The sequence below is a fragment of the Oryza glaberrima genome, chromosome 2 (genome assembly GCF_000147395.1).
Source record: "Oryza glaberrima chromosome 2, OglaRS2, whole genome shotgun sequence".
NCBI lineage: Eukaryota > Viridiplantae > Streptophyta > Magnoliopsida > Poales > Poaceae > Oryza > Oryza glaberrima.
The window spans coordinates 32,219,794-32,358,797 of NC_068327.1; the positions used below are offsets into that span (position 1 = coordinate 32,219,794).

Here is a 139,004-nt window from a genome sequence, read left to right on the forward strand (position 1 = left end):
TGGAATTGAAACTGTTTGGCCGAGCTCCGAGCTGGAGCTGGAGCTGGAGCTGTGCCAAACAGACCCTCAGTAATGTAATACAGCTCCAACATTTTGCATTTGGTGTATCAGTCGCGATTTAAATTTTAATTCTGAGTTTTTATCACCGTTTTTTTTCAGCTCGCTTAAAGTACTGAAAAAATCCACCCATACAACAAACAATGAGCTGAAAGTCTCGTCCAGTAGTACTCTCTCGTCTCATAATAAATTTATTTTTTGGTTCCTTTAATTTGTCCAAAATAAGTTCACATTTGAGTATTCACTACATCAAAGCTTATGAAAGCATGAGAGCACCAAGAGTAGATAAAAAAGTAATAATTGTATTCAGATTTGATAAAGTGAGTGTACTCTAGTTTTTTTATTGGTATATGTGGAATGGATAAAAAATAAATTTATTTTGAGACAAATGGAGTGGAGTAGTTAATAAGAACATATCTATATTTATGGTGTGTTTAATTTGAGTTATCACTAGTTCACTACTAGTCATCTCAATGTGTAAGGGTGGAATGGTCTATCAGTAGATGAGATCATCCCTTGATTTTGGCAGCACGGCGTCATTGTTTATTTTCCATTAACAAATAAGTAACAATACACCAATGTACGTTTAGAGCAGGAGATGTTGATGGACCAACCATTCAATCAAAACCAAACAAGATCTCATATCTGGAGTTCAGATCGATTAGATGGTCCATTAACCATCTCCTCCACAAAACGAAACACATCCTGTGGTCAACAAGTTCGTTGACTAGTACTAGTATAATACCGGCAAAATCCAAAAATACAGAGATTTTCTATTTCTTTTTTGGCTGGTGGTGGAATGAGATGAGATGTGGACATGAGCATGAACTGATCACCGGCTTCATGATCACGGCCGAAAGAGAGCTCGAGGCCACGACTGATTGGGATTCCCGAGTATATATGTGGGCTCCAAATGATGCAGCGATGGATCGTGACTTACTACTGCTGGAGTCATCAACAATGGCGCCGGTCTGTCCCACAAGATATGGAGAATTTGTTGTTCCAAAAAAGAAAGAATTTGCATATTTCCTTCAGAAAGATATGGAGTATTTTTTTTTATGTAAGGCCAACACACTGATGCTTCTGTAGATCATTTGCATAGATGCAGCGGCAAAGGTGCTTTAGAAATAAACAGGGCTAGCGATTCTCTCGCTTTTCTCTAATTAATTGCCTCCAACTTGTATATGGGTTTTCATGGTTATTGCCCCTAATCAAGTGGCCATGAGGTGATGTAATCTGGCCATACCATCACTGCTTGGTTTGATGTTAGCTCAAGTACGTATAAAAAGCCGTGTGCCTAGCCTAGTAAGCTTGGGATTTTTTTGGCCCGATCTTATCAACTTCAACTCATATCAGCCAATCCGTGCCAGGCAAACTGAGAATTGGATCCTGGAGGGGAATGAACATATGTAGTTATTTATATCATCTTTTGTTTCTTCTGATTTATTGCCCTGAAAACGTTCTATTTACCCTCTGGGAAAAACAAAAATGCAGTTGAAAAAAAATTGTAGTTAAAAAGGGCAGATGGGCGCAGATGTCATGAAGTCATGAAGATGAGATCGACCTACTAGGGCTGTGTTTAGATCCAAACTTCCAAATTTTTTATCATATCAACCTGTCATACACATACAACTTGTCACATCGTATCAATTTTATTCAACTTTGGAAGGAACTAAACACAGCCTAATTCAATTGAATCAGCTTCAGCTTCTGTAAAAATACAACAGTGTGGGAATCTCCTATGGAAGTCAGTCAGTATGTACTAGCACGCGGCCGGCTTGGAGCAAAACCAACGGCAGCAATTAAATCCAAATTCCAAACCAGTGACTTCTGGGCAATATATGGTCATCTTTTCACATGAAACCTACACCACAGAGCAGCCAAAAATATGATTTGCAATTTCCAACGGTGCTTCTGTGCGAGTGGCATTTCATCTGGCATACAAGAATGTTGTTAGCTCATGGTGCTACTCGAGCTAATGGATAAAATGGGCTATAAACAAAGATCTGGTACTTGCTTTTGGAGCTGATAAGATCTTCAATTCTATTGGTTAGTGGCAGGGAAATGGATCGCTTTCGGCATATGTAAATTATGCATATCTTTCGATGTCAATGAACTCCCCTACCTGATTCATCACTTGTTTTTTTTGGGACATTAGATTCACAATTTTCGAAGGACCCACCATAGTTGAAAAAACGCTAAAAATCTCCAGATTGAAGAGCTCGCTTTCCATGCTGCCCTGAAAGAAAAAGGGAATATTGCTTTCTTTTATCCTTTCCTCAGCGCGTGCCATTTTTCTCTGCAGCTTCACATTTGACATTGTGGAAGAAAACAACAAGAAAGCAACGTAGATGTAACTGTCATGGTCATAATTCCAGTGGGATCGAAAAAAGGTTTTCGTGCCGACGTGGATGAGTGATGAAGGCCCCGAGGCTGTCATCACGGGTGCGTCATCTATACCACATACTACACCACACTACCAGCAGTAACAGTAATCTTCTTCTCCTCCTCTCGACGTACAGGAGCAGTTACGGATTGATCAATCCTATCCATTGCTTTTGTATATGTACTACATCGATCCAGCGTGTAGCAGCACGGCACCTTCTTCCATCTCCAAGAAAGTCGGAGGAAGCACGGCGGAAGGAGCACCGCATCTGTATAGGTCTACATTTAGAATGGTCCTGTAGTAAAGCACTCATTGCTGTAGGAGCAGATAAAGGAGCCGTTTAGGAAGCTTAAGATTTTAGGAAGAAGCTGACTGGCTTTGAAAGCCAGCTTTTGAGAATCTAAAAAGACTGGGTTTCCCAGCTTATTGCTTCTAATTTATTTTCTAGATTCTATAATTATAATTTTTTAGAATCTTGATCAAAAGCTGAACTATTTTTAGAGAGCTTTTGATTCTCAGGCCCAAAGATTCTCGAAGCATTTAACGCTAGCTAGCTAAGGCAGGTGCGCATCACGGTCACCGGTTGCCGCTCGGCGAATCCGCAATCGCGCGACGCTTGACAGCACGCACCGTGTCATGGCGAACGAGCGGTGCATCGCGAGCGTACGCGCGCGCTGCCGCTAGCAATATTAGGTGTGTTTTCACTTTAAAATTGAAAGTTTAATTGAAATTAAAATGATATAATGAAAAAGTTGAAAGTTTGTATGTGTAGGAAAGCTTTAATGTGATAAAAAGAATTAAAAGTTTAAAGAAAAAGTTAGAAACTAAATCAGACCGTTTTTTTTCTTTTGTTGGGCTCGTGGCGAAACACGAGAGACGGCGACGGCATCACGCAGCGCACGGTGGCGGGATAGCGGAACCAGCGACGACGACGTACACGCGCGCTTCTATCTGTTTATCGGCCGGGAGGCAGGCACCTTTTCGGATTCAATGCTCGCAATAAAACGGACACCGGTGTCGTCTGGCTGGATGGATGGCTTACTCACTGTTTGTTGCCTGCGATCCACGGCTGTTTCGGCTGTCACGTTGCCAACACTCCTTGACGCTAGTACGCAACCTTTTGGCGCCGTCTTTCTCCGGGATCAGTCGACGTGCCGATAACCTGTCCGAACGTACCGTCCGTCCGTCGCCAGCGTGCATGTATGTATCCAGGTACGGAAAATGGCAGCTCGTTTTGTTGCCTTGTCACACTTGCTGCCGGACGGGGATTGATGGGGAACTGGGCAGGATGGGGTGCCAGATAGTGAGGAATCGTTGTCGGCAAGGTTCAGCGAATGGAACTGCATGCTGATATATACGTATACGTATACGTATAGGGAGCATGGTTGGGAAACTGTTTTAACAGCTCGAGTGGATGTCCACCCATTTATTGCATGTCATCTAAATGGTTATGAAAAAAATTAAAAAAATATGAATAGGATAGATCAATATGTAATGTATCAATCCACAAATATTGCAAGTTAAAATTCAACTTCTACAGACTGTAACAAAAAATAACAAACAAAACTCAAATTACTATATGTATATTTACACTTAAATTTGTTATTTTTGTTACGACTTGTACAAGTAAAATTTTAACTTGCATGTTTGTAGAGTGATATATTACATATTGATCTATCTTGTCAATTTTTTTGAAAATTTTTCGCAATCATCTAGTTGACATGCAATAAACGGGTGGACAATCCACTCGAGCTATTAGAATACATCTCCAGCATGGTTCAATTATTTGGGTTCATTCAAATGGACGTGTTTATCCCGATTCAAGTCTTAAACTTAATATGGATGTTTGCGTATAGGTTTAGTTATCCTTTAAGTGATAAATGACTTGTTCGTCGATATATGGGTGGGTATGCGTACGTTGTAATTATGGTGTATGTAATATATTTCTTAAAAAAAAAAGCAAAAAGAATCAGAGCTGCACTACCAGACGGTACTACTACTCCCAGCTGAGTAAACCGAACAACATCACGTGGGAATAATCGTTATGCATGCTCTCTTGTCTGCACGGCTCGATCGTGGAATCAACAAATTCTGATGAATGCATTGAATTCCAGGCACGAGGAAAGTAGCATCAGGGGAGTCCAGTGAACTCCAAATTGCAATGAGCACGAGCGGAATTCTACGGGTCATCAGGCGAGTTCAGTAAACTCCAATAACGCAAAGAGCACGAGCGGAATTTTACGGGTCAGGCGAGTTCAGTGAACTAAAAAACGCAATGAGCACGAGCTGAATTCTACTGGTCTGGGAGATAGTACTCCAGTAGATAATGACGCTAAAGATGCAGGGTAATTCCATTTTCATGCCAGCCCTGGCTGATGCGACAGGCTCTATGTGCTGGGCCAGGGGGCCCTCTTCTACTACTAGGCCAACGCGTCAAAAGCTTCGTTGAGCATATGGCCCTTGCGTCTGCATAAGTGGAGTAGAGTATATGTCCTAGTGTCCCAACATGAGCGAACAAATCCAGCCGGACTTCGTCTCCGATGCAGCATCTGTCTCAAACATGTCGCCTGCATCTAACCTGTTGGTGTCCTGCCTTTTAGGTACAAGCTGTTGGCGAAAACAGCAAATGAATGGACAAAAGCCAAGCTAAACAAAGGTGTTCAATGAACAAAGTTAAACAGCTTAGCCATGAAAACCGCAGGAAGCTCGGTGGTTTTCGCTATGGGCATCATCCGACAGGTCTCTTCTTCTGCTCTGCTGCTGTTGCCTGCAAGGCCAAACGACACTGATACAGTGATGCTGTAATACTACAGCTGACAAGAGTTCCTGCAATCCTGCAGATGATACACTGAATTTAACAGGTATTCCACTTGTTTCTGCAGAATGCTGTAAGTGCAGGTCATGCCAGCTCGAAAAGTGTTACGGAGAAGTATTACTATCCTGTAATCTAGAGCACGTGAAAACCGTGATCAAACTGTCCCCGAAATTGAATGGAACAGGGCACTCGAGCAGGGTAAAATTCGTGATCACATCCAAGACGAGCATTACTGAAGAGCTCGTGCAACACGTTGTGAAGCAAGTGTAGTATAAAGATGGGCCGTGTAATTTGTTGGGCCGAGGAGATAGACAAGACGAGCATTCCTGAAAGGAATAAGTTCACTTTAGGTCCCTCAATTTGTCGCTGAATTTGAAATTCGTCCCGTAATACTAGCTGCCACGTCAGCCAAAACTGAGAGGAATATTGCGTTGGGACCAAATGTGACCCGATTTTTAAGTTGAGAGACAAGTTATATCTAGTAGTATTGTGGTTTAGGGATGAATTTCAAATTGAGCGATAAAACGAGAACTTAGGGCCTGTTCACTTTGATGCCATTTTCAACCTTATCAAATTTTGGTAAAGTTGCCAAAAAAGTGGCTATATTTAGTTTGCTACCAAATTTTGGTAACTATATAAGAAATCCTGCTAAAATTTTGGCAAGTTGCCAAAATTTCGGCAACTATGCCTTGCCAAAATTTGGTTAGGTTTATTTTGGCATCAAAGTGAACAGGCCCTTGTTCCTTACGGAAGAACTCGTGCAACACGTCGTGAAGCAAGTGTAGATGGGCCGTGTAATTGGTTGGGCCGAGGAGAAAGATGGGCCTGCGAAGAGGCAATGTGGACCATACGGTGGTTGGTGGGTGAACCTCGTGTGGTGGGTGGTTCAGGGGGCTCGTTTTCAGTCACGGTCGCGGATCCGGCCCGACCCGGCCCATATTCCGTCTCCCCATATCCCCCACTGCTTTGCGGGAGGACGAAGCGATCCCCAATCGGCCAATCGCGAGAGGGTGAAGACCCCTTCGTTGCTCACCTCGTCACCAACCAACCCCACCCCCTAACCCTCTCTCTCCCTCTCGGCCTCTCCGCTTCTCCGCCCACCTCACCTCGCCACCGCCGCCGCCGTCGCCGCCGCGGCGCAGGCAGCGGAGCTCGGCGCGCCTCGGCCGCGCCGTCGTCTACCGTGCGGGCGCCGCTCCCGCGTCGCGCCTCGCGCGCGCGCGCGAGCGCGAGCTACCCTCCTCTCTGTGCATCTGGCGACGACTCGGTAAGGTTAGGGTTGTGCGCCGCCCATGCGCGCGGCTCCCTCGTCGCCACTGCCTCCCGCTCGCCGTGTCCTCTGCCACGGGCGCGGGTACCCTCCCATCCGGCGGAGTTGGGAGTCGTGCCTAGGGGGAATCTCAGCTGTCGGGCCACCGATCTACCCTCCACGGTGTTGCTCTAAGTCCGTGGTAAATATCTGCGCCCCAAATCCTCTCGACTGTGATATTTGCTTACGCGGATCGGCTGACCTGAGTGGGTTCGTGTGTTTATATATGGTTTGGATTCGCCAGATCTGCGATTGCTCTGAATTTTTACCTTAAATGTAGCACAACTCACGTTTACGGTAATATTCCCAAATGTGCTTCTGCGCAATGCCTCAATATCATGTGAAAGTGGGACCTAGATAGTAGGGGGGAATGACTTTTTGTGGCTGTGCTTGTTAGGGGATCGATCTGTGGTTTGTTCATGTTAGGGGAACTTCATCCGGTTTTTGGTTTTATGCATACTGTTATGTCTTAGTTTTCAGGGTTTAAGTGGTAATGACAAACACTATTCTGTAAAATCAATATATATTTTCTATGCATTCATCAATTAGGAGTTGTCCGTTTTGACTATTGTTGGCCTTCATTACAACACCAATGGTGAGAAAGTAAGGGTTCTTTGGAATGTGAATTGCTGAAAATTCCTTGGAAAAGAGAGAAATAATGTGCGTGTGTACGGATATGGATTGCCTAAACTTGGTGTCAAATTTTGTTGGTAGTGGTGTTTTGTGATATAATCCCAGTTTGGTTGTTTCAGTACTGGTAAAAATAGATCAGGACTTGGATTTTGGTCTTTCAGGAACTGGATGCAAACCTCAGCCTGGTATCTGAATGTGTTAGGTCAGGTTGTGTCATACTGCAATGTGTTTTCAGTAGGGTGGATTAGTTTACTCTCCCTTCTCTGAATGCTATTATACTTTTACAAACTTTGGTGCTTCTTCTCTCTTCACTGATATATCTTACCCTTGGTGCTATCATGCTTGTTTTGCATATCCATACTACGAGTGATGTCCTGTTCTTTGCCTGCCAAACGCCTTTGGTATTAATTTAAGGCATGTTTTTCCAAACATTGGCTATGAATGACCTTGGTCATTATGGATCATTGGATCCTATGAGAGGTGAATGATATTGTTTCTATATGATGTACCGTGCTGTGGTTATTGTAGTGTTGATTTTGACATCAGGCCTTCAGATCTGTTGAATATTCCACCTATTGCATCTCTAGAGTCTAAACTGTGGGATATGTTCTTACGTGCTATGATAAGATACAATACAACACATGTATTGTATTGAACCTTGCATCCTGATTTTACACTCTATGTTCTGGTTCCTAATTTAGCCTAGCCTGTTTTTTATACTTTGGTATAACTTTCACCTGGTAAAGTTGTGTGTCAGCTGTGGTTTGCTGTTAATCAGGTATAACCCAGAAAGTGGAAACATGTGTGAATAGACAGCTGCTAGCTTTGCCTGCATGGTGGTCTCTACACTTTATAATTTAGACAAACTTAAATATTACTAAATTAGGCAAACCTGCATACTGCGCATACATGTTCTGTCAAAGTTTATTATTTTTCTTCTATGCGTTGTGACCTGTCCATCTATGTACTGTATGGATATTATTATGCTTGAGAGGAGGTAGGTATGCTTTAATATCCACTGCTGTTTCTTTTACGCGTGTTAGTATTCTGAAAAGGGCAAAAACAATGTCCAAAGCCCCATGATTACATAAACGGGGACAGGTTTGTGATGTTTGATCACCTTTAAAATGCATCATAATTTCAACTTGTTGAACATACAGATTACCTGCTTTCTTCATTTCCGTGTTCAGCAGCTTTGCAATAATTTCTATGTTCATTTCTAGTCGTCTTAATGTTTATTTGAAAATTTATTTTCCTTCTATGTGCGAAATTGATGTTTTTTTTTACTGTGTTCTCTTGCAGAACAGCTCTCTTTGTGATATAAATCTAAGTGTTCACTTGAAGCTGGAAGTCTCTGCTGAAGCGTAGAATCGTAGATAATTCCTGCACTCAGTTTTGAGAAAACTGGAGGTCTCAGAAATTTAGCAGCTTGCTTCTTTCTTTGTTGCATCTAAGAATTGATGACCTCAGCCTTCAACGTTACTTGAAATTCAAGGTCATACCGATATGCACGCTTCGAGGATGGAACAAACTACAGGTGTTAGTGGCCATGAGCACATAATTGATATTCCAAGGGACAGTGGTCCATCTACTTCGACTTCCCATAGTGTTGCTAGAGAAAACCATGGAGAACCAAATCCTGTTGATAGATCTGCAACCAGAGCGCTAGTACCTGCTTTGCAGGCACCATCAGCAGTTGGTGCACCTAGTGCAGGACATACTTCAGGTGCTAGAAGAAGTGATAACTATGTTCGCCGGCACAGAAGCCCTTTGAATTCTGGACTCTGGATTTCAATAGAAGTTCTTGTCAATGTGAGCCAAATTGTAGCTGCTATTGTTGTGCTTTCTCTTTCAAGAAAGGAACATCCGCAAGCTCCATTATTTGAGTGGGTCATAGGTTATACAGTTGGTTGTTTTGCTACACTACCCCATCTTTATTGGCGCTATATACACCGCAATATTGTCAATGGTGAAAATGAGCCAGCACATACACTTCAAGGCTCCTCTCAGAACAATTCAACTGAGCCTTCTGCTAGTGCATCAGAGCGTCGAAGGAATGCTGCACGAAATGCAGTGCTCGCTAATCCAAGGTACTTTGTTGTGCATCTTTTGCATTAAAATTGCTATTGTGAGATCTTGCCTGTATATAAGTGATTCTTCTTTAGTTCTATGGCTAGGCTTGCCGAGTCGTGTTGTTGGCCTAGGAAAATGTTACAAGATATCAACTAGTCTAGATATGTTTTAGTGCATGTCTGAAGCATCTGTGTATGAGCATTGCAAGGAACACTATTGTTTAGATTGTTATTTACACATGTTCACAATGTTGCTATTTAAAGACAAATGCCTTTTCAGGATTAATGCTCTTTTTGACCACTTCAAGATGGCCTTGGATTGTTTCTTTGCTGTGTGGTTCGTCGTAGGAAATGTGTGGATATTTGGCGGGCGTTCTTCTGCTGCCGATGCTCCAAACTTGTACAGGTAAATACAAATATTTTTTGTGTGGATAAGATGCTCCCTTGATCTTGTTGCTGACTTTTTTCCCTGCCAGGTTATGTATTGTGTTCCTTACCTTTAGTTGTATTGGGTATGCCATGCCTTTCATCCTCTGTGCAATGATATGCTGCTGCCTACCCTGCATCATATCTGTTATGGGATTTAGAGAAGATACAAACAATACAAGAGGGGCTACCTCAGAATCCATCAATTCTCTTCCAACATACAAATTCAAAACCAAGAAACGCCGTCATAGTTCAGGAAATGAAGCTGAAGGCCAAGATGGTGGGATAGTAGCTGCAGGGACTGACAAGGAGCGGTCACTATCTGCTGAGGATGCTGTATGCCCCCCTCCTCTCACTTTTTTTTTTCATCTGTTGGCAGCAAACCAACTATTTCATATCGTAGTTATTTATTGTGCCTGTACCCTTTGATTTTGCAGGTTTGTTGCATCTGTCTTGCAAAGTATGCACACAATGATGAGCTTCGTGAACTTCCCTGCACACATTGTTTCCACAAGGAATGTGTTGATAAATGGCTGAAGATTAATGCACTTTGCCCATTGTGCAAATCTGAGATAGCGAGCTCATCTGGAACATCTGATACTCGTCGCTCTGACCACACAGATATTCCTGTGCAGGAGATTGAAATGCATTAGGGTGATCTGCTTTCTGAGGTAATACGACAGAATACAGTTACTTGTGGTGACCGTGTGCTTGTATAAAGTTCAAGCTTTGATATGTGGATTGTAATGATGCATGGGGTTATTTTTGTTGCTGTTATTTTGGAGAAGACAGTTCTCACTGTCAACATACACGAGGAAATATACAATATCTACTCGTTCCATCAGAGTAGTACCCTGTGTTCTGTGGAGTTTGCACTAGAGTACTGCTACTTTCTAGTGGAAAAGAAGTCGACCAGGCCAATATATCTGGATGACTTCAGCAAGCTTTCCTATTGTACTACGCTTGCAGAAATGGCAATAACTGAAATTAGAGGTGGATATTGCTATCAAAAGTGGTACGTGCCTTTGATAACTGATTCGCTCATTCGTAACTCATTTGACGATGTTGCATGTATTCTGCACTAGATAACTTGATAACCTGAAGAAAGTATATCGTTTGTAAACTTTCCGATACCTTCCGATATGTGCGTTCTGACGTCAGATTATGAGAGTTTTGGGCTTTTATCGTACTATGTTGTGTGGTTTCTCGTCGTTCAATTCTGAAACGTGCCCTATAATACTTAAAATCCATGTACCTGTTCATCTTGCGCACGTATTTCTGAGACAATGGGCTAGTTGTTTCTTTCCTTTTCATCCGCATCCGCTGGAGAAGCCACGTCTATCTCCGATTCTCTGGAGCCACTCGTTGGACTCGCGGCTGCAGCGGTGAAGCTGCGCATGGCCTCTTGTTTCTTCCGTCCACTGTGCATCTGACTCGTGCTGCCGTTTCTCATTGTTTCGTCGCCATGTCTCTTGAAGGTTGGAGTACCTCTTGCCCTTCCTGTTACTGCCGTAGTGCTGCAGCCACCCGCGCTTCCGCCACAGAGACATGCTCCCGCCGCCGGACTCCGCCGACCTAAGCTCGTCGCGCTCCCGGTACACGAACGACGATGAGCATGACGCCCGACAGCACGCCGGTGACGAGGAACAGCCCGCCGAAGCTCCAGAAACTGAGGCTAGACGAGCCGACGCCGCTGCTGCTGCTCTGCTTGACTGCTTGTCACATTACCCTGCTTATAGCTCCGGCGTGTACTGCTCCGGTCCGCGCGTGCTTATAGCTCCTCTGCTTTACTCTCTTCGTGGAATTTCTGATGAGCAGAGGAAAGCATTGCCACCGCGCATCCGCATCGCATACTTCCGCTACGTATGCCTCCTCAATCCTCATTCTCGGCCGTGCGTGTTGTCTCTACGACACTACCGGTCTACCGCGTACGTTACACTATGCGATGCGGATGCGCGGTGGCCTCAAGGGCGGCCCTGCTGCTTCCAGTTGGGCCGGATGTTGCGGTCTCAGCTGAGAAGAGGAATAAGTGTCTATTTGCCCTTCCTAAACTCATGCCTTTGGTTGAATCGCATCCCTTAACCATAAAACCGGGTATAACCCGTTTTCTAACTCCCAAAACCGTTGCAAAACGACTCACTAGATGGTTGTTAATCTTAGCCTTATAGTCACCTTCGGCCCGCTCATGATTTGTTTACAACTGCTGATCTTTTTTTTTTTCATGAAATTGAGTTTTATATTAAAATGGTGAAGAAATATTTACATGCTTCCAAGAGGATGCAAAAGGAAAATACTACTCCATCCGTCCGAAAATATAAGCACTTTTAGCATATGGCAAGTCAAACATTTTCAACTTTAACTATTAATAGAAAAAAATAAAAAAGATCAATCATATAAAATTGATGTTACTAGATTTATATTAAACAAATTATTATAATATATAACTCTTTTTATTTAAAACATCTTAATTTTATAGACATTGTTGATCAAAATAGTATTTCGGAGACCGTGTCAGAGTCCAAAAATATTTATATTTTGCGACGGAGGGAGTACAAACAAGTACTCCCTCCGTCTAAAAAAGGCAATCTAGTAAGTACAACGAATCTAAATATATTTTATGTCTAGATTTGTTATATTAGGATGTGTCACGTCGTACTACGAGGTTGAGTTTTTTTTTTTTTTTTTTTTTGACGGAAGGACTGTTTGACCGTTAGTTTGCCGGGTGGAGGCGTGCAGCCGGATCGTTCAGTATGCTCCTGTAGTCCTGTCATCCTGTGAGTACAACTATTACAAGTACTAGTGATTTTTACATGGAAATTCATCCAGGACTCCAGACTGTCGTCCCATTTTGAAGTGTCACGGTGTTACCTGTACTCTTGGTCCATTTATGCTCCCATCAACAAGAAGCAACTTGGTCTTGTCAGCTCAACACTCCACCTCCAGGTATTACTGGTGCAGATTTCAACTCTGCTCGTAGGGTAGCCTCGCCTTGTTTCTCTGTCATACTATTGTTGGGTTTGAGTTGCAGTAGTAGGCCAGCATAAAACCAGCGAAATTATGCTTGCTCCTTAAACATTTGTTAATGTAATTTAGGACACTAGTGGGATGATTCCATTCATTTACACCCTCTTATACGGCGTGGAACGGAACAGTATTCTCGTACTCTGATTCTATAGGAGGACTGCAACGACTCGCGTGCTAACGACCCATCCGCTGCAATAATAAATAACGTGCTTTGCTGCCGATGACTACTCTCAGCTGGTCGGCTCAAGACCCGGTTCAGTTTAGTGCCCTCCCAGCAAGTTGGTCTCGACATCGATCATAAGAGACTTCATGCAGCAGCTAAGTAAAGAGAGAGAGAGAGAGCTGAAACTCTATTGTCTACGCCTGTTCTTTTCTAAATAAGATATATATTTTACCTCGATTTTCGTTAGCATATTTTTTCAAACAGCTAAACGGTATATTTCATGTGAAAATTTTATATATAGAAGTTATTTTTAAAATATCAAATAAATATTTTTTTAAGTTTATAATAATTAAAACTTAATTAATTACGCGCTAATAACTTTTATGTTTTTAATGTCCTAACTTCATCTTCAACTTCCGTAGAAATGATGCAAAAAAACATGGACGTGACTACACAGCTAGTGATAGCTGGTTTGTCTAAACCAACTATCACTTCATCTATAAGAGACACCATCTACCTATACTTCAAATACAATTTTCTCTTAAACTACTCATTCAATCTACGATCCGATTACACCGTTATGTCCATAACAATTAAATCTTTACATCAAGCTCTCACATGATTATATTTTGATGAAAAATCACAAACTACTTTTATGATATGTCTAAATTAACTTTAGATTTTACTAAGTTACTTCTTAGACATACAAAAGTAAATTCAGTAAAGCTTAAAAGTAATTTACATATATTATAGAAGTAACTTATAAAAAAAAAGAGAAAGAAAGTAACTTTGATTAATACCTTTTTTCATTGAACAAATTATCATATATTTAATTATCATATATATAAGTTACTTTTAGATTTGATTAAAATATTTCCTATACATTCATAATGCTCTGAGGTGATTACTTTTATTATTGTTTTTAGTTAATTCCATAATTTGTGCTGATTAATTTAATTTCTAGATAGAGTCATGTTTTTATCTCTACAACGGATTTACTTCAAATGACATGTCAAAGTTACATTCGTTTTGTTCTAAGTTACTTCTATAATATATGTAAATTACTTTTAGGCTTTACTGAATTAACTTTTGTATGTCTAAGAAGTAACTTAGTGAAATCTAAAATTAATTTAAACATAACATAAAAGTAATTTGTGATTTTTCATCAAAATATAATCATATGAGATCTTGTTGTAAAGATTTAATTGTTACGAACACAACGATGTAATCGGATTATAGATCGGATAAGTAATTTAATAGAAAATTTCATAAGAAGAAAAAAAATATGCACAACCTAATAGCAAAAACTACTTGCATGCATGTACGCTAATAGTACTTCTCACGTAATTGTCCGCGTCGCTCGTTAAGTCTAAATCGAGATGCCTCTCGAAATAGATTTTGCGAAAAAACATCTAATGTTCTCCTCGTAGAAAATAGCATTAATGGAAATTACCATGCAAAGCTCGGTGCCCTTGATGGATCACTGGATCCTGAGTTCCTGACTCAATTCGTACTATATACTCTTAACACCAAATTCTCTGCAGGGAACGATAAATTGCGAAACAGTGAAAAATACAGAAGGTGCGTGTTAGTTCTTTGGGTGTAAAGTTTTTAAAGTATACGGACACACATTTGAAGCATTAAACGTAGTCTGATAACAAAACAAATTACAGATTACACATGTAAACTGCGAGACGAATTTATTAAGTCTAATTAATCCGTCATTAGCAAATGTTTACTGTAGCATCACATTGTCAAATCATGGCGTAATTAGGCTCAAAAGATTTATTTCGCAATTTACATACAAACTGTATAATTGGTTTTTTTTCTACATTTAATGCCCCATACATGTGTTCAAACATTTGATGTGACGTTTTTGGCCAAAATTTTTTGGGATCTAAACAAGGCCAGAGTTTGGTGCCAACCTGCCAGGGTAGCTTTCAGGTATTGTACTAGGTTCAGAGTTTGGTGTGTTTAGTTCGCGAAAAGAAAATTTTTAGGTGTCACATCGGACGTTTGACCGGATGTCGGAAGGGGTTTTTGGACACGAATGAAAAAACTAATTTCATAACTCACCTGGAAACCGCGAGATGAATTTATTAAGCCTAATTAATCCGTCACTAGCACATGTGGGTTACTGTAGCACTTATGGTTAATCATGGACTAATTAGGCTCAAAAAGATTCGTCTCGCGATTTCCATGTAAACTGTGCAATTAATTTTTTAATGTATCTATATTTAATGCTTCATGTATATGTTCAAAGATTCGTTGTGACGTTTTTGGGAACTAAACAAGGCCAAAGTAGCTAGGGGTGGACAAAAAGCTCAAAACTCGTGGCTCGGATCGATTCAAACTTGTACTCTTAATGAGTCAAGTTGAGCTAGCATTTTAGCTCGCGAGCTTCTTATTTGGCTTGTTAGTATAAAATATCATCATATCTTCATGAACTCAGTGTTTCTTGACTAGTGCTTAGTCTTTTAATTACATCAAAACTATTCATATTTAGTGAGTATTATATTAGTTAGTGTTTATTATTATGTTAATACATAATAAAATGCTAAATTTGAAATTATTAATATGATATTAATGAGATATAGCTCGTTAACGAGCCTAATGAGCCAGCTCGCGAGCCAAGCCGAGCTAGCCTTTTAGCTCGTTAACATTAACGAAGACAACGAGCTCAAACGAGCCGAGCTGGCTCGTTATCCACCCCTAAGAGTAGCTGTGTTTAGTTCCCTTCAAACTTTCAAAAATTACATCACATCAAATGTTTAGACACATGCATGGAGCATTAAATGTGGACGAAAAAAACAATTGCACAGTTTGCATGTAAATTATGAGACGAATCTTTTGAGCATAATTACGCCATGATTTGACAACGTGATGCTACAGTAAACATTTGCTAATGACGGATTAATTAGGCTTAATAGATTCGTCTCGTAGTTTATAGGCGGAATATGTAATTTGTTTTGTTATTAGTTTACGTTTAATACTTCAAATATGTGTCCGTATACTTTAAAAAAATTGAAATTGAACTAAACACGGCCTAGATCATTTCAAGATGACGATATCAGAATTCACAGGAAGGGAATACGGTGGAAACTACTGCAGGCACAACAACTGCGACAGTTTGTTCGCCTGTCTTACTTGGAGACTGATGTGACTGACCACATGGAGAATACTTAAACCAGACTAGAATGACGGATCTGTTTTTGCCAGATGAATTCAAAGATCAGTAGTCTCTTTCTCCGAAGGAAATGCTGGGAAATTGCAGCAGGCAGACTGAAGTATCCCTCAACTTTGTCTTATTTTGGTATGCTCTCCAGAAAATTCTTTCAATATTCACCGCATTTCTATCGCGTACACACAAGTGATGACTGACCAACATTGTTTGATCATTCACGGTTTTGTAAGATTATGCCATAGTCAGAAATGATGAAGATTGCTTTGAATGTGACTCACAAGGTCAAGATCTTACACGAATGGGCAACTAACAACCGTGAAAATATACTATCCTACCAAAGCTGACTTTGCGCATAAAAGTCTGTTTCTTTTTATTACAGGTAGATCTATGAATAGTATATTTCCCAGCATAAGTGGCAATGGCATTGACATTGCAACTCAACTATATATATTAATTTCCCAGTAGCATTAACGTCTAAGACGTTGAGATTACAATTGCTAGTAGAGTATCTGTTTATGTGAGTGGTAAGCGTCCCTAATAGGCAAACTAATTACTTTCTTTAGAAGCAAGGGAGTTAGATCTAATTGAAAAATCATTGGAACAAAGTTTGACATTACTGTGTTTAACTTGTGGTTGACAACTGAAGGAAATATCAGCTGTTCCTTTCCACGGTTCCACTTTTCATTTCGGTACCACGTTGCTTGGTGTTCTTTCATCATTTTTTATCACTATCATAATTTCCAAAAATAAATATGTTCACTGCTCGGTTCACGGTACTATTTACATAAATTTTACCATCCTTAAAAGTTATTAAGAGATATCAAACTTTACACTAGAAAATATATTTTCTTTTGATACCTTCTCAAAACTGTAAAATCACTTTAAAATTAAATTTTAGAGGGAGATGCCTCATGAATTGATACAGAGGCCGGATATTAAAATGTAATATTTCATATCTAAAAAGATGGCATTCTGAGTTGTGACCTGCATTAGCCGCTTACATTAAGAGGAAGCTTACAGATCTAATGCTCCATTATTATGTCCTAGATTTCTTTTTTTTAGAACTATGTCCTAGATTTCCAAGCGACCGGGTAGGTATACACATTAAAATGTTCTGTTAGATCGAAATTTCCAACTACCATAAAAAAAGTTTTCTTCTCAGCAGACTGTGTAGAATATTCAGATGCTCGTTCCATTCTAGAGCGGAAGATTCTGTCTGCTTTTCTTGACTTTTTGCAATAAGACATCCTCTTCAGAGCAAGGTAATCAAGGACTCAAGGTCTTCATAGCAAGGTACAGGCAGCATTGTTCCAATACTTCTGTAATCGGAACTCACAAGCCAAGGGCACGTTTGATCTAGATTATGGAACGGATTATTACTACGGATTATTTATTTATTATATTAGGGTAAGTTAAATATTTTGAGAAAAAAAACATTGACAAATAACCAATGCACGCATGAAGCGAATAATTCAATGAGACTAAGCTAAGAATAACAGAGCCAAGGAAGAGAGAACTGGAATTCTGCACGTTTGAGAGCTCAAAATCCATGCCCACATTGTCAAACATACACCTGTTCCAAAGCGCGTACCCACTGATGGCAACTGTTAAACTAGCTCCAATTGTCTTGTAGCCCATCAGCTCGTCATTGTAAAAGCGCAGCATATTACTTACAGTTTACAGCACATATCATCTGGTGTAGGCATTAACTGCAACTCGAGTCATTTTCTTCTTCTCAATCAGATTCAACTGACCAACACATAAGCCCAGACCAAATAAAGATTAAGAAGTATAGACAAAGAGGAATAAGAAATGATTAACATCACCATTGGCTTCGGTAATCGGTAGCTCGGTCGCTGAGTTTTCCCCGTACAGACCATATGTCCCGCGACCTCGAGTCCTCCTTTCCACCGACCCTTCCGACCGGTTCTTCCGGTGCCACGCACTCACCGAGCAGCGCAGCAAGGTCAAGTCAACAATGCAAGCGACGGAAAAGTCCCGTATTATTTTTAGAAACACAAACACAGGCACTTATTACACACACTGACCTATATGAACACAGCCCCCCCCCCCCCTATCAGCATATCTTGAAATTGACGAAGTTACCACAAGCATTTCGTCGAGGCTAGGGTGACATATCTTAAGATTGATGAAGTCACCACCAACGTCTCGCTGTCGACGAGTACGTTTTTATCCCACTGAAAGAATAATTATATGCGCATATATTTAGATTAACGAATTCATCGTAGGTATCTCGCTGAGACTAGACCGACATATTTTGAGATTGACAAAGTTATCATAGACGTCTTGCTGTCGACAGGTATATCGTTTATCACTGAAAAAATAATTAGCATTCGTGTCAAATTTAGAACTTAATCGGATGGACTGGTTGAAAAAAAAAACTATCCCGTAAAATTTTTATCCGTATATAAAGCTACTGCCGCGTTGGACTGCGGCGGCAGCGCACGGCGAGAGCCAGAAAAATCTGCAACTGCTAGTGCGAGTGCAAGTGGTGGTTGCTGAGAGCCTGAGATTGTGATGCGGGTGTAGATGGCGAGGCGGTCCTGCTTCTTCTTCCTCCTCCCGCTCCTGGTTGCGGCGCTCGCGGGGAGCCCGGTGGTCACGGCCCAGCGGAATGCGCTGCCGGCGGCGGCGAGCGTCCGGGTCGGGGTGATCCTGAACTTGACGTCGGCGGTCGGGGTGAGGCGGCGGGTCGGCATCCAGATGGCGGTGGAGGACTACTACGCCGCGAACCCCGGGTCGGCGACGAGGGTGGAGCTCCATTTCAGGGACTCGGCCGGGGACGTCCTCCCCGCCGCTTCCGCCGGTAAGCTCGCCGCCTCTCCCATTCCTTGCTCGAACTAATCAACTAACTAATGATGCTTAGACTACTACTAGTACTAATTTATTACGACGCCTAGTTTGACGGCTTGAATGGATAGTTCGCAGCGATTTCCTAGAATCAATTGCTGATGGCCTGATTAGCTATGCTCTGCTCTGCTCATATGTGGGTGAATTTGCACAAAACGTCGAAAATATCTGCAAATTTAAGGAGTTTTTTTGTTCGTTTTATATAGTCGCGTGTGGGTTTGAGTCCTTTGTAATCCGAGCCAGTAGATGTTGTTCGTACGTATATGTCTGCATCGCATGATGCATAAGCATCTTGATGCAGATGATGCAAAAAAAAAAAAAAAAAAGCTTCATAGCTGCCATTGTCATGTTGTATTGTCAACTGTGCTCCTGAAATTATGTAGATATGTACGTTCTTTTGTTTGGCTGTCGCTGATACTCCCTTCTATCAGAATAGTTTCTCTTGAAAACGTTGAATTAAAACCCTTATTAAGCTTTTGCAATGATATGCTCGCATGCAAAGGGTCTTGTTGTCTTCCTTGATGCTGACCCAACTGATGTTGTCAAGAGAATATGCCACCTTGTCTTCAAATCAACGCCGGAACAGGAGGACAGATTAGACATTAATTAATTGTTTTTGGTAATCCCATTTCTGTATTAGGATCTCAGCTAATCAGTCTTATATTGTTCTGACATTTCTAACCTCGAATCCACTAGTCATAGACCCCCAACTCTCACGTACAATTGTATATACTATCAGTTTTGTCAGAGTAGATACGTGTCTATATGAGATATGCTTGTTTAGAGACCTCCGTTGCTACTTGTCTACAATATGCTACAGCTCCATGCATGATGCATGTCGCCTTCTAATTTGTTTAATCACTTCGAGTTGGACTAGTAGTCATCTCTACCCATTAAAATCACGATGGCACGTACCAACGATTTGGTCCGGTTTATGGTGTTCAAACCAGGCTTGATTTGAGTCAAGTGTCAAGTACACGAAATCTTGATGCTTGAATTGTTTAGCTGGTCACAAGTTCTATATAAAGTCTTCCTCGAAATAAATTGTCTCGTCACAAAATGTCAGTGGCCATGAAGGACATGACGATTATATTAATAAAATTTAAGGATGCGAAGAGGACGTTTTAAAATGTCAATCCCTTTCGTTGCTGACCTAAAACTCTCGCATACGTCCTTAAGTTGTAAAACTGAATCTAATTTCCGAATGTAAGCAGATAATTCTAACCAAGTAACTTCGATCAGCTGACAACGATATTGAGAAGATTTTAGCTGAAGATGCAGACGTCTGTGTGAGTATGTGTAGTGTAGGGATAAGAGAAACCTGTGCCATTTGCGCGTTTTGCGCGATCGGATTTGGACGACGTGGAGTTCTGAATTTTCCAAAGCGTGTGGAGTGAGGCCATTGGCTCCAGCATAGACCATAGACTTACTGTAGAGATGGTCAAGTGCAGTTTTTAATGGCCCTGAAAAAATGCCATAATTTGTATAGATATACAAGGTCCTTTTCAGTTTGTGACAAGTCGTTCTTTTGTCTATTAGTATCACATGTCAGCACCCAGCAGTAGCATTCATGAAAACTGTGTAGTGTACACTGTACCATTGCTTCTACTGTACTCCTAAGTTCTAACTGGAGTAGAATTATCTGGTAGGGTAATATTATGAGTCATCGTATGATCAAGACTGCCAATCGTGTTAGTGTATAATTATCTGGTAGGGTAATATTAGTGTAGACTGTGTATTATCAGGAGGACTGAAGGAACAAAATGGAATCGTAGTTGCAGTCCAGTCACCCCAGACTCTGCTTTGCACCTAAGCTACTCCCTCCGTCCTATAATATAAGAGATTTTGAGTTTTTGCTTGCACTATTTGACCACTCGTCTTATTCAAAAAAAATTTAGAATTATTATTTATTTTTTTTGACTTACTTTATTATCTAAAGTACTATAAACACAACTTTTCGTTTTTTATATTTGCACAAATTTTTTGAATAAGACGAGTGGTCAAACAATGCAAACAAAAACTCAAAATCCCTCGTATTATAGAACGGAGGGAGTACCATTTTTGCCTGATCTGGTCTAAATCTGGGTCAAGGAACGTCTCACCGAAAGAAGAACCTGGTGTTCTTTCTTTAGGTTTTGATGCCCAATATCTGTTCATACCAATTTGTTCAAATCAAGCATCGAACCCCACTGAATAGTTGCTTTTGTTTTGATTCTTCTGTTATGTAGAGTTGTTCATCTTTTAAGATTTTTTTTTTTAAAAAAGAAAGCCATATCAATGAAATGATCTAATTTCGAAAAAATAACTGATTAGAATGCTAGAAATGACTTGACTTCGCACCAGTAATCAATAATAAGTGATATGCATCAAGTTGATTAATGATGCAATAAACGGTATCAAAACTCTTTTCACAATTGATAGTCTCAAGAACTGTCAGATTAGAAGCTGAAATAACTGTCAGATCAACAACTTTCATAATTGATAGTCTCAACTGCGAAATTCTTGGCTCCAATTTCTGAGCGGCTGCTCGTTGTTGTTGCTGTCGTTGCAGCGGTGGACCTGATCAAGAATGTGCAGGTGCAGGCCATGATCGGGCCACCGAGCTCGGCAGCGACCGAGTTCGTCGCCCACATCGGCAGCCACTCCCGCGTCCCCGTGCTGTCCTACTCCGCCACCTCGCCGTCGCTGTCCCCCGCGCAGACGCCGTTCTTCGTGCGCGCCGCCGTCAACGACTCCTTCCAGGCCGCGCCCGTCGCCGCCGTCCTCGACGCCTTCCGCTGGCGCGCCGCGGCCGTCGTGTACGAGGACTCGCCGTACGGGAGCGGCATCCTCCCGGCGCTCGCCGACGCGCTGCAGGGCGCCGGCGCCAAGATCATGGACCGCACGGCGGTGCCCGTCGACGCCACCGACGACCGCCTCGACGCGCTGCTGTACCGCCTCAGGGCGATGCCGACGCGCGTGTTCGTCGTGCACATGCTCCACAACGTCGCCGGGAGGCTGTTCCGCCGCGCGAAGATGCTCGGCATGATGTCCGGCGGCTACATCTGGGTGGCCACCGACGGCGTCGCCACGTTCATGGACAGGTTCTCCCCGGAGGAGGTCGACGCGATGCAGGGCGTGGTCAGCCTCCGGCCGTACGTGCAGGAGACCGACGCCGTCAAGAACTTCTCGGCGCGGTTCAAGGCGAGGCTACGCCGGGATCACCCCACCGTCGACGATGTCCGTGAGCCGACCGTCCTGAGGTTCTGGGCGTACGACACGGCGTGGGCGATCGCCGCGGCGGCGGAGTCGGCCGGTGTCGCCGGCCCGGCGTTCCAGACACCGCAGACGAGCGCGCCACTGACGGACCTGGACCGGCTCGGCGTGTCGGCCACCGGCACGGCGCTCCTCAACGTCGTCCTGAGCACGACGTTCGACGGGCTCGCCGGCAAGTTCAGGCTCGTCGACGGGCAGCTCCAGCCGCCGGCGTACGAGGTCGTGAACATCATCGGCAAGGGCGCCAGGACGGTCGGGTTCTGGACGCCGGAGTCCGGGATCACGCAAGACCTGAACGCCGGCAGCGCCAAGACGCTGAGGCAAATCCTCTGGCCCGGCGAGCCGCGCGACACGCCGAGAGGCTGGACCGTGTCGCCGAGCGGGCTGCCGCTCCGTGTCAGCGTGCCGACGAAGCGGGGCTTCACGCAGTTCGTCGACGTCGGCAACGTCACAGCGACCGGGCGGCGAAACATCACCGGCTACTGCATCGACGTGTTCGACGAGGTCATGAAGATTATGCCCTATCCGGTGAGCTACGTGTACGACCCTTACCCCGATAGCCCGGAATCTTACGAGAAGCTCGTCGACCAGGTGTCGTCACAGGTCAGTACATGCCAAAGTTCAAGAGTTCTTGAGACAATCTGTTCGTTTGATTTGTTCGATCAGAGGGACGTGGATTTTCACCCACTCGTTGTTTACATATTATCTAAATAGTTAGCAATTTTTTTTTTAAAAAAATGATAACATGGATGAATATAAAATATAACACTCCACAAACATGCAATATCAAATTCGATTTTTGTTAGTTGAAAAAAAACAAATTAAATTGAAAATAGTTATAGCTCATTCACATATGTATTTGTTATTTTTGTTGCAACTTGTAGAAGCTGAATTTTAACTATATGTTTGTGGAGTGATATATTTAATACTAATCTATGTTGCCAATTTTTTTTCAAAAAATTATAACTATTTAGATGACATATACGAAGCATGAAATCACTTTACCCGATCAGAGTGGTTGAATTGCAATGTTTGGTTTGCAGAAGGCAGATGCGGTGGTGGGGGATGTGACGATCACGGCGAGCAGGATGGAGGAGGTGGACTTCACGATGCCGTTCACGGAGTCGGGGTGGTCGATGGTGGTGGCGGTGCAGAAGGAGACGAGCACGAGCATGTGGATCTTCCTGCAGCCGCTCACCACCAGCCTCTGGCTCGCCAGCCTCGCCTTCTTCTGCTTCACCGGCTTCGTCGTCTGGGTGATCGAGCACCGCATCAACGAGGAGTTCCGCGGCACGCCATGGCAGCAGTTCGGCCTCATCTTCTACTTCTCCTTCTCCACCCTCGTCTTCTCCCACAGTACGTGCTTGCATCCTCCTTTTCTTCTCTAGCTCATTTCTACTCCCTCCATCTCTAAATATTTAACGCCGTTAACCTTTTTAAGCATGTTTAATCGTTTGTCTTATTCAAAAACTTGAGTAGTAGTACTATATTTAACAATAAATCAAATGATATGAAAATAATTAATAATTACTTAATTTTTTAAATAAGACGAATGGTCAAACATGTTTAAAAAAGTGAACGGTGTTAAATATTTAGAGACGGAGGGAGTACTTTCTACTACCAATTCAGCAACATGATTTTTGAGTGGCGATTTCAATTGTGTTTTTTTTTAGAGGAGAAGCTGGAGAGCAACCTGTCGAGGTTCGTGGTGATCATATGGGTGTTCGTGGTGCTGATACTGACGTCGAGCTACACGGCGAGCCTGACGTCGATGCTGACCGTCCAGAAGCTGCAGCCGACGGTGACCGACGTGAGGGAGCTCCTGAGGCGAGGCGACTACATCGGGTTCCAGGAGGGGACCTTCATCGTGCCGGTGCTCGAGAAGATGGGCTTCGAGGGGAGGATGAGGAGCTACAGCACGGTGGACCAGTACGCCGACGCGCTGTCCAAAGGCTCGGCGAACGGCGGCGTCGCCGCCATCTTCGACGAGATCCCCTACCTCAAGCTCTTCCTCTCGCAGTACTGCGACGGCTACACCATGGTCGGACCAATCTACAAGACCGACGGCTTCGGGTTCGTGTTCCCGAGAGGGTCGCCGATGGTGGCGGACGTGTCGCGGGCGATCCTGACGCTGGCGGAGGGGGAGAAGATGGCGCAGATCGAGAAGAAGTGGCTCGGCGAGCCCGGCGCGTGCCAGAGCCAGGGCAGCGCCGTCGGCTCGTCGAACCTCAGCTTCCGGAGCTTCGGTGGGCTGTTCCTCATCACCGGCGTGGTCACCAGCGCCATGCTCCTCATCTACCTCGCCGTCTTCTTCTACCGCGAGCGCGACGAGCTCCGTGCGGCGGAGGCGGCCGCCGCCGCCTCCGGCTCCGGCTCCGGCTCCGGGAGACGGTCGCTGCGGCGGCTGCGCGCGTGGGCGCGGCACTACGACCAGAAGGACCTCAAGTCCCCGACGTTCAAGAGGAGGTGGAGCGACGAGTCCGTGAGGAATGGCAGCGAGTACGCCGCGAGCCGGACGCCGAGGTGGGGCGACGAGAGCCCGTGCAACGTCGCCGGCGCCGCCGACGCCGACGCCGGACGGATCCCGGAGGAAGTCGTCGGCGGCATGAGCCCGTTCAGCATCTCCACGAGCTCGGACGAGAGGAACGGCGCTGTGTCTCCGGCGGCGGCGGAGTTCGATAACTCGTCCGATCGGGCAGCGGTGGTGGCGGGAACATCTCAACCGCGGTAGATGTACATGTGACATGGCAAGTTCTCCCAGTAGACGTGTCCGGTAGGATATGAACATTGACAGGTCAAGTACAAGTAGTGTGCAACCGTCTCCTCGCCTGTAGATAGATCCTAGTACTACTGTACTACTACCAGTAGATGAGAAAATCAGCAACTTGACCGATGAAGCATTGGCAGTGGCTTTGTAAAGTGTAATATGGCAACAATAATATGTGATTAATGTAGATGTATTTTGGGAATCAAATACATACATGAAAGCATGTTCGTCGGTATACTACCTCTTAACTACTTAAAAAATTGATAAATTTCCGTTCGTCATACTTATTTTCCCTAAACACATCTTAGAGACTAAGCTTATATATCTTAATATTGACTTATTGTCGATAAGAAGCAGGGCATACATGCACTCATGTTAAGTTTAGTACTTAAACCAGCTAAAAAAATTGATAAATTTCCGTTAGTCATACTTATTTTCCCTAAACACATCTTAGAGACTAAGCTTATATATCTTAATATTGAGTTATTGTCGATATGAAGTAGTACATACATGCACTCATGTTAAGTCTAGTACTTAAACCAGCTAAATAGGTTCTACTACATTCCACTCACTGGGCGACACTCAATTCACAACCCTACCAGAATTTTGGCATTGAAAATAGCGACAAACTGAACATATCCTCAGTTCAAGCCCAGCAGCAAAAGATTTCCAAATTGGCATAACAGGAGGGGAAATCTGAGTAATTTACAGTACATTGTGTTTTTCCACTTGATTTTTTTGTTTGTTTTGACGGTAAAAATACATTACAAATCAAGTTATATTTGATTTCCACTGAAATAACCTACGACACAACATAATTTATATGATACAACAGTACATTTTGCCCGATTGTGCTCCGGCCATGGCTAATCCCTGCAGCTGCTCCCGAACTATACATAATCTAACGATCTAGAATACAACCCTGGTATGAAATGCAAAACTGACGACCGGTGAGTAGGGAGCTATCAGCAAACGAGATGCTGTACAGAGCAGAAAAATGAACTTTCAGGAATATTACCTGATTGAAATCGGGGAAGATCTCATTGCTCCCCATTTATCATCAGAGAAGGGTAAGGAACTTTGTTTATCTCGATAATGGTTGACTGCTCCTGTAGGAGTGGTTGTTTCCATGGCTCTCCATCCATCTGAACATACGCACGATTCCATTGGCCACCCCTCATTTCAAACTTGATGGCTGCAGCCTGATACATGGCAGCGGTTTCAGAGGCCAAGGTATTATAAGTTCATGAAGACCAGAAAAAAAAATTGAAGAACATCTCCCAGTCTACCTAATATTCAGAACATTTTCTACTCCAAGCAAATCTTGTGGTGTTTGAGCTTGTTATAGACAATGTGGATTGCATGAAACACTTGAGGTTTCATAGTTTTTTTTTTCCCCCAACAGACCATAAGATCCCATATGGGCATCCCAAATTCCCATAGAGCAATTCCTTGCCAATACTCAATAGAAATATAGTGTGCCAAACAAATGTAAGTACCTGAGCAATGTGCTTTGCTTTAATTAGCTCAGCCATAACGAATGAAGCATGCCAACCTTCTTTCAGACCGAATATTTCAAGCAATCCATCATCGGAATGAGCTTCGACAAAACCTTTCTGGGATTTGGAATAGAATAAAGCATCATTTTGTTTTCAAGAAAAGAAAAAGATGAACACATAATTTGCATATAAATGCAAATACCGCATGCGCATTCCCATTAAATGCAGCTGATTCTAGCTACTGCATCAACTAAACTGACAGAACGATTTCTTAAATAATACATAATTATTTGAAAGAATACTGAGCAATCATCCATGATGCAACTTTATAGTCATAGAAAGCCCTACATAAACAAACTAAAATTGAGAGAACATATGCAATGAACATGATAAATGTATATTAACTACTAACCTTTTCAAGGTAATCAGGTTTAAGATCACCCCATGGATGCCTTCCACTGCCGTAGTTGTATAAATTTAAGACCACCAGGGATCTAACACTGCAGTTGGGAAAAGAATGCAAGCTGTGAAATACAGAACCGGATTCATACAGCACATTCAAAAGAAAGATGAGAACAATAGCTACTTAAGTTCCAAACTTCTCCCAAATGGGAAGATAATCAATTCAACTTGTATGTCCAGAATTTATTATATGCTGACATTTCTTCCGAGCTTCATAACAGTATCATAGCACACATTACATTCTGAATGCCTGACACACCAGGTCACCAGCCAGTATGTACAGGAATACAGGATCAGAATTTCATGCTTCTGGTATTTTTAGAGAGAGTTTTTCACTACTAGAATGTTTGGGGCAGAAGGATGAAGGGCCACTAAGACATTCATATATAGGAACGTAGTAGTATCTTTAAACTTTTGGCATCACACAATTTAGGAAAATATGTAAAATCCTACAATCATATTTGAACCTATTGTATTAATCTTAATTACTTTTTTTTTCATATTTTCAGCTGAAGATTTGTGAACACGGGTCAGCATGGCATCAGGTCATGTATATGCATACATTGTCCGTTACCAAGTGTCATCCATTATCCCTAGCTTATTACTTACACTAGTACTATACCCGTTTATTGCAACAGGATCTGGAGTAATACGGGGTGGGCCGGTTTGGTTTTTTACAGGGTGGGCTGGTTCGGGTTTTTACGGAATATTCTCGCGTTGCACGGGAGGGAGGAAGACGACTGCGTATTTAAAGTAGTAGAGATTTAACAAAATGTCAGCATCTCACAGAATTGTTGAGTGATTCTTTTAAGGATCATAATTGTTTAAAAGCCTTTTTTTTCATATAAAAGAAACCAACAACTTGCCTTGAAGGCATTGTAACTTGCTCCCATTCAGAACAATTGACTTTTTTAATGTAAAGTCGCAAAATGTTCTTAAGCCCCCTGCAACAACAAACCATTCTATCAGCTTCAAACAAAGATAAAAAGAAGTGTGCAAACAAAGGAAGAATATCATAGCATAGCTGTAATTTTATTAAACCATCAAAACATGGAGAGAAGCTAAAGACATAGTTGATTGCTATTGCATCATGATTAGTGCCATGGGCACATGAAATTTTTTTGGATAATGATGGACACATGAAACTTGAATTCATGTCGTCAGATGTTAACTAAGAACAAATTCATCACGATGTTTAGATCCATGATATATCTTAGAAGTTTGGTACTCCCTCCGTTTCAAGTTATAAGACGTTTTGACTTTGGTCAAAGTCAAACTACTCTAAATTTGACTAACTTTGTAGAAAAAAGTAGTAATATTTACAACATGAAACATGAAACTTGAATTCATGTCGTCAGATGTTAACTAAGAACAAATTCATCACGATGTTTAGATCCATGATATATCTTAGAAGTTTGGTACTCCCTCCGTTTCAGGTTATAAGACGTTTTGACTTTGGTCAAAGTCAAACTACTCTAAATTTGACTAACTTTGTAGAAAAAAGTAGTAATATTTACAACACCAACATAGTTTCATTGAATCTATAATTGGATAAATTTTCATAATATATTTGTCTTGGGTTAAAAATATTACTACTTTTTTCTAAAAAAATAGTCAAACTTAGAGTAGTTTGACTTTGACCAAAGTCAAAACGTCTTATAACCTGAAACGGAGGGAATATATCAAATGATCAAAAAATCCTATAATTAACCTAAAATCATGGCAGCTTCCGGATTCTTGAGTGGATCAAAACAAAACTGCCTGACACCATAAAGTTCGGACTTTGGAGCCATTTTAGAATCCATGGAAAGGCAGGCTGTCTTTATATACCTTAACTGAGGGCTTGCTGTACAAGGTGTGCAGAACCACCCCTGTGTGCAGCTATAACCAGCATATATCAACTGCACGAGAATAAAAACAAAGATCATTACAAGAATCATTTATAAGATAAACATGACTGTGATACCAACAACTATGTTACAGAAACTGAGATTATTCACAAAAGCATACAAATAAGACATTGAAGCTGGGTTATTTCTTTTTTCCAATTTCAAATATGTTATATAAGCGGTGTCTCATCTAACCCATGTATCAGGTATGCACAGTAGGTTTCGTAGGATAATAGAACATCCGGAACTTACTGTAAAATGAGGGTACATAAACACAAGTTTTGTGCATGTGTGGGAATATGTGATCTATCAGCTGTCATACTTATCTGCTACTTACAAAATATGCAAGTGACATAATGACATTTAACTAGAACACTCTGAATGCAAGGACTTTTAAGCTAATTAACAATACAGAAATAAAGAAAATCTGTCAGCAACTCAGCACCTTATTTGCAACAGGCCCTTGAGCAAGATATGGCTTTTCATCACGAAGATGGTGGAAGCCATAAGCAACTTGGGCATCCATCCCTGTTCAATATAAAATAAGGAGCACTCAGCGATGACCAAGATTCCAAATAATTGCAAGAAGCCATAAGATTCACAAGAGAAAAATCATTAAACAAGTATTAATTTCTTGATGAAACTTAAACAATCATTACATCTACATGTCCTACAACTTTATGTCATTACAGCAATTAGGAACACCATCTTAAGTTTTAGTTTATTTATGTCACTCAGATTTTCAAACGACCAGCTGAAATACTAATTTGTCATTTTATTGAAAGTCTAATCACATGGGAACTAAAGCAAAAACTTAGAACCTAGTCACCTAACCACCAATTTATTAACCAGATGGTCTGAATATTAAAGATCTCTAGCATAGGCAGGATAGAGATAGGATTTATTTCATGAGAATTAATGCTTCTACCAAATGTAATCACCATGTAAAGTTCATGGGAAAAAAACAGAAGGAACAAATAAAAAAGGTTGATTAAGGATTACCAATGCTAAGGTAGTTGTAGAATACTCCTTTATAGCAAGAAGCTTTCTCAGGTAACTCAGTGCCATTCTCCTGCACAATATTAGATTTGGTCCTTTAACAAAACCATATGTATTAACATGTTCATCCGAGAACATTCACAAAAAAGGAGGCGGTGTGATGTTTTTTAAGCATTTATTGATAACTGACAGAGGAAAACAAAATGCTAGAGCAATCTATCGAATAATTATATGGACAGGACTACATTGTTGGTGAGTATCTCGTTCTTCACAACAAATGTTAATAAAGTCCACGAAACAGCAATAATCGCATTGGATATGAATAGCATATATGCAACTTGAAGTACTATTGAAAATAGTGAAACATGAACTATTTGAATTATTTCTGGCCTAGATAGCATATAGTGTCATTGTATAACTCAACATACAAATAACTTTCTTCAGGTTTATAGCTCCATTGCTTTCAAATAACTTAATTAACTAGAGTACGGAGTGAATAGTGAAATATTAATAGCATATTAACTATTGCCCTTATTTTTATAACTTCAAAGTATATTACTCTCTCCGTTTTACAATGTAAGACTTTCTAGCATTGCCCACATACATATATATGTTAATGAAACTAAACACATACATATGCTTAGATTCATTAACATATAAATGAATGTGGGCAATGCTAGAAAGTCTTACATTGTGAAACGGAGGAAGTATATATTTATTTCAGAGCAATAAGGTGAATTTATAGTCAAAACCTGGCAAAGTTCCAAGCAGTCTGCAGGTTCCGTTTTCTTAAGTGCATATGGCAACTCTTTTATCTCTCCATCTGGCATCATAACTACAGCTTGCCAACTGCATGAACATTACTGTTTCTCAGTGCAGAAGTTGATGAAGCACCTTTTCACAGTTACTATGAACTTGATAAAAATCAGCAGTACAAAAACTGATAATTAACATATCAACACCTTACTCTGCCTATTTACTGTGAGTGATCATCTTGTGTGTTCACACACTGAATTACTTAGCACAAGTATAGCAGATAGGTGATCACAATTCATATGTTTTATTCAGGAGGGGAACCATATTCTGCAAAGCTAATCATTATTCTGTCCAAGTGAGCTAGCAATAAAAAGGGGAGCTGATAAACGACCAATCATCCCTATCTCACCTGTCAAGACGGCAGGTGGGAGCTGTAGCTGCCTTGCTGAGATAACGCTTCACAGCTGAACGCCAACCAAAGGGAAAAGAGCCACCCTGTTCATATGCTTATTAGTTGTAGTATGAGTGAATCGCTCACCTTCCCTCAAAAGCTTAGTTAACACTGTAAATTACAAAGAAAGGATATAAATAGAACAATTGCATCATATATGGATCCTTACCCATCCAAATGATCTCGCAAGATCATTTCCTGTACCAAGTGGGATGATACCTGTGGGTGGAACTGGTTCTCTTTTCAACCTATAAAGATCTGTGAGACAGCCAAGTACCCAACCAACTGTGCCATCACCACCAGCAACCTGTCAGAAAGAACTAGTGCAAGGATGTTATGCAAAGTAGTTGGAAGACAATGAGTAGCCAACATAGGAGAAATTCAGTAAATAAGGAAAGAACAAGGACACCCTGTCATAAATTATTTTATAAGTAGATAGGATAGTAAAGGAAGCAACAACCTTTCATAAGTTTTAACAGATGCTAATGCTTGACTACTCAAACGTGCAGAGAACTCTAAACTTATAACAAATGCAGTACCCCTAATAAAGTCCATTACGCACGTACCATAATCCTCAATTTTTTTCGAATGGTCTCCGCACAATTGTCACCTTGTTCGGCCAATTTCTCCAAACAACCCAACCCGTAGTTAATGAAATCAGAAGGCTTCACGACAGAGAGATCAAAGACCTGGAAATAGTTTCATCAGTATGTAATATTGTGTCCCAGAACATACAAAAGGATAAGGAAAAAATTCTGAAAACATGTGTGAATACATAAAGTGATCAGTTGATCATATTAAAAAAACAGTTACGAATAATCTTCAAAGTGTAAGTGCAAAATGCTTACATAGGACATCCTCAGGTTCCAAACATTGATGCATAATGAACCCAGATAAAATCCAGTAATTCCATGTTGAGCAAAAAAAAAAAAAAAAAAAAAACTCCGTAAAAGATAACAGTACAATCAAATGACTGTATTCTATTGGAATAGCATGTCAAGCCAAAAATTAGAGGCCGCCGAACTAGTCTCCAGCCACTTACACCTCAGAAGCAAGCATGGAGCTAAAATTCTGATGTTTAAACTTTTGATCTTCCCTCCCTGCCAATCTGCCGCTTACCATCTTCAATATTTTTCTTCATCCCTCCATATCAACAAAGTTCCAGGGCCATGCGAGAAAGTGAGGCACAAATGCACAATCTGCTGGAGGCTGAAGCTTTCACAACACCTATCATGAGCATTTACTACGCATCATCCAACCGCAATGTTAGGAATCTCCATCTCCTCATCCTATCCCCAAGACCCCAACCACACGTCTACACCCCCTCTTCAGAACACACGCTTTTTCGTTGGCACGTCCAAACTCCAATAAGCAACATAAATGCTAATAGTACCAATTGCACGATGAACTTCATGATTCTACTTACGGAGTACTACGTGATAACAACAGGAAATTTAGAAATTCATTTTGGAGATGGAAAATCAAAATCTAGTGCGATACTACTAGCAATCCATTTTCTAGAAAGTAGCAATTGAATTGACCTTATATGGCATTGGTCGAGCCAGAAAATCTTCATCAGATCACACGCGGAGCTGAGGCTGTTGCCCCTCTTTCCGGTAGTAGTACCACTCTAGAACGAAAGTTCATACGTCACCGACAGTGTAATTCCACAGAAATACGTCTAAATCGCTGCGAATTTTCAAAGGAATCTCAAAAGTAATCAATGACTCGCAACTCGCGAAAACCATACCAAGAGCAAGCAACAAGCCAACAACCCACACAGGAACAACCGGGGAGAAGCGTGAAAATTTGGAAACAGGGTTGCACGAGTGGCCGAGCCAATCGGCGATGTCATCACCTGCTCCTCGCTGATGAGCTCGTGGAGCCGCACCTTGAGCTCGGGCCCGTGCCTACCGCCGCTCCGCGAGTTGACGAACACCACCACCGGCGTCACGGCCGCCTCCACCTCCACCTCCCCCTCCTCGCCCCTCTCCGCCGCCGCCGCCACGCCGACGGCCTCGTCCTTGGCCTTCACGGCGGCCGCGACCGCACGCCGAACGTACAGCGGCATGACGACCTGCCTCCGCAGCTCGGCCTTGTCCACCTCCTTCCCCCACACCCCGCACGCGCGCACCGACTCCCAGATCGACACCCTCGCCGACGGCGCCGTCGACGGCGCCCTCGGCGTCTCCTCCGCTCGCTCCATCACCGGAACTACTCCGTATCACTCGCAGCCGCAGCTAAGCAAGAGCAGCTTCGAAATCCCCTCTCCTATGGCGAGCTATGGCGAGCTGGAGTTTTTTTTTTGGCCCGAGATGAAATTGGGGGAAAAAACGTGCCGACTTTTTTTTTCAGTGGGTTTATATAGAGGAGATGAGTTTTGACTACACCGATTTGCGCGTTGCTTTATTGCTGTGTGTGCTGCTGCTTTGCATCTTCTTGGGGTGCCTATAGCGCGTGACCGTTACGTCTGGCCGGGGATGGATTTCAGGAGAGAATGGAAAGGATACGAATGATGATGGTGTTTTTTTGCTCTGTCACGACTCACGTCCAGGTTTGCTGATTTTGACGCTGTCTCGCCCGTTTTTACAACCTACGGAAAATCTTATATTTGGTCCGGAATACAGTGCTAAGAGTTTACAATATTTACAGAATTTTGTTATACTTTTTTAGAAAAAAAATCCAATATTTCGAAATAGTATGAACTCGAAAGAGCCATCTTCAAAGTATAGTATCTCCTCGGTCCTAAAATAAACCAAGTTGTTTTATGTATAGATTCATACATAAAAAATTAAAAATTGATTTCTTTTTTTTAGCCGGCAAATATGACATCTCTGAATGTTGTGAAATCCCCTTTAGAGTGTTGTGGAGCTACCAACCCTCTCTTCATGGTAGGACTCTCTGGGTGAAAACCCGATTCATCTAGACATGCGACAGAGATGCCATTTGGTGTCATGACCTCCTTGAAGACGTTGCCTATGAAGTATTCATCGCTCATTGCTGCCCTTCCTCCAGCTTGGTCCTTGGCCTTATTTTGGTTGTTGTCGTCAGGTTGGCTCGAGGGACAAGTGGATCTTCTTCTCTCTCGTCCTCTCCCTCTCCCCAATGCTTATACGTGATATGATTGGGAGACCGTCAACGACCTCCTGTGTAGAATTTACGTTTGGAGGGGTATGTGCGACCCCCTATAGTTCTAGCGGCGATCGGTCATGCTCAATAGCGGTCTCTCTCGTCCTCAACCTCTCCCCGATCCTTATACGTGATGATAATCGGGAGACCGTCAACGACCTCCTATGTGGAATTTGAGTTTGAAAGGGTGTGTGCGACCCCTATAGTTCTAGCGGCGATCGGTCATGCTCAATAGCGGTCAATTTGATACTAGAGCCTTCTCTTGGGTTGTGTGTTTGTTTTGTTCTTTTCTTGTTATAGTTTTTCAGGGTTGCAGTGTTACCTTTTCCCTTTCTGTATTAATATAAAGCTTTGCACAGCAGGTTGTTTCAAAAGGTTGAGTTTTTTTACAGTGGAAGTAGAGAGATTTAATTATAGATTAATAGATACATTTTCTATTTGTTTGATAAAATCAATAACTTCTCGAAGAGGTGAAACTTTTTACCGTCATTATCATTGGTATAGAACAAGTTAAAGGAAGAAAAATATGTGGAAGGTGTGGTGCCACAATTTTAAAACTATACTTTATACTCTTTTGCGCCCAAAGGTTGATTCCTTATAGCCTTAACTACCAACAACCATACAATAAATGGTTAATTAATCAGGTCATTGGTAAAGAAATGTTATTGTCAAACCATGTCTATCTTGAAAGTTAACAATCACAATCACGCGCGTACTTATTAAGAAAACATCTCATTGTTTGAGTTTGCGATGAGCATGATAGCAATGTCAGTGTCGATTATGGAAATGGGCAATAATTAAAAAGAATAGCATATGAGATCTAAAAGTTGATGGATACAGAGACAAGAATTAAGACAAATTCAGGCTCTCTCGATGAGAGGTAATACCTTACTATTATTTCGGAATTGTATCCGTCGGGTGTATATATTGATATGATAATCTAATTGTGACTTATCTTGCTATCTCTGGTTATGTCTTTGGAGAGCTTCCCGCTCACCTTATATAGGTTAGGGGTAGTGTTACAAAGAGTAATACCTAGCCGGACACGGTATCAGTTTCCTAACCAATTACTTAATACCGGTCGGGATTCTAAATTATGTCATAGAACATAAGACAACATTGTGATCAAGTCCTACTCTATTACATAGTACATGGATTTGGCTCACCTCCTATCTCTAGTTAAATATAGAAGTCGTGTGGGTACCCGGTACCCCATATTCTCCATAGTCAGGTTGTATTGGATCACTTGCTCTATCAATACCTACAGTTATACCTACATAGTCAATCTGTTCTATGCAATTATGCATAGAAGTATTCCGACCGATGTGATTAAGAGTAGTGATCCAGCTATCCTTATTTTATAGATGATGTGGCTCAACGTATATATGTTGAGTAACTAAATTCAAATATATAGGAAGAGTAGATAACTAATTTGACACTGAATTTTAAAGATATTATGGGGGTATTTGGTAGTGATATCAGTGGCGGATCTAACAATTTCTTTGAGCCTGCGCAAACCTAACAACGGATAACACATACACATAAATCTATAAAACTCTATACTTATATTTCATGCACGCAAAGAAATAAGTTGATAGACACAAGTTGTGATTTAGGTTGAGAAAATACGATCTAATAATTTATAATAACGAGAAGAAAAAAATGCAACTCCCCCTTAAGTTATCAGTTTCACATCCTGTTATAGTGAGAAAAACTATAACAGTGAAAATTCAATGTAGTATAAAATCAACAACCATGTTTTTACGCCTTTTTTTCTTTTTCCTATGATCCTACCTATTTGAAAAGTGCAATATGTCGAACTATTTTATTTTGCTTGACTTTGGCTTAACAAGCTCTATTGCTCACTAAACAGTAGTCATAAACAGCAAGGTTAGCTTGGAGCAATGTCGGATCTGTTTTGTTTCAGGCAATTGTTTATGTTGCCAGAGTGATTGGTGAAGGACCAAAAGTGCACCTAACGATTCGTCCATTCCTTCCCGTTCCTTTGCAAATTTCCCGGTAGCTCTCGTCATGTGGAAAGGGTGGGATCGGAGAATGTGTGTAGTGGTCTAGTGGGGCATCCAATCCAGCCACCCACGCAAGGCGGAACCCAAACCCACTGGGAGCACTGCCTTTATTCCGGCTTCTGCCCTGCTGCCAGTGGCGTCAAGCACACGGTTGGTAGCACGCCGCCGCGCGCGTACGCAGCAGCAATGACGCCTCTGCCGGCTAACCACCTCCCCCACCACGTTGGTACTCCTACTAATTTCCATGTGAGCCCCCGCCTCCTCCAAGGCCCACCTGCCATGGCACAGCCGGTGCATTGGCTGGCTCGCGAGGCGGCAGATGACGACAGGATGGGGATTGGGGAGACGGCAGCGGCACGTGCGAGCCGCGGTGGCGTGGGGTGGGTGGGGTAGTTGCCGGCTGCAGGCGGCTGACACACAGCGCGACATCATCGGAAGGGGCATTCAAGTTTTTGAATTGATGACGGGATGGGAGGACCGCGCTCCCCGCCCCCCGGTCGGACGTTGGACATGGCGGCGGGCGGAGGAACCCAAGTGTGGGACCCAGCGCTGCGCATCACAGGAGAAGTCAGGTTACCATCGTCTTCTTCTTCTAGAAAGGGTGACTTCTGAAGACCGAAGAGGAGGTACTCCGTACTATTACTACGCGTACTACTACCTCCGTGAAAATGGTTAGGCGGCTGCGTGGTGCGTGCTAAAATGGTCCGGTGATTTCACTACAATTCAAATGTTCTGGAAATATGAGTACTCGGTAGTAAAATTGTGCTACGACGACTTGCTACAATTCAAAGTTCTGGATTCTCTCTCTGAAAAAAAATCAAATGTTCTGGAATATTACGTAGCGGTGCTTCTTTATATCTTGGCCGTGAGCCCGTGACTCATCAGCATGCGTCATGTACTCATTTTAGGTGTACTGTGTCATATACTCATTTTGGATGTGTTCTTTTCTCTATATTCTCGACTTCTCCCCACTCGTTTTTTACGTGCATGTTTCTTAAATCACTAAAAAATGTGTATTTTGTAAAATTTTCTAGAAGAAAGTTGTTTTAAATAATCATACTAATATATTTTTTAAAGTTTTTTCAGTTGATTCATAATTAATTAGGCACCACTACGTTCCATCATTTTACATGCCTATCTCCAACCATAGCCGGAAGGCTGATCAAACAGCTTACTATAGAAGGCCATGCATCCTGGTGAAGCAACCCAATAACTGGGCTGGAGCAGGGTTAGCCACTGGAGGTAAAGGTCCACTTTACTTTTTTTTTAACCGTAAAACCAAATATTGTTCGCGCACCAGCCATCGACCATGCATCTGCGACATTGGCAACACAGTTCTGTCGGTGGATAGGCATGGTTCTGGTAGGAGTGGGGGTGAGCGCAGTGTGAAAGATGATGGTGCCGCTGAGCTCCCCTCCTTATTCCCGGTGGCTTGTTCTGGTTCTTCTCATAAGTTGATTCGGACAAATAGGCACGTGAAAAGTTTTATTTTTTTTTTCTTTAGTATATGTCTAGCAACTTATGGCATGTTCGACAAGCTGGCTACGGCTGCGTCGTGTGCGTGCGACACTATTGATGCCGGCTGCGCCGCAGCAGGCCAGCAGCAGAACAATCAGTCGAATAGGCCCTTAAAGCAGACCAATGTAAGATGAAAGTTTTGTTTTAACACGTTAGCATCACGTGGGTGTCACGTCACATAAAAAACCAAGTCAAAAGTACTAGTGCCGCATAGAACAAAATCACCATTAAAACCACTTAGGGATATAAATTGATTTGATTTTAGTAGTTAAGGGAATCTCTATACCTGGCTTTACGGTTGAAGGATACAAATAAAATTCAAAGCATATTTGAGGGATGCACATTGAACTTTTTCTGCTAACAAATGGGCATAGGCCTACATAAATCGGTCCGTGTGACCATAGGAAAGAGGAAAAAGTACACTGAAGGTCTCTTAACTTGTCATTGAGTTACAAAATCATCTCTCAAACACAAAATCAGATATATGGCATCCCTCAACTTATAAAACCGTTCACTCTAGATTCTACGGTGGTTTTGACCCTGGTTTTGTCCAATGTGGCGGTTGAGTCAGCGTGGAACTCACGTGGGCCCCCCATGTTAGACTGTCCATGTCGTCTCTCTCTTTTTCCTCTTCTCTTCCTCCTCTCTATCACTCTTCTTCTCGTCTAGGACTCTAGGCAGGGTGGCCAACAGGTGCAGAGGAGGCCAGCCAAGCAAGGCGGGAAAGGAGGAGGTCCAATAACCAGCGACGGGTGGCACTGTGGCGGCTACTCCGGCCAGGGGCGCAAAGGAGGGAGCACAATGCCTCCCTTCCTCACCGTGAAGGAGCTCGACGTCGCCCAGCTAGGCGGTGGGGCGAGGCAGGCGACATGCGACGTGGTGACATGGGAGAAGGGGCCACACGACGTCGGTGGAATCGGTGGGCGCGGAGGTAGACTCGGCGGGCACGGTGCCCCGGCCTTCTCCCGCGCCGCTTCCTCCCTCTTCTCGTGCACTCGCTACCGGCCTCATCGCCTCCGGCCGGTGGGCGCCTACCCGCCTCGCCTCCAGCTTCTCCTCCACCGCCGTTTCGAATCACCCATGGGACACTAGAGAGAGGAGCACGAGCCCCGCCGTGGATGGTGCTTGCGGAAGGGAGAGAAGAGGGGGGAGAGAGAGATGACGTGGACAGTCTAACATGTGGGACCCACGTGGGTTCCACGCGCCAGATAAAACCAGGGCCAAAACCACCGAATGATCTAAAGTGAACAGTTTTGTGTGGTTAGGAGACGATTTTGTAACCCGATAACAACTTGAGGGACGTTTGATGTACTTTTTCCTATAAAAGACTAGTACGGCATGCTGGTTTCGGCTGGACCGCGCAGAACGCGAACTCCGCCAACAGGCGTCAGACGGTCAGAGACCAGCCCAGGCACGCCTAGCTGCCCGCGCGGCCCAACAGCCGCACGCGCTTTGACCGTTTTTCTTTCGGAATAAGTTCACTTTAGGTCCTTCAATTTGTCGGTCAGTCCGACTTTCGTCCCTTAACCGCAAAATCGGGTATAACCCGTCCCTCAACTTACGAAAACCGGGCAAACAAGATTCCTCGGCATACATGGCTTCTTTGACTTGGTCTTCATCTCATGTGGAATTGACGTGGCGCTTAGGTGACAATTTTATCCAAAAAAATAATAAAAATCGTGGGACCCATATGTCAGCTACACACAAAATAAATCCTCTCTCTCTCCCGGCCGGAGCAAGCGACGGGTGGGGCGAGCCGCGGCCGGAGCAGGCCGGCGGAGCGGCGGCGGCCGGATCAGGCGAGGGGCAAGGCGGTGCTCCACGCTCTCCCTCTTCTTCCTCATCGCGCCGTCTTCGGGCGCTTCTCCTCGCGCCACGGCGCTCGCCTCACAGCCGGCGGAGTGGTGGCGGAGCGGAGGGACGGGTGGAGCGGCGGGGCGGCGGCAGACCGCGGGGTGAGCGGAGGGGCGGGCGGAGCGCCGGCGGCAGCAGGCCACGGGCGGCGGAGGTGGCCGGGGGAGGAGGTCGCCGGCGAGCGCGGCAGCTCCACTCCGTCGGCCGCTCCGCCCGCCATGGGTCTGGACATCACCTCGCCGGGGAGGTTGAGGGTGTAGTCGGTGGTGCCGGCGCCGACGAGGAGTTGCGCCACTCGTTGCTGAAGTTCTCACGGAGGAAGTCCTCGAACACCTAACGTGGGATGTGCGTCACGCCCGGCTCCACCACCCGCACCGGCCGCCCGTACGGTGTCCTCCCCACCGGCAGCGACTGGATCCCGCCGCCGTACAAGTACTTGTTCCCGTACACCAGCACGCCCGTATGCCTACACAACAAATCAGATTGAGCCAAACCCAAATCCAAAAATCCAAATCGTTTAGACCAGAATAAACAAACAGATCTGGAACAGGATTTACTCACCAGATGGCCTCGATTGGCTTGCGGAGGAAGGAGGTGGAGAGCTGCCGCGCGAGGCTGTTGCTCAGGTCGTACACGTTCAGAACACCCTTGCCCAGAGGGAGGAGAAAGGGAGGCAGAGGACGAGGTCGCCGGCGAGCGCGGCAGCAACACTCCGTCGGCCGCTCCGCCCGCGATGCGCAGCAGAACGGCGCCGCCCCTCCTCGCCCGGCATCACCCGGCGGAGAGGACAGAGGAGAGGGGAGAGAGAGTGAATACAGGGGAGTTGTGGAGAGAGGAGGAAGGAGAGGAGGGTGAGAATGACACGTGGGGCCCATTATTTTAAATCTATTTTTTTAACTGACATGTGGATTCCCAATTTTTAATATTTTCTAAATCAAATTGACAAGTAAGCGCCACGTCATTACCAAGACTGAGTCCAAATAGTTACGTGGGTGCCACGTCAGCAAAAACCACCATCTAAACCGCCATGGACCTATATTGCACCGGTTTTAACAGTTGATAAACCTGTTGTATCTGGTTTTTCGGTTGAAGGATGAAAATCGGATTCGGTGTCAAGTTAAGGGACATCGGATGATCTTATGCCTTTTCCTTCCCTTTTCTCACGCGGTCACGCCTGATTTCTAGCGAAACCGACCAGAATCCCTATTGGGCCGGGCCGCAACACCGTGTCACATCCGATCTCTCCCCTTCCTTTATAAAAGCACCAGAATCCTAGACCACGATTCCTCCTAACAAACCCTACGTGATAACTCCCGGTGCATCGTGTTACGTCGCACAACCATCGCAGAAGAGCTCCCCGGAACGGAATCATGGCGGCGACGACGGCTAAGCACCAGACAATGCGGTGGAGCGACCTCGACGAGGACGACGACTACGGCGGCGGCGGCGGCGGCGGCCTCAGCGCCCTGCAGCTCCCGCCGCGCGTGGTCATTGGGCCGGACGAGAACGGGATCAAGAAAACCGTCGAGTACCGGCTCAACGAGGAGGGGAAAGCGGTGCGGGTGACCACCACCACCCGCGTCCGCGAGGTCGCGCGCACGCGCGTCACCAAGCGCGCCGCCGAGCGCCGCGGCTGGGCCAAGTTCGGCGACGCCGCGCACAACGACGACGCCGGCGCGCGCCTCACCGTGGTCTCCCCCGAGGAGATCGTTCTCGAGCGTCCAAGCGCACCAGGTATAGCAGTAGTCTCTTCTTCACTAGTACTACGTATATACGTTGCTCGTTAATTGCAACTTTGCTAGATCAATCTGCAACAATGGATTGATCGTTTTTTTTTTGAATTTGTCCTTTTCATGTTAGCCGTGTATAGATACGTGTTACAGATCTATTTAGACTAGGCCATGTAGTATATCTGAGACTGAACAAAGGATATACTAATTCCTTTTCTTTTCGACATAAAAGGGATACTAAGTTTTGTAGCAATTCCGATCCGTTCTAAAAATACAGTGTGATATTTAAACTATTCATGTATAGAATATCTATCCGAGGAATATAAATTCTAAACATACACCCAATTCTGCATGCAAATCTTTATTCGCTAACTGTTCTACACTGCAGGGAGCAAATCGGAAGATCCACTCATCCCCGCACTGGACAAGGGCGCCGCGCTGATGGTTTGCAGGATCTGCAACGCCAAGGGCAAGCACTGGACATCCAAGTGCCCCAACAAGGACTTCGCCCCTCTGCAGCTCGACGCTCTCGTCGACAACAATATTCCTCCCAACTCTGGCGGCGACAATGGCGGCGGATCACGGCCGGGCAAGTACGTGTCCCCGAAGCCGAGGGAGTCGGACATGCGGCGGAGGAACGACGAGAACTCGGTCCGCGTCACCAACCTGTCCGAGGACACCCGCGAGGAAGACCTCCGCGAGCTGTTCGGCAGCTTCGGCCCGCTCACCCGCGCGTACGTCGCGTTGGATCACCGGACCGGGGAGAGCAGGGGGTTCGGCTTCCTCAGCTTCGTCTACAGGGAGGACGCCGAGAGGGCCATCGCTAAGCTCAATGGCTATGGCTACGATAGCCTCATCCTTAATGTCGAGTGGGCTGCTCCAAGGCCCAACTAGCCTTTACTAGCACTAAAATTTTCTATTCCATCCGTTTCAATCATATTATAAGTTGCTTTGATTTTTTCTAGATAAAAAATTAAGTTTGATTTAAGTTTATAGAAAAAATATAACTTGAGTTGTAAATTCTAAATGTTAGTTTTAGTGAAACTAATTTGGTGTCATAGATGGCTAATTTTTTTTATAAACTGGGTTAAACTTAGGAAGTTTTAACTAGAGAAATGGTCAAAGCGACTTATAATATGAAACGGAGGGATAACATAGTATTATACTTACTACTAGCTGCTTTGCATGTTTCATACTATAGTGTTGGATTAGTGTGAAATTTTGTTGAATCAATGGTTTCATCAGTTATAATATTTTGAGGACTAGTTGCAGAGTTGAATGTTGGTGGTTGGTTATGTGTGTACAAATCCAAATTAGTGAGAACACTAATATTACTAGGCACAATAGAATGTCTCTGAGGCCTAACTTATCCGGCCCGTAGACTAAAAAGCCCATCAACGTGGATACCGCCTTACAGATCGGGGCGCACAAAACGATCCGAGCCGCTCGTTCCATTTCCATTCCTACGCCGAGGTCTTCTTCCCCACTCTCTCCCTCCCACGCCGCCGCCCCCGCAAACCCTAGCGAACGCAGCGGAGAGAGGAGAGAGCGCCATGGCCGTGGAGGTGGCGACGCAGAAGATCAGGTGGGGGGAGCTCGAGGAGGACGACGAGGGGGACCTCGACTTCCTGCTCCCGCCGCGCGTGGTCTCCGGGCCCGACGAGAATGGGTTCAAGAAGGTGGTCGAGTATCGCTTCGACGACAAGGGGAACAAGGTGAAGGTCACCAGGACCTTCCGCGTCCGCAAGATCGCCCGCGCCCGCCTCTCCAAGAGCGCCATCGAGCGCCGCTCGTGGCCCAAGTTCGGCGACGCCGTGCAGGAGGACGTCGGCGCGCGGCTCACCATGGTGTCCACCGAGGAGATCGTCCTTGAGCGCCCACGCGCCCCAGGTTGTCACTGTTCTTGTGTACCCCCCTTCCTGTCCAGATCTGCGTCGATTGATATGTTCTCGAATCGAATTATTTGTTTATTGTTGTGCGCGATCTTCATCAGAACTAGACACGATGTATTGGAATGTTTCGTGCTGTCTATTCCTCTATGTGAGATAGATTATAGAATCGAGGTTGGTGATCTATTTAGGAAACGGCTGGTGCTGCTGTCCTTGGACTCTACATACGTCAGGCCTCTGTGTTATAATTTTTCTTGCTTGCTTGGTTTCAGTTTTATCATTTGCAGGCACACATCTAGGTAGAAAGAAATGCACAATAATGTTTATCATGGAGCTTTTTAGGAGCAGTTTAGTGAGGGAAACAATTCTTTTGTGAATACCTGTTATGTGTGTATTGTGTAATTGATTGTGGTTTGGTGTGTGTTAGTCATGTGTATTGTCTGATGATAGGATTTTCATATTGCAGTGGCAATGTATTGTTAGTTTTGTTGTTCTAGAATTATGCATAAGTAATTCGATATCTATCGCCCTTGTCCAGTCGTCCTCATAGCAATTGATCTTCGAAGTACATAGTATCGTCATATTTAGTTATGTTCGTTATAACCAATGCTTATGTATTCTAATGCATCGACATGAATCTTCTTAGTGTAGTGCAGTCTTGTTGAGATCCTTCATTTTTTTTGTTCCAAATGATCTATACTAGCTGACTTTGCTTTAGTCTTGTAAATGTTTATGCCTTTGTCTTCTTGTTTGCTAACTGTCACTTAATTTTATAGAGCAAAGCTGAAGAACCTCTCCATTTTTTTTTTCCAAAGGCTCAGCTAACTTTGCTTTAGTCTTGTAAATGTGTATGCCTGTCTTCTTCTTTGCTAACTGTTCACTTATTTTTAGGGAGCAAAGCTGAAGAACCAAGTGCTTCTGGTGATTCACTTGCAAGCAAGAGTGGTGCAGTTCTCATGGTTTGCAGAACCTGTGGGAAGAAGGGTGATCACTGGACCTCAAAGTGCCCCTACAAGGATCTTGCTCCCCAGACAGAAGCTTTTGTGGACAGGCCTCCTACTGCTGATGGCTCTGGACCTCCAGGTGGCGCCGTGAAGGGAGCATATGTTCCTCCAAGCATGAGGTCCGGTGCTGTTGATAGGGTTGGACACGACATGAGGCGTAGGAATGATGAGAACTCTGTCCGTGTGACCAATCTATCAGAGGACACCCGTGAACCCGACCTACTTGAGCTATTCCGCACATTTGGCCCGGTTAGCCGTGTCTACGTTGCGGTGGATCAAAAGACTGGAGCAAGCAGGGGGTTCGGCTTCGTCAACTTTGTTCACAGAGAGGACGCTGAGAAGGCTATCAGCAAGCTCAATGGTTATGGTTATGATAATCTTATCCTTCGAGTTGAGTGGGCAACACCAAGGCCAAATTAATTTTGTTACTGCCTGCAAGCGTTATACTTTTCATGAATGTTCGATCAGTATGTCTCTTCAAATAGTACTTTTGGTTTGCGCATATCCTGTGTCCTGAACTTATGCTGTACTATCTTTGCTTGGACGAGAATAACTAAACTCGCAGCTATTTCTTATATCAGCTGATATTTGCAAGTGTGTTTGGATGTGCGAGGGTTCCATGTTTCATCTTGTTCATTGGAGTTTTTCTTAAGATTTGTTTGATTGTCGCTCAACCTGTGCAACCCCTGCAGCTTCCTTTTATGCTCCTGATCACGGGCCTTGGGAAGTTTCATCCTCATATCGACGTTAGCTAAAACAATGAACAGATTGGATTCTGTAACAACCGGCAAAAATGTTGGCAAAATACATCTGCAGACGGTTAGATTGCAGCAAACAACAGTAGGAAAAAGGACTTAACAGTCTGACGAATATCTCGGCCACGCCAAGTTACAATTCCATCAGAGAGATTGTAGGAAAAAGGACTTAACAGTCTGACGAATATCTCGGCCACGCCAAGTTACAATTCCATCAGGGTTCTGGTTGTCTGTACCTACTACTAATACTCCTCAAAATAGCAGCATCATTCGATGATAGTATGGTACAAAAGGGTTCTACAAAAAGGTCATATCAAGGACCTTAATAAAACAGCAAAGTATATGTCTCACGCCTGTACTGCAAAACCTCACGCCATAGCTGCACTTGCAGCTCTTCCTCTCTTCAAGAAATTCAGCCTCACTCATCGAAGTGAGAGGCATGGTGGATACAAATGAACCATTTGCCATCAACCTTCTCAAACACATTGGTCGCAACCTGCCTTCCCCAGCTGCTGCTCCCTTTGGTCTTAACCAGCTCCAGGCAGGTCACATACCCAAGATCACCTCTCACATGGACCTCAACATCCTGCAGATCAATCTGGAGAGGGAACTCGTAGTCGGCGTCACACACCATCTCCCAGCTCTGCATCACCATGTCGTAGCCTGATATCCGACCTGCCGAAGGATGAACAACATAGACATGGTCGCCCTTCGCCCATGTCGAGTGCATCGCGACGAGATCCCCGTTCTTGAAGGCGTTGTAGAACCGCGCATTCGCTGCCAGCACGGCTGACCTGCTGTCCTCCTGGAGGACTCGGAGCTCGTCCCTGAGCTTCGCAGCCTGGGCATAATCTTCTTCCTGGATCGCTGTTTGCAAGTCACGCTGCAGAGTTTCCTCGTCGCGGGTGATGCTCTCTGTGCTTGGACTTCCTTCTGCCTCCCCGCTTTTGACATGAACTGTCCGAACTTTGTTCGTGCGGGTGCTTGTCATCTGAAGTCCTGTGCTGTTGAAAGGAAAAATATAAATTACAACACACTTAAAAGCACACTGACCATGGCAATTTGTTGAAAGTACATAAGTATTTTGTTAAGACCAGGCAAAACATTGAAAGTGAACATTTTGTTAAGTTGATGTCACTGTCTAGCTACTAGAATAAGGTACACTAGTACTGACTACTCACTACTCGAGTGAGGACTATCTGAATAAGCGTATAGAAGAAAAGACTGATATCGAGCAGCTGATCAACCGATCAACCGCATAATGGATGAGCTACGAAGTTGGTCCATGGGTGGCGCTAAACATGTAGCGAGAATATTGCTTTAATTGTTTTGTTTGCAGTGTTCACAGGTGCTTTGGCAACCTGGCATGTACAGTCAGCTGTGTTGCTGACTTTTTTTTTCTCCTGCTTGTAATATAGCAGCAACCTCCTTGGTTAAACTTTTCAGGAAAAAATAAAAGAAGAAAAGACTGATAGATAGTACTTGAACCTAATGAAAGTATTTGACTAGTTAAGCAATCTAGTTGTAAATGATATGAAAAGTGAAATGTTATTGAAACAATTTTGTTTAAGCATGAGTAATAGAGTAAATACTAGATTCAACCAGTGCATTGAGAACTTAGCAGAACTGGACCAAGCTGGCTAGCTATAGTAAGTTGAAACGATTTAGTGTCACATGATAAGAAATATAGCATCTTGGAATCTGCATTTTCACTTCAGTTCCGCAGTTCGGACTCGAATTCAGCCTCTTCCTAAGTGTGACACCCGTGCCACCAAATTCACTTCAGAACACCAAACCAGCATAGTATTTTCATAATTCAGTGCAAAAATGCTAGCAATTTATACACTGAACTTTGAATTTTACTTGAACTGTTCTTGTCTAGCACAGTTCAGTTCCACAAGATGATGAACTGAGTGGATGGGGAACCTGCTTCCTTAGCGTCAATCAAAGCACTTAACCCCCAAACCATGCAATTTCCGAGCCGATACCAAGATTGATGAACACAAGATCCCTCCTTTGCCCTAAAGTGGCGTGTATCCCGACTCTAAAAGTCCACCAGAACCCAATGTTTCGACAAGAAACCCCGCTATTTAAGCTTGAAAGCTAAGAAGCTAAGAGAGGAGGTCTTACAGGCTCTTGGCCCCAACACGGAAGCAGCTTACAGCTGCAGTTGAGGCACTCGCCGGAGCAGCCGTCCGCCACCAAGCCCTCGCCGGCGTGGCCGCCGCCGCCGCCATAGTAGCAGAAGGATTTGGAGCTGCCAGGACGAGATCAGTGTGGATTTGGGTAAGGTTTTTCCCTGGACCTATGATTTCATCCTCCTCTTCGTTTCTTGGGCCGTTTTGCTCGGCCCATCTATTAGCCCAGAAGCACTGAGTGGGCCGCTTCTCGGCCCCAAAGCCAGTATGCCAGGAGTGAAAAAACATCAGTTTTTTTTTCTGTTTTATGATTACACAGAAGAAGCACATGCATAAACACCACTGTACACTCACACCTTACTTACATATCTGCTAATGTACCACTAACACACACTCAAAGAGACTATCCGTAAATCCTTAGACTCACTACAATCCCATTGAATGCACATCTATGTATTCGTAATATTCGTGAGCACTATAGTTTGAATTTGATGGATCAACTCATGACTTCACCACCACACTTCTAGTGATTCCCCATTATCTGTTCGATTTGCTTCTAAATGATTGGACGTAAGTTGTAACACATCTATCATCATCCAAACAAGTTTCTATATAAAATACAACTTATACGAGAAAATTTTAATAAATATCGTTAAGAGTGAAGTGAATCGATTTTAATAGTTTAGGAGTGCAAAATGAGTTGAAAAATAGTTTAATGGGTTAAGTGTTCCAGTAAAATAGTTTGAGGGAGTAAAAATGGACATTTTCATAATTTTAATATCACGGTAGAAGTTTTGACCAGTAATTTTGCTAGTAAAATTTGAAATACTACCTAGAACATCGCATTGCATATGTAACTATCATCCACTGACCACAACCAGATAATTTTGAAAGCAGTATTATAAGCCGACATAAATATATACTCCATCCGTTTCAAAATGTTTGACACCGTTGACTTTTTAGCACATGTTTGACCGTTCGTCTTATTCAAAAAATTTTGTGAAATATGTAAAACTATATGTGTACATGAAAGTATATTTAACAATAAATCAAATGATATGAAAAAATAAATAATTACTTAAATTTTTTGAATAAGACGAATGGTCAAACACGTAATAAAAAATCAACGGTGTCAAACATTTTTAAACGGAGGGAGTAGTACGTAGTAACAATCATACACTGTCACCATTTTTTTTTAAAAAAAAAGAGAGTAGAAGGCTTCAATCAATCTCAGCATTACTATTCCTCGACATCCAATCTGACCCACGCAGCGTTAATTCTCGCACTGCCTGTTTGCATCTATCTGTGTGAGAGCGACTCCTGAAGAAGCCGCTGGCCCCAGCTCACTGAACACCAAACAGTAAGCACTGGGCACTACGTATTCTGGAGTTGTAGCTGAACAATGCATGCTGATACTACATGTTGCATCTGCAGCTGCTTTTGCCATTGTCGTCGCTGTAGGCATGCAGTAATTCCTCATCTTAAAAAAAATCATTAGATATAAAATGATTTTATAGTTTTTAAAAACATAACCAGGAGACATCTCATATTTTATTGTAAAATTTGATATATCTTTGTACTCTCAGTTAGAAGGTACGAATATTTGCAGTAAAAAAAATTTATATCTCTTAGTATCTATTAAGAATCTTAACTTTGTCTTTGAGTAGATGGAATATATTCAAGTACTAAGAATTTAGACATTCGTATATCTAGTTTAGATTTGTAGCACTAGTATTCCATCCATTCGAAGGTTTATATTTTAAAACAGGGGTAGCACGTCAAGATTTAAAGAGCAGTTGTTTTATTCATTTTTAGAAGGAAGTAAGTCTGCTGCTAATCGTTGCGACTCGATCCTACCAACCACAACATTTTGGGGCCAGGCAATGCATGGTAAATTGGCAATGGCATGGCACTGAATCCAGTGGGGCAAGCAGTGGAAAATTAAGAAGCAAAGCTGCCGTTGCCCATGCCAGTGCAGCAGCACCGGCTCGGACTTTGATGGCGCAGAAATTGAAACGGAGTGCGTGGAGGATGGCTGCAGTAGTGCAGTGCAGTGCAGTGTTGCAGCTTCGTCTTTGATTCTTTCTCCTCTATCTGTTCTGCTAACTCAGCTGCTATAGTTCATAAGCTGTGGCCAAACCACCAAAGCAGGGAGGGGTATAATTTACCACTTTATCTCCCACTCCCAGTGAGCCCCCCACACTGCTGCAGTGAGATGCTGGGTTGCATTGGCAATGGCAAAGGCAAAGAAAAGGTAAGCTCTAGCTAAGGTAGTTACCTGCTTAACGTGCCGCTATTTTGTCCTCTGGCCCTTATCCCTAAACATGCAGCAATTTTGTCCCTGGCATCTAGCTATCGATCCACTTTGCTGCTGCTCCTGCTGCAATGCTTGTCTGTCCATCTATTCTCCTCCCACTCAGAGCTCATTGCACCTACTACCAAGGGATAAGCTTATGGTGACTGATTCTTTGAGACTTTCAGAAAGATACAAGTTTACCAGCACGTCACTATCTTGATTCAGAGATTTGTTGGCAATAACTTTGCATTGTTTCACAATAACTTTTCGTCCTAAAAGACCATATTTGTTGTAGTGATATGTCCTAACAAATGATCACAATTTACCATTTGTGTCTTAGTTTATTGGGAATTATGCTCTGAAACTGGTTACCACAACACCCTCCAGCTTAATTATACTAGTACTTTATCAGCATTCAGTAGACACTTTATAGAGTTGGTTTTTGATTATGCGAGCATGATTTCACATATTATTTACTGGTTAATAGATGTACAGTAGACGATACGCAGAAGATGGCAAATGGGCCAGCTGAGCTGAGAGCTTTTCTTAATTAATACATGCACTTTCAGACTTCAGAGGCCGTAGCAGAGAGTAGTTATAACGAAACTTTAGCTTTCAGTGCATTTGTCCTCTGGCCCTTATCCCTAAACATGCAACCATTTTGTCTCTGGCGTCTACTAGTGATCACTAACTACTGTTAGCTAATTAATTACCAACTGCTCTCTTTACCAGTGGGGAATTTTGGCACGGCGACAAATCATCATTCCATCTATTCCCTTCCATTTCACCTCACGAGAACGAAATGTACTGCAAGATATCATATTGTAACGACATACTTATTCTTGTGTGTGCATGCATTCCTAGAGGATAACATTGGTCAGTGGGTACATGATTAAATTAATTAACTAAACAGGAGTTTTAATTACCCTGAAGCACTTAACCAAATACAACTCCCCAGCAATAATATGATTATCACTGCATTCTCTTTCCTAATTAAGATAGAAATGCCCTTATGAAGATTAGTCAATCATGGAGGTATGTACTAATCATCATGAAAATTAAATCTGGGGTAGAATTTCTGCTGGGTTGCTCTGATCAATCATGAAACTGAAGAATCGAGCGTGATACAGCAGTATCTTCCATGAAAAGACGTACTCCTATATACGCACAAAGCCAAATATTCCAGCCGTACGACCGGGTTCACTGACGACAAGAGAGGAAGATGGGTGTGAAACTGTAAAAATCCTAGTAGTCCTCTCCAAGCTGATTATGGCAGATGTACTACCGAACAATAGATTAACCCGGGCGGGGTTAAAAGGTGATTAGTTACGGCATGGTCTCGCCGCAGTAACTTTTCCTCATTTTTATGGATCAACTCGCGTCTTTTTGGCTAAAGCGGCGGCAGCTACCGGCCGGCGTGCGCTAGCTCTGCTTGCTGCTGCTGCATACGTACAACATAGCATACACTGCGTAGCTTAGCTTCTTTTCGGACGACGTCTTCGTCGTCGTCGTCGCTTGCCGGCATCCGAGACGGCATCGCATACGCGGGACATGCCCTTTTTTGACCACCTTTGATGATCTACCTAGCTCCTCTCTCTTTCTACCTCGGGCGGCTACTGAATTTTTTTTTTTACCAGCTGCTGATAGGTTGTATGTAATGTACTATTGGCATGCATGGCATACAGTTGCTTCTTGCTTGCACTCGTTTTAGCTAGGATTCAGGAATGTCCTGCAGAAAGCATTGGGCTCGATCGATCTGTGTGTGTGTGTCTGTGTCACTGTGTATGTGTGCAGAGGTGTACAGGACTTGCATTTGGCATGTATTCAGTGAGTCCATGGCAGGTAGTAGGAGTGTGTATAAACAGGCTAGTTCGTACATGGGACTGTATGGGTTGTGAACCTTATGTGTAAGAGCTCTGTTAGCATTGCCTGCATTCGTACAGGCAATCATCAAATACTAGCCAGTATATGACTGTACATTGCATGCATGGGACTTGGGCTCTACTGATGTGCAGTATCTGGATAGGTTTTTAACATGAAATGTCGTGTCAGTTTGCAGGTGGTTAAGGTGGTTTGTGCAAGAAAAAATTGCAAAAGATGGCAAAACGCTGTGAATAACCAAACCTAGAGTGACGTGTAATACGTTAGGGTCGTTACTACATGCCCCCTACATATACATGCCATTACCCCAATATAACAGTACTTATCAAATCCTTAACCTTGAAATATTGCATATATATATATATATATATTGATGTATCCTCCATCATTTAACTAGTTAAGAAATCACCAAAAATGCACGCCGAAACGTCTTTGTTCCAATTCATTAGGTTGCTGACTAAACGTCACGAACGACTGCTAGCTACAAGATGACACTCTTTGGTCCATGCATGCATAGTTGGTAGGTCAATGATAATAAGGACCGGCAAATATTAAGGGACCCATGCATGCTTGTCTTGTTGAAATGAATCCAAAATGTGATTATCAAAACAACTACTCCTTCCTAGCCCCGTACATCTCTAACTTCTGACAGCTGAACATTTACATGTACTAATGTACAAAATGATGATGATCATATTGATGACCAATTTAACCCAAAAAAAAAGAGTAAACACGTGCATGCATGCCAGATGGACTGCGTCATCAGTTTCCGTCGACGGCGACGGTCACCGACGTCGGGAACACCTCGCCGTCCTTCCTCCGGCGGCCGCCGCTGCCTTCCACCGCCGACAAGCTCACCGTCGTCGCGCCGTCGACATCGTTGGCGCTCAAGCTACGTTTCAGCTGCCGTATGGTAGGGCACAGCACCTCGTCGGCCCACGCCTCCAACGACGTGGCGGACTCTCCCGCCGTCCACGCCGCGCCGGCCAGCCTGTCCAGCACGCCGTCGTCGACGTGTACGGACAAACCGGCGCCGGCGCCGGCGGCGTCCCCGAGCTTCGGCGAGACCACGTCGGAGACGCTCCGTTTGAGCGGCCCGAAGTCGACGGGCTTGAACACCACCGTTGCATCCACGGCTTTGGTGAGCTCGGAGAAGCTCGACGGAGCCGAGAACTTGGCGGCGGCAGCGGCGGGTTGGCCGTACTCCTGCTCGTGCTCCACCGTTAGGTCACTGGACGAGTTCCGGGATTCCTCGCCGCCGCTGTCGTCGTCGTCGGTGTGATCCTCGCACATGGACAGGTTCAGGTCAAGGTGAAGCGGAGGCGAGTCTTTGCGCGGTTTCAACCGCCGGTCGCCGGCGCCGTCGAGCGGCTGCGGCTCCGGCCTCCGCTTCCGTGCGTTGTTCCGGACTCGGAGCTCAAGGTTCCATGGCGAGTCGGTGAACTGATGATCCTCTTGGCACCGCCTCGTGTCGTCCAGCGACATGACGACGAAGATGGCTTCGCCGAGGGCGACGTCCCGGCCGCGCGAGTCCACGAGGCGGCCGGACTCGACGGTGCGTAGTATGGACGTCTGCACGACTCTGTCGTCGTCGTGGTGGTCGAATCCGTCGAGCACGATGACACGCAGCGGGTTGGCACGTATGGCGTCGGCCACACAGTCCAGCGCCGTCCGGCCGCGGCACGACGCGATGGGCTCGCCGCCGTTGCCGGCGAGGCGCAGCGCGACGGCTTTCGTGCCAAAGACCGACATGGACAGCGCCTCCGCCATCTTCGTCTTCCCGGCCACGTCATGGCCGGAGAAGAGGACCCACGTGTCGGCCCTGGTGGGCCCCATGCCACGCCGCTTCCGCTCGCCGGACCTGGCCTTCGTGATCGCAGCGGCAACAGCGGCAGCAGCCTCGGGTTGCCATCGCACCGCCTCCGTGAGCCGTTTCACGAGCAGCTTCTCGTCGGTGTCACAGTACGCCGGTGGCCTCGACGCCGTTGATGCCGCCGGCCCAAGCGCGAGGTCGGTGTCCACCGCGGCGGCAGGCGCCGCCGCGGCCGCCGGTGGCGGCGGCCTTACTGGTATAGCCTGCATGTTGGCGAGGACGCTTGCGCCGTTCCATTCCGAGCAAGTGACCATCGACGAAGGCCGGCCACCGCCGCAGCCGCCGCCGCCGTGGGAGTGCAGCTGCGCGCACCGGTCGAGCCACCGACGTCGCAGCTCGTCAGCCTCCCGCGCCTTGTCCTGCAAAGCGACAGACACACAGAGAGAGATTCCGCACGTCAATGCGCTGCTCACGGCGACGGAACACGACGCGGCTTAGTTTGTCGTTGTCGTGCGCGGCAAAAAAACCAAACCGAACCAACCTGCGCGCGGTCGAACGGTGGCCGTGCGCTGCTCGGCGTCCCGATCTGCAGCCACTGCGACATGGGCTGCTCCGTGGCATGGAGCGCGCCGCAGCCCGGCGACGACGCCATGTCGGCGCGCTCGCGCTCGTAGCCGTCGAGGCAGGCGCTGCACAGGCTCGGCGACCTGCTTTGCATTGCACTGGTGATCATCGCCGATGACAACACCTCCACCGAGCTGCTCAGGATGCCTCTGTTAACTCCATTAACACTGTAAAACACAAAGAGAACACAAACACATCGTTATCGTCGTGGAAAAAAAGGCGAGGTTGATGATGGAGGCAGTATGCTGTGTTTGTCACGGATGCAAACCTCGGCGAGAGGCCGAGCGATGACGGCGGCGGCGGCGGCGGCCGCGGCGTGATGGGCACGGCCTGGAGGTCCCACTCGCTCTCCAGCGACGGGTGGTACACCTGGCACTTGAGATACGTGGCGCACGTCGCCGTGCCGATCACCCAGACGCGGTGCTCGCGCTCGCCGGACTGCCTCAGGATGCGCGCCATCTCGGCCACGGCGGCGCGCGCCGTGTCGAGCACCACGTCCCTCCGCTTCTCTTGCTCGCCGGGGGCCACGCATCTCTCCTCGACGAGCCACTGCAGGTTGCCGAGGTTGACGACGACGCCGGCGCTCCTGGATGCCGGTGAGAGTAGCTCCGATCTTATCGCCTCGCCGAGCTCCTTGATCTTGGCGGCGAGCTCCGCCCTGTCGAGATCGACCAGGTCGCCGAATTCTCTCTGGAAGGAGATGACTCGCGCATTGCCGAGCCGTTGCCTCTGTATCATGGTGACAACCTCTTGTACCACGGCGTCCACGTCCACCGTGTCGCCGACGAGCACCGGGTTGCGCTTCTTGCCCCGCTTGAGAACTTCCACCACCTTGTTCACCTCCTCCTCCCTGTGGGACACCTGCCGGTGCAGCACTCTGGCGTTGACGTAGACGCCGGAGTCGGGGGCGGCGGGGTCGGAGAGGGAGCGCAGCATGGCGGCCTTGACGGCGGTGCTGGAGAAGGATGCCTCGCGCATGACGCGGGCGACGGAGGGGTCGTCGAGGATGGCGAGCACGAGGTGCGGCACGCCGACGCGGTGGTCGTCCGCCTCGACCACGCCGCTGCCGATGCGGCGGTGGTGCGCGTACGCCCGCTTGAGCGCGGCGGCGAGCGCGTTGGAGAGCGGCGGCGCCGCGTGGTGGTGCTGGTGCTCCGTGGACGTCGGGAGGCGGTCGAGCGCGACGGCGAAGCAGAGGTCGAGCGCGCGGCAGCGGAGCGGGTGCGGCGACGCGAGGCCCGCCACGCAGGCGTCGCGGAGCAGCGGCGCCGGGCCGGACAGCAGCGCGGCCGCCGCGTGCAGCGGCGTGGTGTGCGCGTGCCGCCGCCTCGACGCGTCCGCCGCGGCGCGTGACAGCACCGCCGCCGCGTCGGGAGTCAGCGGCGGCGCGGCCGACGGCAGCGACGCCACCGCCGCCGCGGCCGCCGTCGCCGAGTAGGCTCTCATGTCTGCAACTCCGCGCGCGTGGTGTACGCCGTATAGCTACGCTACGGGGGCGCCGGTTTGTTATAGGTCTAGCCGCGAGTGCTCGAGTGGTTGCTGGCTTGGTGCGGTTAGTTTGGCTGATCGATCAGGTGAGGTGAGGTGAGGCGATTCACTCAAGTCGTCATGTAAAAAAAGGCAGGGGTGGCGAGGCGTGCGTGCGTGTGCAACTCAACTGGGAAAAGGGGAGGAGGGGGGGAGACAGGGAGAGATTATTTGACGTGGAAGCATGTGTGTGGGTATGTGCTACTGGCAGGGTGGGACCGGACGGGCCAGGCAAAGGGCACTATTTGGATTTGACCCTTCCGAAATCTCATATTTGGCATCTGTACTATTATCGTACTATGAACATTGTTCTTGCTAGTCGTTTGAATTCCTATGTTGGGTGTGTTTTCTCGATCGTGCGTGTAGTACCTCCCCACTTGTTGGTCAAATGATTACGAAAAGTTTAGAAAAAAATGGTCCGCAGACGGTTAAACCTGAAACCAGATCTGTCAATTGTTATGGAAACTTGCTGATACTCTTCTTGGGTTTCCATGCAAAAGTTTCAACGGAAATTTTTGACGCACGAGTCCGTAATCTTAATTACTAGAAAGGCTTGGAAAGAGAGAAATGCCAGGATTTTGGAGGGAATCGGTAGAACTGCATGCTATTGAGGTCTCATGGGGTATAGCATAAGAATGGTGGGCATGGTGCAACTTCTTTTTTTTTTTTTCTAAATTCTCATCGCTGGAATTTCAACTTCAAATTTTGTGAATGGTGGGGGTGCATATTCATTGAAAAAGTCTTTCATTTTGGGAGAAATAAACCCGTGAGTGCACATTGTGAATTTGTGATAACTGATAAGGTTTTTGAAATCAGCCTACCCATAAGGCAATGACTTTTTACCATTGCATTTGCCTAGATGTTACTTCCCAACAGATATCACCAGAGACGGATCTAGAAATTTGATAGATCAATATATAATGTATATATCGGTGTTATAACATGCCGGTCATGGTTAAACTATGATATTATATTCATTTATAAACAAGACCAGCTATAGGTTTCAAAAAAAGTCGTCAGCATTGTCTGTCCCAATTTTCTATGTTAGATCCGTCCTTATACATCACTACCCTGTATGCCTAATAAACATATAGCCAGAATAAATAAAAAATATTTTTGAACTAATATTCATATAATCATATTTATATCCTTGATGGTTTGATATAACCAGAATAAATAGAAATATTTTTGAACTAAGATTCATATTTATATCCTTGATGCTGTTCAAAAATATTTTTATTTATTCTAGTTATATGTTTATTCGGAGTAGTGATGTACAAGGACGAGAACTATATCATTAACGATAGAAATAGAAAGCGATAAGAGGAACATCTAAATTAATTCAAATGAAATTCAAAATTGGCTACAGCTTCACAGACATGCATGCAGGTAAGAACAACCGCTTGCAACCAGCTAGCCCAAAAGTTTAAACTGTTAATCAAGACATACCTACATACATACATACTGTTGACCAATCTCACATTTCAAAATTGACGACTCACCATAAGCTCGATCAACTACCAGATCAGGCCCCTACCACATCCTGGTCCACTACACAAAAAGGCATGCACTACAATAGTACAGTTACGTATAGTACGTACGTGCCCCCCCAACGGTGGCGATCGCGATTCATATGTATTCACTCATTCACCGAACAGTGATGCATGGGCACATGCCGCAGTAGGTGGTTTGGCTGGCCATGCATGCGTGCGTGCGTCACACCAGGTAGACGCCGCGCACAAGCCACCACGGCCACGGCCCCGGTTTTGTTCGCGAGGCACGGGGAGAACAGCATGCGGGCACCCGCTACCCGCACAAGCCGCAACCCAACAAAATCCCCGCAAAAGCCCCCTCCATTTTAACCAAACCCACCACACCGTCCACACCACAACATCACGGAAAAAAATTCGGTGGAGACCGGATGTAACCGGCCTCTTCTACAGCCCCGCTTCGGATGGATGCCACGTGGATGACATAGGGATCGAACGGTTAGCTCGGTCCGGCTCCCGGCGTTGCGTGATGAGGACACACGCGGCTTGGCTCCACGAGCAGCCGTGTCTTTCAAGCTCTCCGTCGGCTCAATTCGACGAACATCATATCGCATCTCCTTTTGCCTGGTGAGCAGCGACCCGTGTCTTCCTCCGGCACTGCAGGGGTCGTCCTTTTCCTCCGGCGCCGCAGACGTCCCTGAGACTGACATATATGGGACTATGGGAGCACCATGGCCGATGTGCCGAGCTCCACCACCGACATCGCTTCTGATGTGCTCTTCGTGCTTGTGTTTTTTGGAGATCGGCTTCTAAAGGCTAGAGCTTGAACCGTTTAGAGTCGAGGGTCAGGTGCTGTCGCCGGCCGCTTCTCCATGGCATGAGAAGAAAATTAACATGCAAAATCGAAGTGCCGTAGGATTAGGAACCAGAAAATAATATACAATATTCATATCAGGGAGAAGAACTGGAGGCAGGGTCATCGTCGATCGAAGCCGTAATCGATGAAGTATTGCGTTTCGTCCGTGGCGGCCGCCAGAAATTGGAAGACGGGTACAGTCGCAGCCAGCATCCAAACGCGCCGCGGGATCAATTGCCTGGCGCTGCGGCTCGCCGGCGGCGGCCGCCTGGAACGGGAACAGAAAGACGGTCGTCGATGCAGCCGATATCCAGGCGAGGAGACGCGATCTGCGTTGAATCGAGCCGTCGGCGAGGCTGAAAGCCGCGTCTGCGCCTGGAGCCAAGCCATTTGCATCCTCGTCACGCAGCGCCGGGAGCCGGGTCGAGCTAACCGTTCGATCCCTAGGTCATCCACGTGGCATCCATCCGGAGCGGGGCTGCAGGTGAGACCGATTACACCCGGTCTCCACCAAATTTTTTGCGTACGCACGTTGCGCACATCGGCCCCCGCACCGATCACGTACGCCGGCCTCATCGCGACGCGACGCGACGCACGTCGATCGCGCGCCCGCGCCCCACACGCTGGTCCGGGCGTACGCTGCGATCGATCAGCGGGAGCGCATCTGCTTGTCCATCTGCGGCGAATAATATGCACGCAACGGCATCATGTTAGTATGATGACACGTCTTTTTCCCCACAAATACTAGCTGGGTGAGAAAAGAGGGGGGTTGCGCTATGGCAGCTGATCGATCGATGGGGGTACGCGTCCACGCACATAAGCTCATCGATTGCGTTGGCTTTTTTCTTCTCGATCTCTACCTTAGCTTTAGTTCTTGGAAGAAGATGCATGCATGCATGCATGATATGCATGGGGGACTCATCCTTAGCTTGCATAGTTGCATATCTGGTGGATGTGAATGTATATGTGGCTGATTTTTCTTTTTGGGGACTGCATGCTATATTATTGTACAGTTTTGAGGGAAAATCCAAGGAAGTTGCCATGCCATGCATGCATTCAGCTTTATGCATTGGGACCCATACTCAATAGCAAGCTGGATGGGCAGGCATGTCCGTGGGCTTCAAGTTGGGTTGAAGGCTACGACAGTATTCTACGTCGTCTTGCAATATTGTAGAAATTTTGTACGGAACTAGGTAAATACGAAACTACCGTGTAGTACTATACCTCTAGTTTAGTAGTAGTATATGATTAGCACTAAACCATGCATGAATGATTAAGGAATCTACTAAAGCATGAAGCATGCACACAGATCAATTCTTAAAAACAAAGTATCGTGGAGATTCCGCGTGAGGTTAATTTCAGAGAGCATGCATTGCAGACCCTAGATCTGGTCTATATCTTTACCATATATACCGTAAGGTAAACTTAGGAATGGCATCGATTTTTAAGAGCAGGTACAATAGCAGCTGGTATGCCAGCGACATGCTGGCCACGTAGACCGGAGCGATGATTTGGCAGAAAAAAGGCAGGAGAGAGAGGGCGAGTCGGTGACTAAACTATCGCCCGGCTGCATGCGTTTTTCGAGAAAAGTGGGCCCCGTCGGTGCCATAGATCAGCAGCGGTGAAATAATCTCCAGAGAGAGAATAAGATGAATGAAGAATAAAATACTATTGTCATGAAAGGATGGACAAACGGGTTAGAGACTGCTTACTGTGCTGGTAAGCTACTAAACCAATTTTTGATGATATGGTGAAAATTGCAGCCGACTGTGGGCGTTACTATTGATCTTGCTCTAAAAGGTACTGATCATGGAGCTCAGGAGCTGAGTGTTCTTGTCATGTAATGCCAGTAATCCTTTTTTTTTTTGCCTTTATCTTTTCTTTTTGACGAACTAGAGGGCGTGCGTAATTATTGGAGAAAGGTGAAAAGTGAATCGAACCAAGCAAGCATGATTTCTTCCTTGTAAGCATCAATAATTCAAAGGAGGCTAGTAGCGTGGTTTATACACGCATAATTCACTAGGCTTTTCATGTCTTTTTAAGGGGCGTAGTAAGCTTTTTTTTGCTCTTCTTTTCTTCCCCTCTTCTTCACTCCTCGGTGGATGGCACTTTGGTGGTGAGAAATCATCATACCGATTCAATTCATTCATGTCATGAGATGCAAGCAAAGTTTGGTGCTATAGCTTTCCCCTTAGCTTCTCCCCATCCCTCCTCTTTAGCCCATAGGGAGAAAGGAAGAGGGAAAGCGGCTAGCATGTCACTTTTCGCTTGCTTAAGTTACCATGCATCTCCCACAACTCAAAGTAGACCATCATGAGGAATGATTTGTGTGCCTGCCTCCCCTGCTCGTGTATGTATCAATCCTTAGCTTGAAGAAACAAAGTTGGTGCAAAGTAAAAGCGTAAATCGCATCATAGTCCACCCACCCACCTAAAGTTGCACCTTTTAACCAGCATGATTAGCTCTATCAAGCCTTTAATCAGGCAGTACTTTTTTTATATATTTTAGTGAAGCAGTGTTTAACCATGGGTGGCATGAGTGAAACAGTCCAGCTCAGGAATAAATACACACACACACAAGACCAATTGAAAATGGTTAGCAACAACAAAGTTGGCAAGCTTTATAATTGTGCTTTGAGAGCCTCATCTCATCCCCTTTATAATCTCTCTCTCCATGGGAAGCAAAGTAAGGTGTGAAGGCACCTGAGAGGAGAGAGCTTGACAAAGAGCATCATGCATGATGCCCAACTAGGCCCACAGTATGGATGGTGAGGGCGTGTAGCAAAAAAGAAGGCATAACCTTTTTGGGTGAAAAAGAAGAAAAGGTCAGGGAGTTTGAGACACCAATGAAAGGAAGAGAAAGGATTAGTCACTTTTGAAGGCAGAAAGATTGCACTACTAAAAGTCATGGGGAGAAGGAGAAAAGAGCTCCTGTCTTTTAAGATGGGCTAATTGCGAAGTGGGATGCACTCTGCAGCAAAGATGCCCCTCTTTGCATAAAGGGAGCACCCCTTCTTTCTGTTTGCTAGGGAGGGGTTTTTTGGCCACTTAGGATTCCTTAAAAACAAATGTGAGGTGCCAAGGGAAAGTTGGAGCCCCATAAAAGGGGCAAACTCCGGCTTTGTATGAAAAGTTCCTCAAAGCATTTTTCGCAGTGGCTTCCCCCTTTTTCTTTTTATTAGTCAAGCATAACAATCCCTTGCTTTCTACTGCCAACACATTTGCTCATTCTTTGTACTAGTACCAAAAGAATTTTATGACTGTACTGCCTCTCTACTGTTCCATGTGTTCATAAGCATTAGGTGCCTTTTTTTCCACTCAAGGACTTGCATGCATTGCATGATAACGAAAAGATTCTCCAATTACAAAAGAAGGGGCTCTGAACTGAAGTGACATGTGCAAAAGCTTCTTTCAGCAACGATTTGTGTCCCATTTCTGATAAACGAAAAACAATACGGTCCATCATAAGTTAATGACTTTGTAGATAACCCCTTACTATTGGATTGTGTTTGCTACTACTAATGAACAGCCCAACATAAGAGGCAGAAACAAGATAAAGGCCCAGACCATTTAGGCCTCATTTGGAAGGGCCTTAATCCAGGCCCATCCACATGTGATGGGCTGGGATTTCGTCCTATCCAAACAAGGCATTAATTTCGTACTGTGCAACAGAGGGATCAGAAAACACACAGAAGGTGCCTTGGAAACAAGGGTTGCAACACTCAATATCCAGCAATCTCGATCTATAATTAATTGAGTATATATAATTGCTAAAGGCGGTTTAAGTAACATGCTGGATAGACCTAACAACAGTGATTGACAGAAACACGGTATAAGCAAGTGATGAAGATATTCCACTTCAAGGAACTGAGAAGCAAGCAGCTATACAGGTACATGCATTACATGGTTGGGTCGAATAATTACAGTGAACTCGGTAATTCTAGCAAAATTCTGATAAACACACGATATTTGACCATTTTTGAGCGCCGTAACCGTAAGCGGGGTGAGTAATAGATATGACATGCCTGTGGCCTCACCTGCTGGGAACTGCACTGCACGCGAGCTAGGTTTCGTAATTAGTAGTTCTCCACAATTCTGAGTACCGACGAGTATGTTCCAAGAGCAGCGCTTATGATGCCCAATATTATTATACCAATACTTGCAACGACCTGAGATTGAAACAAAAATGTCAACCACGGATGTAGTTGACAAAAAAAAGAAACAAAAAAGAAAGAGAGCGATTTTTGGTGTTGGTCTACCACGCGATGTGCATTTTACCTGGGCAGTCGTTGCTTTATTTTGCCTAATCTTCAAGAAGCACAGTGCAGGCATTATGACGGCCTGTAATCATAAAAAAAAAATGTTGAAATGAGTATGTTTGTTGCTCCTTGTTCAAGGGTTTATCTGAAAACAAGATTCTAGCAGAAGAAAGTTACCACAAGTATACTCAACAGAGATCCAATAAGAGCCATCACGAGACCTGAAATATGCAAGGCACAACTCAGAAATACAGAGCATACGCAGGTTTGCAGCAAGACAGATTTGATATGCCCACTCCACATTACCAAGCTTACTGCTATGACAAGTTTAAAATCTAGATTCCGTTAAAAAAAGGGTTTAAAATCTAGATAAAAAAAGCATAGGAAAACACAAACGAAGGTTTTGATTTAATAACTGGATTTAACATGACAAACAAGTATAGTAAATTGCTCATTAGACAACATATTTTGACTGGGTTGCGTAATACAAAGGAATTAGCAATCTTTGAGCATAGAACCACCTAAACTGACTCCACACTCCACAGAACACCAGTTTTTGACCATTTGATGGGAAAAAAGGTTTAGAAGAAAAAAAATATCGCATCTCAAATTGCATAAAGTTGGTATTTCTTCGAGCTAACTCTTCAAATGATCAAAACCCAGTTTTGTGGAACATTTTAATTATAGAGGGAGTGTCTGGAGGTGTAAGCGGCTAACCCACAAATCCAACGGTTTATTTTGGCCTATAAGTGGGTTAGCAGGTTAGTCACTTACATCTTTAGTGTCATGCACAAAAGGTACTTATAAGTACATGATGTTTTGAGAACTCAAGTAGAATATAGGTGGTTAAATGAGCAATTTACTAAAAAAAATTCTTTCTGAGAGAATGCAGCTAAGAGAGTTTCAGGAAAAATGAAGCAGAATTAGGTACATATGCCAGAAAATTGTGTATACGTACCGAAAAATGGCATAAGAAACGCAATGCACACGGTTGATGCAACAAGGGCAGTCCTCAGTATAATAGAGCAGATTGTTTCGTTCAAAAATCCTTCAGGGCGCAACTCCTCTAAACTCCGAGCCAATGGGTTTAACAACAGGGCATATCTGTTGTGGTTAAGGATCAAGCCATATTTTTTTTTTTAAAAAAAAAGGATGAAGCAATTCCTATGAATAATTAGGCAGGCACATAAATAATCACAATGTAATCCTAGAAGCCAGAACACTACAAGTTTTGATATTCAAAAGGATACTTGGTGAAAGGGTTGATAACCTGAAACACATGACAATTCAATGGTAAATATTAAGAAAAAAAGAACAGTTGCAGTTTCAAAAACTGTAATCAACAATTCTCACCGTGGTCCACAGTGCGACCTTGGAGGCAAATGAATGTTTAGGAAGATTCAGAGTTATTTGCGAGAGAGTCTTATCTCCGAACATGAGATAGCCAATGATAGCAAACGAGCCATATATTGCTGTGCAAATTGCAAAGCTGCACGACATGATAATTTTAGAACATTGAAACATTTAATTACTCAACATAGTTAATCTGCATCCGAATGAAGTTCACACATACCATATAAACAGTGCCTTAGTGAATTTCGTGCGGTCTGACATTGATTGGTAAATATTTGGAAACACTGAGTGCCCAGAGTAGCAGAAACCATAAATGCCAATAGCAAACGGTATACCACCTAAGTTTACTGCTTTCCCAGTCAAATGAAACCCTACGCCATCAGTAGCGCCAACTAAAACGACAGAGAGGAAAACAAGAAGAGTTGCAATAACACCACCCGCTGCACAAGAAATTCAATAAACCTTGTCAATTCAATTTGCTGCCTTAATATCATTAATGATCGCAGTGAGAAAAATACTTGAGGTTAAGAGTGTTGAGACCAGAAAGGTAGGAGAGAACCCGAAGATCTCTCAACCATACTGTAGGCAAGACTATTAGAGCAGTCAACACTCCAAAGAAATGTTTCCCATCAATATGGACGCCAAGCCAATCAAAACCAATATGAGAGAAAATTGATGTCATATTATCTCCTTCCAAAATAATGAATTCCACACAATATGACTGCATCCAATGAATAACATATATAAGATAATATTTTTTTAGAAAGGATTGAATAAGATAAAAGAGTGCTCAGTTGGATTGATCAATAAAAATAACTAGATGAATACCCCGCCGCATTGCTGCGGAAAATTAAGTTATATAATATGTACAAATAATATGTAATATGATCAAAACTAAAACAAATTGGTACAATTTTGAGCCTAAAAATAATTAAGATTGCATAGTTTTATGAGAGAAGAAGAAGAGACAATTTGAACCATAGATGTATCATCTAAAGGCTAAAAATAATTGAGGTGATGTGGCTTAATGAGAGAAGAGAGAAATAGCATTAACTACACTTAGTGGGGATGAACTATATAGGATTAGATGGAAAACTTTGCAACATAAAGCCAGGTGAAAGCTACTTACATATAGCTCAGTATAGAGTATAATCTGCAAAAACATTAAAGAAAAAGAATCAGCCATTGTTTCTTCTCTACCAGAAGTTAAAATTAGTTGCACAAAAAAGTCTGATAAAGATCAATATAATATGCATTTCATCAGTCATGAGGTATCAAACATTGAAATGCCATATTTTATAGTTTACAAATATGCCATATGCACTCCTTTTTAGTGGGAGTCAGCATTTTAGAAAAGGAAAAAGAAAATCCAGAGCTTGAGCAGGCAGGTGTTTCTACCAGTTACTGAACCTTAAGACAGCGCTTTTCATAAGCATGGATCATATCATCAATAATCGCATACAAGCAAGGTTATACAAAATAGAAAACTAATACAGCCTGCACAGTGGTCGTGTCTCCATTGTCCAGGTTAGTCTTACTCTTTGATACACTTGCACGAATTATTTCGTTTATTACCATCAATGGTTGTTCTTACATTGCAAAAAAAAAAAAAAGGAATAGAAGTTTCTACAGATTGTCATTCTTTTAATTTAATGAAAATCCACAGATTATTAAAAATGACTTTGATTGGTGCTGAGATATTCGGATGCAATCTTGCATGCAGTACAATACAATTCACTTGATAGGAAAGAAACCAGGACTTACAGAGATCAGCAGACGACCAATCCTTCCAAAAGCAGCCTCGCCAATGTCTGGATATGTAGAAATACCATCTTTGCTCTCAAAACAGTGTTTCATCAGAAATCCAGTATAACAGCAAACAATAGCAAACATAGCTAGGACCGCAAGGCCTACCCATCCAGCTTCATGAATTGTAAATGGAGTGGAAAGAAGTCCAACACCAGCAAGTACATTAACCCCTACCAAAAGAACAAGTAAAACATTAAGCATTTATTTTATCTTAGGCAGGTAATTGAGCAATCTAACATGTTAATGATAGTACCATTGAACACCGTCTGTGTCACACTGCATCCTTGAGCGATGTAGACTTCTCCAGTATGTTGCGTAAGTAACGAGCTTTTCCTATCTATTGCTGAACCAAGAGTCTTTCTCAAGCTCTTGACAGAGTCTTGCTTCCCATCTAGCTTATCAGACAACAAGGGCAACTTCAGGTCGGATCCCAGACTACTACGACCACCATCAAGGATCGAGTATTTGCTTGTAGAGGGACCCAAGTAACCAAAGCTCGGAGATGCAGCAATTGTATAGGTGTCAGTTGTTTCTCTGCAAAACAAACAGCATATCACCATCATAATGTTTGCACATAACGGTTGGGAAGAAAACAAAACATGTGGTTTAACAGCTGGCATTCATCAAGCTTGGGTATTAGATTGCCAGCAAAGCCCTTGTCTTAATTTTTTTGAGACAACCAATAACAACTATACGATGTGTCAGTACAAACAATCCCCTGATCGACAAAGCAAAAATGATTTTGTACATATTAGTTTACCATGATCAGAGTTAGTGTTAATGAAAGCAACCAAGTCCACATCAGCAGAACTTTCACTAACAACAGTTGGAATTGGCAGAGCAACACCACCACTAACCATGGCGCAGTAGAGCACATAAATCAAACGACGTCTGCACGAGGAGTCGATCAAACAAAGAGTGCAGCCATAAAATGATTTTGTACGTTAATAGTTTACCACCAGCAGAGGTTTTTTTTTTTTTTGAACTAGGGCTTGAAAGCCCCCATTTCTATTATCAGAAATGCAACAGTAGTACTCTGCTAAAACAAGAGAAAGGAAAGGAGATTACAGCACTCAGGCTGTGATTTTTTATAGACCATAGCACTGTGTTTCTTAAGCAAAATGAGAGGAATTCCACCCCACATCCCAACCTGGGGACACAGCAAGCACAGTTTACCACCAGCAGAGTTAGATAGTGTTAATGGTCAAAGTTAGTAGTATCAGAACTAGCGCAACAATATCCCATCCCAATCATCAGGAAATTGAAAACACAACCGGGTCCCCGTCAACATACAATTTTCACAAGCAACAGTGGAAACTGCCAGAGAAACCCCACCAGAGCAAACCGCCCCCACTAAGCACTAATTGAACGCAGTACAGCAGACAGATCAAACGATGTCTGCACGGCTGTAGTACGAGCGAGGAGGCGATCGAACAGTGATTGCGACCGCGCACGTTGCGGTTTCAGAGCCGTGCTGTCGGAGCACTGTCGAATCAATCAGATGTTCTACGAGTGCTGGTAAATTCTAGAGTCCAGGCCACTCGGATCAAACATGAACTGTTTGCCCGAACTATCCCAACCAAACACGTCAACGATCAATCTAGTATTATCCGAACAAGCGCTCAGTCCAGTCCCATCACGAAACTCACAAGTTATTCCGTCCAGTACAATTCAACGAAATCTACCCATCAACTTGAGATTTCACAAACAGCGGTTGAAATCGATAGAACTACCATGAACCATCACCACCACCAAAAACAAAAACAACGCAGTAAACGAGGAGGAGGATGAAGCGGAGAATGCAACGACGTACCGGTAGCTCTGCGGCCACTGGCGGGACTGGAACGAGCGAGGCGATCCCAAACCCTCGCCGTCGTCATCCCGGTCGTCGTCGCCGCTCCCGCCGTCCTCGTAGTCGTCGTCGAAGCTGCGGCGCGGGCTCTCCTCGATGTCGCCGTCCTCCAGCGTCATCTCCTCCTCGTCCTCCTCCTCCTCCTTCCGGTGCTTCGCCTCCGCCGCCGCCATCTCGCAGTACGTTCACAGCAGCGGGCGAAACGCACAAGTGGAAGCACACGAGGTTGGAATTGGATTGCGTGTGGTGGAATCGGGGGGAGAGAGAGAGAGAGAGAGAGGAGGCTTCGGGAGAGATGGCGAAGCGGAGGCAGGTATTGATGGCTGGGATTGGGTTGGAGTGGCGCGGAGGCGGAGGAGGGGGGTGAAATAGGAAGGCGGGGGAGCGCGCGTCGCGACAAGCTGGCAGAGGCGCGGATTGGTCGGAGGAGGCGAGGTGGGCGTGGGCGCGGGGGTTTATTGAGACGGGGACCCCAGTCACGTACGCTGACATGTGGGGGAGGTTGCGGTGGGGACGTTGGGTTGAGGCGGTTTCGGCTTGTGGGGGCGCGTGGGCGTGTAAGGGCCCGTTTTGTTTCCAATTTTTTTTCTTCAAACTTCAAACTTATAATTTTCGACTTTTCTGTCGCATCATTTTAATTTCTTCGAGTTTCTAATTTTGGCGTGGAACTAATCACAGCCTAAGAGCAAGTTTAATAGTATAGCCCACTACTAACTCCAATTCATCTATAGCCAATCTAATATCCAATTCATACAATAATTGCTTACTATATTATTAATATATGGTCCCACCTATCGTGTCTTAGAGTCTGTGCTGCAGCTGGCTATAGTTTTGTAGCCCGCTGCTCTTCTCTCTCAGCATTTATCTCATTAAAATATGTTTGTAGCTAGCTAATAGTCTGCTATTGTACCTGCTCTAATCCTTAGGGCTGACATGTGGGGCCATGTGGAGACTGAATTATCGTAGCGCAGTTGCAGACCGATCAGCTGATTTGGCAACAGTGATTTCTAGAGCACGGACCATTTTATGGATGGACCGAGTCCCTACTAGGATGGGCCCTAAATATCCCGGGGAGGTCCATACTAGCAGGGTTCGGCTGGACGACAAATGGTAGACATTTGAATCAGCTGCACATGCACAAACCAGTGAAGTAATAGGCTAAGGGCATGTTTAGTTGCTTAAAAACATCACGTCGAATATTTGAACATATATATTAAACATTAAATATAGATAAAAAGAAAAACCAATTGCACAGTTTGCATGTAAATCGCGAGACGAATCTTTTAAGTCTAATTAGGCCATGATTGCCATACGTGCTACAGTAATCACATGTTCTAATGACGGATTAATTAGGCTCAAGAGATTCGTTTCACGGTTTCCAGGCGAGTTATGAAATTAGTTTTTTTATTCGTGTCCGAAAACCCCTTCTGACATCCGGTCAAACGTCCGACGTAACATCCGAAAATTTTCATTTCACCAACTAAACAGGACCTAAGATAGCCTAAAATATCTCGCTGATACAACCAAATCACAAATTGCAGTGCCAGTGTCCAGTGTCCAATTTCCAGCAAGAAGAATATTGCGAACGATCGTCTCACCGTGCAACCGGCGAAAGAACGATGATGCCAACAAGAAGGATCGAGTTCCGAGACAAGGCGGCAGCAGCAGCAGCTGGGCAGGTTTGTTCCATGCGGCTGGTTGCATGAACCATACATGTTCCAGGGCTCCAGGCGATGGCCACTCAATATCAATCCAGTATCTTATGTTATCTTGTCAATCGGGGTGACGTGGAGACGCGACGGCACGAGAGCTGATCGATCGGCCGGCCCGGGTCAGCCGGGTAGCTTCCGCCAAATCGCAGTGACCACATCGCCGCCGAATGCGGAATCTCTGTGTGCAGCAACGGGCAAACACGGGATCGGGGTGGAGAAAGCTTATTGGGAGAAGTTTGTGTTTAGCTGCAGTAGCTTTTTAAACTTCAGTTTTTCTTCTGGTATAAGCCAGTCTGGCTGATTGTGTTATATAACTATAATTTTTTTTTCTTTTAATATATTGATGTGTAATTTTTTTACGCGTTCGTAGAAAAGAAAAAAAAAAAAGCTTCTTAGGAGCCAATGGCATGCATGCTTGTTTGGCAAGATCAGATCACCGCCACCTGCGATGATGGATCGATGATCGATCTGCTCCATAATAATAGACGACGATTATGTACAGTCTTCATTACGCATGTTCGCATTGGATTATTGCTCCACGATTATGATGCTCATGCTGAGTCATTCACAAATCGCAACCACGATGCCTATCGTCTTGGGCTCTTGGCCGACATCTCCGGGGGGAAAAAATTTATACCAGAGCATTGACCACAAGCTAAATTAAGTTCCGATCGGTTAAGTTTATCCGTTTGGTAATATTGTAGTACGAGTTAAGGGTGTGTTTGGAGGTGGGTGTTGGGAACCATCTCCCATGCATGGAAAACGGAGCGATCCATTAACACGTGATTAATTAAGTATTTATTTTTTTAAAAAAAATTGATTAATTTGATTATTTTTAAACAACTTTCATATAGAAACTTTTTTAAAAAAGCACACTGTTTAATAGTTTGAAAAACATTCACGTGAAAAACGAGAAGATGGGTTAGGAAAAGGGGCATCCGTACACATCCGCAAACTATAGTAGTAGGACTCAATTATCCGTACAAGTAGCGTGTGATGCAGGGGAGGAATAGCGTGCTGGGATAAAGGCCGGCGAAGCAGACGGCTGGCCAAGCCCAAGCAGCTAGCGTGCGTAGCGTAACAACGACGTCGTTCGTCCGAGGCGCCGCGCGCTGGCAGGGCGCAGCACAGCGACCGGCAACGTGTACAGGCGCGAGGCTGATCGAGGCGGCGCCGGATTGGGCTACACACACGCTTGCATATCATCGTATCGTGGGCCATCACGTGGCGGCGGCGCCATCGATCCTGCAGAGCCGCGGCCCGCGATTCACCTGGGCTAGCCGCGAACCACCCCGTGAACTAGCGACACCGTCCTGCCCAGGCCGCCGCGCCGCGTGCACAGCTGGCGCGAAAGAACGAGCGCATCGCACCATGCGCGCGCGTGGGGCGCCTCTCCACGAGCGACGGCTGATGAGTCGCCCACAGTCCCACATGCATATCCCTCCCCTACCCGCCGGCCGCCACCCTGCGTGCCACGCTTGTATGGAGATTTGATAATTTGACACTTCCGTTTTCAGAGTCTCTTCTTGTGATGCTGTCGTAAACCTGGCGACGATCGACTACACATAGCAGGGTCGTTTTAGTGCTTACGTGGTTAGCATGTGGTTTCTGTCATTTTTTTTTGGACTGCATATATTTTCTAGCCTCCTATCATACAAATTTTTCAAGCCATAGGATAAATTTAGTCTCATCTATTTAAATTTAGGGAGTAACTATTAAAAAAAAAAGTTGGCATGTATTTACATTGTAAGTTCATAAAATTACATATGTAATTTTAGTGTATTTATGTTGCAAGTCATAAAATTACATATGTAATTTTAATATATTTACGATGTAAGTCATAAAATTACATATGTAATTATAATGTAAGCACGATGTAATTAGTTTGATCTTTCTTCAGTTCTTTTACGCTCTTTCTCTGCAGTCAAATGTAAGGGTGCGGCCGTTTCTAAGATCTCAAGAATGTTACAAGCACAGACGTGTATATCTGGATGTACAAGTTGCCAACGCCTAAAACATCTAGTCAACTCAAAGCCTCGATCCCTTCGTGAATTCGCTGCTTCTCCATGTTTTTCAGTTTCCAAGTTAATGAACTTTCTCATCAACAATTGGACAACTCGTGCCGTCGATCCAACAGTATATGGTAGTATGGCAATGGTTAACTGGTAGCAGCAGAGTTAGCAGAAGCAATGGCTGTTGCATTTTAGACCTTACTCACAGGGTTCAGCTGAAAAATCCGGCTCATCCGGCTTTCTTAGCTTAGGCAATTCTTTCATGTTCTGAGGTCCTTTCCTACTCCCACTCATGATCTTCATAGCGAGATTCTGCTTAGGTGGCGAGTCATCTTCACCATTTGAGTCATCTGATCTCATGGAGCAGAATGACTCCCTCATGCTCAGGTCCCTTGCCATCTTCCTCCTCTTGTATCGCCGCCAAGCAGCTTGGATGAAGCATGAGGCCCAAGTTCTCCAGTGGTGCGAGTAGTACCGGAAAGTGTGTTGCAATCTTTTGCTGTGCAGACGCCTGAATTGGTTTGCAACAAACTTGAGATCCTCAGCTTGGAGTGCGAATGCCTCAACTTCTATGAGTGCCTTCACTGTCCGAGTGGATGACGGCAAATTAACAGTAGGTTTGGGGACAAGAGCCCACCCAAGCAGTTCCTCGCCGCAGAAATCACCGGATTTCAGGGTAGTTGAATTGAAGAAGCCAGTGCGGCCACCATTTGTTGTCGAGCTTTCGAGTTTCCCACGAATGATGAAGAGCATCTCGGTCACTGGATCACCCTCACGGACAATGTATGTGCCCTGTGTGCACAACGATGATACAAGACGCTCACAGATGGCGTCCAAAAGTTGATTGTCCATCTGGGAGAAGAAAGGAACCTGAAATATTGTGGTAGGTAAAGACAAAATTAGCACACCGGTCAAGTATAAGGCAAACCTGTAGTGTAAATTTCCCAAGAAATGCATTTTTTTTTTAAAAAAAGAAGTGTATATTTGGACAGTTTCAAAATAGTTGTTTGGAATCTCCAGAATATTTGGACCCTGCGGTAACTATGCAAACTAACAATCTCAGACTGCCTATTTCTACACTTAATTAGGATCAAGGGCCATCTATTGTCAAAACCCGGCACCACTAGCTTAACTAGGATCAAATAGTTACTGCTGCTATATAAGAATCCAATCACTTCTAGTTCATTGTGACATTGCCAAATATGATGCTAAGATCAATTCTAATATAAATGAAGGAATCAAGTAATTGCAACCAGTAAATATTCCATTGATGAGGTAGGTCAAGGGGCAAATTTAGTGAGTACATGAGAAACTCCAGGTATATACTGAGACCAAAACAGCACTAAAACTAACTATATACTCTAATAATCTTTTAAAAGAGAAGAGGACCAGTATATACAATAACTTTCTAGTACCATTCATTGCTTAAAAGAAAAACATCAAAAGATCGCACAACAGTTTCAAATATTTACTTGGGTGTATTTTATAAAAGCATGCAAAAGTATTTACCCGGCGAACAAGACCCAAGCAAAGGTGACGTTTAATGTCACGACGAAGATCTGCAGGAAGAGCCTGTAATATTGATTCTTCATTCACTCCTCGAGTTGCGAGCCACTTGTACTGGATAAACCGTCTCACCCTTTCTCGTAGTTCATGTGGGAGTTGACGATGCCTCATCCACTCCTCTGTATCTCTTTGTTTTAATCTCCATTCCTCAACCCTCACAGTGATAGATTGCAAGTAGGTCTGGAAAAATAGTAGCAGTGTATAAAAAAGTGCCAAAAGAATCAATCGTAGTGTAGACATGATCACTAAACATTTAAAAATTACCTGTACATTTCCAATCAAATGTGCAAACAAGACGAGACCAAGTACTGCCAAGAATATACAGTATAGAGTCTCACCAATATAGGTACTCACAGTAATAGTCTGGCCATAGCAACTGTTGCAAAGGAAGAGGAGGATATAGCTCGTTAGAAAATGAATATAGATCTTGAAAATTGGTAAAGTAATGATCCCATTAAAAGAACTAGGCTAAACTTCCATATTTAATTTACTTCTTTGCTTGACACAAAAATCTCCGTGATTCCCATGAAATTTCTGAACACACACATTTCACAAGGAAACTGTAAACTAAGTTCCTTCTTATAGCGCTGTAGTTTGACACGAAGATGTTTTGACAAGGAAATACCTCAGATTCTGCAAACCCCACCAAAGGGAATAGAAATACTTCATCAAGAAACGTTGCCCTGGGGCTTGATTAAACAATGCAGGCTGAAACATGCCATAATCAAAACTGATTGAAGTGTTAGTTGCGTCACAGGTATTGAAGATAGCAGTTTTGCTTGCCCAGTTTTGATTTGGTATCACATCACAATCTAGAAATTTAATATCACAGCCAGTTTCATTCTTGCAATTGCTCTTCCAGCAGGCAGTTTGGCGATCGACAGATAGCAAATACCATAGAGCACCTAGTACCTGAAAGAAGATGAATGGAGATCGTGAAAATTTGGAGACATTATAGCTATGGAGTTAAAGACTTGCAAATACATCTAATTCGACATTTGCTGAACACCAATATTTGAGATGTAGAAAACATTTCATGTAAACGCTTATGAATACCATACATGACTGGCTATCATGTAAAGCAACATATTGTATGCAGCCCCTTGCCAAGCAGTCTTTGCGACAACTCCAGTAGTTTTGACAATTTCATAAGTCAAGGGGAATATGAGGTATAGTCTTGGAAAATACTGAGCAAGAACTATCAGCACCAGAATATTGTTGTTATGCTCATCAGTGGAATACTTAATAGCTGGTATCACAAACCAGATTAAGATCTGCATAAATGTAAAGATACATAAGCAGCAGGCAAAGTCAAAATCGAAGATTCCTCCATTTGAAGGAAAGAGCAATATAAACAGCTGTACAAATAAAATTCAGTTATTTAGTGCTTTTAGGTTTGACGATGTACAAAATTGCCCTATGAAGCATAGAGAACCTAGAAATCCCGATGAGTAAGATTATAACCATTGAAAATCAGCTCAAACAAACTAGAGATGCTATGGCAGGTTGCTGCATTTTGGAGCCCATTGTAGTAAACTTATCCAGTGGAACATTAATATGAGGTTCAATTTTAGCTTACAGGAATTCACAAGAAAAATCAAGAGACAATACATGTGGTCGGCACTGATGGTAAAATAATAGTTATTAAATTCATAATGCATCATATGAAAATGTTTCAGTTTAGTGATTGGCTCTTAAACTATGAAGAATATTTGCCAAGATTGAACATGATGATTCCCTAGGATTTTCATGCTGACTTAGAGACAGGATGATTGAGCAAGTGACACATTTTTTTTTTTTTTGAGAATACGCAGAACATGCGTATCTTTTGTATTAAGCGAGGGGAAAATTATTTTGTCCTTAGTGTGGTCTGGGCAGCACTAACACAGTTACAAATCATTATTTATCCACAAGATACTATAGTAGCATCTGCTGTAAAGAAACTTAATTGAGGTGATCCACAATAGAACTTCACGATTGATATTAGCACAGTAGCATATTTATGTCCGCATGCAGATAAATGAACATAAGACAACATCAGAGCTAACAAATATACTCAGTTATGAAAACGACCTAACAATAATGATCATTAATACTGGTTATACTCCAGTTGACAAGAATAAAAGGAAGAGCACCAAGTTACCTGTGGTAAAGGCAATGCAGCCACTGCATCGACTACGAAGTCAGATCTCAAATATTGCCACGCAATTTCCTTTGGATCCGTGATAAGGTCTCCTCTTCCAAATACCCTCATGGTTGAGCTCGGATTAATATATGCCGTTCTAAACTTTATTATAATGTGAGTGAAATATAGTAAATCAGAGATTGATCGGAAGAATGTAACAGTGATGGCTAAATGCCTGTCTGTCCCAATACACGAATTTGGGGTGCCATAGGAGATTTTTGGCACGTAGAAGTACAGAGGGTCTATAAATAAAGCAACGAAGCACGAAAAAAGGAAAATGTGGTTCCATGTCAAGATGAAGTCACTTGATGGGTCCAAAATCCTTTTGTACCACAGCTCTTCTCCTGGCACAAAAATTTTGTTCTTTCCTGAGCTTGCCACACCAAGTTTACTAGCAGCGAACCCTGCCTGTTTCTGGTGAGTTGGTATAGTTGGTTTTGCCTTCTCATCATAGAACCTGTGAATTACAGCCTCACATAAATGTTTGAACTCTACATCATGAATATTTTCGTATGTCCATCCAAAACAGTGAAAATAAGAAAAATAATGTTGGGAATGAAATAGAACCTCCCATTGTAAACTAAATCACATAAAGAACTGACAGTTAGAACAGTTTTTGTACATTAACACAATTTAATTCTAATATCAATTTTGGTTGAAGCCCTATATTTCTTATCCACGAAAGGTTAATCTTTCCTGGCCAGATCAACTAAAAGGGATGAAAACCTTCATCATACCATGCTATAGAATAAATCGAATGGATTAATTTGGGTTCTTAAAAGGAGTCTATGCTCTAAAAAACAGGTCAAATACATAAATTGTTTGCAGAGTAACAGGAAATTAGAAAGCTGGCACAATCCAGGCTAAAGCGTCCTTCCTCATAGAACAACAAGAAAAAGCTCACAGCAAATGCCAAATCACTCGCAGGTCGCAGAGCCTGTTGGATCTCTAAGAGCTGAAAAGCTAAAACTAGACCAAAGAAGAGCTTTTGCTTTGCTCGTGCAGGCTCACCTCACGGTTCTCTGCCTCTTGAGCGCCATCTCATCGTCCACCTTCCCCGCCCCAAACATGGCATCAGCTACAGCGAGTCAGCGAGCAAGAACTCGTCAACCACACCGCGCAGCAGCCTTGGCAGCTTCACCGGCCGAATCTGGCGGGGAGGCGGCCAAAGACCGATCTTCTGCGCAGCATCGGCGCGAGGAGGGTGGTCAGCGCAGCGGTGGGGATCGTAGAGCCTGGAGGAAGCAGAAACTCCTCCCCGTGGATGCTCCCCACCTTGGGCTTAATTACTTTATTAGTCGCCGCTAATCGATGGCTTTGGGGGTTAGTGGTGCACTTGTTACTGTGGTTAATGGTAAGCAAGCGAGAGTTGTTCAGATTCTTTTTTTTCTTTTTCTCTCTTCTTTGGCGATTATCAGAAGGGAGAGATGAGAAGGTGGGTGGTAGGTGGTCGTCGAGGGGAAGAAGGGTATGAGAAATAAAATGAGTTTTTTTTTCTGATCCGAAATGATTTAACTGACCGGGAAAAGAACACTTTGAATGTGTAGTAGTAGTAGACAAGACTATTACTAGTAGTAGGCGAAAGTCATCAGCATCCATCAGGTCCTGGCTGAAGAAAAAAAGAGCAGAAAAGGCCGTGGAAACAACGGGTGGCGACATGTTGAGGCTAACGGTTTGGACCCCCAATGACGGCATCTGTCAGAGGAAAGCCGTGAGGTGACTGAGGTGCCATTGTTTGGTTGGTTGTCTTGCCATCTCTAGATCGCTGGCACGTTCCAGCCGAGCTGCTGCAGGCAAATGGTGTGGCATTAACCATCTGGCATATGCGATGCTGCTGCACACTTGCCTAGTACTCCCTGCGTTTCAGGTTAGGTTATAAGAGGAAATTGCTTTAAATTTGATTAAGTTTATAGAGAAAAATAGTAACAATTTAACCCTAGAAGAATTATTATAAAAACATATTTAATTATTGATTTGATGAAACTAATTTAGTATTATAAATATTACTATATTTATCTATAAATATAGTCAAACTTAAAATAGTTCAATTTTGACTATAGTCAAAATATATTATAACCTGAAACGGAGGGGTAGTAGCTGTTTGTCCCCAACTCCCCAAGTGATCACTCGCAAAATGGCTTGATTAGAGCTAGAGGTCAACGAAAGCGAATGGACGGACAAACACAGACACAGGTTTGTGCTGCTTAGTACTACTGCATGATGCCCGCGGCTCTTTTGACCCTTTTTTCTGCCGTGGTGCGTCCCAGAAAGGGCAGCAAAAGGGACCAGATTCCGTTTCATTAGGGCACACGCAATGGTTATCTGTAGACTCTTTACAAGAGATTCATATCAGCATATTTTTCTACTTGAAAGAGATTAAATGAAAAGAGTGAAAGTAAAGCTATCTACTAACCTGAAGATACTCTATAGAAAAAAACGAGGCAATGCATTAGAGAGTTATAGATACCCATATAGACATACTATTGAGGTGGTTTACTTTAATCTAGTCTATTACTGAGATGTACATGTTTTATAAAGAACACATTACTTTACTATTGCGGATGCTCTTAGTACTGCAAGGAGTCAAGGACTACTACTATAGTGTTGCATTGTTGCTCGTCTAAATCGTAATGATTTTGGATGACGAAAAGCGCATGATCGATCGATCGATCGATCCGTTGGACCGAGCGTGACACGCTAAACCGCATAGCAAAAGCAGATGCCATAGACACAGTCACTCAGATATTTACAAGCAGTGCCTTCATGGTATACAACTACCTACGTCGGCGTCTCCGAGCGCTGTGCACTGTCGCTGCAGCAAACGCCTCGCGCGTGCGCAGAAAACGCGCGGCGCCACACACGGGCGGGCGGGGCCGCGGGCGGAGGACGGACGGGCACGCGATTCGCAAGGGAAGTTTCCCGCGGACGCACGGACGGGAGGGGTGATGGCGATCGCGAGCAAATTGCCGAGCCGAGGACGCGGCGCGGCCATCTACGGCTATGCGCGTTCCTGGCGCGCGGGCGCACGGGCGCACGAGGGGAAGTCCACCTACGAGTCACAAAAAGAATGGAGGGATCTCACGCGCGTCCACGTCGTGAGTCGTGACGTGCTCTCCTTCCTCGGGATCCCCACCGGCGCCGCGTGCGCGCGACAGCTGGGGAATAGAGAAACTGGACTTGGCGGTGGCGAGTGGGCGACTCTGCTTGTTTGTTTATGCACTCGGAGGCAGCTCGATTCGCTCGTCCCGTGCTGGCGGTTAAACAATGTTCAAAACCAACTAACGAATCGTCATCTGGTACAAACTAGTACTCCCTCCATTCATAAATGATCTTCGTATTACCAAAAATAGAAGTTTCAATTTGATCATCGTATTTCGTTAGGAAGCGGCAGAAATCATGGACGGCGCTTCGTATTAAGCAGCACTGCATACAAAGTTATGTTGATCGATGGGGTAGTAACTGCTCCTTGCTTTTGCTGGTGAAATAGGTAGATCATTTAGGTGGTTTTTTTTTGGAAGAAGGGACTAAAGTTTAATCCCTCTCCACCTTAGGATTGAAGGGAGTACTACTCCACTACTTACTCTATTACTCACTTCGTCCTATAATATAAGGGATTTTAAATTTTTGCTTGCACTGTTTGACCACTCAAAAAATTTATGCAAATATAAACGACGAAAAGTTGTGCTTAAAGTACTTTAGATAATAAAGCAAGTCAAAAAAAATAATAATTCTAAAATTTTTTGAATAAAACGAGTGATCAAATAGTACAAACAAAAACTTAAAATCCCTTGTATTATGGGACGGAGGGAGTCCCTTGTATTATGGGACGGAGGGAGTGCTACAAATCAACGAATCGTCATCTGGCGCAATAGCATACTGAACACACTCGTTGGTTCTGTTTAGGAATCGATCTCTTGTTATCTAGTTCATTTGGCAGTGAGGTTGCCTGGTTGCTGATTGGATATTCAAGCGAGCATCTTGTGACAGATAGACACTGTGATGAGGGGAGTAGAGTAAATTGTGTTTACGAAGAAGCGCGTCATCTGACAGTCACTAGCACAAGAGCACGACTGCTTTAACATATTTGCACGCCAACCTTCACTAGATTAATTTGATTTATCTGCAACTAGACAGCATCTCTTCGTTTGCTAGACGTATCAACTACTAGTATCAGCCTGATACTACTAGTTGATACGAAAAAAAAGCAGCTCTGACTAGAGCCGTGATAGAGGCCAGGGTAGAGAACATGTGGGCGTGCGCTATCGTGTGGTGTGCCCGTGCAAGAAATTATAATGGATATGAAAAAAATCCGACCAGGGTTTACCTCTTCTTGAGGAAATATCCCAAATGTTGTATTGTTAACACATCTATTTGGTTACGCGAGAGGTATCTCAGAATATCATATTTGACCAAAGAAAGAAATAAAAGGAAGCAAGAACAGACAGTTATCAGCAAGAACTCCGATTAACTATACCATACGTCCATAACTGACTCAGGAACAGCAAACTCACATCCAAATCTCTTCCAGGAAACATTTCTTTGGCTTATTTTGAGCTAACTTTGTTATAGGAAAAATATAATCACTAGAGAGGACGGAACACACCGAACATGGGAATTTCACAACATCTAGTGGTAGGGGATGCTACAGCTTCTCCAGTTTTTTATCCAGAGAAGCTATAGTTATAGAATCTAGAAAATGAACTAGAAACCAGAAGCTGGGAAACAAAGCTTTCCAGATTTTGAGAAATTGGCTACCAACCAGTTGCTTCTCAGAATTTTAAGCTCCCCAAACAGACCCTAATTTATGGTATGGATCTCTACGGTTCCAGAACCAGACAAGCAACATATACTTAGTACAGATATATTAGATGAGTGACGTACAGCACATAAATATGAAATGGATATGAACTGAGGCTGTTATTAGCTCTAGGTCAAAAGAGTAATTCACAACAATTGAGACATGAAGTGCTGGCCACTTGTTCTGAACGGTTGAGATACAAATAAAAGTAATAAACCACATAAACAGAAAGAAAAAAAAACATATTTTGTCTAATGGCCGCCGGTAGGAAGAATGCAGAACGAGAATATTTCATCTGAAGGTCCCATATATAGAGGCTACTATTATGGCGATGCAGTGCAGGAAGAAGGCCGACAGATGCGCAGAGTGAAGGAAAAACCAGAAAGAATAAAGCCAAGGGGTGGAGTCGGTGGAACCGCTTAAAAGGTAGTCTCTGCCTCTTGCGGAAGCCAACCCAGCAAATTCCTTTTGTCGCTGAATTACAGGCTGCAGATGAATGCGATGTTTTAACCCAACGACTGACATGAAGATTTATTTTGCTGTATCAATCTCTTGATGCATGGTTCTATTAAAAAAATGGTCTATTTACTTGCACGAGCTGCACTAATCACTAGTTAGTATTGCTCAAAATGTTATCAATTTTATGAGAGGAAATATGTTACTAATTTGTGACGATGCAGCATCTTCAACGAAGAGTGCCAACCACAACGAGGCATCATAGGCAGGAAACAATGGAAGATTCTCTTTTGCTTGCAACTTCACATGAAGCAGGCAACACGCTCGAGGAATGAAGAGTGCAGAACAAAACCATGCAGACAGAGCCGGTAGTTGGCTGAGTCGCTTAAGCAGAATGATCCCTCTTTAGCACATAGTAGAAAGGTAATATGTCTTAGTTGCATATTACATCCATCCCATAAGTTTTTTAATGTCAGAAATAAGAGGCTGAAATATCAAGGCAGATAAAGTAGTAAACCTTAATTGAAGTCAATCAGTTGATGCCAGGTCTTAAAGCATTCATGGCATGCAAGCCAAAGAGCAGACGGTCAAGCACAGGCATCAGGGTCTAGCTCCTGCTACGGCGGTACCTGCCACCATCTCTTCTGGAAAAAAGGTGAAAAGCAGGCATGCATAAGAATGATAAAGAATATATGATTTATAAAGCCATACAAGACGAGAATTGTAAAATTAACAAAATATGCCTTACCCGTCAGCATAAGGAGAACCACCTCGGCCACGTGGTGACCTGCTGTAGCTGCGCCCACGAACTGGTGAAACACTGCGGCGCCTTGGAGAGCGATCACGAGGACTGTAGCTTCTGTTCGCAGAATAATTAGCTCAGTTCCTTTCTTTTACATCATATATTACAATAAATTCAACAACAAAGTAGGTGCTTAATAGAACAAGTGGATTAACTGCAAGTAAAAAGTGGATCACGCGAAGCGTATCATGAGACAAGAGTTATTGATGTGTAAGTCCCCACCTTTAACACAAAATATCAAAAAAAAATTGGGCATGGAAAATAAAGTTGACACCAAACTAACCATACTACTATATTTATATACAACATTGAGCACTATAAAGTTACCTTCTACCATAGGTCGGGCTCTTGCGGTATTGAGGGCTGCGACTGCGGCTGCGACTCCTGCTACGACGCTTTCCACTACCCAGACCTCCAGGACCAATACGCAAACGACATTCACGAGCAAAGTGCCCAGTTTCACCACACTCATAGCACTTCATCTCAGACCCACCATGTCGATCACGACCTCCGCGGCTACTTGAGTTCCGTGAGAGCTCAACTCTCCATCCATTCTTGCCTATTAAAAGAGGAACCACGCATTAGAACAAATCCTGATAATGCATAAATTAATTCTAACTACACAGGGACAAAGCTTGCACAACCTATGACGATGATTGGTCAGGATGCATTTTAATACAATAGGATAAAAGAAATTCAAGAACTTGAGATAAGAGACATTGTCAAACAGATAAAATTTCCTGGCCACTCAAAGCAGGGGTGGGCATTCGGTCTAGACCGAAATTTCGGTCCGGTTAGTTCGGTCTTTTAAAAATTCGGTCTTTGGAAACAGGAAATCGAAGTTGTTAAGCAAAAATTACTAACCGCTACTTCGGTTAACCGAAAATTCGGTTCAGTCTTCGGTCTAAACCGAGGTGCCCGAACCAGAACGTGCGTCCTCTTCAATCTTCTCGTCTTCTTGCTCCTGAAAACCTCCATGGCTCCACCTCAGTCACATGGGACGGATATCCACTAGCATGGTGACAAGTGCTGGCGGGACGGAAGGCGACGACGTGGCAGAAATCAGCCGCGCGACGCAGACGGCACGCGATGGCGCAGCGGCCGGCATGCGGCTGTGCAGCAGGATCAGCAAGCCAGCAGCCTGTGGCCTCCTTATGGCTTCCACGTGACCACACGATTGCATGCGACACTGCGGCGACGCCGGCGAGCAGCAGCATGCGGCAGCACTGCAGAAGATGGCGGCGCGGAAGGAAGGGGACATGCGATGCGACGAGATAAGTGGTGCGCCGGCGGCGCGTGGCCTAACTAGGGTTAGGAGTGCTTCGGTCAATGGAATGGTGGGGTCATGGGGATTGGGTCATTGACGTGGATTTGGGCCTCACCTTGTTGTTGGGCTGTTTTGGTCCATAGGATGGTCACGTTGTCTGCTTAGTGATTGGTATTGATTTGGTTTCTTCGGTCCTCGGTTTCTTCGGGTAGTATTGCATGATGACCGAATCTTTCGAAGTTTGTTCGGTCTTTCAGATGTCACACCCGAACAAATGACCGATGCCCGAGAGTTCAGTCTTTTCGGGTTCGGTTTCGGTTTTTTCGGGTTCGGTCTTCGGTTATCGGTTTTAATGCCCACCCCTAACTCAAAGCTTGATTCAAAAAGAGCAAAAAGGACAAGAAGTCTACCTGTATTGCTAATTTGACATATAAAAGGTCATCAAAATAGAACAAAAGAATTTTCTGACAAACTTCAGACAGTGTGCAGAAAAAACACCGTTACATACCATCTAAATCACGGAGTGCATCCTCAGCATCCCTCTTGTCATCAAAATCGATAAATGCAAAACCAGGTGGTTTACGGGCAACCCAGACACTGCATGGAAAAATACAGTTGAAAATTACATCAACAAACATACCCGCAACGTCCAAATAACTTATAGTACAAGGGGTACCACTATATTGAGTCAGGAATAGATGGCCATCCAATTAGCTAAGAATTTTTTATTAAAAAAAAGGTAAAAGGACATAGAGTTCTGTCACACTTAAAACAACACATATCATCAATCCAAACGTAGGACTATCATGGGATGCACTATTTTCCTCCTGGTACACGATTAATGAACTTCTGTGTCACTAAAATACCATAAGACTGATGTTATAATGCAAGCAGAATATAGTTGCATGAATATGCACAAGTCAGTTATGGCATTATGCACAGCTGGGATGAACTATTACCCTTCCGGCACACAATTAATGAACTAGTCTATCCAAAAACTACACAAGACTAATGCAGCACAATGCAAAAACCAAACACCCAATTAGATGAAGTGGAAAAATTGCCTAGGCAGAAACTGACCTTCGCAGAACTCCAAACACACGAAACTCATCTTCAAGTTCCCCGGAAGTCACTCGGGGATCCAAGTTGCCAACATACAAGCGGGCCATCGTGAACAAATCCCTGAAGTAAGAAAGGAACCAATTATAGCTCTTCCCTAAATATATTTCTACATGAATGCAAGAGGACCAAAAGATAAATGTTACACCTTCAGACCATAAACTATGACTTGCTACAAGCTAATTCAAGAAGCTTTTCAAGCTTTTTACTAAGAGTGCAGTTCTGAATTCATTTCATCCACATAGTAGTAAAGAGCTAGGTGTCAGAAATCTGAAGCTGATCGACACAACATGAAACAGCCATAATAGTCCACAGTATCGACTTTGGAGATTCTTACCTATTGCAGTAATCCTTAACCCAACCTCGGTCCTTTCAGGTTTAATCAGTACTACCTCCGTCCCAAAATAAGTGCAGCCATAAATATGCGTGCTCGGCGTTTTGACCATCCGTCTTATTTGAAAATTTTATGAAAAATATTTAAAAAAATAGTCACACATAAAGTACTATTCATGTTTTATCATCTAATAACAATAAAAATACTAATCATAATCTTTTTTCAAATAAGACGAACGGTCAATCGTTGGATATGAACAGTGCTAAAACTGCACTTATTTTGGGACAGAGGGAGTATGAGTTAAAAAGAACATATATCGCTTAAAGTGAAGCATCACAGATTCTCCACAGGACAGCAACACAGAACTAACAACATCCAATTTCATACCCTTGCGCACAAACCAAAAATAGCCCAACCAAAAGTAGCCCTAATCGAGAGCCGCCCAAAAAAGAAAAAAAAATCACATCCCGTCACGAGATGAGCTTTCCTACGGTTCCTCAACTAGAACCGGCTGACGGATCGAACCACATAAGCAACGAAACCGACGGAATCAAAGTGGAGATGGGTTTCTAGGGTTCCGAAAGCGGAGGGGATCGAGGGTCGTGGACACTCAACGCATGAGGTGAAACTTCAAGGTGCATGGAGTTACCTGCGCGGGAAGGGTGCGAGCGACGATGGCGTGTGGACTTGGCACCGGCAAGTCCCCGCCGCGGCGGCCGCGGCGGTGGCGGTGGCGGCGGCGCTCGAGGGGCGAGGAGACCTCCGCTCCCGAGCGATACGAGGGGGAGGAGAGTGACGCGGCCAGCGTGGCGGTCGAGCGGAGCCGATATATATTGGGCCGCTGGTTTCACGCGTGGCCTCGGATGGGCCTAGCGGATGCTATCCATGAATTTCCGTGGGCTTCACGGCCCAACAGGTTCCTATTTTTCTTTGGAATAAGTTCATTTTGCCTCCTTCAACTCATGTCCGACGTCCTGCTGCTCCTGTCGCTCCACTGAGGTCCCGCCGCCGCCGCCGCCGCTCCCGCTGCCTCGCCGCTCCAGCGAGGTCCCGTCACTCCGGCGAGCTCCCGCCGCTCCCGCCGTCCGCCTCACCGCTCTCTCCATCTCAAAGAGGGAGGAGATGAGTACCTGACATATGGGCTCAAAATTTCTTTTCCTTTTTATTTAGGTTTCTTTTTACTTTAGTGCTACGTAAGCGCCACGTCGATGCACATAGGATGAAGACTAAGTCAACCCTTCACGTAAGTGCTAGGTAAGAGAAAACCGCCTCCGAAACTAGCGAAGGAGTCGATTTGCAACGGTCTGGTTTTACGGTTGAGGGGTGCGATTCAACCAGACGCATGAGTCGAGGGAGTTAAGTAGACTTATTACTTTTCTTTTCTCTTGACCCCCTGGGCGAAGCAACTGCCAAGTGGGCCCTCACCTCGTCGTCCCCGCCGCGTCTGGGCGCGTCGCGTCGGGCGCACGCACGCACCAACCGACCATCACGGCGCCACCGCGGCCACGTGGCGTTCTGTACTTATACCCCCCTCTCCCGCGATCTCACTTTCCCCTCATCTCCGCTCCATTCCCCCCTCCCGTGTCGCAGCGAGAAGCATCCATCGGAATTCTCGTCGACCACCGCAACCGCCATGGGCGGCGCCCACAGCCGCGAGGACCTCGACCTCACCTCCTCCGACGACGAGGACGACGACGAGGAGTACGACGCCCAGACCGCCACCTCCGCCGCCTCTCGAGAGGACATCCTCCGGACCTCTACCCCCTCCTCCCTCGAGTTCCTCGACGCGAAGCTGAAAGCGCTCGATCTCAAGTACCAGGCGCCGAACGCGGCGAAGCTGTACCTCCACGTCGGCGGCGCCTCCGCCTCCGCGCGCTGGGTGCCGGCCGAGCGGCGGGCGACCTACGCCTTCGTCGACAAGGCGACGGCGGCGGGCGACAGCGATTGTGGCGGCCCGAGGTGGGTTCTGGAGGTTGGTCCGGGTCCCAGGGTCTCCGCCCCCGTCGGCCCGGCGCTACAGCTCAAGGCGCTCCCCGCGCAGCGCCGGGCCGATTTCGCCGCGGGCGGCTCCGTCTGGGCGCTGCGGCTGCCGACCGACGCCGCCTTCCGACGATTCCGGCAGGAGTACGACCGGTGCCTGTTCGAGAACACGTATGGCGTCGAGGCCACGGATGAGGGCCGGAAGGAGGTGTTCGGCGCTGACTTCGCCGCGTGGGCGCGCCCCGGTGAGTCCGACGACGCCGTCTGGGCCGACGCAGAGGACTCCTTCACCCCTCCCGTTGCGACCCCGGCGAGAGACCTGCTCGAGGAGTTCGAGGAGGAGGCCGGGGACGGCAGCATCCAGAGCCTCGCGCTGGGCGCGCTTGACAACAGCTTCTTGGTTGGAGGGTCAGGGATACAGGTGGTCAAGAATTTCCGGCATGGCGTGCACGGCAAGGGCGTCTCTGTGAGGATATCTGATGGCCGTGGTGGTGGGAACGCGTACATGACACCGCAGAAGGCTCTGCTTATGCGTGGCGAGACGAATATGCTTCTGATGAGCCCTGGAGAGACTGGCACTCGCCATTCCAATGGCGTCCATCATGTTGATATAGAGACTGGCAAGGTTGTGGCTCAGTGGAGGTTTGAGAAGGATGGAACTGACATCACAATGCGAGACATCGCCAACGACAGTAAGGGCGCGCAGCTGGAACCCTCTGGATCAACCTTCTTAGGATTGGATGACAACCGGCTATGCCGGTGGGATATGAGGGATTCCAGGGGCAGGGTGCAAACAATTGGGAGCTCATCTGAGTCACCGGTGCTGCAATGGTCGCAGGGCCATCAGTTCTCAAGGGGCACCAATTTCCAATGCTTTGCAAGTACAGGGGATGGTTCGATTGTGGTTGGTTCTGTGGATGGCAAGATTAGGCTCTATTCCAAGAGTTCGATGCGGATGGCGAAGACAGCATTCCCAGGGCTTGGATCACCAATCACACATGTTGATGTTACTTATGATGGGAAGTGGATTCTGGGCACTACTGATACATATTTGATCTTGATCTGTACCATCTTTAAGGACAAGGATGGTAAAGAGAAGACAGGATTCAGTGGGCGTATGGGAAATAGGATTGCAGCACCAAGATTGCTGAAGCTCTCCCCATTGGATTCAATTTTGGCAGGGTCCGAGAACAAATTCCATGGCGGGCAGTTCTCTTGGGTAAGTGTGAATTTCCTATTTTGTACAGCATATTGTTTTTCATAATTGAGATAGAACACACGGTAGTGAATGTTCCTATTTTGTAATCTAGTAAAGCCAAACAGAATGTTGCTTCATATGTGCATGCTAGCAAACCATCTACACTTATCTATCTTGTCTATAGTAAAAGTTTGTTTTCTCTTATGATCAGTCAGTGCAAGCGTTTCATATCCAAAATGGCTGCTTGTCAGTAATTTGCTGTGCCTATAATACAATCTGACCAGGAAAATGTGTTCACTCTATGTCTCTATCTCCTATGTATGTTAATTGACACATTAATATCTTGAAATAATCATGCTGTACCTTTTGGGAGAAACTGGTAAAGTTATGATCCATCCCAGTTTAGGGTAGTACGGCTATTAAATATGTTTTCAGTTAATTCATTGGTAGCAAGTATGTTCAATATTTACATAAGCTTGTTAAATTAAAAACAAGCTTATTGATTGCTTGTTTGGAACATTTGGTTGCTTGAAGTTCCAATTCTCAGCTTGTCAAGGGGCTAATGAGTAGAACTAAAGTAAAGAACCCTGCACCTTAGGCCCTAGCTCTGTTTTTAACGGATCAACCTGTGACCTTGTCATAAGAGTGTATGAAGTAATTGCAGTAAATTAGTTGTTTCACTTGCGTCAATCATGTTGATTTTGTTCTAGTGGCAATCAGTTGTTTCACTTACGTCAATCGTGCATTATAAAAAGTTTCATCCTGCAGTTCTGTTATGTCCATTTGGCATTTGGCATTTGCCATGTTAACTTTCTTGCTAAATTAATGCCTACATGCTGCATAATTATTCAATTTGTTAAGTATATGTCCTTATGTATGTTCCTCTATATGTTCTGATTTTCCCAGGTAACAGAGAATGGGAAGCAAGAAAAGCATCTTGTTGCGACAGTTGGCAAATTTAGTGTCATTTGGAACTTTCAGCAGGTGAAGGACAGCAACCATGAGTGCTACCGCGATCAGGAAGGGCTCAAGAGCTGCTATTGTTACAAAGTTGTCCTGAAAGACGAATCCATTGTTGACAGCCGTTTCATGCACGAGAAATTTGCAACAACCGACTCCCCTGAGGCTCCTCTGGTGGTGGCAACACCCATGAAAGTCAGCTCCTTCAGTTTAGCCAATAGACGATTACACTGACAGTCTTCTTTTGCTTTGCGTATCATGGTGGGAGAATCTACTGGTTTTTGTGTAGCTCACTGCTGTTCCTTTCGTGGTGCGAGAATCTACAGGTTCACTGCTGTTCCTATTGGTTCATTTGTTACTTGATTTTGGTGTAGCAGGAATGTTGATAATACTAGTACTCTTTGTGAAGATTGCTGGAGTTGTAATACTTGTTAGTTGTAACTAGGTTTCGGTGTACTATTTGTGCATGTTGACGATAGCGTTCTGGGTGAAGACCTAATCTCTTCTGGGACTGGAGTTGTAACTAATCTGCGTTTTTATGTCTATGAAAGTGAGAATATATGAATATTTGAAAGCAATATGTGTCTATCCTCTTATCTGAATGCTTGTACTTGTTCCTCCCTTCCGTCCATTTATATTTTAACTTCTGCCCAGTGAATCTTGACATGACGTGAATCACAACATATTGCTGATTAGTTCAGTTCATAGTCCAGAAGCCAAATAGTGGAGTAAGAGCCATATACAGTTGCTGGTGATGTTAATGGGCCATGGAGGCCCATATTCACCCACGGTGGCAGCAGTGGCCTGACCCACATCATGTAAGTACATGATGGTAATGGGCCATGGAGGCCCATACGTACCCACATTGGCAGCAGTGTCCTGGCCCACATCAGTACAGTAATCCTCGTGCAGAACAATCGAATGGCCCGGACTCCCGGTTAAAAGGATGCACTCACAACATCTCAAATGGCAGTGCGATGCACTGTGCGCTGGTGTGTCCATATCGACGTGTCGTCGAGATCTCGTTCCATTGCCCTCCAATAATACGATCTCCACTCCTGTAGCCGTTGTAGGACGTCCTCCAAGGCTCCAAATCCACAACCTCCGGCCACTATTGAAAGCCGTACCTCATCCATGCCACGAACAGCTACTCACGTGTACTACTAGTACTACTCCTATCTTTCTCTCCTTTTTTTTCTGTTGCCCTCACGCACACGATGACACGAATAATCGTGAATCATGGTGATGGAGCCAAGTGTCATCACCGCTAATAATGGCGAGATGATCGATAACCAACGCCCGTTTCCAACTTTCCATGTACTAGTAAACGCCATCGACAAAGGCACAAGCATAACCACCGGCACTGCGATGCGACGCGACGCGACGCAGTGCAGCCGTGCAGCGCGTTTTGCTACCAACCATAGGGTTTAGTGTGCGTGTCCGGACCAGAAAATATCCAACACATCGATCACCAATCCACCATTAGCTCGATTGGAGATCGCGCAAGGCGAGACGCGATTAAATGACGAAGCCGTTGGACGTCCTGCTCGTACGCAACAGAGGACTAGTAGAAGAAGCTTAAGAGCATCCCAGTTGATCATCTAAATTTGGACTTCTATATTCCTATTTGAATGGTCATCTAAAAAAAAAATTTCTCCTCTATACCTCTACCCACTCCAACAGATCATCCATATTACACCATTCATATCACAATATTCTATATTTTACTAATGATTTTTTAATTGCAGTTACCACTTTGAGAACACTGTGTACCACCTTTAATCCTCTTTTAAAACCACATCAGCCACATTTACCTTATCCTCTCGCGAAAAACAAAACAAAACAAAACAAAATCCACCAAATCCATCGCTCCTGGGAGACCAACAGATAGTGAGAGGCGGGCGGAGGAGCGACGGAGGGGATGCGGCGGGATGGCGCGGCCGACGGGGCAGGGCGCCATGGGCGGAGGTGCAGCGGTGCAGGTGGCAGGGTGGCGCAGCGACACGGACGGAGTCGCGATGGGCAACGCAAGCGAAGAAGCAACGGCGCCGATTGATTTGCAGTGGGGGCGTGTAGCGCCCGTTCCGTCGTGGCGCCTAGCGGGAAAATTATCTCTTAAAAACCCTAATTGCGAAATCCGTTTCTTTGCTTGTTGTCTAGTGTCCGTGCCATCTCAGATCTCAAATCCCCGATCTATCGTCGAGTTCAATCCCGAATCCAAATCCTTCCCAAATCAAATCCCTCCGCAAAAGTCTATTTTGCCTCCCTCGGGTTCGATGGGCCGAATCCCTCTCGGCCCATCTCCCCCCTCCCTCCCCGGCTCTCTCTCTCTCTCTCTCCCCGCTCTGCCGTGAGCCGCACCGAGCCCTCCCTCCCGCTCTCGCTGCCATTCCCGCCGATGCCGCCCAAAATCGCCACGCCGCCCGCGCGCGCGCGCCGTGGTGGCCGACTGGCCAGTCGCCGCCGCCGTCAGCGCCTGCCGCGCCTGCCCCGCGTCTGCCGCCCGTGTCGCCGCTCCACTCCAAACCGCCCCGCCGTCATCGCCGTCGTCATCGACTCGGCCCCGCCTCTCCCCGCGCGTGCCTCCAAGGGACAGAGGCACAGCTCCCCCCTCTGCCGCGTCGCCCTCTCTCCCTCCTCCTTTTCCCCAAAGCGGCACGGAGGCAAGCCCCCTTTCTCTCCCTTTTTTTCCCTTTCCCTCCCGCCGGCGTCATCCTCCCCTCCCCCCTCCTGTCGCCGTTTTGGCCGCGAGCGCCGAGCGCCAGCTCGCTCCCTTGACCGCCCAAGGTCGGTTTCCAAACCGACATCGCCGCCCTATAAACCCAAGCGCCTCCCTTCCCCTTTCCCCTCCCAATCTTCCCCGTTTCTTGCCCGCGCCATTGCTGTCTCTCTCGCCTCCACTCCATTGTCGCCGCCTCCCGTGCTCCGTTCGTCGTCGCGCGCGTGTCGAAGGAGCCGGCACGAGCGAGGACGCAGAAGGGGACTCCGGGCGCGCCCTCTCCTTCCTCTTCCCCGGCCCGAGGCCAGAGAGATCACTCCCGCGCCGTCGGCCCCTCGTCACTGCGCCCCGTCCGCACGGTAGTGCATCTTCCCGTTCTCCTTCCTCAATCCATCTCTTCCCCTTAGTTTTCGGTAGTAGCATGTGTAGCCTCCCGTAGTTAGCCGGCACCGCCCCGACTGCTGCCGTCGCTCGCCGAGTGCTCGCCGCCGTCACCGCCCGAGCTCGGAAGCGCCTCTCGTCGCCGACCTCACTCGATGCGTTTCCTCCTAATCCGACGCTAGCAACGGATTCCCGTAGCCGCGTAGATGCTCTCACCGCCAGGAATAGGCCCCTCGTGACCTCATCGCCATTTCCCCCTTCTCCCGCCGCCGGTTGCCGCCGCAGCAATCCGCCGCCGTCGAGCTCCCTCCGGCAAATCCGAGCCGTTGGCTCGACTCCCCTCATCCTGTGCAACATCCCGGTGTGCTCGCCTTCGCCTGTATCGCCATGGTTCGCTCCGCCGCTCGCCGCTGTCGTCCGCCGTCCGTTCCGGCCAGCGTCGTCGTCTACCACCCGCCGGCCCGCGTGGCTGCCACGTAGGCGCCACGTCGGCGCCACCTCGGCCGCGACCGGGTCAAGCAGACCCCGGTCCGCCGCTTCCCTCCGCCCCCTCGTGCGCGCGGTCCACTGCGAGCCGTGAGGCTGCGCGTGGGCCCGCCGCACCGTGTCTTCCGCGAACCGCGCGCATGCGCCGCGCCTCCCTCCCCAAACCCTAGCACGCCCCGCGTGCACCTCGCTCACGGTGAGCCGAGTCGCCGACAAGCGGGTCCCACCTGGGACCATGCGGGATGGACCCGGCCCACCGGCTCTCTCTCTCTCCCCTCCCCGCCCGCGCGCGCCTTGGGCCACCTTCTTGGGCCGGCCGGCCCATTAAGCTCGGCCGAGCCACCCCTTTCTCTCGGGCTGCGCCCTAGCCGCCCGAGGAAAGTCTAATTTCCCTCCCTCCTTCTTTTCTTTTCTTTTCTTTTTCAAAAAGGATTTAAATAAATCCTTTTCCTTTAGACCAAAAATCCAATAATCTTAGAAATTCAATATCTTCCCAACCGTAAGTCCGTTTGACTCCGTTCAACTTCCAAAATTCCTCAAATCTCGAGATTTATCTAATGGCACGCTTAGAGGTCAATAATAGGGCTTTATTTTTTGCCGTTTGTTGAGTTGTCCCGTTTCGCGTGTAGTTTCCGAGCCCGAAGACCCGCAGTGCGAGGATTTCGAGGATCAAGCTCAAGATCTCGAGCAAGGCAAGCCACCTTTGAACATCTTGAGCCTATATTTGAACTAAGTTATATTTCTTGCAAAATATTATGCATTGATAGGATTGCACTCAATATGTTTGCCCCGTCTGCGAGGCAGATCGGTGAGCATACCTAACTTGTTCCATTTGATCCTTCCATTGTTAATTGTTATATCATGTTTCCTTGTAACCACCTGGTCCCGCCTCGGTAATCGTGCACTCTGTACAAGTATCGACGGTCGCCTTCAAACTTAAAATCTGAGAAACTTCTTGGGTAAAACTTGGGTTTTACAAAAGACTTGGAAAACCCGACACCTGGGTCGGTGCTTGCGAACTAAATGAATTTCCAAAATCGCGGACCGGGGAACGTACCGGGTGTACGGTTACCCGCTCTTGCACTTAAGGACCGTTTCCTTGGAATTTCATCCGAACATAAGACAAGTACGACCATATGGGTGGAATGGGACACCCCTGGCTGAGTAACTAGCTTATCAGGGGAGCCATGATGCTAAGAGACATGTGGATTCGCCGGGGTGGTGTCGGGGAGGACCCTTGGGCTTCCTGGCACAGTATGGTCTGGGACCTAACCTGTTGTTGGTCTGGGACCCCTCTCGTTGGCATATGGTGAACCTGTGTCGGCTTTCGAAATGCCTTGTCATGAAAGCCTTAAGGTCTCTAGTCGTGGCCGTTCTGCACGGGCTGGATGATCCGGGTTAGTAATGTCGTGTGGGTAAAGTGTATCCCCCTCTGCAGAGGTTATTAAACTGTTCGAACAGCCGTGCCCACGGTCATGGGCGGATGTGAGGTGATTCCTAGCGTAGTTTTGTTTGACTACTGCTTTGTGAAACTTGCTGATGTGGTTTGGGATTGATGTTTAGAAAATCTGCGGCTGATGGGATCAGCCAGGCCCGGGTGGCCGTTTGAAAGCTGTTGGCCGGGTGCCAATCTTGATCAATTCAAAAAAAAATGATACATTGCACATACTCCGACCAGACGAGACGCACTGTCTCATCCGTATCGTTTGAGAAGCACTCACTTAGTTGTTTCAAAAAAGAGTTCAAATAAAATCAATTGCAAAAACAACAGCCTTTCTTTGAAGCCTGCATTAAACACTTATTTCCCATGGCTTGCTGAGTACTCCCGTACTTACCCTTGCTCTATATAAATAATCCCCCCCCCAGTTGCTGAAGAAGATGAAGCGGATCCCGCTGACGAGGAGTTCTTCCAGGAGCAAGTTGGCTACGATGAGTTTTAGGGTTTCGACCTAGTTCCCAAGTCGCGCCTGTGATGTTTGGTCTAAGTCTTGGCTTCCGTTCCCCTTTTGTAATGCAGTTGTGAGCTCGGGATCTGTCCGCAGCCCAACATGACTGTACTCCTACTCTATAATAAAGAGACCTCTGTTGCTGTGATATTCTGTCTTCCTATGATACCAGTACTGTTTCCTGGGACTGGTATCGACTAGCAGGTTAATTTGGAGCGTCATGGGCTAGTTCCGCTCGGGTCTAGTTCAGGGCGTGACAGGGCGGCCCGGGCGGAGGCCGGATGGTGGCGGGGCCTCCACTCCGGCGATCTCCAGCACGAGCGAAGGAGCAGCGGCGCCTGCAGTGGGGGCGGCGCAGGCGGTGTCCGCATGGTGGCGGCGTGTCACGCCCAGAAATTCACGAACCAGAATTTCTAAGCTGAATGTGCATTAAACCCCTGTCCAGGACCAGCCAGGGTACACAAACGACAATTGTTGACATACAGATCCACGTCTTACAAAAATATAAAAGATTACAAATGCAGCGGAAAAGATAGAACGAACTAAACTCGGAAGCTTGACTTCAGCAGCGGGCGACTCCACTCCACAGGCAATCCTTGACGGCAGCGACAAAACCAACTTCAGCAAGACAGCTCCAACTAGAAAGATCTTCAGCTCTGGTGTGGGGGAAAAGAGAGCAAGGCTGAGTACTACCCACTGTACTCAGCAAGTCATACCAGAAGAGGAGGTATGATGCAGAATATAACCAAAGGAGGCTAGGGGTTCTTTTGCACGAAGCTAGCATTTAAAGCAGTAGTTGAAAGCAGTAAAACAATTGTAGTAATTAATCAATATTAACCAAACACTGTCCAACGCTACACCACGTTGCAACAGGCCCAACCAACCACCTGAACTACACCAGTTCATTAAGCTAAACTAGGGTGAGACTAATCACGGTGAATCTGGTTGATCGCCCATAACCGCGGGCACGGCTATTCGAATAGTTTTACTCTGGCCAGAGGTGTACACATGTCGCCATGCCCCGAAGTATCACCATGATACTGCAAAGGGGGAAATCGTGACAAGACCCTCCACATAACCCTCCCATAACCATCCACACCACGCTAAGGTTTCACCCCCACCCCTCAAAAGGCAGTGGGCGGTCCCCTCTTGCGCCGCGGTGAATCCGGCAGCTGGACAACCGGACACCCCGGTCGACCCAACTCCATCACGCCCACCCTCGCCACCGGTGCCTAGGAAAGGGTCGAGCTATACTTCAGATCAAGTAGTTACCCACTCCCGCTTGTGGTAAGCACGGTAAGTCTCCCAGGGTTTCCCGTGAACCGGTGCTTAATTGCTATGGGTGCGACCAGCAAAACCATGCACTCACAGCCCACCATTCAGTGTATTTTAATTAACTAACACCATTACGGTGGCACCAATCCAAAGCTATTGCCAATAATCACAGTCTATGCTTTAATGAGATCCCCTTTTTGTGTACTAGTAGAATTAAGCGTGGCTAAGCATTTTCTAAACCAACATCTAGTCATTTTAATACCCAAGTTGTCAATGGCATAAGGAAATCAATATATGGCTGAGTAGTAGGACCTATCCCACATGATATTGTAAAAGAATGCAACATTTAATAGAAATGCGGGATATTGGTAAATTGGGTACAATATGTTCAAACGTATTGCATGACTTGCCTTGCTCTCGAACTGATGAGACCTCAGCAACGTCTTCGAGAAACCACGGATCGACGAAACGGCCGAATTCTATGCGACAAACAAAGCACACAAGCAAAACATGCTATAAGACTACTGAAACAGGAAACAAAACCATTTTTAATGGATTCTTTGCATTTTTCTTGATTTACTGAGACTTGAATGGACTTAAACGGAGCTCGGTTGAATTACTTATGAATTTTAGAAGATAAACTGTGTTTTTACTAATAAAGAAAAAGCCTTAATCATTTTATTGCGTAATAAAGCCCAGGGCTGACGTCAGCGAAAAGGGGGGGCGGCTGGCAGGCGGGGCCCACCGGGCGGCGGCTCAAAGGGGAGGCGAGGGAGGCGCCGGCCAGGCTCGGCTCGGCCTCAAGGCCGACCGGCTAACCAAGGAGAGGCGGCGGCGAGGCACGGCCACCGACGGCGGTCACCGGCGGTGCGGGAAGCGGTGGCGATGGCTGAAAGGCGACGGTGCATGGCCGGAGCAGCGGCGTGGCCGGCGCTCGCGGGAAGGTGAGGAAAGGAGGGGGAGGGAGGACTCACCGGCGACACGGCGGCCGAAGCGGAAGACGAAGGCGGCGACGATGACCCGACGAGAGGAGGGGCGGACGAGCGGCGGCGACACCTAGAGGAGGGGAGGAGAGGAGTTAGGGTTGGAGAGGGCGACCGCGACGACCAAAGCGGCCGGCCGGAGACGGAGGGGAATGGATAGCTCACCGGCTCGCGAGGGAGATGGGGTTCCGGTGGGGTTCCGGCGACACGAGGCGGTGGCCGAGATGGCCCACACGGCGGCGGAGCTAGCGGCGGCGGCGGCTTGGCGCGGCGGCGGCTCTAGTAGCGACGGCACGCGGGCGGAGATGGGCGGCGGCGGCGGAGCTCAGGTGCACGGCGCGAGGGCGGTAGACGGCACGGGAGAGTGCGGCAAATGGGGGAAACGAGAGAGAGAGAGCTCGAGTGAGGGTTTTTATGGGCAAGGGAGGGGCGGAAACGGCCGGGGATGGCCCCTATTTGGCGGGCGACGTGGAGAGGTGGAGGAGAGAGAGAGGGTGTTGGGGGATTTCAAATCCCCCACCACTTGCGGGCGCGCGAGCTGGAGGGAGGCGTGGGAAAGGTGGGTGGTGACGTGGGCGTGCGGCACGGGCGGAGTGGGCGCGGGAAGCGGGAAAACCGGTGGCGTGAGCAGCGGTTTCGGCGGTGGATGGTGGCGGCTGCCAGTGGTTAGGGACGACCGACAGGTGGGCCCCACCTGTCAGCGTCCGGGAGGAGAGGGGAGGTGGGATGGACTTCGGGGAGGGGAAGGGAGGAGCGGGCCGGCCTAGCAAGGGGCGCCGAGCGCGGGGAGAGGGATGGGCCGACGGCCCATCTAGAGAAAAAGGAAGGAAAAGAAAAGAAGAAGAGGAAAAGGATTTTTTTTCTGGGATTATATTGCACTTTGGTGATTTTTAATTGGTTAAAATTATTTACAAGGCTCTGAAAATTCCACTAAAAATCTTGTTAATGCATTGGAGCATGGGAAACTCAAGAAAAATTCCACCACGCTATTTCTAATTATTAATTGCATTTATTAATTAGGGATTTAGCTCTAGGTTAATTAAGATAATTTCTTCGGGCAATTTATTTAACCAATTTTTAAAGCAAGAAAAGGGGGGAAACTTCAGGGTGTGACACGGCGCGCGGCGGAGGAGTAGTGGCGGGAGCAGTGGGGCGGCGCGGATGGCGGGGCCTCCACTCCGGCGATCTCCAACTGCAGACCCGGTATGTCCATCCTCTCTATTCCCCTTGGCACAGTCCAGATGGTGGCGCGAGTTCGTCGGAGCTGGGCAGTTGGGAATGGCGTGAGGAGAGAGAAACGCCAAATATGGCATGGAGAGGGCTTGGTTTGGAGGCCATCTAAAATGGCGTGTGTAATGGAGACTCTGTTGGACCGTGTTTTTTCACCTCCATACGCCAAACATGGGATGGATGTCCGGATGGAAGCTCTGCTGGGCTTGCTCTAATTTCGATTAGCAGAGGGCAGGTGAGGTGAGGTGCGTGTTGTGTGTGTGGGTGATCTTTGGCACGCCTCGTCGGCGATATTCGTACCAACGACTCCTTAGATCCGCAAAAGATTATGGCAAATTATTGATCGGTAATTAGCTCCTAGGAATTTGAAGAAGATGAGAAAGCCAGCTTTTAGCTTTTAGTTTTTTTTAGTGAGAAATTTTATGATTCTAGAAAAAGTATTTCGATGTATTTAAAGTTTAGACTAATTTTTATCAAATTTTACATTAGAAAGTGTGATACATTCTGGTAAATTTAAGGATGATAAAATTACCTTTTTTTAATTCAATAACTATTTTTTTTACATAATGAAATAAAAAGAAAAACTGTTTAGAGATTTTTTTTATTATTTTTTTGGGAGAAGTTCTTAAAAACACCATCGATACTACTACCTCCGTTCCATAATATAACAACATAGTATCGGATGTGACGTATTCTATTACTACGTATTTGAATATAGGTTTCATGGGAGTACGATCGAGTAGCCGTTTCCAAGAGCCTTATCCTTTCGTTGGAGAAAGCATGATTTTTCCATGCTTTCGGTCCCGTACTAGCCCGGAATTGTGTCATGTACATGGGCTGCTGTGATGTCCTTCTAGGAGGCTAGACAAGTGGGCTGGCTTTGGGCCCATTCGGCTAGGGAGAAGGAGACTAGAAAAGAGGCAAAGCAGCCAGCAACCAGGGTCATCGATGAATCAATTACCAGAACGCCTCAGACGATAGCTTCTTCCTCCTTGCTGCTGCTTCCCCTCTCAATTCCTATTCTCTAGTCCCAATCTCCTGCTTCCTCTTGTCTGATCTCTCTTCCCAGACTATACCTCTCTTTCGCCTCAATTTTGTATCCCTAAACACTTATATTCTTGAGTGGATTGCAATATATCGGTGGCATTTGTGTGAGAGATTTGGTGTGATTGTGTTGGTTCGTGACAATATGGTATCTGAGCAGTTGATTCGTGGGGTTTCTGGTGTGGAGATGAAGTGGGAGAGCGCTGGTGGTCAGAGGAACTGCCAGCAACTTGGTGGTGGTGTCTTTGGAGGAGATGCCCACCACCTGTTCGATGAAATGTCGACCTGTCCAAGAGGCGACTCAGCTGCTGTCCTTCGCGTCACCGTGAGCCAGATCATATATCTAGTGACATATGAGGTGTTGCATCAAGTGTACGATACCTATGGAGCAGTGGCGGTGCAGGTTCTTGCAGTGAGCACATGGCAAGTCAAGGCTCTTGTGTCATTTATGTCCAGCCATGACGCGGAGAGGGCTCGGTCCGCCACCCACGGTCGCGACATCTACAACGTGGGCTGCTTACTGGATGTGCAGCACGTCCAGATGTTCCCTGGAGATGGCGCCACCGCCACGCACACCACCTGTTTGACAATGGTACCAAGTAGCACCACCGCCAGGCCAGCGGCCAAGAGTACTGCTGCTGCACCAGAACGCGTGTTCCCTGCTACAACAGCTTCATCTGTACCCTCAATTACATCAGCAGCCATGGTGACATCGGTTCCTTTCAACGAGACCAAGAAGGCTGAGACTGACATGGACAAGGCGGTGGAGAACTTAGACAAGACCATTCAAGACCTGTGCACCAAGATCGATCGGATGCTGGAGGCATTTCGCCACACCAAGGTGGATTTATCCTTGAGCAAGGATTCCACTAGAGATGTGGCAGCGTTGAGCGCCAACACTGATCCAACTTCCATCACATTGGAGGTCAGTACAGAGGCCGGCTCAACTAACCATGTTGACACAGCCAAGCTTGGCATGGGAACAACCATCGAGTGTTCAATGAAGTGTGAGAACCAGTTGGCTGATGATGATGGTGGCAAAGACATGGCCAAGGAGGAGTGGATGGAGCTCATGGAAGTGGATACCAAGTTCACCACTATGTATTTATGCTTCAGAGATCCATTGTTAATCATCAATGCAATTCCTCCCAGGAACTGGAGTTGGTGCTTGAGCCGTGACTACTTTGGAGTTGTCGGCCTCTCTTTCGTTTAATTGAAATTGGAAGTACTCTATGGTTGCTTTGACCGGAGCTCAGAATACACAGCTAGCCCTCCACCAGTACCACCTTGGAGAGCAGCAATTCCATGGAACAAAGCTGAGATGACCTCAGGTTCTCGGCCTTTACCATGGCCTGATCCACAGCTTTGTCAAGGTAGCGGAGGCGTGGTGGTAAAGCTCTTACAACCCTGGCCGCCACTTATTCAAACAAGTGTTCAAGCTGAAATTGAAACACTGAATTTATATGGTGAGTCTCATCAAGTCTACTTGAACTACAGCGTTGCCCAATTCATGAGTAGAACAATTTATTCCACTGAGGGCTTGCTGCAAAATTTGATTGTTGGATGGTGTATTTGGTATGAGATATGTCTCTCTGGTGCCTTTAGGAAGGCCTATCAGCACACACATCATTCAACCTATGGTTGGGCATATGGGGATCATGAATTGTTCTTGCTGCTGATGCTGATTTCCCATCTATCACCCGATGCATGGTGTGATTGTTTGTTCAGTGGAGCTAATGTTGATGGTAATTGCACTTGCAAGTCACATGAGAGACTTACCCATCGCCATGCTCGGTTCTACACTATTCCAATTTCATTTCAGGTTCAAAGTAACAACAATGATGTACTAGATGATACTTCTTGGACTCAATTCGGATCAAACAATGGTGAGGCATTTAGGGTTTCAACAAGAAAGTTGGTCAAGTTGCAACCTTGGCCTCCTCCTTCGCAATGGAGGAGTGAGGTATTCAGTTTGTGTGCAGCAGGAGGGCAAGGGCTCAATTTTTCTTGGAAGTGTATATCTGAAGGGAAACTAATGTTATGGACAAATGTGAAAGTTATTAGAAGAGAATATACAAACAAGGTGTTATGGCTGTCAGTTGCCAATTCTAGGGATTTAATATGGGCAGTGCTACAACAGTTGCTATGTACATTTGAGCTTATTCTTCAATGGAATCAACATGGCCAGACACATGAGCTATTGTTACAAAGGGAGCAGCTGAAACTTGGTGCAGTCCATCTCAGTTTGGAAGCTAGCACTTTCAGTAAGAATTCTCGTGGAATAGAACTGGTTAAATGTTCAGAGAGATGCCTCATTTGTTTAGTTTGTGAGGACAGCATAGTCTTGCACACATGGGCCTATCGAGCGGTTAAATTAGTTGCTGCAAGATTGGTTGGTGATCAAGGTAAAACCATACAATTTTTAGCAATTTGGGAGTTTGCAAACAAAGAAGTAGCTCTCATTCAGACAAATAAGCATATGCATGTTTCTCAGCCCACTGATCTCAATATTTGCATGTTACATCTGGGCTCTCATGGAGTATATGCTGATAGTAGTGGTGAAGAAGGCGTGAAGGCTTGGTGGTTGAGGCAGCAAAAGCATGGTAGAGAGTGTGGTTGTAATGCTCAGGTTTTATGTATGCTGGATAAGTGGATTCAACAGTGGGCAGGGTCTACATCAGATGGTTCGAAGGTCATCAAACAATTGTTCTGGGATTCTGCCCAACAAGACATTTCCCTGCAGGTACCCTGGGATCTTGGGGGCATTAATCTGGCGAGTCAGTTGCATCGGCTTGGGGACAAGCCGATTCTTAACGGGGGAAGAATGTCATGTACATGGCCTGCTTAGAAGGCTAGACAAGTGGGCTGGCTTTGGGCCCATTCGGCTAGGGAGAAGGAGACTAGAAAAGAGGCAAAGCAGCCAGCAGCCAGGGTCATCGATGAATCAATTACCAGAACGCCTCAAACGATAGCTTCTTTCTCCTTGCTGCTGCTTCCCCTCTCAATTCCTACTCACTAGTCCCAATCTCCTGCTTCCTCTTGTCTGATCTCTCTTCTCAGACTATACCTCTCTTTCTCCTCAATTTTGTATCCCTAAACATTTATATTCTTGAGTGCATTGCAATATATCGGTGGCATTTATGTGAGAGATTTGGTGTGATTGTGTTGGTTGGTGACAAATTGCCGTGGTAATTTAAGGTCGGAGTTAGTTATCGGTTGCTACTGTTTTGGTTTGCCTTGGATTCGTGCATATTGATAGCAGCAGGAACGCATGTTTAACCCCAAACTATGCACGACACAAGACACGCATGCAGTGTCCTCTCTCTGCTTCCTTTTGTCCCTGGTCCTCACCTAGCTTGTGTGACCAAACTACAAGCTGGAGTAGCTAGCTATTGCGTGCAGTCCAGTTACTCCGTTTCATTGGTCGATGCTAAATCTAGTTATATATCTAGATGAAGAAATTAGTACAGTACCCAATATAATATACAATGCAATTATGCAAGGAGCCGTACGATCTCCTCCCAATTATTTCTGCACGACATGGAAAGACCAATTAGACCATGCAAGGAGAGCCTGCATCCCAGCACCTGTCTCCCAAGCATCCTGCATACACACACACACCCCTATTTTGTTCGAGCAAACTCGATTATTGGTTTGACCTGATTTAATTTATTCGATAAAGTCATGCCAAAACGAGCCGATATTAACGGAGACCACAGGAGCTGACCAATATATACGGGTACACTTACAAATGACCTGTTGACTTTGTGAATGCATAGCATTCTCAGGGGCAGAATGGTCATGACCCAGATCAGCAACGAAAGGTAGTAGTGGTGCCAACAACTACTACCAAGTCTACAATGGTAGTAGTGCATACGTGTGTGCCAGTAATTTAATATTGTTATGGATTAGGCACAGAAATGTGCTGGTAGTTGCCTCTGGAGCAAGATTTGCAGATATGAATTAAAGTAGATTTACTCCTACGTTCCAACAACTTCATTTCTTCGGTTATTTTCTTAATGGACTTCTAATTCGGTACGGCCTCGCGCGTGCAATATATAATTCGCAATTAGTTCGCCACAAAACGGGAAGAGATAAGATCGCCATCAACAAACCGAAGCCCTATACCCCGGATAACATGGCGTATTCTGTGCAAAAAAGTACCCATGTATCGATGGCATTGGTGGCCTGAAACATGCTGAGCCGGAATGCTGCCAAACATTCCTGGAGTAAAGGATTTGAACATGCTAATCAAGTATAGGATGGTCCAATGAATCCGTACTGTTTTTATACCATAACCTACTCTTTGATCTGATCCACAACGACGACGTCGCCGAAATGAAAAGGGAATTGATCCTGATCGAACTGTCTAAGCAATTGCCAACCGAAATTCGCCAGGGTCAAACCCATACAATCACGGCAAAGATCTCGCGATGGATTGAAGAAGATCTGCAGAGAAAGCAAAAGCAACACCTGTACCCACTGCCCTCATCCTGTCATCCCAGCAGCAGCTGCCGCACTATAGCCACAGCATCATTATCCCCAATGTGAGTATGTCGCTAGCTAGCTAATCCCCCTTTTAGCCTTTGCGATAATAGCAGTAGTACAGACGATCGAGTAGCATACGATATTCTTATCTCCGATCGTTGGATGCGACCAATCATTCGACATCTCGACCACCGGGCGATACTACGGCTACGTCATGTTCCTTTCGTGTGCAGTGTAGTGTACTCACTCGCGAGTCGCGACTCGTGTAGTCGTGTGTAGTGGTTGTGTTGTGGTCGAACGACATGAGTGAAAAAACGGCGAGTACGACGACGTCGCCGTTGCTGGCCAAGTGGCCATGCAATGCAACCAGTGTACGCACTGCGACGAAATCCATCGCGAGCAATGCGACGAGTTGACCGGAACGCAAGCGGATTACCGGGCAGTGTCGGCGCGGAGATGTCGGGAGAACGAGGGCCCCGATCGGTCGAAAATTTCAAGCATTCCGGCGCAGAAAAGCGCGCGCGCGGCGCGTCCCGCGAGTCAAAGACTTGGGCGCGGCGCGGCGCGGCTGCCTGGCCACGGCGCGACATGGCACGGCGCTGCAATGGCATGGAGTCCAAGGCAAGAATCGCATACGCGCCGTGCGCTGTCGCCGAGCCGAGGCGCACACATGGCAGCGCAGCGCAGCGCATGCATGGTGGTCGAGTCGAGTGCGCTGGTCTTTTTCTCGAGCGAAATGATCGCATCGCACACAGCAGCAGCAGCAGAAATCGCACGATATATTTCTGACGAGCATTGTTGCGTGGTGGTGTCGTTGGACGACACCTCACCTTCTAGCACGTCTGGAAATAGCTCCGAGTCATCAGCCTTTCAGGTGAGACATGGAGTGCCATCCTTTTTAAGCAATCTGGTACAGTTGGGAAGGGGCCCCAAGAGATCTATCGTGATCGTAGTACCACCATCCGTCCAAGTGTCCATCTGATGAAATCTACTTCGTACTCTTTTTTTGGAGAGGATAAAAGTGGTGATGGTGAGGAGATAGTAGTTTTCTGAGTTGCTCGTCAACATCATACATCATCCTCACCAAAAAAATCATGGAAGCGATTACACTTGGGACCCCAGAGACCCACACGATTTTTTTCGATCCCCCCGGTAGGCCGGTACGTACGGCTCGCATGCACGAGGATGCCGATCGATCGAATCACCGCACCTTATTACACATGCTAAACCCCGTAATTAGCTCGCATTCCCGTTCGAGTTTAGCAACGGATCGAGATCGACGAGCGCGACGCGGGCGACAGCGAGAGGCTGCCTGCTCCGACGAGACGCGTCGACGAATCGCGCGCATACGACGCGTACGTTTTGGTTGACTCCGGCGGTGGTGATTTTCACTGGTGTGCCCCGATCCCGCGGCGTGCAGCACACGATGTTGATCTGTGCGGCGCGCGCCTGGCTGTTTCCCGGTACGAGCACACGACTAGCAGCGTGAAAACGTCGGAATTTCTCGTGTGAAAATTGCTAAAAGATAGGTCAAATGAAAAGGGCCACATAGACACAGCATATGACAGCTTCAGCATTACAGCAATTTGCAGTTTTCCGATCTGAGTGCGGGCGCAGCATAGGATTAACCTAAACAAACTAAGTACCATAATGCTAGCTCCAGCTGCAGTAACCTTATCCGGATAACAATTACTCCTACCTGCTACTACTGCTACTGCTAGCGTAGTGGTAATCCCTTCTTTAATTATCGATTTCTTAATGAATTGGCCGCGTGGAGGACCATCTCTTTAATGATCTACCAGTCCGTCAAAGATTTGGTTGGTTTATTATATCCTAAAACACTGCCTTCACGTTCTTGATAGCGCCGGGTCCACCCTTATAATACTGTTCGCGCATTATATTATTTATCTCTTTCCCATACCTAATTCCATCACCAGGACCAGATGCAGGATCAGTACGTACTAATATATGGTTTTTTTTTCGCGCGAAAAGTCACTGTGCACATTGATTTGATTATGTTATCCCGTCCGAGGATTTGCCCTTTTTGCAGATCGCGTGCTTTACTTTCTGATCAAGACTTGGAACAACACCTCACCTTCTTAGTACATTCTAACCTCACCTTCTTGGAACAGCACAGCAGCAGTAGTCTAGCAGCAACTAGTAGCTGGGCAAAAAAAAGAAGAAGATAATACTACTAAGTTAGCACTATTACTTTATTAGGCTGTATTCTTTTACGTGGGTTGGAACTATGACCCTATTTAGATGGAACTAAAACTTTTTGTCCTTATCACATAAGATATTTAGGCACTAATGATAAATATTAAATGTAGACTATTAATAAAACATATCCATAATCTTGGACTAATTCGCGAGACGAATCTGTTGAGCCTAATTAATTCATGATTAGCATATGTGATGTTACAGTAAATATTCTTTAATAATGGATTAATTAGGCTTAAATAATTTGTCTCGCGAATTAGCTTTCATATATGTAATTAGTTTTGTAAGTAGACTATATTTAATACTCTAAATTAGTGTATAAATATAGAGACTAAAGTTAAGTCCCTGAATCCAAACACCACCTAATCCTTCGTGCAGAAAAAAAGAACGTTAAATTAGTACACAATTAATTAAATATCAGCTAAAATACTTAAAAGATTAAGTTCTAAGTTAAAAATACTAAGTATGGGTGTGTTTAGTTCACACTAAAATTAAAAGTTTGGTTGAAATTAGAATGAGGTGATGGAAAAGTTGAAAGTTTGTGTATAGGACAGTTTTGATGTGATGAAAAAGTTGAAAGTTTGAAGAAAAAGTTTGAAACTAAACAAGGCATATAAAAAAAATAGTGATCTCTTATGCTAACATTAACAAGCTAAAAGATTACCTTGGTTTCACTTATTACGACTATATATTAAAAAACGATGTAAGCATATCCGAGTAACGAACTTTAATTTTCATTTCTAAACCCGTATACTTAACTAAACTTAACTAAGTATAGAAAATGTGACGATGATCACTAAACTAACGAAGCTATTACGGGTATGGGTTAACGATGTCGTTGTTGATTCCACAAGTTGGTAGCAAATCCGTACGGGCGGCCACTGGAGTTATAAATGGAGGCATGGCCCACTGGAGTACAACTACTCTATAGCTGTAGCAAAAGCCATGTTGCGAGTGGGGGCCAGGGGCACGCACCCGGTTGGCTTATGCGGCACGAAATACGGGCCGGGGGGAGAGAGGATAATGTGGCGGCGCCCCACAATCTTGCACTGTGCCTGCCCTGCCGTCCCTCCATTCTTTTCTTCTCGTACTCCTTTTGCTGGGGCCCACCGTTCCCCCGGCCGTGCTACGCTATTGGATAGGATCAACGCGTGGCTACTGTCCGTGATCCATTCATGGCCCACATTTATAATTAATGTTCCCATTTTAACTGTTTCCATCCCTGGCTAACAAGCCCTAAATAACTATTCCAGTTAATTACTTTCTCGATTCTAAAATATAAGAACATACAACCGAATAAAACATTTAGGGTGTGTTCGAGAGAGAGGATTGAAAAGATTGCGAAGATACGCAAAACGAGGTGAGCCATTAGCTTATAATTAATTGAGTATTAACTATTTTAAACTTCAAAAATAGATTAATATGATTTTTTAAAGCAACTTTTCTATAGAAAATTTTTGCAAAAAACACATCGTTTAGTAGTTTGAAAAGTGTGCGCGCGGAAAACGAGTGACAATCTCCCCTATCTCCAATAAACGAACGCAGCCAGCCTTATAGTACTACGAGTTTGAACAGACCACTTTTGTACTCGGCGATGAGGCGACGGATCCGGTGGTGCCGAGGCACGCGCACGACGGATCTAGCTCTAGCGGTCGGCGAAGGCAGCGTAGCGGTGGCGGACTTTGATGGGGAGGCGGCGGTTCTGTGGGAAGGGAGGGAGCACTGGCAGCGGCGGCGCACGGTGAGGCAGGTGACGGTGGCTGGCGGAGGACCGGAGGGAGGAGTGGTGGCGACGCCATCACGCGACGCGCGTTGGGAGGTCGGCGGTGGCGCCATCGCAGTGGCATGCATATGGAGGTCGGCAGTGGTGCACCGCTTCGGCGGCGCCGCCATCGCGCGGCGCCGGCGCACGGCTTCGGGGGCAGCGGCGTGCAGAGGGAGGTCGGCGCCACCGTGCGGTGCGTGTAGGGACGTCCGCGCGCGCGCTGTCGTGCGGTAGAGCGGTGGCGGCATGCAAAGGGTGGTCCACAACGGCACCCAGCATCAACCTCCGAGCTCTAGCTACTGTCTATTAAATTTGTCAAATTGATTTAGATTTGTTAAAAGGTCCAAATATATGTATATTTTGATATAACAGTATCAAATAAGTAAGGGTAAAATGGACTATTGGCCCCTTATTTAACCGTGTTAACCCGCCTTAACGGAACATGGTCAAATAGTTCATTCCATTTTGAAAAACAGGTCCAAGTAAGTAAACTAAAAAAAAGTAGGGTCAAATTGATAATTATGCTTTAAAACAGGGTCAAATAAACAATTATCCCTTTATAGATCTACGAATTTAGACATACCACTTTTATACTCTTGTGTAGACTAAAATGTATTTATAGATGTAAGTTTCTTTTAATAACTGAGTAAACACACCACTTTTGTGCTCACGCACACATACACGCGCAGGTGATTATACGTTGAATGCCTAGCTTCACATAGATAGAGTTCCTCCATAAAAGAAAATCATCTTAATTAGAAATGAGACATAAAACAATAAATTTGGATTGTCCTCCATTAAGTTATATTCTTTTATTAAAGAGAGTAGACTTCATTACTGGCTGCACCCATGTGTGCGAATAGTATTAATCTTATTTCATGTTGAGTGCTTATCCTAACTCGTCTCTTTAAAACATCAATTTTTATTGGAGCAATTTTATTCACATAAATAAGCCTGTTCAGCAGATGGGCAGCTGTATTTGCGTCGCGTGTGTGCGATACCGTATCGCCGATACTGTTGCTAGCAGCCGAACAGGCCAATACCTCATTCATACCTTATATTACCGCGTTTTCGTTTTCAACAGTTTCGAAGGTAAGGCCTTGTTTAGTTTTAAACTTTTTCTTCAAACTTTTAACTTTTTCATCACATCAAAACTTTTCTACACATATAAACTTTCAACTTTTTCATCACATCGTTTCAATTTCAACCAAACTTCTAATTTTGGCGTGAACTAAACACACCCTAAGGGTGAAACGAAATGAGAGGAGTAGGAGTACTCGTAACAAAAAAAGAAATATTTTTGAAATTTAAATTTAGCTACACTTTTTAGAAGCCAGCGACGAGTCAAAAAAACGAAAAAAAGACTGACCCAGGTGGTGGAACCGACCGACGTGGACAGAGCGGCAAGTGAGCCAGATGGATGGACTGACCCGCCGGAGCGGCACGTGCCGGGGACCGGGAGTCACCATCCACGCGTCAGTCCCCCCCGCAATCCCCTTCACGTCAACCCTCGCTGCCGACCGTGACGTGTCGACCATACGAGGTTGGAGGAGACCCAAGTTCCCACTGCAACCGCGGCTCCGCCTCGCGACACCCACGTGTACGCCCATAACTCAGCCACGTTCGCTACGACTGTACTGTATCCGGTAGTAGTACGTGTACGCCACACACAAGTGCAACGCAGAGGGAAAAATATCATCTCGAGTGGGCATGTGTTTGACTACGTGGTGACTGTGTCTGCGTCTGCACGCGATGCTTCGGCGTGGCGGGGCAACCGGTGGGGGACGGGCCAGTCGCCAGTGTCGCTTCGGCCGTTCGCTCACCCGTGACTGCAGTAAAAAGGGCCAGCTGCCGTCGTCAGCGACATGCGACATGGAGATGGTTCGAAATCGTAACGATCTGTTGTGCCTCACGGGCAGTAGAAGCGCGCCTCCGTTTATTTGGGGGGTTTGACTGTTGGTAGTGGTTTTAATTAATGCTTTTAAAGAGCTTGGCTGGCTACGTTGACGGCTAATCTGTTTTGTTGCTGTCTTACACATAATCCGTACCGATCTAGTTGTAGGAGTTGCACAACTGCACAAGTTAGAGCTACAACTACTACAAAACACCCTATATAAAAGAAAATCGTATTCTTCTGATCTTCTGCTAATCCGTCTGCGTCCTCCCTGGATCTGCATGACGAGAACGGTAGTGCGCCATGTGAGATTAGATTGGATCAGGATCAGGATCAGATCAGATAATGTTTGGTTGGTAGTACTAGTATGTTAGGCGCTGGGCGATATTTGCGTTCCCGACATGCCACGGGCATATACTACCACAGATGCTCGGCTGCGGTTGGTATGGATACACGTTTGAACGTTGCTGGGGCCTCAATTCAAAGCCGCCGGTTGGCGACGGCGGCGAGGCGCCGGGAGCTCTCAGCTTTGGCAAGGTCGGCAAGGCGCCGCCGCCTGGGCCCTGCAGTGCTGGCTGCCCACGTGAGCTTCCACGTTACGTGGCAGATTTTGGTTGGGGCTTAAGCCTGGACGCCACGGCACCGGGGCAGTCTATCGGCTTATCCTGTCGTGGCTGGCCGCCACGTGCCGGTCCTACGGTGTGTGCTGGCCTTACAGCTGTGGAGCTGAGCCGGCAACGCGGTCACAGCTCTTCGCACGTCTCTGTGTTATTTCTCACGGGGTCTACAGCTGGTCAGGATTACTGTCCCCAAAGGTAAACCTAACTTTAACCTAACGAGCTTTGTTTAGTTCATTGGTAAAACCAACGATACGAACTTTTGCAGGAAAGAGAATGAAGGTAGCGGAGTAGGAGTATTTGGTTCGAAGCTTTTGTCGCTAGGTAGCTGAATGGAATGGGAAAAGTTTAATTTCTATGGATTACTTTTATACTATATTGTAGATGCTCTTACACCAAATAGATTGAACATGTTTCACTAAATATATCGAAAATGTTTTAGTCTTTTAAAAAACTGAAACATACATGAAACATAACCAATTCATCCCATAAAATATTTTGCTACAACGTATGAAACAATGGTTTCCAAAAAATTAGACGATGTTTCACCCTATATAAAAATAATGTTTCAGCAAATAGCGAAAGAATGTTTTAATTCTTAAAAAAAGTGAAACACGGTCAGATCGCTAGATGCAACAATTTGGTTCAACGTATACAACAAACGATTTGAATTCATTGCAGCACTTAAACCCCATGTACATCAGCAACCCACGTGTCCATCAAGATGACATTATTAAACAATATCAAAATCCACTGCAACATTTGATCCATAACAAAATAAAATATCACGATTACACTAGTTAAAACATTGTTGATGGAATAAAAAATAAAACAGATCCCTCTTAATAGGGTGTTTCCGTTACATCGGGGCAACTGTTGTAACACTGTGGTGGGGACACGTGGTGGGCGCGGGCGCCTGATTTTTTTTGGCGCGCATCGAACGCTCGACGCAAAGGATTTTCCTCCAACTTAGTGTAGTTTTTCAGAAAAGAAATTTTCGGAGTTAGTATGATAGCAGATAAATATTTGGTTTATTGTCCTGTCGTAATTTGATATGGTTAATTAGCTTATAGTGAAAATTTTAATAATATTTGGTATAATATCATATTCAATCGGTGGCTCTATCTCGATTTCCAACCGTTGCATGTGTTAGTTTTCTTTAAACACGTTTTATATGGTGCACATACATTCCGCTACTAAAAACATTTTTTCCATCCTGCTAAAACCGATTTCTGCATGTGGACACGCGGCCCAAATGCACCAAAAGGTATGTAAAAATCGTTTTTTTTTCATGCAACCAGCACAACCTGAAAATCCGTTTTCCGCATGTGGACACTTAAGCCGACCGCATGCGAAAAAGAAAAAATTGAAGAAAAATGTTCCGAAAATCCTGTCGTCGTCGCAGCCGCTGTCCTCCTCATCCTCCCGTCGCCACCAACGTGGTCGACTTCGCCCTACCGTCAACAGATCCACGCGGGGAGGGGAGAGGGCGCTGGATCCGATCGAGGAAGGGCCACAGTTGGATTTGAGCACGGCAGAGCCGCGCGCTCGTCGTTATCGCTCCTCACCTCCTCTATCGGGTGGGGAAAGGCTGTCCCACGCGCGCCAACTGTAGGGGAATGGCGTCGCCTACCGCTGCTCCTTGCCGCTCCTCTCTCGAGCGGGGGAAGGTCGTCCCCCGTGCTCCTCACCATGCCTCACCGCTCCTCGCCAGCTCGGGAGGAGAGAAGCGAGAAATGAGAGAGGATTTTGAGACATATAGTAGTTTGAGATAAAGATGAGTAACGAGGGGGTGAGAGAGAAGTAGAGATAAGAATGACTTGAAAAAAATTTAAAGTGCTTAGAGGGAAAGAAGGGATATATCAGACTTGTGGACTTTAAGAGTTCCATATGTGAAAATATGTTTATTTTTATATGCGGCCACCTAAGAGGCATCGCCTAAAAAATTAAATTTTTGCATGCGAGAAGCCATACGTGAAATTGAATGTTTGACTTTTGGAGACGCGCCATATTACAGTCTGTTTGTCTCTCGTATAAAAAATCGTTTTTTAAGTTGTGATTGGATTGTAGAGTTCCTTCTAAGTTTGCGAGTACGATAAGTGAAATGGTGGGTATTTTTTAAAAAAAAATAAAAGAGAGGATACGGAATCTTCGTTTTGTACATGTTTATTGCATTGATAGATTTAATGGAATTGTTAGCATCAACTTCTTTCCGTATAAGATAAGGAAGACGCACAATATTCACATGTTCTTAAACATTTTTCTTAATAGTTTTTTAACATAAGGTGTGGCAACAATTTTGGTATGTATTGTTGCTTGGAATATTGGATTGTCATGGTGGTTAAGAATCTCTTAGCTGTGCGCGCGCTATATGTGTTTATTTTTAATCTTATGTAAAAAAGTTATGATGTTGTTTTATAAATTAAATTACGGTTAGTTAACAATATTATCTAGTATTATCTATGCTACGCGTATGACAAGAATATACTTCAATTTAATTTATACTCGCCTATACAGACAACATATATGACAGATGCTAAAAGATTGCAAGATTTTGATTCTGAAATTTTGTTGAATGTGATTTGGAGCCTGCCACGCCGAATAACATATTGTTTTTTCATCATAACACATTCTTTTGGCGTTAGCAACCAGGAGTAATTTCAACACCAACAATAATGATATGGTCATGAAAGTCCAATTTAAAACACATGCAACAGAACAGTGATAATCTGTACCATTATAAAAGGAAGTTCGTTTACGACTTTTCATTTTCACATAAACATCATGACAAACAACACCACCATATTACTATCACCCACGTAATTCACGTTCCGATGCAGCAGATCAAAATATCTTGTGAAATAGGAAATCCCTAGTGGTTTGCTAGTCATGTGTGCATGACTTTACTTATCAGGATTCAAATCCTGCTATCCACAGATATTACTTTATCCATCTCATTTTAAGTACAATTATAGTTTTCTGTACCCAATTTTAATTAACTGTTTTATTTAAAAAATATAACACGCATAAAATACCATTATGTTTTATTATCTAATAATAATAAAAATACTAATTATAAATTTTCTTAAAATAAGTTGAATGATTAAAGTTGGACATGAAAACACGTGGTTGCAATTAAAATTGGAAGGAGGGAGTATGCATTTGTAGATAGGTTTCAACATGATTTTATCAAGAACAGATATATGTCTCTTATAGTGTACGTACGTATACGTCTGCCGTAAGATTAAAAGAATAATGGGAAAAACTATTTGGAAAAACCGTGCACAAGTAATGGCTCTCCAGTACTCCTCCCCATCTGTCCCACCTGCCAACAGCCCCGGCGTTATCCACCCCCACCGTCCGTCTCCCACTCCGTCTCCCACCCGCACCCAAAGGTGTCTCCCGTTCGGTGAGAATACGTCTGCAGCGCGCACCACGCGACGTATCCCTCCCGTAAGCGCCTCCGCGATCCCCGACGCCGCGAGGCACGAGAAGATTTCAAGATAAAACCCGGCCGTTACACGAGAGTGAGAGGGGCAGCCCCGTCATTTCCTCCCCCCACTTTCCGTGCAAAGATTGGATGGATAAGCACACCCCACCACCTCCACCTCCACCTCCACCTCCTCCTTCCCCTTCCATCTTCCTCCTCTCAACTCTGTAGACTCTGCTGCTGCGATATATATCTATCCCGTTCCCACCCCGCGATCTTCCGTTCGATTTTCTTCCACCGTATTTATAGCTCGTCCTCTCTTCTCTCCCACCCTCGTCCGTTCTTATCCACCTCCACGCCCATCACGCTTGCGGCCGTTTCCATCCTTCCGCTTCATCGGAGTAGTTCGCCGCCGGGTTGGGTTTTCTTCTTCTCTTGATGCGACGTGGAGGCGGCGAGTTGTTCGTCGGGTGCACGAACCGGTGATTTTTTTTGTTTTGGCGATGCCTTCGCTCTCCTGCCACAACCTCCTCGACCTCGTTGCCGCGGCGGACGACGCGGCGCCGTCGCCCGCGTCGCTGCGCCTCCCGCGCGTCATGTCGGCGGCGTCGCCGGCCTCGCCCACGTCGCCGTCCACGCCGGCCCCCGCGCGGAGGGTGGTCGTGTCGCACCGCCTCCCGCTCCGCGCCGCGGCCGACGCGGCGTCGCCGTTCGGGTTCTCCTTCACGGTTGACTCGGACGCCGTCGCGTACCAGCTCCGCTCGGGGCTGCCCCCCGGCGCGCCCGTCCTCCACATCGGCACGCTCCCGCCGCCCGCAACCGAGGCGGCCTCCGACGAGCTCTGCAACTACTTGCTGGCGAACTTCTCTTGCCTGCCGGTGTACTTGCCCGCCGATCTCCACCGCCGATTCTACCATGGATTCTGCAAGCACTACCTGTGGCCTCTCCTCCATTACCTTCTGCCGCTCACGCCGTCGTCGCTGGGCGGGTTGCCGTTCGACCGCGCGCTCTACCATTCTTTCCTCTCGGCGAACCGGGCCTTCGCCGACCGCCTCACCGAGGTGCTCAGCCCCGACGACGACCTCGTCTGGATCCACGATTACCACCTCCTTGCCCTCCCCACCTTCCTCCGCAAGCGATTCCCGCGCGCCAAGGTCGGTTTCTTCCTCCACTCGCCGTTCCCCTCCTCGGAGATCTTCCGCACCATTCCCGTCAGGGAGGACCTCCTCCGCGCCCTCCTCAACGCCGACCTCGTCGGCTTCCACACCTTCGACTACGCGCGCCACTTCCTCTCCGCCTGCTCGCGGCTGCTCGGCCTGGATTACCAGTCCAAGCGCGGCTACATCGGCATCGAGTACTATGGTCGCACCGTCACGGTCAAGATTCTGCCCGTCGGGATCGACATGGGCCAGCTGAGGTCGGTGGTGTCGGCGCCGGAGACGGGGGACCTGGTGCGGCGGCTCACCGAGTCGTACAAGGGGCGGCGCCTGATGGTCGGCGTCGACGACGTCGACCTGTTCAAGGGAATCGGGCTCAAGTTCCTGGCGATGGAGCAGCTGCTGGTGGAGCACCCGGAGCTGCGCGGCCGCGCGGTGCTCGTGCAGATCGCGAACCCGGCGCGCAGCGAGGGGCGCGACATCCAGGAGGTTCAGGGAGAAGCCAGGGCGATCAGTGCCCGCGTCAATGCGCGGTTCGGCACGCCGGGGTACACCCCGATCGTGCTGATCGACCGCGGTGTGTCGGTGCACGAGAAGGCGGCGTACTACGCGGCGGCCGAGTGCTGCGTGGTGAGCGCCGTGCGGGACGGCCTCAACCGGATACCCTACATCTACACGGTGTGCCGGCAGGAGAGCACTGGCCTGGATGATGCGGCCAAGCGCAGCGTCATTGTGCTGTCGGAGTTCGTCGGGTGCTCCCCGTCGCTCAGCGGCGCAATCCGGGTCAACCCATGGAGTGTGGAGTCTATGGCAGAGGCCATGAATGCAGCCCTGAGGATGCCTGAGCCAGAGCAGCGGCTGCGACATGAGAAGCACTACAAGTATGTGAGCACCCATGATGTTGCCTACTGGGCGAAATCTTTCGACCAGGACCTGCAGCGAGCTTGCAAGGATCATTTCTCGCGGCGGCATTGGGGTATTGGGTTTGGGATGAGTTTCAAGGTGGTGGCACTTGGCCCGAATTTCAGGCGGCTGTCTGTCGATCACATTGTGCCGTCATACCGGAAGTCTGATAATCGCTTAATTCTCTTGGACTATGATGGCACAGTGATGCCAGAGGGTTCAATTGATAAGGCACCGAGCAATGAGGTCATCTCTGTATTGAATCGTCTGTGCGAGGACCCCAAGAACAGAGTGTTCATCGTGAGCGGTAGAGGGAAGGATGAACTTGGCAGGTGGTTTGCGCCTTGTGAGAAGCTGGGGATTGCTGCAGAGCATGGTTACTTCACAAGGTAGTAATCTCTTATCTTCCATTCTCCTTGTTGGTACGAAGTTGCTTTGCTTGCATATTAGTAGTGTTTTAGATTTGGATTAAATCTGTAGGATGATATAAATCATGAAACAGTACATCAACCAGTACATTTATCGAATAACATGAAGCAAAATATTGAGTTCATAAACATATCTAGATGCAGCTGTGATGTCCATTGTACTAGGATAATCTTGAGGAGGCTTTTGATTTATGCCATTAAGCTAAACATAGGTTTTAGCGTATTTATCTAGTGTCATTTTCAGTTACAAGACAGGTAGAGGAGCGTTTGAATTTGTTCTGGGAAATTTGTGATTTTTACTAATCTATGGATACCACAGGTGGAGCAGGGACTCAGCTTGGGAGACCTGCGGGTTGGCCGTGGACTTTGATTGGAAGAAGACTGCAGAACCAGTGATGAGGCTTTACAAGGAGGCAACAGATGGTTCAACCATCGAAGACAAGGAAAGCGCGTTAGTTTGGCACCACGATGAGGCAGATCCAGATTTTGGTTCATGCCAGGCAAAGGAACTGCTTGACCACCTCGAAAATGTTCTTGCAAATGAACCAGTCGTTGTTAAGAGGGGCCAGCATATCGTCGAAGTAAATCCACAGGTAAGCGCCTGCCATCTTCCTTCCTTCCTCTAGTTGTTTGACAGTATATGTTTGATTAGTTCTGGTTGTAGACTTGTATGCACAACATGTTGATCAACTAGATGTCGCTGTCAAACTAAAGGCAACGGATAAGGATTGCTCTAATCCAATCCAGTCTTCATCCACCACATACTTGGGGACAATCTATATCTGCTCGACAAATAGGATATGAATCAGCATGGACCATGTCCCGTGTGGACTGGAAAATTCGCGAAAAGAGTCCCCGGTCTTTTTAATATTTATCCCTGTTAGGAACCAACTCAATCTCAATCTCGCCACCCAAACCACCAACCTCGAAATTTCTGTAGTGATAACATACTAAAATCATCTCTCATGACAAATTATCTTTCATGTCATGCAGGGCATCAGCAAAGGTGTGGTTGTGGACAACCTCTTGTCATCCATGGTGAGCCGAGGGAAGGCGCCCGATTTCGTGCTGTGCATTGGGGACGACCGGTCGGACGAGGACATGTTCGAGAGCATCGTTTGCCCGTCGAACAGCAGCGTCAAGCTCCCGGCGAGCAGCGAGGTGTTCGCCTGCACGGTCGGCAAGAAGCCGAGCATGGCCAAGTACTACCTCGACGACACGGTCGACGTGATCAAGATGCTGCAGGGTCTCGCCAATGCGCCATCGCAGCGGCCAAGGCAAGTGCAGCTGCGGGTCTCGTTCGAAGGCTCACTGTGACGGAGACAGGGATTATTCTGCACAGTATAAAAACCAAGGAGGAAATTCCAATAACAAATGGAAAAGATGATGATGATTCAGTTCGTGTGGTTTAGGGGTTAGCTGCAGAAGTTACAGGATAAACAGGTTTTTTTTTGTTTTTTTTTCTTCTTTTTCTTTCAACATTTTCAGCCTTCTTCCATGCTTGTATATGCCCCGTATGATAAAAATATGCGAGAAGGTTTCAGCCACCTTGTATATGTAGTTGACGATGACGATGAAATCAGAACCAAAAAAAAAAAAAAAAGGAAAAAATGATTCTTTCTTCATGTTGTCTCTTGCTTGCTTCCCTTCTCCGTCCAGTGGCCGTCTCGTTCGGGCATTTTGGCCATGCTTTTCACCTTTGCTGCATTATTACAGACCGATATGGATGCCCAAACGCCGGATAGCGCCAGTGTCGCAGACCTTGGTCCTCCTTATCCGGCTACGTCTCCACTCTCCTCTTGCCGGCGCCTGACGCTGACCGGAGGATCGCCGCCGATATTGGCAGCAGCAGCAGCACATTCCTCTCCTGATCCGAATGCTGTGGAAACGTTGAATTTCCTTTTTTTTTTTCCTTTAATTGCAACACATTCCTCATCCAAATGCTGTGAAAACGACGCTGGGAATTCTTCCTTTTCCCCCTTCCGAATTGCTGCACATTGCTAATCCAAATGATGTGAAAACGTTGATTTCTTTTTTTCTTTCAGAGTTCTGTACCAAGACGGGAGCCTCGCCAGCTGCCAAGTTGTAGTTCAATGGACGCAGACATCTCCTACGAGGGATTGGGAGATTTAAAAAAAAAAGGCACTAAAGTAAGGCCTTTTTTTGCCATGATTATGGCGGGAACGATTTTCTCTCGGAACAACAGGTTCCTGATGTTAGTAGGCACAGTTGATGTGGTACACGAGAGGCTGTGGAGGACAACGCTGATGATAAAAAGGACAGACGATCCATCATTTCATCTCACCGGCAAGAGACTTTTGGCCGAAATAATTCAGATGTCCGGCTGACCCGCCACACTCTGTCGGCAACCGTGGATGTTCATCTATCTTTAATCTCCTCATGTCGCTGATGAACAGGAGTAAGCAACTAGCAGCCGGATTAGGAGAGAATTCTATGGCCTAATGAAGTTGCTAGGAGTAGGAGTTTACCCAGAAACCTGAACCAAGTCATTGCTGTTCTTTTTTTTTTGTTTGTTTTTCCAATGGATCAAAGACTGATGAAACTTCTGTGATCGCCCATATTAGCAGCTGTGGTCGAAATGACAAGCTGCTTTGACCCGGCTGGCCTAAGAGGGTAGCACGAATCTTCTTTCCTAGTGATAGCTAGCTAGCTTTGGGCAGGCTTCTACCAATACTGAAGTCAACAAAGGTAGCCAAGGATAAGGAGACGATATGCATGAAAACCTCCAGCTTTCTTATTCTTTTCGCTACTACCCAATCTTGATATGGAGGTATATGGACACATGGCTTGCCATAACGCTACTAACCAATTAAACTCTCTTACTACCTAGGATGCCATCTCAGGTTAAATTACTTTAGGTCAGGTCACTGTACTAGCATCGATCCGGCTTGTGTCCATTCTGCATTTCAGCATGTGGAGCAGTCTCATCGTTTGATTACAGCTGATTAGCCGTTGAACGAACCAAAACCGAAACTAAATTACGGGTAAAGCTCTTATTTATGCTTTCTTAACAACTTAATAATCAATACTGAAAAACAAACTATGATTGAAAGAAATCAAAATTAAGTCCAAAACTAAGTTCATGGGTGTGGCCTACCATGAACGGTGTTTGATTTTCATGGGTGTGGCCTACCATGCAAGACTGTGACATCAAAGGTAACAGATGGCGTAGGGCGACCGCGAGGAGAGGATCGGATGCATGACGACGCGCCGATGGCTTGTCTGTCTGGACTGTGTGCCATCTGCTCTCCTCCTGGCCAGGTTCAGAGAAATGATACTACAGTGCTAGTAGTTTTTGGTAGGGCTCAGCTACATGGATCTGATCGTGCCATGAATGGCATCTCGTGCTTTTGCTGTAGCTAGGCAGAAATGCTTGACCCGAGTTAGGGCATGAGTTCTCAAAAAAAAAAAATTAGGGCATGTTCTTTTCTCATTAAGATTTAGATTTTTCCTCGATTTATGTACGTTTTCTAAACTACTAAATGGTATATTTTGTGCAAAACCTTTATATATAGAAGTTGCTTTGAAATAACAAATATATCAATTTGTCAAGTTTATAATAATTAAAACTTTATTAATTATGTGCTAATAATTTTCTCGTTTTACATACGCCAATGTAATCTTCAACTTATGCAAACATGAACATGTTTTTTGATTGATTGGAGATCAAGAGTATAATCACTTCTTAAGTTTTTCTTTTTTTTTTGTGATGGTAGCTGGAATGGAAAGGGCAATGTGAAGTCTGAAACCATTTATATTCAGTATTCTTGGTAAATTACGTGCGGAGAATTCTCTCCTCAGAGAGGAGGTAGTTTTATATCGTAGTAGGTCGTAGAAGCAGCTACTGCTATACGTTGCTATCTCCCAAAAGTGTTTTGTTTCGTTCTGTTTAGTTTCGTCTATCCTTTTGCATCACGAGACATGAAAAAAAAAACATCCACATCCTCATGGTCTTATCTCGTATCTGAAGATTGCCGGAACCAAGAACAGATGAAAATAAAGCTAGATATCTCACAGTCGATGATGCTTCTTATCCATATATCCTCGAATACAGTTGGTTCTCATCGAGATAGGTTCCCTGTCAAAAGATATTGAATTGTGTTTGCTAGTACTCCTACCCTAGGACAAGTTTTGGATATGACCAAGTTAGGCCTTGGACTATTATTATCAACTCTCCCATTGGCACATCTGCCTGTCCATAAATTCCAACATATTATTGCCGCCTGACTCCTGTTGGTGACACGACATGAGCCATGAAGCACACCGAGTTATTAATTTCCCGGTGATCTCATCTGATCATCTGAACTGGATGGAAGGGTACAAACAACTGTATGCATGGCATGGGACGCCGAATGTTCTGGCCAAGAGATGAGGCAGGCCGGCCGGCGCATCGTCGATAAGGCAGCAGAAGGCTCGGTGCAATGTGTGCGAATAATTGAGCCAACCAAGGAAGAGAATATCCGATGACCTTGCTTGCTTCTCGATCGATCAGAGCTGGAAAAAATCTTCTTTAGCATGCATGGCATCGATCAATCGGCCAAGAAATCCTCCCCCGGATCAAGCACAATATACATATACCCAAGCATCATGTCCGTCCAAGGAACACGACACTAGAGGCTTCCAATGAGATTATATATTCTACTGTGTTATGAACTTTATCAACATCGCCAGCATTGTTCATGAGCAGAGATAGACAGAGTTGGTCTAATTCAACAAGCATGTGTGCCGACGAAGAAATACTCACAGTCGTCACACGTCTCGCTAGTTTTGGACGATTTCCCCGTGTCGTATCCGTGCGGATCGAGGAGTGATCGATCGAGCATATGCTCCGCCCGCCCACCGCGACGACGTGCGCGCCGTGTCGTCGCTGCGTGCAGGTGCGTCCTGGGCGGGCGGCCGGTTGATTGATCCTGCACTGCGCCCAAGCCGATTATTCCCTTCGGTGCGCGGTTGTAGTTTTGTGCTGTGCACTGAATTTGAGTTTTTTTTCCTTGAACCTTTTAATTTTTAATTTTAAAAAGAAACCATTTCAAAAATTATTTCCAATAACTGAACTTTTGATCATGTCAGTCGGCAAAACGTGGTCATGTCCGGCTGACAGTTATTTGGCCACATCATATCAACTGGTATGACAAGATAAAACTGTTACGTCTGTTTAGCGTGGTCAAAATATTCAGATTTTGAAAATAAGTTTTAAACTTTGGAAGAGTTTATTTTTAAAATTAAAAATAAAAAGGTTCAGTAATGAAAAAAAATCACTGAATTTCCTAGCTAGTTAGCTACTCTCGTCTCAATACAAAATCTGGATTGGAATGGAACATAATCGTCTATTTATTTAATGGGAGAAGTAGTTCGGGTTTTCTTGGTAAGCGTGACGGTTGGTTTGCTGCCTCGATGGCCTGGTATATTCTCTCAAGAATCTATGGTGCTACAACCTTGCTTCGTTGGTGTGCCCACATGCACTTTCTTGAGAAAGCGACAGCGTTGGACGTGCACGAGTTCAACGACGGCTCTGGGCTAACAAGACGTGATGTTGTACAAGAGCACTCGGTTTGGTTACTGAATTTTAACCGTGCACTCCAACGTACTAGCTATATACATATGTGTCGCAGTAAGAAAGGTCGCTACGTGGAGAGTTTTAGGTTGACCTGTTTGGTTGGTATGGCAGCCTTGTCGACTGTTTCCTCTAAAACGTGGCCTAGTTCAGTTAGTTGTCGTAATTTTTTAGAACAGTTAGTTGTTGTAATCAACTAATGACACAAAAACAACATTATTGGAGAAGCTAGAGCAGGAAATAGCAGATAATCGCAAAAAAAAAAAAGGATATAATAACAGATATATGGGCCTCGAATGGTGGGCCTATCAAACTGGACGCTGGAGGTGGTAAAAGCCTGAAGCGCTCAGGCCTACTGATTAGTCAAGTCGAGCTCTCACACAAATGGGCCAAGCCCAATGAAAGCCGCTCAACTGGGCCTAGAAATAAACGATTTCAAGCCCAAATTAAATAGAAATAGGAGGCACGGGGCCCATTGGCCTACGATTAGACGGCGATCCGGTGCCATGCCTCGTGACGACCGGAGATCGACGACCGCACCGACGACCGAGATCCCAAAAACGGCGGCGACGAAAACGCTCGGTGCCATGCCATTCGTGGCGACGAGGCCATGGACATTTCTACGCTCCTCATCACCGGTGCCTAACTTCACCGTCACCGGCTAAATACAGAGTAAGGCAGCGTTCGTTTAGGCTTCAAGATCATCAACAATGTCGGAGAAGGTAATCGGTTTCATCTATGCTGTTGAAAGCTTTTGTTGTTTCGGCACTTTCAAATATTCTAACTGATCGCGAGGAGTATTGTGCGCCAAATCCGACATAGGTGGTGTGTTGTGTTGGGGGGCTCAATAAACCAGAGGTTCTCGAGCGATGGTAGCAGCCTGATTTCTTACTCGTTGAAGCCAATGGATGACCATGCTCTGGTTACCTTGGGGCAGCGTAGGAAGAGGTGCTCAACATCTTCATCATGGGAGTAGAAGTGGCAACTGCAAAACAAATCTATCCCTATACGGAAGCGGCGATCGGTGGTGAAAATTCATCGCCAGTGCATTTATTCTGGCCAAATTTATCCCATATGCTGCACCGGAAAGGGTCATCTTGTAGGAGCTGATTATACGCTAATACTCGCCTTGTTTTACCATTCTCTCAAACATTCCCTAAATCATTCTTCGGTTACCAAAGACCACATCTTCCTTGATGTCAAAAGAAGAAGAAGATCACATCTTCCTCCGAGCATTATTGACCGACCGACCGCAACGGCTGCCATGAGAAAACCAAACGCCCGGGACGACCACAGACACTGGCCGACGACGACACGACGGTGACCACGAAGCTACCAAATTCTGAAGGAGTAAAATCCGATCAGGTAGTATGGCCGATCAATTATTGCATCTCCCCACACACCGTTGAACTGTCAATCTCAGAGAGATAGACTGCAGTTATAAAAATCTCTGTCCGAACTCATAAAATTCATGAGATATATACTTCGTACATCATACGCGTATGAATAGAAACTTTACTCCTCCACCGGAGTATAGTACTCAAAGAATTGATGAGTGCATGAGCTGTTGGAACAGCCTGTGTGATAACGTGAGGGGTGTGTGTGTCCACCGTTTCCCGTTGTGGTGGACTTGCTGCAGTAATGGAAGAACAGCTCACTGACCACAGCAGAGTGTAGATCGTGTGACTCGTGAGAAGATCTCGTTTTCTCAAGTGAAGATGTAGCAGAGAAAGTGTAGCAGTAGCAGTAGCAGAGGAGCTGGACCAGTCCTTTTCACATGCTGGTCCATCTGCAGCTTATTTACCTGTTTCTACTACATTAAGTCAATTATTAGTGAAACCAAACCTTTCACTCAGATCTTGTACCTGCAACCGAAGTACTGGAGCTGAGACACTTGGATCCACTCATGGTTGGACTCACAGTGGGTTAAGTAGAAAAAAAATGATAGAGGAAAAAGGATAGGATAAAGAGAGAATCTTTGATGAGCCTTTACAGATCAGACAAGATCCCTTCCCAAACTTGACGGCATGCGTGGTGTTTTTACCTCTGAAAAGAGAAAGATGTCCTGGCGAAATTCCGAATGCGAGGAGCAAACAAAAGAGCACACGCACAGTGGCACAGTGCGGTGGTGGTGGTGCAGCACAGCAAGCTCACATGGTGATGGTCGCCGAGAGCCAACAAGCCGGCCGATCAGACGATGGGATCAAACAAGAGAATTTCCTTTCCATGCTGTGCACAGTTGCTTTTGCCCCCGGTTTCGCATCACCATCATCAATTGCAACCATCGCAGCTTGTGTTCTTGGCCTCTCTGGTCTAATCGAATGGACTAATTTGTAATGAGATTAACACACTGCAGTGTATACAGTTTGATGAGTGATTAGGTGGTGTTTGATTGTCCTAATAGGTAATGTTTTCTTTCGAGTAATGATCAGGGAGTCACTTTGCTGAAAATTGAAACCAACCCGGACTCAAAATCTCAAATGCAGTTAAAAATGAAAGGAAAATTTCTTCTCTTCGTAGCATATGGGTTTTACAATTTCTCTTGCTGTTGGATGCAATCGCTAGTTCGCTACCGATAACCTAGCAAGCAAAAGGAGGGGGTAAAAGAACTGAACAAAAGAATCATCTTTTTTTTTTTTGGTTTCATTTTGAGATTTGATGATCGAAATGGTGATCATGAACAGCTCCCGACTCTGCTGAGCTGCCTGCTGCCTCCGACGACCCAGAGCAGCGTCCTCCTCGCGAACGACGGCCGCTCCTCCGCCGCCACCGACGACACGGCGCTGTTCCCGCCGCAGCTCCCGGCCTCGACGTCCCAGTCCTTCGCCGCCGGCCACCGGAACGACACCGCGCGCCTCTCGGCGGCGGCGCCGGGCTCTTTCTTGGACGGCACCATCCAGATCTTGGACACGGAGAAGCTGTCCTTGGCGAGCTTCGCGCCGGCGGCCGCGGCCGCGTCGTCGTCGGGGTTCTTGCGCGGCGTCGCGCGGAACGGCGGCAGGCGGAGCGAGGACTCGCCGCGCTTGGAGGCGCCGAACTCGCACTCCGACATGGCGCCGCGGCGGCGCGACTTGGAGGCCGCCGCCGCCGGCTTCTTCCTCGGCGGCTTGATGGACACGCGGAGGGAGGCGTGCGCGTCCATGACGTACTCGTAGGATCCCATGGAATGGCACCGTCTTTGCCCGAGACCACCAGCCTTGGCATTGGCGTCGCCATTGCCGTTGCTGCTCGTGCCGGCTCTATCCCCTTCGCCGGCGATGGCGTTGACGTTGAAGCTGACGTTGCCTTCGACGCACATGAACTTCCCAAGCTTCACCTCGACCACCTCCTCCGCTCCCGGCGCGTCTTCGCCACCGACGTCGGCTGGCTCATCGTCGGCGGCGTGGACCATGTCGCGGGAGCTCTCGGACTCGAGCACCATGACGACGGGGGTGCACGTCGGCGAGAGCTCGGCGAGGAGGCTCCTCCGGCAGAGCGGGCAGGTGGAGTGGGAGAGGAGCCAGGTGTCGATGCACTCGAGGTGGAACGCGTGGCTGCACTTGGGCAGCAGCCGGAGCTGGTCGTCGGCGGCGAACTCGCACAGGCAGACAGCGCAGTCGAACGGGTCCTTGCCATCCTCGCCGCCGACGCCGACGACGTTCCGGTACAGGAACACCGGGAGCGCGTCGATGAAGGCCTGGTCGACGCCGGCGTCGTGGAGGTGGAACAGCTGCTGCAGCTGCCCCTCGAACGCCGTCGCGCTCTCGGCGTCCTCCCTCGCCCTCCGCTGCCGGTGCAGCCGCAGCAGGTGCCGCACCAGCAGGTGCAGCAGCCCGCACACGAAGAACACGATCGCCAAGACGGCCACGATGAACACGATGCTCGGGCTTATCTTGTTCTCCACGCCGTCAATCCCCGACGCCGACGACGCCGCCGCCGCCGGAGTCTGCGGCGGCGACGGCTGCCACGTCGAATTGCTCATTCTTCAAATACGCTCTACGATCCAAAGATGAATTTTCTTGGGAGAAGAGACGATTTCTAGCTTGTTTTGCGATGAGCTAGGGGTAGGAGAAGGATCTTGGTGTTGGCATGGCAGCCATTGGCGATGAAGAAGGACAGAGGACACACAGCAGCAGGTGATGGCGATGGAAGAAAAAGAAAAGAAAAAGAGGAGCAGTAGCAGTTGCAGGTTTAGGGGGAAGGAAAGCTTTGTGTGTGAGAAGTCGTAGGCGAATTAGTACTAAAATGTGCAAGGAGGGATTAACTTAGCTTATTAATCAATGGGCAAGAAATGGGGTAGCTTTAGGTGTGTTTAGGTGAAGGGTTAGCAACCAAAGCATGAGGCGACATGCAAAGGTGTGGGTCACTGTAATGTGAGGTCATTTGGATTGCAACAATAGCCAGAGAAAAAAACAAAAATGGGTATTAAAAAGAATTAATCTGTGGCATCGCTGTTCTTGTAGCTGATTCGCTAGCAAGTGTAGTACCACAGGTAATTAGTAAGCTGTTTTTATGTGAGCATCTGTTTTTTCGTCCTCGACATTTAATTTCTTTGCTGGTTTTGTCGGTGTCATGATGTTCTTTTTTTTTTGAGGTGTTTTGATCGAGTAACTAAACTTGGGGCTTATTTTTAATCTTCATTGACTTTTGCAGGATTAACAAATTGCCGGCGCGTGTGATGTGTGATGCATACGCCGGCCATCAGTGTCCCGTTCAACGTGTAGTACTTGTGTGGAGGATTCTGGCCGTTTTTCTTTTTGTAGCCTCGTGTACTTTCTTCTTGCACGCAGGTTGCATTGACTGGCTATTGTTCTACACCCTTCCGGCTCCTGCTACCACTACGTTGTACAGTATTACTACTACATGCGGTCGTGAAAAGAAAATTTTAGGTATCACATCAGATATTTTTTAAATACGAATAAAAAAATAATTTCATAATTCCCTATAAACCGCGAGACGAATCTTTTGAGCCTAGTTAATCCGTTATTAGCACATGTAGGTTACTATAGCATTTATGGCTAATCATGGACAAATTAGCCTCAAAAGATTCACGATTTTCATCCTAACTGTGCACTTAGTTTGTTCATTTATCTATATTTAATGCTTTATGCATGTGTCCAAAGATGTGATGATTTTGGGAAAAATTTTAGTACTACTACTAAAAATCAAATCGAACCATCGTATGATCAGTAATTCAGTAACTGTTTATACAGCAGTGGAGTACTAGTAGTACTAAAATTCTACTCGCTTCGTCCCATAATATAAGGGATTTTGTGTTTTTGCTTTTAACGTTTGACTACTCGTCTTATTCAAAATTTTTTGAAATTATTATTTATTTTATTTGTGACTTACTTTATTATCTACAGTTAAGACGAGTAGTTAAATGTTACCAGTAAAAACTTAAAATCTCTTATATTGTAGAGCGAACAGTAATCGGAGAGGTACTAGGCAGGTGGTAGCCATGAAATTCTGCAAGAATATATCCACATGGGTATGAGAACGGTGAAGGAATTTGGTAACGAAGTATCGTAAAAGTTGTAACGTTTCTGACCGTTTTCGACTCTAATCATGTGTAGAATTTGATTTCTCTTACTATTGTGTTGCAATTATCAAAAAATAATTAAAACTGTTTTGCTATATATTTATGGATATTTTTTCTCCTAAAAATTCTATCATCCAAAAATTTGCTAAACGTAAATTAGTATAATTGTAATGTAATTATATTATAATTTGTATGCAACTTTCATGTAATTTTAAATAGTAAAATTTGTTTTAAGTTTCGTGTAAATGAGGAAGAAAAAAATACACATCATACAAGTGAGGGGATTCGGTCCCTCCTCCCCACCCCCACAACTTTCATTTCACGAACACGATATGTTACCACGATTTTTAAAAGTTACGTACAAGTTATATTACAATGTAATGTATCTACACTATAATTGTAATATACTTATATCTAACAATTTTTTAAGAGAAAATTCATTGATAAAATACATAAGTAGTCTCTATAATTGTAGTTGATCCCTTAAAAATCGGTTACGTAGAGATGCTACCATTTCTTACTGTTTTTATCCCTTCCATCCAACATCCATGGCTAGCTCTCTGTGATTATGTGATTTCACATCATGGCAATGTTTATCAGTTTTCACAAGATTGCAAATTTGCAATCTGCCGGATCTGCTGGTGCTGATCGTTGGCTGGGCACCGACGCCACATGCATACAGACGGACAGACGCAGCAGGCGGAATTAATGGCTACACGATATGTTTCAGGGGGCTTATATGTTCTGAGAAACAGTTGGTTGATAGTCAGTTTTTTAAAATTTAGAAAAGCTAAGTTCCTATCTTCTAATTTATAGTTTATTTTCTAGATTCTACAACAATAACTTTTCAGAATTTAAATCAAAAGCTAAACTGTTTAAGAAGTTTTTGATTATGAAAGAAGCTTCCAAAGAGACCATGGTGCTCGCCGCCATCATCACTATTCACTACGACCTTGTGAATGGTTTGATGGCCTCACTCTCTCTCAGGTGAGATTAGCCGAGGCAGAGAGGGAGAGCGACGATGCACAAGCGCAACAGGAGATCAGGGAGCAAGAACAATGGGGCGCGAATCACGAGGCACAGATTATTCAGATCCAGATACTTCAGTACTCCATGCTGCTCGTGATCGTGATGGCTATTTTGATGAGGATTTCTACTGTAGTACTCGACGGTAGGAGGTGGATTTGACTTTTGCCAGTTTCCAGAAGGCTTTTGGCGAAGCAGGTTCCCAAAAGTGCCCTCCATTAATTCCTTGTCCATGCAAAAGGACATAAAAACAGGCTGCAAATCTGCAATCTGCAATGCAAAGCTTGCAAGTGCATGGTGATCTGCTGCAATTTGTGCATGCGATGCCAAAGCTCTCTCTGTTCTTGTGATCCTCTCTCTGAGGAGTGCTGACCACTGGTAAGTCAACGCATGGTCCAACCCAGAATTCACGGTCAAACTGAAAAATGTGGACAGAAACTACAGTGCGAGTGACCTCAGTTTACTGCACTTTCCCTGCTACAGTGTCGTCCATATTTCTTTTATTGTCATTAATACGATCTCCGCGATGTTACTGCTTGATGCAATTCTTGCAGTTTATACACACGAATTAGACCGTTACTAACATTTACAGATAAGAGATCTCCAGCATAGATCATGTGTGTTCACTGTTGAAGAAGGTAGTGATACAGTGGTGTATGTACCTGCATCAATCATATCAACAATGAGAGGAAACTAGTCGAGCTCACTTTGCATTGGTTGATCCGTGGATGCATGATGAGTGGATGCATGACCAAACGCAGTGCAGACTGCAGAGTGCACAAAATGAGCCATCTGGCCTGTGATGCCATCGGCAGACAGCATTAGCTGGCAATCTGGCATGAAACACAGGTAGTAGCCACATCACATAGTGGTAGCAGTCTAGCAGATTAGCACTAGTGCAGCATACTGAAAAATAGATTTATTTGATTTTCTAAAGGATCTTTTATATAAAAAGTTATAAAATGTTTTATTAGGAAATGTAGCGTTTAACGGTTTGAAAAGTATGCTAATGGACACCGAGTAATTAACCAATCCAAACCGTAGTTTAGAACATGCCTTGATTATAAGCTGTAACGCAGCTATATATATGTGTGTTTTTAGTACTCCCTCCTTATTTTAATGTATGACGCTGTTGACTTTTTAACCAACGTTTGATCATCGTCTTATTCAATTTTTTACGCAAATACAAAAATACTTATGTCATGCTTAAAAAACATTTGATGATAAATCAAGTCACAATAAAATAAATGATAATTACATAAATTTTTTTAATAAGACGAAAGGTCAAACGTTTGTTAAAAAGTCAACGGCATCATACATTAAAATACGGATGAAATAATTTAAAAGTTAATGTCGGTGCTATTGTTCAGGGCCTCATGCCACCTCAACTTGTCAAAGCTGACCAAGAACAACAAAGTGAGCTTCTCGAATCTCGACCTAAGCACTGTACTACAAATTTCTTCCCTGTTTTTGGGGTGTTGACATTGGAAATTCCCTAGCACTACTAGCTCTAGCAGTAGCATAGCAAGAAGGAATGAGTATTTTGTTTACAGTGTTGAGGCCATCAGAAATTCAGAATTCAGTAACTCATGCCGGCAAAAACGGGGGTCCATGGACCATGGCCTAGAAACCAAGGCGATCGAACCTTCCGAAGTCTCCTGCTCTCTCCTCGAGCTTGATGGACACCCATGGGTCCTTGGGATGTGAGAACCTTGTTTTGCATCGATGCTAATTGTTCTTCTGAAGAGTAACAATGGGTTTAATGGCCTCGGGATTCTCTACTACTCTCTTCAGACTGTCTTCTTCTTTCTTGAGATTATTCAGAGTTTCAAACTGTCTTCTTCTCAATTTTTTTACTAGAAGGAGAGTACTGTTACTGAATAAATGGAAATTCAGCATCAAAATTAATACCTGGATATTTATAGGGATAATTATTATGGTTGTTAGCAGGTTGTGTGCAAGATTTATGCCTGTCCAACAAAGTGATAGTAATGCATACTACTCCTACTTCTGTTTCTTCAGGTTCAGGTTCAGTATCTGCTGATATATCACTTTATGCTAAAGTGCCACAGCTTTAGCTCGCAACGACCATTAGCCGTGACACAGATTTGATTTGGAATAATAATTAGCAGTAGGCAACAAAAAAGGGTGGTTAGTGGCAGGGCAGCCCTTTTGATCATTAGTTTGGTGTTTTGGCACCTTCACAGGAGGGATTTAAATGTGATTTGGTGGCTTAATAATTGGCTTTGTTAGCTGCTAGTGTTGTTCTCTTCTGCATCACAATTCACAGAGCGCAGGGACCGAGTGGATTGCTTGCAAGCAGTTCTAAGGAGTTGCAGCCAAATCATGCCAGTCCAAGGGAATAGTATATACTGCATGATCATTCCAGGATAAACTATATATATTTTTTAACATGGATAAGTATAGTGTTTACAAGGAGATAAGACAAAATGGTCTGTGGAGAAATAGTGTCTGATTGATTGTGATTTCTGTCTTTCTTTAAGGAATACGCAAAAGATTTGTGTATCATCTCATTAACTGCATTATTAAGGGTGATTTGTGTCTTCTGCTGGAAGGCTTAAGTAGTACTCCATTTCAAGCTTTCAGCCTTTCAGCCCGGCCCAAGACTGGTAGAAACTTCCCAAAAGATCAGCGGAATAAGATCACTTTGACTCCCTCAACTGACCACCGAATTTAAATCGTATCCCTTAATCGTAATACCGGAAATCTTGACCCCCGAACTGTCAAAATCAGTACAGTTTGACTCCCTTGGTGGTTTTGGAGAGCGGTTTCGCTGACGTGACGCATACGTGGCAGTGTTGACTTGGTCTTCATCCAACGTGGCATTGACGTGACGTTTATGTGAAAAAATATATGCGGGGCCCATTTGTCATTTACACAGACAAAATTTGTGGGTGCCACCGACATGTGGGTCCCACATGTCATCTTCTCTCTCTATCCTTCTTCTTCCTCCTCTCTCCCTTATCTCTCTCTCTCCCCTTGACATGAGCCGGCGGCAGGCGGGGGCTCGAGTGGAGGCGGCGGCGGGCGAGTGCCAGGCGGTGGACCTCGGGCGACGGGCGCGGGAGCAGGTCCTCCTTGCGGATGCAAAGTGGGCGCTCAAGGTTGCGCGCCGCCTCCGATTTTGCGGTGGTGGTGGGCACGTCTCAGCCTCAAGGAGGCGGCGCAAAGCGAGGAGTGGTGATGGATGCTCCCGAAGCACCGCAAGTACATCTGTGAAGCTCACGACTCCAGTTAGCGCGCCACTGACCTCGTTGACGACCAAGACGTACCCGACTCGGTGCGCAAGAGCCTACGCCATGATTGCCACCAGCGAGCTCCCAGCATGGCATGTGGCGACGTCCTCCATCGACCTCCACCATAAGCTTCCCGACGAAGACCTTCTTGCACGCCGCGCACGCCCATAAGGTGAGTCCTCGTCGGACGATGCCGACAAGGAAGACGATGGGGATAACGACATATATGAGGCAGTGTTGTCGGCCGCGTCCATGAGGTCGGCCATGGCGTCCAGGCCCCCTGTCTTGAGCTACGCACTAATGGAGCGAAGCACCCGCTTGTAGCACACGGCCGAAGAGGATGGGGAAGCGGCCATCGTCGGCGGCGCAGCAGCGACGGCCATGGCACGGTCTATCGGGAGGAGGAAGGAAGTGAGGGGCTGATCCGGCCTCTGGGTCCGCAACTCCAGCGGTCGCCCGCCGCTGCCACAGCTTCGGTCCCCGCCCACCATCACTGCCGCCGATCCGGACGCTGCTCCCCACGCTGAAGAGAAAGAGGGAGAGATGGAGAAGGGAGGAGAGGGAGGAAGAAGAAGGGATAAAGAGAGGATGACATGTGGGACCCACAATTTGTGTGTGTGTGTTAATAACAAATGGGCCCGCATATATTTTTTAATTTTAATGCCCCATAAGCGCCACGTCAATGCTACGTGGGATGAAGACCAAGTCAACACTGCCACGTGTGCGCCACGTCAGCGAAACCGCTATCCAAAACCACCAAGAGAGTCAAATTGTATCGATTTTGATAGTTCGGGGGTCAAGATTTCTGGTATTACACTTGAGGGATACGATTTAGATTCGATGGTTAGTTGAGGGAGTCAAAGTGATCTTATTCCAAGATCAGGACAACAAAGTAAACGGCCCGTCCAAAACCTGGTCCTATTTTTGGTTAGGTGCAGTTAGGTTGGCCTACTAGTGGAACGGTCCAATATTGAATTTGTACCAAAGTAGTACAACTTATAAATTTATTGAAATTGAAAATGACTGGAAGGAACGTAAAAGCAAGTTGCCATATTAACTAGTACTACATTCGTTTCAAAATGTTTAACACTATTGACTTTTTAGCACATATTCGATCGTTCGTCTTATTTAAAAAAATTGTGAAATATGTAAAACTATACGTGTACATGAAAGTATATATAACAATAAATCAAATGATATGAAAAGAATAAATAATTAATTAAATTTTTTAAATAAGACAAATGGTCAAACACATACTAAAAAGTCAATGGTGTCAAATATTTTGAAACGAAGGGAGTAATAAATTCCTGAAAAAATTCTCAAGGTGGTGGAGACGATGCAAGATGGAGGCGTTTCAACAATAACGTCAGCAACGATTTTACATGAATGCTATATTTTGATATATGATTTTGTTAAATTCTCCGACTCTCCGAGCATTAAAATTGTGTGGCATATGTTCTAGCTAATCATCCTTTTAAAGTTGAAGATTTCTTGTAATTGGGTTTTTTGGCTCCTATTTTCTTGCTGAATGTTCTAGAAAACGATGCGACTATGTTTACATATTAATAAAGCGTGCCAATTGGTTTATAAAAAAAGTTTCCTTACTAGCGAGATTGTTTGTTCAATAGTGTTTTTATTACGAGTCATGACTCGCGACAATAGGGGCATATTTTGTTTGATGCTCAAAATTACCATAAAAAAAAAAGCAATGCCCCCTTCCAAAAAAAATATATTTGGTTGCTACACTACAACAATATAAGGGCATGTACAAAAGTAGAGTCAGATATGAGCTCTACGTTATTTAGAGACTAACATCTTACAACAGTTAAAGACAATATGGTCTCTAATCATTAATGTATAAAAATACTTTTTCTTACTCTTCTTTCCTTTCTTTCACCACAATGCAATAAAATTTGCTCTAATAAATGCTAAGAGTCGACTCTGAGCTGTTGTCATGCATAACAACCATACTCCTTTCTTTTTCTTCCATGTCATCAAATTTACTTGCATGACAATAAAGAGAGACCACTAATAAAAACCGTTGTACATGCCCTAAAAATGAGAACCTAAGCACTTGCAAATTTTTGGCATCAAACTAAACAGTAACTTCTTACCAAAAAATAACAAATGCCATATTTTGCCATTACAAAATTTTTGGGAAGGTTTGAAATGGCAATAAACTAAACAAGTCCTAGAGTTTCTTCCTGTCAGATATTATTTTGGTTAAAATTTACCATGTAATTATCACTCCGCCAATCAAATAATCGTTTAACCTCTTATCTTTTGCTGTTGCCTTATCAGTTACAACCAAATTTTTTTATAGATGATTTTCATTATAGTTTATTTTCTATCATTTGTTTTTAATTGCTAGGAACATAAATATAATTTTTACACATTATTTTGATCAATTTTTTTCATAGCTTGTCAGAGACAGAGCAAAGGATTTTATCTAGGCAGAAGTGTCTTATTAATATTTATCCAGTCTTATATGGGTTTCGGTGTATTGAAATATAAACAGAAAAGAGCAAATGAGTCATATTTACAGTTTTCCAAGTATATTGTTCTGAAATAATTAGCTTGATACATAAAAACAACAATACAATATCGTAAGTCAGAATAAATATTCTGAACAGATCTAGAGAATTCATTATAACAAATCAGATATACACTAGGCACAAAAGTAAGAACTAGTAGAGCACTATGTCTAAAAAAAAGTGAAGACCATGGAAACAGCTCAAACTAAACAAAAAGGCAACCTGAAAGCTATTTCTTCACGTTGGAAAATCTAAAGCTATAGCAGCCATCATCTGCAATAGCCATTGGCTGTCATCTGCTTTCTCCCTCGTTAATTAAAATCCAAACACCCAACTCATCTTAACTCGTGCTAAGTACTCACTGTCAGGGTTATGGATACCACATACCTAATAGTAGTTGACTAAATCTTGGCAGGATCCATTACATACCATATCTTATATGGAAACTGACCTCGAGGGAGTTCCGGATAAGGAAAGACAACCAGAGTTCTACATGGAAACGACAAGGACTACTCGGATTATATCCATATTGGTTTCCCTAGTTCTACTTGGACAAGGGGACACCTATGGGTATAAATACAGGACCCCCTAGGAGGAGAGGGGGGACAAGACAATCAACACCCAACGGGATCAACACTCGACAGGATCAACACCCAACACAATCAACATAGAAGCCTACATACGCCAAGACACGCCGCCGGATATCGACTTCAGGGATAAGCACGGCTAATACCCTACGGTGTCTCCGGATACTGTCAGGAGAAACGAAAGCGCTATCTCTGATCTCGCTGGGCACGGATTCGTGGAGGAAGGCTACTCTGTTGTCGACTACGAGTCAGATCGTCAGACCGCCATGTCGACAACAGTTAGATTGGCTACCCCAAATATTGTACCCGTGTGATTATGGTGAATAAGAGCAATACCGGCTTCGGCCAACAGAATGTAGGGTTATTACCTGACAACTCAGGGGCCCGAACCTGTATAAAAATCCCTGTCTCCATCTCTTTTACCTCAGTCTTGCGTATATCCTAGCACCGACGATCCCCATACCATGCAAATACCAGAATTGCGACATCAAACGTCGACAGTGGCGCGCCAGGTAGGGGGATTTTGGTGCTTCAGGATTTCGACGAGATGGGTTTAAGAGATGGACTCTCCGACAACAAGCTACTCGACGACTTCGGCTGTGGGGAGATCCAACCTATCCAAGTACATCTTCCGACTAGATCGGAACCATCATCGTCATCGACAACTTGGTCTATCGAGATCATCCAAGCCTCAAGCTCCGCGGTGTACCAAAAGATGTCAGATCGCCTAATATCGAACGAGTACGCAGCAAGGTAATTGGTAGATTGGTTTTTTAAAATTGATCTACTAATTTCGTAGATACATCCGGCATGTATCTACAAAGGTACGCAATATTTTATCTGCAATTTATCGTACCTATTCAGATCATACAGTATTGTCAGATCCATAATTTATTATGTTTACCTAGAGCATGCTTTTTATACAATAATATCTGTTGCGCGGGTGTCCCCGATGTTAAATCGACTACGATCTAACGCTGGGGGCTCGCTCTGTCTTCTTCTGTATAAGTCATGCTTGTTTACGGTTTACATAATGCCTGATATTTACATCTGCTCGTTATATCCTGATAATACTAGAAGATCCATGCAGTTTTTAGTACATACTCGATATTCTCTGCTATATGTCTTGCCTTCTAGAAAATATTTTTCAGGAACATTTGAGCACTCGAGTAGGTTATGGTCGAGTACACCCCACTATCGAGAACATTCTCGACAAATGCGGAGTCGTCGCACCCAACTTACCAATGAAGACCGACGACCTATCTCATAGCACCGGCCATGGCTGGACTACTCGAGAAAAGGTCGTTAACGGATAATTCCTCGCAAACGCCGTCGGTTTGATCACCCGACATGGTTGTGAGCGGACAGCCGGATGTGCTATAAGTTGGGTATGTGAGTCATGCTTGCCACATGATATGCACATGTAATAAACCAACTTTAGCACCCCTATAGGTGATTAAAAGACTCCTACTTCTGGTTCTCGAACCAGTAAAACATAGTGATCTCTCTCGCCTCACTTTAAGTGGTTGAGTCACGACTACTGCCTGGTCCTCGACCAGCGATGTAGCGTTTCTCCCACTACTTTCACTTTAAGTGGTCGAGTCACGACTACTGCCTGGTCCTCGACCAGCGATGTAGCGTTTCTCCCACTACTTCCACTTCAAGTGGTCGAGTTACGACTACTGCCTGGTCCTCGACCAGCGATGTAGCGATTCTCCCATTACCCCTGCTTCAACAAAGTTGATATCAGGTGCACAAGATCGCCAAGTGTTTTACCCAGAGATCCCTTACCCAGATGACACCTAGCGTTGAAACCTATCCTACTGTCCCTTTACGCCGTCTTGACAAGGCCTCTGAGGAACCTAAGGGAACTTTGGCTGGGGACGCCCAGAGCCGATAAGGCCTTGTCGGATCCTTCAAAGACGAAAGACCATGTAAGATCTGGTCGTGTAAGAGTTCTCGCCGTGCGTTAACCAAGCTGTGTAATCGGAAATGGATTTTCCAACTTCATGGTTGGGGGCTAGGATCAGTGCTTGTTCAACCGAGGCAGGTCAAAGGTCCAAGAGCCTTATCTTCTGAGAACGATTCTCCGACGACAAGGCTGGGGGCTAGGGAGAGTGTATGACTCTACAAACTGACTGATCGGAGTCGGTAAGAGAGAAGACGCTCATATACAAAGCACTGGTCTGTACATTCAATTCACTAGTCTGTCATATTATAACATGTCACCCTTTGAGCATTCGCTCGGGGGCTATTTCTATCTAATATTCTTTTCTAAGTATTGATTTCAGGAAAATTCTATTCGACATTATTGAAGACTCCATGTCTCTATGGTTCTACACCAAGATCGACTAAGGCGAGTACGACAAATGTCGACAAGGCTCCGTTGCAGACTCTACGCCTTCTCGATCACTCGAGAACGGTTGCTGGATCTCGACAAGGAATACAGAATGAAGAGATGGTGTACCCGCCGAGATAAAGTTTCTTGACTTCAATCCAAATTCTCGATTACAGCAAGACGGGAGACTTAGTTGTACGCTCTGTACTTTCTCGGTCGACATCAGAGATTGACTTAGACAAACCCTTTCGGTGCCCGTATGAGGCTAATAAAGGAAGTCTAACGTTATCTCTAAACTTACCGAGAACGGTCACGTGAGCTCGATAACAGTTCCTCCAAAGTCTGCGGTTGAGAATATGAACTCGTTCATTTGCATCGAAGTCGGGGGGCTACTGTCAGGGTTATGGATACCACATACCTAATAGTAGTTGACTAAATCTCGGCAGGATCCACTACATACCATGTCTTATACGGAAACTGACCTCGAGGGAGTTCCGGGTTAGGAAAGACAACCAGAGTTCTACATGGAAACGACAAGGACTACTCGGATTATATCCATATTGGTTTCCCTAGTTCTACTTGGACAAGGGGACACCTATGGGTATAAATACAGGACCCCCTAGGAGGAGAGGGGGGACAAGACAATCAACACCCAACGGGATCAACACCCGACAGGATCAACACCCAACACAATCAACATAGAAGCCTACATACGCTAAGACACGCCGCCGGATATCGACTTCAGGGATAAGCATGGCTAATACCCTACGGTGTCTCCGCATACTGTCAGGAGAAACGAAAGCGCTATCTCTGATCTCGCCGGGCACGGATTCGAGGAGGAAGGCTACCCTGTTGTCGACTACGAGTCAGATCGTCAGACCGCCATGTCGACAACAGTTAGATTGGCTACCCCAAATATTGTACTCGTGTGATTATGGTGAATAAGAGCAATACCGGCTTCGGCCAACAGGATGTAGGGTTATTACCTGACAACTCAGGGGCCCGAACCTGTATAAAAATCCCTGTCTCCATCTCTTTTACCTCAGTCTTGCGTATATCCTAGCACCGACTATCCCCATACCATGCAAATACCAGAATTGCGACATCAAACGTCGACACTCACTCCATCTCAAAATATAATAATTTAGAATCGAATGGACCAAATTGCTAGTATTAGAAAATGTCTCATTTAGTTCTACTCCCTTCGTCCTAAAATATAACTGCTTTTAGCATTTATGAATTGTCCCAAGATATAACTTCTCCACCAATATTCACTTCCTAACTAATCGTAACCCTCCAATATTCACATTTCCCACCTATCTCGACTTCTCAACCAATCACAACTCTTTTCTATTTGAGGGCTGCTACCTCACGGGATCCCGTGGGAACGGGATGCCCTTCGCATCGCTCGGGGCGATAGCATAACGCCGCATATATCCCGGAAGTCGCGCACCTCACCCCCACATGCAAGCTTCCAACAAAGCTGTGCAGCCACGCGACTCTTCCTGACGTGCGTCAGCCGCCACTTCGAGCAGCTTGTCGAGGACGTCGCCCACATCAAGTTTGTCCATGTTCCCTTCCCTACTGCAATACACTGCCGTCATGTACAACCACACTACGTACCTCGCCGCCGTTACCGTCGGCCGTCTCGATGATGAAAGGTATCAGGCCTAATACTCACATGTACCAAGTATGGTACCTAGGTACCAGGTATCACGGGTACCGGGTACCAGGTACCAGGTGGTACCTGGTACCCGTTGTCATGGTTATGGATACCACATACCTAAAAGTAGTCGACTAAATCTCGGCAGGACCCACCACATACCATGTCCTATACGGAAACAACCTGCGGATATAGGAGGAGTTCCGGATAAGGAAAGACAACCAGAGTTCTACATGGAAACGACAAGGACTACTCGGATTGTATCCATATTGGTTTCCCTAGTTCTACTTGGACAAGGGGACACCTATGGGTATAAATACAGGACCCCCTAGGAGGAGAGGGGACACACCCACCATAGATGACACGGAACATAGATCAAGACACAAGATCAACATACAAGCCAACATACGCCAAGACAAGACGCCGGATATCGACTTCAGGGATAAGCACGGCTAGTCCCTTACAGTGTCTCCGGATACTGTCAGGAGAGACGAAAGCGCTATCTCTGATCTCGCCGGGCACGAACTCGAGAAGAAAGACTACCCTGTTGTCGACTACGAGTCAGACCTTTAGACCGCCATGTCGACAACAGTTAGATAGGCTACCCCAAATATTGTACTGGTGTGATTATGGTGAATAAGAGCAATGACCGGCTTCGGCCAACAGGATGTAGGGTTATTACCTGACAATTCAGGGGCCTGAACCTGTATAAAAATCCTCGTCTTCGTCTCTTTTACCTCAGTCTCGCGTATATCCTAGGACCAACGATCTCCATACTATGCAAATACCAGAATCGCGACATCAAACGTCGACACCCACGATACCTGGTACCTGTGATACCTGATACCCGTGATACCTGGTACCTGGTAGCCTGGAGGAGGAGGAGGAGGAGGAGGAGGAGGAGAGAGAGAGAGGATAAGGCAGCCGTGTGGTGGAGCATGGAGGCAAGACGACGGTAGCGCGGCACCTGGACCACACCTTCGAGAAAGCTCGCATCGGCGCACCTCCCGCTCGTGGCGGCGGCGCCGCTGGTGGACGCGCTGCGCGCATCGCTTGCCGAGCCGCTTGTGCTCCCCGACCTCGCCCGCCGCCTCCCGCTCCGGCTCCACCGGTGAGGCTTCGTCGGAGCGCGGAGGCGAAGTCATCGTCCGCCGGCGAGACGTGGAGAAGATGAACAGCTCGTGCGGGGCGTCGTCGGAGCGCGGAGGCGGAGTCGTCGTCGCCGCCGCTGGCCATGTCGGTGGGGAGCTGAGTTGACGAGGCGTGGAAATTATCTAAAGAGAGAGCGACAAACAGATGGGGCTCGGGTGGATGAGCGCTATCCCGTCCCCACGGGATACCGTGGTTTATTTTTTCTCTTTCTATTTACTTCTAAAACATCAATATAAATATATATATATATATATATATATAGATTTATTAACATCAATATAAATATGGAAAATGCTAGAATGATTTACATTGTGAAACGGAGGAAGTACTTTATTAATAACTGTATCCAACTCTAAAACTCTTTATATTTTGGGATGGAGGGAGTAGTTATTATTTTGGGATGTAGGAGGTAGTTTATACAACTGATTATCTATTGGCTCTTGTTTTAATTACTTCCTGTTCCTGTAGCACTAGAAGATTTTGGGCCAAAAGAAAGAAAAACATCATCTTTGGCCACTACCTGCATCTCCACGTCGCCGTCTCCATCAGATCATTATTCCTTTCTCCTTCCTGTCCCTTGTCGCCGGATTGCAACAACGAGTGCATTTTCTTGTGAATCGCACCGGCGTTGTTTGCACCCCGCGATTCCCCAATCCATCCATCCAGTCCCCCCCTCGCTGGAATCGTGGGTGTGGGGTGGGTTCTGAGGATTCGAGGCGGCAGGTCGCCTCCGAGGATTCCCCCTTCGAGTTCGAGGTCCCTTGTTTTCTTGCGAGGATTGGGGGCCTGATTTAGAGGGCGTTGTCGGTCGGTCTCGGTTTTGCATTTCTTCCAGCTCGGGACCGACGACCCTGGGCGATTCCCGAGGAGGAGTGAGTTCCACTCTGATTTCTTGGTGTTGCGCGGAAAGTTGGCTTTTTTGGGTCGAATTGTTGGTAGTCTCGCTGCAATTGGTAGGCGTCAAGCTGAAATTTCCCGTCAATTTGCCGCTTCCCGTGATGAATTTGACGATTTTGCAGGAAAATTTTGGGCTTTCTGAACCTTGGGGTTAAAGATCGTCGGCATGCCTAAAGTCGGGAGCTTGATCCTGTCTGGTGATCATTCTTGAATCGAATGCGGTTTGGGCGGCCTCGTGGATTGGGAAATTTCAGGGTGAAGTCTTCGATTCGAGGCCT

At 45.6% G+C, this 139,004-nt stretch overlaps 15 protein-coding genes across 21 annotated transcripts in view; 7 read left to right on the plus strand and 8 right to left on the minus strand.

The window, feature by feature from the left end:
- The first annotated feature begins 6,253 nt into the window (after window positions 1-6,253).
- On the plus strand, window positions 6,254-10,544 carry LOC127763476 (E3 ubiquitin-protein ligase At1g63170-like). Of its 2 annotated transcripts, none has more exons than XM_052288187.1 (5): window positions 6,254-6,709; window positions 8,503-9,290; window positions 9,553-9,678; window positions 9,749-10,034; window positions 10,136-10,544. In XM_052288187.1, exons 2-5 carry the CDS (start codon window positions 8,707-8,709, stop codon window positions 10,349-10,351), a joined length of 1,212 nt encoding a protein of 403 aa, XP_052144147.1. In that variant the 5' UTR covers window positions 6,254-6,709; window positions 8,503-8,706; the 3' UTR covers window positions 10,352-10,544. The 2 variants fall into 2 exon arrangements, with proteins under 2 accessions (XP_052144147.1, XP_052144148.1); XM_052288188.1 differs by having other exon boundaries at window positions 8,508-9,290.
- A 7,997-nt stretch (window positions 10,545-18,541) lies between these two features.
- LOC127762302 (glutamate receptor 2.9-like) lies at window positions 18,542-25,494 on the plus strand. The gene is made up of 4 exons (XM_052286747.1): window positions 18,542-18,896; window positions 21,492-22,798; window positions 23,239-23,551; window positions 23,869-25,494. Exons 1-4 carry the CDS (start codon window positions 18,620-18,622, stop codon window positions 24,924-24,926), a joined length of 2,955 nt encoding a protein of 984 aa, XP_052142707.1. The 5' UTR covers window positions 18,542-18,619; the 3' UTR covers window positions 24,927-25,494.
- Window positions 25,495-25,605: 111 nt separating this feature from the next.
- Window positions 25,606-33,396, minus strand: LOC127762303 (diacylglycerol kinase 7-like). Of its 2 annotated transcripts, none has more exons than XM_052286749.1 (13): window positions 32,877-33,396; window positions 31,585-31,707; window positions 31,188-31,325; window positions 30,977-31,062; window positions 30,564-30,660; window positions 29,815-29,884; window positions 29,258-29,340; window positions 28,754-28,824; window positions 27,790-27,867; window positions 26,874-26,961; window positions 26,462-26,578; window positions 25,981-26,164; window positions 25,606-25,902 (listed from the first exon to the last, which is right to left on the minus strand). In XM_052286749.1, the coding sequence occupies exons 1-12, from the start codon at window positions 33,222-33,224 to the stop codon at window positions 26,003-26,005; spliced, it is 1,461 nt and encodes a 486-aa protein (XP_052142709.1). In that variant the 5' UTR covers window positions 33,225-33,396; the 3' UTR covers window positions 25,606-25,902; window positions 25,981-26,002. The 2 variants fall into 2 exon arrangements, with proteins under 2 accessions (XP_052142709.1, XP_052142708.1); XM_052286748.1 differs by having other exon boundaries at window positions 25,606-25,884; window positions 32,877-33,391.
- A 5,692-nt stretch (window positions 33,397-39,088) lies between these two features.
- On the minus strand, window positions 39,089-40,439 carry LOC127763773 (uncharacterized). Its single transcript, XM_052288564.1, has 2 exons — window positions 40,108-40,439; window positions 39,089-40,012 (listed from the first exon to the last, which is right to left on the minus strand). Exons 1-2 carry the CDS (start codon window positions 40,419-40,421, stop codon window positions 39,880-39,882), a joined length of 447 nt encoding a protein of 148 aa, XP_052144524.1. The 5' UTR covers window positions 40,422-40,439; the 3' UTR covers window positions 39,089-39,879.
- A 416-nt stretch (window positions 40,440-40,855) lies between these two features.
- Window positions 40,856-42,527, plus strand: LOC127764199 (uncharacterized). The gene is made up of 2 exons (XM_052289044.1): window positions 40,856-41,280; window positions 41,665-42,527. The coding sequence occupies exons 1-2, from the start codon at window positions 40,917-40,919 to the stop codon at window positions 42,168-42,170; spliced, it is 870 nt and encodes a 289-aa protein (XP_052145004.1). The 5' UTR covers window positions 40,856-40,916; the 3' UTR covers window positions 42,171-42,527.
- Window positions 42,528-42,719: 192 nt separating this feature from the next.
- LOC127763248 (uncharacterized) lies at window positions 42,720-44,766 on the plus strand. The gene is made up of 2 exons (XM_052287897.1): window positions 42,720-43,166; window positions 44,057-44,766. Exons 1-2 carry the CDS (start codon window positions 42,830-42,832, stop codon window positions 44,587-44,589), a joined length of 870 nt encoding a protein of 289 aa, XP_052143857.1. The 5' UTR covers window positions 42,720-42,829; the 3' UTR covers window positions 44,590-44,766.
- Window positions 44,767-44,994: 228 nt separating this feature from the next.
- Window positions 44,995-47,196, minus strand: LOC127763249 (uncharacterized). Its single transcript, XM_052287898.1, has 2 exons — window positions 47,055-47,196; window positions 44,995-45,928 (listed from the first exon to the last, which is right to left on the minus strand). Exons 1-2 carry the CDS (start codon window positions 47,159-47,161, stop codon window positions 45,343-45,345), a joined length of 693 nt encoding a protein of 230 aa, XP_052143858.1. The 5' UTR covers window positions 47,162-47,196; the 3' UTR covers window positions 44,995-45,342.
- Window positions 47,197-51,788: 4,592 nt separating this feature from the next.
- LOC127764626 (protein SMAX1-like) lies at window positions 51,789-55,328 on the minus strand. The gene is made up of 3 exons (XM_052289529.1): window positions 53,945-55,328; window positions 53,594-53,843; window positions 51,789-53,471 (listed from the first exon to the last, which is right to left on the minus strand). Exons 1-3 carry the CDS (start codon window positions 55,120-55,122, stop codon window positions 52,002-52,004), a joined length of 2,898 nt encoding a protein of 965 aa, XP_052145489.1. The 5' UTR covers window positions 55,123-55,328; the 3' UTR covers window positions 51,789-52,001.
- A 5,948-nt stretch (window positions 55,329-61,276) lies between these two features.
- Window positions 61,277-67,174, minus strand: LOC127761665 (amino acid transporter AVT1A). The gene is made up of 12 exons (XM_052285990.1): window positions 66,783-67,174; window positions 65,223-65,503; window positions 64,925-65,139; window positions 64,290-64,313; window positions 63,701-63,881; window positions 63,381-63,600; window positions 63,161-63,296; window positions 63,058-63,077; window positions 62,766-62,911; window positions 61,985-62,028; window positions 61,827-61,889; window positions 61,277-61,717 (listed from the first exon to the last, which is right to left on the minus strand). Exons 1-12 carry the CDS (start codon window positions 66,992-66,994, stop codon window positions 61,625-61,627), a joined length of 1,635 nt encoding a protein of 544 aa, XP_052141950.1. The 5' UTR covers window positions 66,995-67,174; the 3' UTR covers window positions 61,277-61,624.
- A 3,162-nt stretch (window positions 67,175-70,336) lies between these two features.
- Window positions 70,337-75,761, minus strand: LOC127761664 (cyclic nucleotide-gated ion channel 17-like). Its single transcript, XM_052285989.1, has 7 exons — window positions 75,308-75,761; window positions 74,255-74,753; window positions 73,173-73,385; window positions 72,737-73,023; window positions 72,376-72,487; window positions 72,055-72,291; window positions 70,337-71,415 (listed from the first exon to the last, which is right to left on the minus strand). The coding sequence occupies exons 1-7, from the start codon at window positions 75,364-75,366 to the stop codon at window positions 70,744-70,746; spliced, it is 2,079 nt and encodes a 692-aa protein (XP_052141949.1). The 5' UTR covers window positions 75,367-75,761; the 3' UTR covers window positions 70,337-70,743.
- A 3,426-nt stretch (window positions 75,762-79,187) lies between these two features.
- Window positions 79,188-83,864, minus strand: LOC127763885 (serine/arginine-rich splicing factor RSZ21). 4 transcript variants are annotated; one of them, XR_008015765.1, is made up of 7 exons: window positions 83,722-83,864; window positions 82,700-82,801; window positions 82,128-82,216; window positions 80,680-80,911; window positions 80,299-80,409; window positions 80,068-80,194; window positions 79,188-79,580 (listed from the first exon to the last, which is right to left on the minus strand). XR_008015765.1 is itself a non-coding variant. In XM_052288687.1 (6 exons), exons 2-6 carry the CDS (start codon window positions 82,786-82,788, stop codon window positions 80,158-80,160), a joined length of 555 nt encoding a protein of 184 aa, XP_052144647.1. In that variant the 5' UTR covers window positions 82,789-82,801; window positions 83,722-83,864; the 3' UTR covers window positions 79,907-80,157. The 4 variants fall into 4 exon arrangements, 2 of the variants coding, with proteins under 2 accessions (XP_052144647.1, XP_052144645.1); XR_008015764.1 differs by lacking the exon at window positions 79,188-79,580 and adding an exon at window positions 79,907-79,953; XM_052288687.1 differs by lacking the exon at window positions 79,188-79,580 and having other exon boundaries at window positions 79,907-80,191.
- Window positions 83,865-84,631: 767 nt separating this feature from the next.
- LOC127764024 (protein CYPRO4-like) lies at window positions 84,632-87,788 on the plus strand. Its single transcript, XM_052288829.1, has 2 exons — window positions 84,632-86,271; window positions 87,157-87,788. The coding sequence occupies exons 1-2, from the start codon at window positions 84,706-84,708 to the stop codon at window positions 87,442-87,444; spliced, it is 1,854 nt and encodes a 617-aa protein (XP_052144789.1). The 5' UTR covers window positions 84,632-84,705; the 3' UTR covers window positions 87,445-87,788.
- Window positions 87,789-111,872: 24,084 nt separating this feature from the next.
- On the plus strand, window positions 111,873-115,801 carry LOC127762383 (probable alpha,alpha-trehalose-phosphate synthase [UDP-forming] 9). The gene is made up of 3 exons (XM_052286884.1): window positions 111,873-114,137; window positions 114,496-114,769; window positions 115,170-115,801. Exons 1-3 carry the CDS (start codon window positions 112,192-112,194, stop codon window positions 115,491-115,493), a joined length of 2,544 nt encoding a protein of 847 aa, XP_052142844.1. The 5' UTR covers window positions 111,873-112,191; the 3' UTR covers window positions 115,494-115,801.
- A 6,463-nt stretch (window positions 115,802-122,264) lies between these two features.
- On the minus strand, window positions 122,265-123,898 carry LOC127761891 (RING-H2 finger protein ATL13-like). The gene has a single exon (XM_052286225.1). It carries the CDS (start codon window positions 123,710-123,712, stop codon window positions 122,426-122,428), a length of 1,287 nt encoding a protein of 428 aa, XP_052142185.1. The 5' UTR covers window positions 123,713-123,898; the 3' UTR covers window positions 122,265-122,425.
- A 14,452-nt stretch (window positions 123,899-138,350) lies between these two features.
- LOC127764464 (probable E3 ubiquitin-protein ligase XBOS32) overlaps window positions 138,351-139,004 on the plus strand; it is a 3,747-nt gene continuing 3,093 nt past the window's right edge. Inside the window, exons 1-2 of one of the 2 annotated variants that reach the window (XM_052289347.1) lie at window positions 138,351-138,782; window positions 138,849-139,004. The exon at window positions 138,849-139,004 is cut by the window's right edge and continues 238 nt beyond it. In XM_052289347.1, coding sequence (XP_052145307.1) covers window positions 138,943-139,004 — 62 coding nt within the window. In that variant the 5' untranslated portion in view covers window positions 138,351-138,782; window positions 138,849-138,942. The remainder of the gene's footprint in view (window positions 138,783-138,848) is intronic. The other variant, XM_052289348.1, reaches the window with a different exon arrangement.

Coding starts and splice junctions, on each gene's coding strand:
- LOC127761891 (XM_052286225.1), bottom strand. CDS start 123,712: ATGAGCAATTCGACGTGGCAGCCGTCGCCGCCGCAGACTCCGGCGGCG.
- LOC127762383 (XM_052286884.1), top strand. CDS start 112,192: ATGCCTTCGCTCTCCTGCCACAACCTCCTCGACCTCGTTGCCGCGGCG. Junction 114,138..114,495: donor GAGCATGGTTACTTCACAAG/GTAGTAATCTCT, acceptor TGGATACCACAG/GTGGAGCAGGGACTCAGCTT. Junction 114,770..115,169: donor TCGTCGAAGTAAATCCACAG/GTAAGCGCCTGC, acceptor CATGTCATGCAG/GGCATCAGCAAAGGTGTGGT.
- LOC127763773 (XM_052288564.1), bottom strand. CDS start 40,421: ATGGGCCCCACGTGTCATTCTCACCCTCCTCTCCTTCCTCCTCTCTCC. Junction 40,013..40,107: donor AAGCCAATCGAGGCCATCTG/GTGAGTAAATCC, acceptor TTTGTTGTGTAG/GCATACGGGCGTGCTGGTGT.
- LOC127763249 (XM_052287898.1), bottom strand. CDS start 47,161: ATGGCGGCGGCGGCGGCCACGCCGGCGAGGGCTTGGTGGCGGACGGCT. Junction 45,929..47,054: donor CGTGTTGGGGCCAAGAGCCT/GTAAGACCTCCT, acceptor TCCTTTCAACAG/CACAGGACTTCAGATGACAA.
- LOC127761664 (XM_052285989.1), bottom strand. CDS start 75,366: ATGTTTGGGGCGGGGAAGGTGGACGATGAGATGGCGCTCAAGAGGCAG. Junction 72,292..72,375: donor ATTTGATTGGAAATGTACAG/GTAATTTTTAAA, acceptor CTATTTTTCCAG/ACCTACTTGCAATCTATCAC. Junction 71,416..72,054: donor GCTTGGGTCTTGTTCGCCGG/GTAAATACTTTT, acceptor ACAATATTTCAG/GTTCCTTTCTTCTCCCAGAT.
- LOC127763476 (XM_052288187.1), top strand. CDS start 8,707: ATGCACGCTTCGAGGATGGAACAAACTACAGGTGTTAGTGGCCATGAG. Junction 9,291..9,552: donor GCAGTGCTCGCTAATCCAAG/GTACTTTGTTGT, acceptor ATGCCTTTTCAG/GATTAATGCTCTTTTTGACC. Junction 10,035..10,135: donor CACTATCTGCTGAGGATGCT/GTATGCCCCCCT, acceptor TTGATTTTGCAG/GTTTGTTGCATCTGTCTTGC.
- LOC127763885 (XM_052288685.1), bottom strand. CDS start 82,788: ATGGCCCGCTTGTATGTTGGCAACTTGGATCCCCGAGTGACTTCCGGG. Junction 80,410..80,679: donor AGCCCGACCTATGGTAGAAG/GTAACTTTATAG, acceptor TTCTGCGAACAG/AAGCTACAGTCCTCGTGATC. Junction 80,195..80,298: donor GGTTCTCCTTATGCTGACGG/GTAAGGCATATT, acceptor CCTTTTTTCCAG/AAGAGATGGTGGCAGGTACC.
- LOC127764024 (XM_052288829.1), top strand. CDS start 84,706: ATGGGCGGCGCCCACAGCCGCGAGGACCTCGACCTCACCTCCTCCGAC. Junction 86,272..87,156: donor ATGGCGGGCAGTTCTCTTGG/GTAAGTGTGAAT, acceptor TGATTTTCCCAG/GTAACAGAGAATGGGAAGCA.
- LOC127762303 (XM_052286749.1), bottom strand. CDS start 33,224: ATGGAGCGAGCGGAGGAGACGCCGAGGGCGCCGTCGACGGCGCCGTCG. Junction 31,708..32,876: donor AGCTCATCAGCGAGGAGCAG/GTGATGACATCG, acceptor AACTATTTCCAG/GTCTTTGATCTCTCTGTCGT. Junction 26,962..27,789: donor CAAGTTACAATGCCTTCAAG/GCAAGTTGTTGG, acceptor TCCCAACTGCAG/TGTTAGATCCCTGGTGGTCT.
- LOC127761665 (XM_052285990.1), bottom strand. CDS start 66,994: ATGGCGGCGGCGGAGGCGAAGCACCGGAAGGAGGAGGAGGAGGACGAG. Junction 62,912..63,057: donor GTTATCAACCCTTTCACCAA/GTATCCTTTTGA, acceptor TAACCACAACAG/ATATGCCCTGTTGTTAAACC. Junction 61,890..61,984: donor CTCTGTTGAGTATACTTGTG/GTAACTTTCTTC, acceptor TTATGATTACAG/GCCGTCATAATGCCTGCACT.
- LOC127762302 (XM_052286747.1), top strand. CDS start 18,620: ATGGCGAGGCGGTCCTGCTTCTTCTTCCTCCTCCCGCTCCTGGTTGCG. Junction 18,897..21,491: donor CCTCCCCGCCGCTTCCGCCG/GTAAGCTCGCCG, acceptor CTGTCGTTGCAG/CGGTGGACCTGATCAAGAAT. Junction 22,799..23,238: donor TCGACCAGGTGTCGTCACAG/GTCAGTACATGC, acceptor TTTGGTTTGCAG/AAGGCAGATGCGGTGGTGGG.
- LOC127764199 (XM_052289044.1), top strand. CDS start 40,917: ATGGCGGCGACGACGGCTAAGCACCAGACAATGCGGTGGAGCGACCTC. Junction 41,281..41,664: donor CGAGCGTCCAAGCGCACCAG/GTATAGCAGTAG, acceptor TCTACACTGCAG/GGAGCAAATCGGAAGATCCA.
- LOC127764626 (XM_052289529.1), bottom strand. CDS start 55,122: ATGAGAGCCTACTCGGCGACGGCGGCCGCGGCGGCGGTGGCGTCGCTG. Junction 53,844..53,944: donor TCGCTCGGCCTCTCGCCGAG/GTTTGCATCCGT, acceptor TGTGTTTTACAG/TGTTAATGGAGTTAACAGAG. Junction 53,472..53,593: donor CACCGTTCGACCGCGCGCAG/GTTGGTTCGGTT, acceptor GTCGCTTTGCAG/GACAAGGCGCGGGAGGCTGA.
- LOC127763248 (XM_052287897.1), top strand. CDS start 42,830: ATGGCCGTGGAGGTGGCGACGCAGAAGATCAGGTGGGGGGAGCTCGAG. Junction 43,167..44,056: donor TGAGCGCCCACGCGCCCCAG/GTTGTCACTGTT, acceptor ACTTATTTTTAG/GGAGCAAAGCTGAAGAACCA.